At 49.6% G+C, this 121,896-nt stretch overlaps 6 protein-coding genes across 12 annotated transcripts; 4 read left to right on the forward strand and 2 right to left on the reverse strand.

Moving 5' to 3' along the window:
* Window positions 1-16,313: 16,313 nt before the first annotated feature.
* EMC4 (ER membrane protein complex subunit 4) lies at window positions 16,314-17,845 on the forward strand. Its single transcript, XM_074856319.1, has 5 exons — window positions 16,314-16,409; window positions 16,494-16,593; window positions 16,758-16,911; window positions 17,509-17,669; window positions 17,760-17,845. Exons 1-5 carry the CDS (start codon window positions 16,342-16,344, stop codon window positions 17,793-17,795), a joined length of 519 nt encoding a protein of 172 aa, XP_074712420.1. The 5' UTR covers window positions 16,314-16,341; the 3' UTR covers window positions 17,796-17,845.
* Window positions 17,846-29,914: 12,069 nt separating this feature from the next.
* Window positions 29,915-31,207, reverse strand: TOMM5 (translocase of outer mitochondrial membrane 5). The gene is made up of 2 exons (XM_074855543.1): window positions 31,016-31,207; window positions 29,915-30,412 (listed from the first exon to the last, which is right to left on the reverse strand). The coding sequence occupies exons 1-2, from the start codon at window positions 31,134-31,136 to the stop codon at window positions 30,378-30,380; spliced, it is 156 nt and encodes a 51-aa protein (XP_074711644.1). The 5' UTR covers window positions 31,137-31,207; the 3' UTR covers window positions 29,915-30,377.
* Window positions 31,208-59,707: 28,500 nt separating this feature from the next.
* Window positions 59,708-87,456, forward strand: FRMPD1 (FERM and PDZ domain containing 1). Of its 6 annotated transcripts, none has more exons than XM_074856735.1 (17): window positions 59,708-59,882; window positions 61,170-61,274; window positions 62,052-62,209; window positions 64,503-64,605; window positions 64,950-64,995; window positions 67,476-67,583; window positions 71,721-71,816; window positions 74,827-74,952; window positions 76,075-76,194; window positions 76,500-76,636; window positions 77,865-77,991; window positions 78,386-78,481; window positions 79,722-79,904; window positions 80,330-80,477; window positions 81,171-81,986; window positions 82,502-85,860; window positions 86,085-87,456. In XM_074856735.1, exons 2-16 carry the CDS (start codon window positions 61,174-61,176, stop codon window positions 84,832-84,834), a joined length of 4,698 nt encoding a protein of 1,565 aa, XP_074712836.1. In that variant the 5' UTR covers window positions 59,708-59,882; window positions 61,170-61,173; the 3' UTR covers window positions 84,835-85,860; window positions 86,085-87,456. The 6 variants fall into 6 exon arrangements, with proteins under 6 accessions (XP_074712836.1, XP_074712837.1, XP_074712838.1 ...); XM_074856736.1 differs by having other exon boundaries at window positions 82,502-85,678; XM_074856737.1 differs by having other exon boundaries at window positions 82,502-85,326.
* Window positions 86,843-91,917, reverse strand: TRMT10B (tRNA methyltransferase 10B). 2 transcript variants are annotated; one of them, XM_074856743.1, is made up of 8 exons: window positions 91,753-91,917; window positions 91,574-91,682; window positions 91,349-91,473; window positions 90,715-90,867; window positions 89,849-89,927; window positions 88,948-89,015; window positions 88,533-88,656; window positions 86,843-87,574 (listed from the first exon to the last, which is right to left on the reverse strand). In XM_074856743.1, exons 1-8 carry the CDS (start codon window positions 91,915-91,917, stop codon window positions 87,468-87,470), a joined length of 930 nt encoding a protein of 309 aa, XP_074712844.1. In that variant the 3' UTR covers window positions 86,843-87,467. The 2 variants fall into 2 exon arrangements, with proteins under 2 accessions (XP_074712844.1, XP_074712845.1); XM_074856744.1 differs by lacking the exon at window positions 91,349-91,473 and having other exon boundaries at window positions 91,753-91,907.
* Window positions 87,680-100,884, forward strand: LOC141937844 (uncharacterized). The gene is made up of 11 exons (XM_074856073.1): window positions 87,680-87,684; window positions 88,065-88,327; window positions 88,454-88,590; window positions 89,310-89,375; window positions 89,575-89,611; window positions 90,619-90,699; window positions 90,934-92,312; window positions 94,750-94,911; window positions 97,308-97,407; window positions 99,868-99,998; window positions 100,552-100,884. The coding sequence occupies exons 1-11, from the start codon at window positions 87,680-87,682 to the stop codon at window positions 100,834-100,836; spliced, it is 2,646 nt and encodes an 881-aa protein (XP_074712174.1). The 3' UTR covers window positions 100,837-100,884.
* Window positions 100,885-101,025: 141 nt separating this feature from the next.
* On the forward strand, window positions 101,026-118,248 carry DCAF10 (DDB1 and CUL4 associated factor 10). The gene is made up of 7 exons (XM_074856742.1): window positions 101,026-101,360; window positions 105,332-105,445; window positions 111,364-111,561; window positions 111,922-112,124; window positions 112,905-113,027; window positions 114,205-114,350; window positions 116,538-118,248. Exons 1-7 carry the CDS (start codon window positions 101,077-101,079, stop codon window positions 116,904-116,906), a joined length of 1,437 nt encoding a protein of 478 aa, XP_074712843.1. The 5' UTR covers window positions 101,026-101,076; the 3' UTR covers window positions 116,907-118,248.
* Window positions 118,249-121,896: the final 3,648 nt, after the last annotated feature.

Genomic DNA, 121,896 nt, shown 5'->3' on the forward strand with positions numbered 1-121,896 from the left:
GGGGTTGTTAGACATTGAAATGGGCTGCCCAGGGCAGTGGTGGAGTCCCCATCCCTGGAGGTTTTTAAGACTTGGGTTGACATAGCACTGAGGGATATGGTGTAGCTGGGAACTGTCAATGTTGGGTTGATGGTTGGAATGGATGATCTTCAAGGTCTTTTCCAACCTAGACAATTCTGTGATTCTGTGATTCTGGCATCAGAGGGCTAGGGAAGGAATAGAGGCAATGCTAGAAGAAAGAGAGTACAGAATGACCTGCCTGGGTCACAGATATGGACTCAGGAAGTCTTCTGAGGGAATGAGAGTGGTGCGAGGTCTGCTACAAAGCTAAAGTCTGCTAAGCACAACCTCGAAGGCATTGAAAGGTATTGTGACAGAAGGGTCCTGATTGGGCCAAAGACACCAAAGAAGGCTCAGGGACACAAGGAAGAATTCTGGAGAGGATTTGAACAGAGTACAGATGTCCTTGGGAGGCCGGGGACCAAATGGAGACACCCTAGGTGATTTTAAGAGTGCTCTGAGGCACAAACAAACCTGAAGATGGGTTTCTGAGGGAATGAGACTTTGCAAGTCTGCTACAGAGCTAAAACCGAGCTGTGGTACACAAAGGTGGTCTTGGGAGGTGTTTTGCTGATTAGGAATACCAATTAAACTCAGACACCAGAGTGAAAAGAGCAGGCATATTTTACTAGAAATAACTAAATAATATAACAGAATAATACAAAAAACATACAGTAAGAAAAGACAGAACAGTGCACTTAAACAAATAGGAAAATACAGGGTAATGCATCAAATCATTACTACCTGGGAGAGAGAATAGTGATTAAGAAAGATACATCCCCATTTTCATATGTTACCATCATCCAGACCCGCAGTCACTGGGGAGCCCCGGTTACAGCGAGGATTTGTTGAGCCTGTCCCAGCAAGTGGGAAATGCTACGTGGTGCATCCACCGGTAGCTGAGGCATCCAAAGTCACTGTGAGTGGGTCCAGCCTTATATACCCAAAAATCAGCAAGCCAGAATAGCTGACACCTTTGTTTTAAGCAGAAATATCTGTTTTCAATCTCACATTAGGTTCCCCCAGAGCCTGGCCAGGGCTCAAGGGAGAAGCTAAGGGAGTTCTTCTGCTTATCTAATTGGATTAGACACAAGGTCTCACATCAGACCACAGTGCCAGACAATGGTCTCCATGATCCTGTTATTTTATCCACACACAAAGAAAGATAAAGATAGATTCAAGATAGCTACATCCTGCATACATATTTCACAAATGATTACATACTGAGTTAGCAGCTTTGACTCAGGGCCTGTTGCTCAGGCTTCAACACTTTCACCTTTTACATCAGAGTAGGTGGTTTCTTATAACTTAGTATAATACCCGTTAGCACAATGGTTATCAGTTATAAAATATACAGGATTCATCTACAGGTCAACTCTGGCTTGGGCCAGTTGTCCAAGCCTTAGCACTTTAGGAGGCACGGTGACTGGGAGCACAAGGGTCATGAAAGGCTTAGAGGGATAAGAGAGATCTAAAGGCAGGCAAAGTGCTACTAAAATGCGGTGGAGCACAAGGAAGGTCTCAAGAGGGATCCTAAATGGCATAGAGAAGAAAAAGAATGCTCATTTTTGGGAACAGAGATCTTAGAAGAGGTGCACTTGTGAGAAAATGAGCCCAAGGGGGGCTTATGGGGCTAAAAGTGTGCTGCAAGGAACATCTAAGACCTCAGGAGGCATCATGACAGTAGCAGAGGGACAGACAAAAGAACACTTGAGGACATGATGACGTCATCCAGAGGGGATTTTAACAAACTAGAGATGTCCTCAGGGGACCAGAGACTGAACAGAGGTATCCTAGCTAGCATAGAGGACGAGTGTTTTGGAGATGAAAGGTGGCATCAGGAAAGGTTCTCTGGGAGTGAGAAGGGTGTGAAGTGCACTAAAGAGCCAAAAGAGGGCTGTGGCAGGAGAAGGGTGATGGGAGTGAAAGGGAAAGATGGCCCCAGGACACAATGCAAAACTCAAGGTGACCCAGCAATGTACAGATCTCCTCAGGGGATAGGCAACTGCATGGAGACATCTGAGATGGCAGTGAATAAGGTAAGATTGCTCTCGGGCACAGAGAAAACCTGAGGAAGGGTTCTGTCTGAATAAGAGAGATACAAAGAGGGCTGCAGAGCTAGAAGAGTGCTGTGGAACAAGGACAGTCTCAGAGGTATTGTGACAGGAACGAGGGCTCCAGGGAGCCGGGTGGGAGTGGGAAGGTGGACATAGAGACACACAAAGGATTGCTGGCACAAAGAGGTACTTGGGAGCAGATCTGAACAGGATACAGGTGTCCTCAGGGACTGGGGACTGAATGGAAGCGTTGGGGGACATGGCGGAGTGGAAGATAAGAGTGCTCTGGGGCACTGAGGAAGAGCTGTCTCTGAATAAGAAAGATACAAAGCCTACTGCAGAACTGAAGGATGGCCATGGAACACAAGGATGCTCGCAGGAATCATCATGACAGAAATAGAGGGGTGCTTAGAGTGACCGAAGAAGACTCGAGGGCACAAAGGTACTCAGGAGGGAAATCAAACAGATGTCATGAGGGAGACACTGACCTATTGGAGTCAAGTAAGATGGAGGTGAGGACAAAAAGACTGCTCTGAGGAAGAGGAGATGTTCTGATGAACTGAGAGGGGTACAAATTACACTGCAGAGATAAAAGTGTGATGAGAAGCCCCTCTAAAGCCTCAGGATTAACCAAGAGAAGAGAAAAAAAAAAGACACAAATCAAAATTCAAAAGCTACAGAGTATGTGACAAACAAGAAAGAATTTTAAAATAGGGGTAGACAGCTTGATAAAAGTAGACAGAAAGCAAATTTAGAAAGTAAAAGGGCACAAAGCAGAGGAGAAGAAAATGTAAAATAGGGACAGAAAACTAGATCAAAGTCGATATAGAAAAGAAATTGAAAAATGAAGTCACTGGGGGGTGGGGTGGGGTGTGTGTGTTAAAAAATAGGGACAAAAATCTAAATAAATTGATGTCATGGTTTAATCCCAGGGGGCAACTAGGCTCCACACAGTCGCTTGCTCAGTCCCCTTACAGTTGGATGACAGAGAGAACCAGAAGAGTGAAAGTGAGAAAATTCATGGGTTGAGATAAAGACAGTTTAATAGGTAAAAGCAAAAGCCATGTGCACAAGCAGAGCAAAACAAGGAATTCGTTCACTACTTCCCATCAGCAGGCAGGCGTTCAGCCATCTCCAGGAAAGCCGGGCTCCAGCACATGTAACGGTGACTTGAGAAGACAAATGCCATAACTCCAAATGTTCCCGCCTTCCTATTTCTTCCCCCAGCTTTTATTACTGAGCATCATGTCATATGGTCTGGGACATCTCTTTGGTCTGTTGGGGTCAGCTGTCCCGGCTGTGTGCCCTGCCAGCTCCTTGTGCACTCCCAGCCCCCTCGCCACAGGCAGGGACACCTTCCACTAGCTCAGGTTGCCCAAAGCCCCGTCCAACCTGGCCTTGAACCCTTCCAGGGAGGAGGCAGCCACACCTTCTCTGGGCAACCTGTGCCAGGGCCTCACCACCCTCACAGGGAACAATTTCTGCCTTAGATCTCACCTAAATCTCCCCTCTCTCAGTTTAAAACTGTTACCCCTTGTCCTATCCCTACACCCCTGATAGAGTGCCTCCCCATCTTTCCTGTAGCCCCTTTAAGTACTGGAAGGCCACTATAAGGTCTCTTCATGTTGTCCCACAAGTGGGATCATTTTCTTGGTGTACAATACAGAGCAGAGGTATTTTATTTATTTCATGTTTGCACAAAAATGGGTGCTAGGTGGTAATTCCACAAAGCTAGCACCCTGCACGGAAGAACTTCAGTGTATTTATACACGTCAGACTACACAAATACACATTTACTGTAATGACCATTGGGTAGTTTCTTATCACTTTGACCCTCATTGGTTAACAACATGCCTCGTCTCAATTTAAAGTTATAGTGTCTTTTTCTTATTCTGTGCAAACTCAAACAGTAAAGGGGGAGGCAAGTCTTTTTGGTGTTAAATTGAGTTGGTGGTTGCGATCTCCCACTGCTGTCTTCACCTTTCCTCCAGTTACCATAGATTTTTGCTGACTTTCTGTTTCTTTGGCAATTACTCAGCTTTCAGCACTTACGGGGCAGGATGTTCCCTTTTTATCAGTCTTTTAGTTTCTCTTCAAGGACATAGTCATTAGTAAGGTCTGCATTGTTCACACAAAGTAATCAGGCTTACATAGTAAAGTCATGACTCCCTGTCCTTCTTAGAGGATTTAAATGTGGTATATCTAATTCTAACTTGAATAGTGTCACTATAACCTAGGGACTTATTCAAACATACAGTTTTACACAGGTAACATACCAAGCACCTTAAGTAACACCTAAGCAGCTTGAACAACAATAAACGACAAAAGGAAACACTTCAAACGAGGTATGAGAAAGACAAATGACTCCACACAGACAACACAAAAGTTCTCCTCCTGAGAGGATTATGCAGGTGAGAGAAGGCCCTTTCTTTCTCTGAGAACTCAGGAGGACATCTGGGCTGACAATGTCCTCAGGGTGCCAGGGACTAAATAGATGCATCCTTTAAGATCAGTAACTCTTTGTTGTATTATATATAGTATGTAATGGCTAGGAATGTATGTTTAGAAGATAAAATAACTGATCATATCTGAAGCCATGGTTAGTGCACAGACGGCAAATAATTACCCATTTCTTTTCACATCATAATTGTGGCTGGATGGCATACATCACCAAAGTAAATAAAAAGCTTGCTTCAAGGCCTGAACCCTAACAACCTGAAGCCAAACCTAAGCTTGAAACCAAACTTCTAACCCTAATGGTGCCCTGCAACACGAGCCTAAACCCAACCCCTAACCTTAATGACCCTAACCCTAAGAACCTGGGGCTATCTGGACAGCAGCAGGGCCCCACCTGGACTCCACAAAAGCTTGGTAAAGGGCCTGGGGCACTCGGAAGGACAGCAGGATACTCTCTGGGCATTGTCAAAGGCCCCAGGGCACTCTGGAGGACAGCAGGGCCCCTTACAGGTCCCAGCAAATGGGCCAGCAAAGTCCCTGGGGCTCTCTGGAGGGCAGCAGGGCCCCTCACCAGTGCCAGCAAAGCCCACTGAAGGCCTCAGGGCACTTTGGAGAGAAGCAGGGCCCCACCAGAGCACCAGCAAAGCTTGGCCAAGACCCTGGGCCTCTCCAGAGGACAGCCAGGCCCTGCCTGTAACCTAGAAAAGGCCCCATGGAACTCTAGAGGAAACCAGAGCTCTGCTTGGGCCCTGGCAAAGCCTGACAAAAGACCCAGAGAAATCTGGAGGGCAGCAGGACCCCACCCAGGTGTCTACAAACCAGACAAATGCAACAGGGCACTCTGAAGAGCAGCGGGCCCCTTTGTGTGCCTTGGCAAAGGTGGCTAAGACCATGGGGTACTCTTCAGCAGCCTAAATGCAGGGGCAGCAGTGGGTTCAAGGTGCTCCACTGTTGTGGTTTAACCCCGGCCAGCAGCTAAGCACCACATAGCCCCTCGCTTGCTCTCCCCCTGAGGGATGTGGGAGAGAATTGGTACAGTAAAAGTAAGAAAACTTGTGTGTTGAGATAAAGACAGTTTAATATGTAAAGCAAAAGCCAGATAAGCAAACAAAGCAAAATAAGGAATTCATTCACTATTTCCCATCAGCAGGCAGGTATTTAGGGCCATTTCCAGCAAAGCAGGGCTCCATCATGTGTACTGGGTACTTGAGAATACAAACGTCTCCAGACATCTCACCCTTCCTTCTTCTACCCCCCAGTTTTATATGCTGAGCATGATGCCATGTGGTCTGGAATATCCCTTTGGTCAGTTGGGGTCATCTGTCCCGGCTGCATCCCCTCCCACCTCCTTGTACACCCCCAGCCTACTCGCTGGTGGGGTGGTGTGAGAAGCACAAAAGGCCTTGACTCTGTGTAAGCACTGCTCAGCAGTGATGAAACCTGTGATAGACAGTAAACTGTTTGTTCATCAAATTCCATTGAAGATACTGGGAGCTCGTGACATGTTATTCCATAAACTATGTTGGCCTAAGCTTAATCTTAACTATTACACTGTGTAACGACTAACTGACTGTAAGTGCTTATCTAAGTTGAAATGCTGAAGCAAGGACTTCTACTAGGCAAAAGACTGAAAAGAGGGAGAAAGGGAAGAAGGACAAAGGGGAGAAAGACAAAGGGGAGAAGAAGAAAAAAAAAAAAAAGGGGGTAGTGTCTATATTCTGTAAGATATAAACAAAGACTTTGTGAGCCACTCTCAGGAAAGTAGGAAATACGAGAAGCTGGTGACGTGAGGAAGACCCGGATGGAGCGACCCCCTAGCTGCAAAGTGCGCAGACGCAGGATACACCTCTCAGAGAGACCCGATAACGGAAGGCGGAGGATATAAAAAAGACGGACCCTCGGGAAGTGAGTGCGCGCCGTTGGTGGAGCAGGGACTCCCCGGCCGCCCAGCGCTGTTTTGCTTATTGCCGCTTGCTAAAATAAATAATTGAAATCTAATTTGTCCTAACTTGCATCATTTTGGCAAGATAGTCTATAACAAATTTGGTGCCGTGACTCGGATAGAGGCAATCTGGTGGGAAGCCCCATACGGGGAGGCGCGCCCCGCTGAGTTCAGCGGCCCCGGCTGAGTGCTATCACATCACGCCCTCTACCGACGAACTCCAAAACTCGGCAACAAGCAAAAAAAATACCGGTAACCCCGTAATCTTTGTGCACGAAGCCCCGGACGAAGACGCAGGGTTGCGTGAGTATAGGCCGGTTACCGTTCGGTTGGGGTTGGGTTTCCCGGAGCGTGGTGTGTGAGACGCCCAGCAGGGCGAAGCGAGTGCGGACCCCTCGGTAGTGCAGTTCCCATATCCCGCGAGGGACTGGGTCACGAAAAGGGGGAAGCGAATTGTGTGAGTGTGTGAAGGCACTCCGGAAGATGGGACAGAAGAAAAGCAAGCCTTCTAATCCCATGGGTGATTTGGGACCCGAGGTGAGGTACCCCCAAATACCACCAGATAGCCCTTTAGGCTTGATGTTAAACCATTGGGAAGATTACCCCTCTAGGCGGGGTAAGGACAAAGCAAAAATGATTTATTATTGTATGGAAGTTTGGGGAGGGAAACAAATCAGAGGCGATCATCTCTATTGGCCTGTTTTTGGGTCCTTTGAAGAATGGGTCTGCCAAGCCCTAAACATTTATGTCAACTCAAGGGAACCCTTTAATTTAGAGGAGAGTGAATATGCACAGGTATGGATAGCATCAGATACCCGAATAAATCTATATCCTCTAAAAGAAAAAGTTAAGAAAAAGAAGGTACGTGATGAGGACGAACCTCCCACCTCTCCTCCTCCTTACATACCTCCACCCCCACCTCCAGCGCCTTCACCTCCTCCAACTGCGCCGGAGGACCCAGAGAATTCAGACTCCCCACCTGAATCCCCGAAAGAACCGAGACGAATAACCCGTAGTCAAACTAGAATGGGGTGGGGTGATAGTGGCTTGTACCCCCTAAGGAAGGTTGCGATGGGAGGACCCCAACCTGGCATGGGATATGTGACTGTCCCTCTTAATTCAGGGGACGTCAGAGAATTTAAAAAAGAGATGGGGAATCTATTGGAGGATCCCTTAGGTGTGGCGGAGCGGGTGGATCAGTTTTTAGGACCAAACATCTATACCTGGGATGAAATACAAACCATAATGGCTATATTATTCACTGTTGAAGAAAGGGATATGATCAGGAGAGCAGGAATGAGAATTTGGGATCAACAGCATCAGCAAGGTCCGGCAGCAGATGTAAAATGGCCTCTAAATCGACCTAATTGGAATAATCAAAATGAAATCGATAGAGGTCATATGCAAGACCTGAGGATGATTGTAATCCAGGGTATAAGAGAATCAGTCCCTAGAGGACAAAATATAAATAAAGCCTTTAGTGAACATCAGAAAAAGGATGAAACTCCTACTGAGTGGTTAGAGAGACTGAGGAAAAATCTTCAGCTTTACTCAGGACTAGACCCTAATACCCCAGTGGGACAGGCATTGTTAAAGACACAATTTGTGGCAAAAGCATGGATAGATATTAGAAAGAAGCTAGAAAAAATAGAAGATTGGCAGGATAGGGGGTTGGATGAATTACTGAGAGAAGCACAGAAAGTCTATGTCCGAAGGGAGGACGAGACTCAAAAGAAACATACCAGAATGATGGTAGCTGCGATAAGGGAAGGACAGAGAGTGAACAGTGCTGGGAGAAAACAAGAAGGTCAAAGAACAGGCTATAGATCAAAGGAACCGGAGAGAGAGAGAGAAAAAGGGAGTATTGTCTGCTTTTATTGCGGAAGAAAAGGTCACACAAAGAAGAGCTGCAGAAGGAGAATGATGGATGAGAGAATGTTTAAAGAAGATTAGGGGTGTCAGGGGCTCTATTTGCTGGGGACCCGAGAACGAACTGAGCCCTTGATAAAGTTAAAAGTAGGTCCTCAGCAACAGGAGGTAAAATTTTTAGTAGATTCAGGAGCGGAGAGATCTACTGTTCAATCATTGCCCCAAGGATGTAAGATTTCATCAGAAAAAGTACAAGTAGTTGGGGCGAAAGGAGAACCATTCGGAGTACCGGTAATTAAAGATGTACTCCTTGAAACAGATTCTAAAGTGGGGGTGGGATCCTTATTGTTAGTACCTGAGGCAGATTATAACCTACTGGGGAGAGATCTAATGATTGAATTAGGAATTAGTTTGGAAGTAACAGAACACAAACTTGAAATCAAACTATGCCCCCTACGGGTTGAAGATGAGACTAAAATCAACCCTGAAGTGTGGTACACTCCGGATACGGTGGGAAAATTGAATGTTGAACCTTTTATGGTAACCATCCGGGATCCTGAAGTACCGGTGAGGATTAAGCAATATCCCATACCTCTGGAGGGAAGGCAAGGATTAAAACCAGAAATTCAGAGATTAATAAAGCAGGGATTATTGAAACCCTGCATGTCCCCTTTTAATACTCCCATTTTACCTGTCAAGAAGGCAGATGGTGGGTATAGATTAGTCCATGACCTAAGGGAAATTAACAAAAAGACTGTAACTAGATTCCCTGTAGTAGCTAACCCACACACTCTCTTAAGTCAATTAGGCCCGAACGACCGGTGGTACAGTGTAATAGACTTGAAGGACGCTTTCTGGGCATGTCCCTTAAAAGAGGAGTGTAGAAACTATTTTACTTTTGAGTGGGAGGACCCAGACACCCACAAGAAAACTCAACTCCGGTGGACAGTCCTACCCCAAGGTTTCACTGAATCCCCAAACCTGTTTGGGCAAGCTTTAAAACAAATTTTGCAGGATTACCAGATAGGAGATACCCTTACCCTAGTCCAGTATGTAGATGATCTTTTAATAGCAGGGAAGGATGAGGAAAGGGTTCGGGAAGAAAGCATCAAGTTGTTAAATTTCCTGAGCTTAAAGGGACTGAAAGTGTCAAAATCCAAATTGCAATTTGTTGAAAAGGAAGTTAAATACCTAGGGCATCGATTAAGTCAAGGAACTAAGAAATTGGATCCAGAAAGGATGAAAGGGATACTTTCCCTACCAAGTCCAAAAACTAAAAAACAAGTCCGGCAGCTATTAGGGCTATTTAGATATTGTAAGCAATGGATCGAAGGGTATAGTGGAAAGGTAAAGTTTTTATACACCAAAATAACTAAAAATGGATTATTAAAATAGACTCAGGAAGATGATCAACGGTTAAAAGAACTAAAAACTGAATTAGTAAATGCTCCTGTTCTGAGCTTGCCCGACCTAAAAAGACCATTTTTCTTATTTGTCAACACAGAGGAAGGAACTGCATTTGGAGTATTAGCCCAGGAATGGGCAGGAAAAAAGAAACCAGTAGCATATATCTCAAAATTACTGGACCCCGTAAGTCGGGGATGGCCTACGTGCCTACAAGTTGTGGGGGCAGCTGCTTTGTTAGTTGAGGAAGCGCATAAAATAACTTTTGGTAGTGAATTAAGGGTACTATCACCCCATAATATTAGAGGTGTGTTACAGCAAAAAGCAGAAAAATGGATAACCGATACTAGACTAGTAAAATATGAAGCAATCCTCATTACGTCCCCCCACCTGACCCTTGAAACAACATCGTTACAAAATCCAGCCCAATTTTTGTATGGAGAACCTAGTCAAGATCTTTTTCATGATTGCCTCCGTAACATCGAGGAGCAGACTAAGATAAGACCAGATTTGGAAGAGGAGGAATTAGGGAAAGAAGAAAAATTATTTGTAGATGGATCCTCTCGAATGGTAGAAGGGAAAAGAAAATCAGGGTATGCCATAATTGATGGAAAAACTTTTAAGGTGATAGAATCAGGACCCTTGAGTCCCAGCTGGTCAGCACAGGCATGTGAATTATATGCAGTATTAAAGGCTTTACAATTACTAAATGGAAAAGTGGGAACTATATACACCGATTCTAGATATGCCTTCGGAATAGTACATACCTTTGGAAAAATATGGGAAGAAAGAGGTTTAATCAATTCTCGGGGGAAGGACCTAGTACATCAGGAGTTAATATCACAAATTTTGCAAGCTATACGAGGGCCCAGCGAAATTGCGGTAGTACACGTAAAAGGACACCAGAGGGGACTAAATCCTTTAGTACGGGGGAATAACCTTGCTGATCAAGAGGCAAAGAGAGCAGCGCTATCAGCACTGGACTTGGATGATCCGATAGAGAACAGAAAGCGGTGTGTTAATTGTGGAGATAATTACCTCCCCTGTTATGGTTGCTGGAAAAAATACGGAGTAGACGGTATAGAATGTGTATGTGAAAGACCAGGGTTTAAGTGGTGCTTTTTCCATGGAAAATCCTATGAACTTTTAAGTTTTACTGTTCAAGAACAAACAAAATTAAATCAAATGGGGATTAAACAGAAAGCTAATGGAAAATGGGAACTCCCGGACGGCCGAGAAGTTCTCCCAAAACCCATAGCTACCAAAATAATGCAGCAATTCCATAAAAACACTCATTGGGGAACTCAGGCATTAGTGGATCAATTTGCAACTAAATACATGTGCATTGGGATATATGATATAGCCAAACGAGTTATAGGAGAATGTCTCGTTTGTCAAAAAGTAAATAAACATCAAATAAGAAAACGAGTATATGGGGGGCGAGAATTGACTCATAGACCTTTTGCAAGAATACAAATAGACTTTACTGAATTACCAAAGGTGGGGAGGTATAAATACCTATTAATAATTATAGATCATTTAACTCAATTCGTAGAAGCCTTTCCCACAGCCCGAGCCACAACTCACACAGTAACAAGGATATTACTTGAAGAAATTATACCTCGGTATGGAGCAATAGAAGCAATAAACTCAGATAGAGGACCACACTTTGTATCCAGAGTAGCCAAAGAGACTTTGGCTGCCCTGGGTACACAGTGGCAATACCATACTCCGTGACACCCGCAGAGCTCAGGGAAAGTTGAACGTATAAACGGAGAAATAAAAAAACAACTTACCAAACTAATGTTAGAAACTAAAATGTCATGGGTAAAGTGTCTCCCTTTAGCCTTGTTAAATATCAGAACTCAACCCCGAACTGATGTAGGCATTTCTCCCTTTGAAATGCTATATGGGATGCCTTATGATTTAGAAATGCCACCGGATCACCCCCAACTTGAAGAATTAAAGATAAAGTCCTACCTGATACAGCTAATGGCAAGGAGAAAACAACTACAGGCTCGGGGGATGGTAGTACAAAGGCCTCCATTGGATGTGGCCATGCATCAAATCCAACCAGGAGATAAAGTACTAATCAAATCATGGAAAGAATCTTCTTTGACCCCCCGTTGGGAAGGACCCTATGTTACTCTTATCACTACAGAAACTGCTGTTCGGACTGCTGAGAAGGGGTGGACACACGCAAGCCGAGTAAAGGGACCTATACAGGATCCGGCCTGGAAAGTGACCAGCCCTCCTGGGAATCTACGAGTCACCCTTTGGAAAACCTGAAAGAACTCTCTACACATTGTGAGATAAGAACCTACGAAGGACTCGATGAGTGAGACCCTGATATTTTTGTCCAATTGAAACTTATATTTGTTTTCCTTTTATATGCATAAAGTGTAAAGTGTAATGTATGTAAAGAAGGCTGGGGAATTCATAATGCACATGAAATAAATCTTCGATCTAGTTGTAATCAGTGTTATTAACGAGAACGGAGATTAACTAATCATGCCCTAAAACTGGAGATTCTAAAACTTGGTAGAAAATATTTACTAAAGGGATAAATCCTGAAAGAGAGTGCACTCACTCTAATTGACCTACTCAATAGCACTCTCAGATCCTAAGGGTGATCTGTAGAAAGCACATCCCCTGGGTCCCCTGTCGTGAACCCGAGGTCAAAGATAAAAACTGGGAGACCTATGTGTCCCGGAGTAGAGGCAAACGTACCCCTGAAGAATACGGCTGCTGCCGAGAAGATGAAACACCCTACTGCTCTAAGCAACAGAGTAGGCAGAGGAGGCAGAGACGTATCAAAGTGGGGAAAACCTTACTGCCCTACTCTGAAGAAAAAAGGACCTCTGAGGGAGAAAGGCCAAACGAGAGTGTCAGACACCCCGATACAAAAGAGACTAAGAAAAAATATGCAAATCTATAGAATCCCGTCAGCCTTCTATTGGAGCTATTGGATAGTCTGGCTAGGTGTATTAACTACAATGAATACACTACCAGGATGGGCTAGAACGACTAACCAATCCCACCAACCTTTTGAACATACCCTAACTAATCAAATTATATGACCTTGGACAGATGCTTATTATGGACATACAGGAAGTATGGATGCAGATTTGTATGGGACAGAGTTAGCAACTGCCATACTAAGCAATAACCTAACACTCCAAACATATAAATGGGAGAATTCACCCCATACCTGGACAGCTAAAAAAGGAGATGAGATACAGATAGACTGCAGAGTATTCAATGTAAATGTGATAATAAGTCGGCACCCTTTAATTCAAACCGTCCGTCAGCCCCCTTTTACTCAAATCGTTATCAGAGACAAAACGAAATCTAAAATAGCTCAAACCCGTTGTGAGTCGGAAGCCTGTTGGTATGCATTTACTGCAACCCAACCGGTGTCCATAGTTTGTTTGGGAGGGACCAGGTCAGGAGATCAAGCTATATCTTTCCGATTTCCATTGAATATACAGGAGGAAACTACAACAACCACAACCCACGCTCCCAAAGAGACTACTCAGACTACTCATACTGTTCCAACACAACCAACAGTCGTGCTTAGCCCAAGAATTTTTAAAATTGAACCATATGCAATTAGAAATACAGGTAAACAACAAATGCTGTTTAACCCGACGTGGTCTCTCAAACAAGTTGAATTGTTAATGCAAAATAATGTTTCAAATATTCAGCCAACATGTTCACCTTTCCTAAAGACTTCTTACAAGGGATGGACAACCTGGCTGCAAAAACAAACTCCTCACACAAAAAGAATGCAGAGAGACTTAACCGGTGCTTTGGGAACAGGATTGGGAGTTTTAAATAGTATTGATTCGGAGGTGATAATGAACAAATTGGCTACCTCAATTAGTGATTTAACTAATATACAAAGGCCTTTGCGATCTTCCTTATTGGCTTTGGGGGCTAACCAGTGGCTGTTGTCGAATATATTACCAAAAGGGGAAAAGGTAAATATAAAGGATCATGAATTGATTACAGATGCACTCAGTGTGCTTCAAAATAACCTCTCTTTAGCTCTCAGCTGCATCCAGGCTCAAATATGGATGCAGTCGATAGCTACCTCAATTATAAGAGAAGGTGAAGAAGGTATTCTTCCTACTGAAATTCGGAGAATAATTTGGGACAGTGCTACTAATTTTGAAAAGAAACTCCAATCCTGGTGGAACCTGGTAAACTTTACCTATGACCCCATCACAAACACAGCTACTACCTTTATACTCACTATTTACAATACCACCATATACCAAATTTATCCTATCATTGCATTAGGGCTGAATCACAACGGAACCATACTCTATCCTTCTGAGCATAGAGTATGGGCCCGAAAGGTAAACGAAAAATGGCAAACTGTCAATCTAGAGTCCTGCATTGTACGGGAACAACAAGGATTCATTTGTGAAGGCAATGCAATTGAGGCACAAGATATTTGTTTAGATACCGAACAAAGTATTTGTCACTTTGAGGTCCATCCCAATGAAAATCCTAAAACAGTACTTATATATATTGACGAAGGTTGTGTATGTTTGAGGACGGTTTGTGAATTCTTAACCGTAGACAAGATCATAATAGAGACAAAAAATTATTCAAATCTCTGTGTTTGCAACTTCACAAAGATAATCGGATGTGACTTTTCCTATTTAGCCCCGGTCACGTCTTACCAACTCCTGCAATCCAATTATACATTAATACATAATCTACAACCTACACCCATTGGAATAAATCTCACTTTGGTTAAGCAGTTACTTCAACACAAAGACTTAGTTAGAATTTTAGAGAAAGTTAGAGAAAACGGACAGAAAACTCTAATAACTGTTCATCACAATGTGGAAGAAATACACCGAGTCTTGGAAAGAACAAAAAAGAATACAGAACATAACTGGTGGGACACCCTTTTTGGATGGTCACCTACTGCTACAGGCATCTTGAACAAGTTGTGTCACCCCATTGTGGTTCTCTTAATATTAATCTTAATCAGTTTGACTTTGTCAATAATATTATATGTCATAACTTGGAGAATGATGCAACGGGTAACATATCTGATATCTGTCACCCGTCCAATACTCATTAAAGCCAAAAACAATCAATTAGATGATGACTTTAAATTGAAAAAAACTCTCCTGTTAAGTCAACAAGAATTGCAACGATTTGATGAACAAAATGATAAAAAGAAAAAGGGGGGATTGTGATAGACAGTAAACTGTTTGTTCATCAAATTCCATTGAAGATACTGGGAGCTCGTGACATGTTATTCCATAAACTATGTTGGCCTAAACTTAATCTTAACTATTACACTGTGTAACGACTAACTGACTGTAAGTGCTTATCTAAGTTGAAATGCTGAAGCAAGGACTTCTACTAGGCAAAAGACTGAAAAGAGGGAGAAAGGGAAGAAGGACAAAGGGGAGAAAGACAAAGGGGAGAAGAAGAAAAAAAAAAAAGGGGGGTAGTGTCTATATTCTGTAAGATATAAACAAAGACTTTGTGAGCCACTCTCAGGAAAGTAGGAAATACGAGAAGCTGGTGACGTGAGGAAGACCCGGATGGAGCGACCCCCTAGCTGCAAAGTGCGCAGACGCAGGATACACCTCTCAGAGAGACCCGATAACGGAAGGCGGAGGATATAAAAAAGACGGACCCTCGGGAAGTGAGTGCGCGCCGTTGGTGGAGCAGGGACTCCCCGGCCGCCCAGCGCTGTTTTGCTTATTGCCGCTTGCTAAAATAAATAATTGAAATCTAATTTGTCCTAACTTGCATCATTTTGGCAAGATAGTCTATAACAAAACCATCCCTGTATTAACACTGTTTTCAGCACAAATGCAAAACACAGCCCCATACACTCTACTATGAATAAAATTAAATCTGTCCCAGCCAAAACCAGCACGTCTGCACATATCTTTTCCTGGCGCGTGACCGATGCGTGTGCGGACAGTCCCTTGGACAATGCTACTCAGTTTCGCTTCTCTCCGCTCTCCGCTGCTGACGGTGAGGAAACCCCAAACCGCCACAGGGACGCGGGGGTGGGAGAGGGGAGAGGAGAAGGAGGGGGGAGTGGGGGAAGAAGGAGGGGGATGAGGAACAGGAGGAGGAGGAGGGAGCGGGCCGGGGCAGCAGGCAAGGCCACTCCCTACCCCGGCAGCCGCCACCGCGCTGTATCCGCGCTGCGCCAAGGACCGGACGGAGCGTCCGCCGCCACCGGCTCCGGGCGGAACCCGCGTCCCCGCACCGCGGTTCCGGGGGCAGCAGGGACCGGGAGGGTGGCTATGGGGCGCGAGAGGACTGTGCGGCTGCTGTGAGGAAGGAGACTGCTATGAGACGCGGGGTTGCCATAGGGCTGGTATGGGGCTCCTGTGGCGTTCCTGTGCGTTCCTATGGGGCTGCTATGGGGCCGGGCATTGCTCTGGCGTTGCTATGGGGCAGGGAGCTCTGGGTGGGGCCTCAGGCGCCCGGACCCACCCCCCCCGCGCGCGCACGTGACACACCACGTGACACCCCCCTCCCCCTCCGGGCGTTCTCAAGATGGCGGCGGCGGTTCGGGGACGGCGGTTCAAGTGGTCGCTGGAGCTGGCGGCGGCGCCGGGGGGGCGGTGAGACCCGGGGGGTTGGGGTGGGGGCGATTTTGTGGTTAAGGGATCTCCCCGGCCTCACCTGCCCCTCTCTATTCCCCCCAGGCCCCGCGGAGCCGCCGAGGGCCGCGGGCCGCTGGGGTTCGCCGAGCGGCAGCTGGGGGAGGGCGGCGTCCACGAGAGCGACAAAATCCTCATGGAGAAGGTGGGCGGGGGGGGACCCGGGGGGAGGGGGGAGGGAGGGACACCCCCCGGGCGCCTGGGTCACCCATGGGGGGGATGGTCGCTGTCCCAGATGCCTGGGTCCCGTAGGAGAGTGGTGTGTTCCCGCCCCCGTCCCGGACGCTCGGGTCACCTCTTTCCCTGCAGCGCTGCTGGGACGTGGCACTGGCGCCGCTGAAGCAGATCCCCATGAACCTGTTCATCATGTACATGGCCGGCAACACCATCTCCATCTTCCCTGCCATGATGGTCTGCATGATGGGCTGGCGCCCGCTGCAAGCTCTCATGTCCCTCTCCGCCAGTGAGTAGAACCCCACACTACGGCCCCGCGCAGGTGACAGCTCCCCAGGTGTCCCCCCGTGGCCATCCCCTGCCGCATGACAGTTGCCCCACGTACCTGCAGTGGTCCTGCATCTCTCCCTGCAACAATCGTTCCCACGTATCCCCCAACAGTTGTCCTTACAACAGCCTCTGCCACGCATGTCCTCCTGCAAGAGTTGCCCCCATGTCAGTCATCCCCACGCGTCCCCCAATAGTTGCCCCTGTGACAGTCACCCCCACATCAGTTTCCCCACATGTCCCCAAACAGTTGCCCCTATGTCAGTTGTTCCTGTGCATCTGCCCGCAGCCACCCCCACATCACTCGCCCCCCTGCATCCTCCTACAGTCACCCCTATGACAGTCACCCCCATGTTGGTAGCTCCCACACATCCCCAGTCACCCGGCAGGAACTCCCGTGCCATCCGCCCTGTGCCATCTGGCACCACTCTCCCCCATGGTGCTCCCCTGCCACTCCCCACCCACCCATCGGTACCCCTGGTCCTCCCCTGTGGTGCCAGGTGTGCGGCATGTGGGTGACAGTGACGGATCCCCCCATCTGGCCCTGTCCTCCCCACAGCACTGAAGGCGCTGGAGAGCTCAAGTCGGCGGGCACTGCAGGGGCTGGTGTTCCTGGTGGGCAATGGGCTGGGGCTGGCGCTGGCCCTCTACAAGTGCCAGGCCATGGGGCTGCTTCCCACCCGCCCCTCTGACTGGCTGGCCTTCGTTGCCCCCCCGCAGGTACACCCAGACACTGGGGTCCCCCCACCCCTGCTGCCCTGGACACCAGGGTCCTCCCACTCACCTGCTTCCTCTCTCTTCCTTCGGCAGCGGATGGAGTTCACTGGGGGGGGCCTGATCCTGTGACCCAATGTGCCCACCCACCAATAAAGGCGATGGCAGGCTGGTGACATTATTTCTGAGGGGAATTCCAAGGATTTGGGGGGCTCGGCCCAAGGAGGCACCAGGACGGGTTGGAGCGAAAAACTGGTGGCATGTGCTGGGAGCATGGGGGCCTGTACTGGTAGTGCTGGGGCTCATACTGGAAGCACTGGGAGTGCACTGGAGGAGCACAAGCCTGTACTGGGAGTGCTGGGAGTGCTCTGAGAGCCTTGGGGCCTGTACTGGAAGCCTTGGGAGCCACACTGGGAGTGCACTGGAGCTGCACTTGAAGCTACAGGTCCCATACTGAAAGCCTTAGAGCCTGTACTGGAAGCACTGGGAGTGCACTGGGAGCCTTAGGACCACACTGGGAGACCACTGAAGCTGAACTCAGAGCCTCAGGGTCCATACTGGGAGCCTTAAGGTGCATTCTGGGACACTGGGAGTGCATGGGGAGCCTTGGGGCCCATACTGGGCTCATACTCGGATAACTGCAGCCCAGACTGGCACTGTACTGGGAACACTGTGTCCATACTGGGAACACTGGGGCTTATATTCAGATCTTAGTTTAATGTAGGTCATGCTGGCATCATACTGGGAGCACTGGAGTCCATACTGGGATCTGGCTCGCAGCTGTGGCTCAGGCTGCCATTGTACTGAGAGTGCAGGGCCCACCCTGGGAGTGTTGGGGTCATACTGGGATCCTACTTGAAGAGCTGTGACCCAAACTGGCATAGTACAGGTAGTGTTGGTGTTGTACTGGAAGCACTGGAGCCATAGTGGGTTCATGTCTGACGATGTGGCTTAGGCTGGCACCTTACTGGGAGCATTGGTGCTATACTGGGTCATACTCTGAAAGCTGTGGCCCAGTCTGGCATTGTACTGGGAATGCTGGGCCCATACTGGCGTAGTGATAGGTGAGCCTGGATGGCACGTTTGTGGTACTGGGATGTAGTGGGCCATACTGGTGCCCTCAGAGGCCAGGGTTGTCCCTGTTGCCCACATCACTGGCCCCAGCCCCTGCATCAGGAGCTCCAGGTCTGACCCACGACTGCCTCCCCACTGCCCCGCACTGCCCCACAGCTGTCCAAGTGCCCCATAACTGCCTCCCAGTTTACCCCTCCGTTGCTCCCACTGCCCCATAAGCATCCCCAGATTCCTCCCACTGCCCCATTTTTGCCTTTTTGCCTCAGTTTTCCCTGTGTTTGCCCCGTTTTCATCCTATTTTCATCCTATTTCTCAGTGTTGCCCCACTTTTTCCTGGTTTACCCCCGATTTTTCCCGGCTTTTGTCCCATTTGCCCTGTTTTGCGCTATTTCCCACGTGCCACATGGCCCTTCCTCCCCCCTCAGGCCCCACTCCCCCCTGTGGGTCACGCCCCCTCCCTCCCAGGCAGCCCTGCCCTGGGCGCAGCACCCGCATACTCCTGTGGGCATGCCCACCACCCCTCCCACCCCCTGTGGCCACGCCCCCTCCCCACCAGCCGTCCCCATTGGAGGTGCCCCCCCCCCCCCCGCCGGCTCCAGGGCCCAGTCCCGCCCCCTTCCCGGCAGGCCCCACCCCTGGCACGCCCAACCCCTTAAAGGGTCCCGACCCACCGGGGAGGGGGGGATCTCAGTGGTCCCCAGGGCAGCGGCCGTGGCGAATGTGGCACTGAGGGAGGTGTAGAGCCCCCACAGGCCCCCACTGCCTCAGGGCCCAGTGCCCCTGACAGCAGCCCCCGGGGGCAGCCCCCTGCCACACCCATCCATGGTGTCAGCAGGGGGTGCGGCAGGGGTGTCCATCTGTCAGTCCCCCATCAGGGGGCTGCCAGGGTCCCACTGCCCTCACCATGGCCAAGGCCATTGGTGCTGATGGTGGTCAGGGACATGGTCATCACAGTCTGGAGGGGGCAGGTATGACCTGTGACTGCCCTGTGACCCCTGACCCCTCGTACCACGAAGTGTGGCAGTGGTGTGACCCCAGGCCTGACATGCAACCCCCCCAGGGTCATTAGGCTGGTTCCATGCGAATGACACCAAATAAAGTCATAATGGCATCAGTTTTGACGGCTGAGGCAATGCATGTTTCTGTAATGTGTTGTAAGTAATGGAAAGGTGTGACAGAGGTTGGTGCTTGTACAACTGTTGTGGCAGGCATTTGTTTGCAGCAGTGGCTGGTGATACTCGTTTTCAACACAAGTGATAGCTCTGTAAGTGATGGAAAGCTGCCACTGCCACCTCTTTGCTTGCTCAATTCATTTTGCTGACTCTTATTTTCTGTATTTGCCTGTTGTGTCTCCTGAGTGGTGTTACTTGCATTCTTGCGGAGCTATCCATCCATTCTTGTCACCTCTTGCACCTCTTTTGTTACAAAAATATTTGCTTTCTGCCATGCTTGTTTCCGGTGATGTACAGGCCCTTCCCCCACTCCTTCTTCTACTGGATTATGTGCAGGTGTGAATGTTTTCTCCCCTTCTCTGCTCCTCTCCACTATTTCCAATCTCTGTGTCAAGTACTGTGTCCCAACAGCCGTTGTAGTTGCCAGCTAACCCTGCCAGGTACTAGATCTCTCTTACCCATTTTAAACCTCTGCACTGCTGTCTCCTCCATATGTCGTCTTCATTTTACCTTGCAACTCTGAGTCACAGAAAACAGGTTGTAGTACAGCTGCTTCTCAGATGTACAATTTTTCTTTTTCCTTGGAAATCCCTCTGTCTATGAGTTGGAAGTTGTATATATTTTAAGTTTTAATGATAGGGTACAAGGAAGTTGTCTTATCTGGATTAGGCTCGGGTAATAAGGTGGGGGTAGAAGGCCCATTGCCAAAATCAAAATCATCCTCCTCATTATCAGTTTTCAGAGTACATATCTTTTCAACGAGCTTGCTCTCTGAGAGTGGGCATGTATGTTCTTGCTCTACCTGTCCTAAAGCCAAGGTCTAAGATTCATTTCTAATTATCGCAGTAATTGGCTGTTAACATGGCTATGAGATTCAAAGGCAGCTGCTTGTGCTTCTGCAAAGCATCTTGTAACAGGTCTTGAGCTTCCTGCCTGGAAATCTTTAGTAAAGTGCCTGCAGCTGGTAATGCCTCTGTGAGAAGTCCAGTGAAGGGCTTTCCATTGCCTTATATAAATGAATTTTCTGCACTCCTGAAATTCTGCTCTCACTGTTTCCCAATCAAAACAATTTTCAGCCACCCAGTTCCTGTCCCACCCAGGTGTTTTCCGTCCCTTACCCTCTTGCCATTTTTGCTGCTCTTCCACTGCCTCATCCTAAGCATCCATGGCCTGTATTTTACAGAATCCCACTTCTGACACCAATTATTGTCATGACCTAAGGGGTTACCCAGCCATTATGATCTTTACATACCCACAGACTGGGTAACTCTTTAGGTCGTGACATTAATGTTCATGTGTTCTTTACTCTCTTCTTTCCTGGCCTCTGATGGGAGCAGCAGAGCAGATTGGCAAGGAGGGAATGGACAGCTAAGCTGCCCTGCAAGAGCAACAGAAGGCGTGTCAGTGTGTTCAAGTGAATGTGAAGCCGTCATGGAATCAGTGCTTGTTCCTGTCACGATCCAGTAAGAGTGGAGATCGTGGCAGTTAGATTTCAGAAAGGGGAGGCAAATTAGCTAAGGGCCAGTTTACAATGATCTGGCCCATTGCTCTGTCTCACCTATCTCACTTTTGCCCAATTCATTTTATTGTATTTGTGAAATTTGATCAATCTATCCCAAACTTCAAAAACAAATCAAATAGAATTAGGAAGACCTATACCCAATATCTAGTTAATGATGTTTAAGAGCATTTGACAAAAAAACCTTCTGCGCCAAAGTTCACTTTCATTATTTTGAAGTTTGTAGTAAAAGGCATGACTCTCAGAGATTATTTGTTTAATTAAAATCTTTACCTGAACTACCAAAATAACACCGCTAGCAACTATTATAATTGTGCTAAATGCTACAGTTAATGGTAACAATCCAATTGGTCCTGCTACCCATGTAAAACCATATGTTTGAATAAGTGCCTGGGTTATAGTGACACTATTCAAGTTAGAGTTAGATATATTGCATTTAAATCCTCTAAGGAGGACCACTAAACATTGGCTCTATTGTGTAAACCATGGTATAAATGATGCAGGCCTTGCTAACGACTATACCCTTGAAGAGGAGCTAAAAGACTGATAAAAAGGGAACATCCTGCCCAGAAGGTGCTGAAAGTTGAGTAATTGCCAAAGAAGCAGAAGGTCAGCAAAAATCTATGGTAACTGGGGGAAAGGTAAAGGTGGCAGGGGGAGATCATGACCACTGGCCAATTTAAGACCAAAAAGACTTGCCCCCCTGCCCATCTGTAAGGAGCACGCATGCTAACTTACATAGCAAGAGAGGCTAATTTAAGTATAACTAACCAATGAGGAACAAAGTGATAAGAAACTACCCAATGGTCATTACAGTAAATGTGTATTCATTTAGTCCAAAGTGTATAAATACACTGAACTTCTTTTTTGCAGGGTGCTAGCTTTGTGGAATTACCACCCAGCAACCATCTTTGTGTAAACATGGAATAAATATACCTCTGCTCTGTGTGTATATTGGTGTATTGTACACCGGGTAAACGATCACGCTTGTGGGACAACAGTATCACAGAAATATAATGATGACATAAAGCCAATTTATGTAGTACATCTTAGCCCTTATAGTGAGTACAAGAGTAAAGTATATAATTAAGCATATGGTCAAGCATCCTTGGGTGGGAAGGATTAATTGTGCCAGTGAATCCTTTCATCTGCCCCCAGCCAGGGCATAGTCTTAGAAAGACAGCATTACCTACATGCAGTCAATCAGTGTATTCAAAAATCAACATTTTGTCACTTAGCAGCTCTATTGCAATTTGCAAACTGACAGCACTGTGGCGGTGGAGGTACAGACTGCTAATAGTGATCCTGTAGTATGGGGTTCAAATGGAGCAGTGCCTTTGTCACTACATGGCATTGGGCAATGCTGCCAGAGCCTTTTACTGCATCTGGAGGGAGTGGCTGCCGACCTGCATGTCTCCAACAGCCACATGGTGAGTTGCCCTGCTTGCCAGCACCCACTGTGCATGGAGTTCTCTCAGTCGCCTGGCTCTGGGCAGGACAACTTCCTCATGGCAACAGGGCTTTGCCTTTGCAAGGCCCTGGAAGGGAAATGTTGGGGTCAGACGCTGACGTTTTCCTCTGGTTTGCCTCTTCCATGGCAAGAGAGATGGGGCAATGAAGCAGGCCCTTAGCACAAGGGGCTTTAGCAGGGAGATGGCCTGAGGGATGACTGGTGCCTGCTCTCGGAGCCAGCGTGACTGTGTTAAGGTGGACATCACCAGGGGGAGAAACAGGCCCTCCTAAGAGAGATGCCAGAGCCAATGTGGGAGGATGGGGCTGACCATCTGCTCTGCACCCATGCTTACCCGATCTCTGTGTGCTTCCTCAAAGGCCCTTCTGAACCGAATGAAGCTGAGGGCCTGAGGAATGCCATGGAGAAGAAAGCAAATGTGAATACCCCTGTGGGTATTTCACAGGGGCTCATGTCCTCTGCAAGTACTCACAATTCCCAGTAGCCCTCTGAAGCTCTGTATGAAAGGACCATGGACTGGATATGCAGGTGCATCAGACTGCATCAGGCTGCCTGAGCAGGCAGGTACATTGAAGCACAGGGTGTTGTCAGGAATCTAGGAGCAAACAATGTGAGTTCTGGAGAGAGAATTGGGGTGTCTAAAGGGATGCTGGAAAGACTGAGGCATGGGAGTGGACAAGCAGCTGAACATGATGGTTCTGCAGAGGCAGAACTAAAGGGAATGTAATTGCTGGCTGAATAAACAGATACATCCAAGGCACTGATTTTCATGACAGTGAGACAGGCATTGGAATAATAGCTCTGCTTTCCATATTATAATAGGTGTGTTTGTTTATTGGAGAGGATTTCAAATGCATAGAAGTTGGAGAAAATACTATACAGCAAGACTTTGGATTTAGTTTATTTAGCTGACAAAAAAATGAGCCTCTTTAAAAGTAATAAGCGATAGGACAAGAGGTAATGGCCTCAAGTTGTGCCAAGGAAGGTTTAGACTAGATATTAGGAAGTATTTCTTTACAGAACGGGTTGTTAAGTGTTGGAATGGGCTGGCCAGGGAGTGAGTCCCATCCCTGGAGGTGTTTAAGAGTAGGGTTGACATAGCACTTAGGGATATGGTGTAGTTGGGAACTGTCAGTGCTAGGTTAATGGTTGGACTAGATGATCTTCAAGGTCCTTTCCAACCTAGATGATTCTGTGAGTCTGTGATTCTGTGATTATGTGGTACAGTTATTTGTGTAGCAAAAACCCGGGAGTTAGTAACAGGTCTTAAATGCAGAAGTACAAGAACAGTTAATTGGTTGGAAGATGAAGTAACTGGTTTCACATTAGGGGCTAACTGTAAATACCATTGTATATGACAATGACTGTACCCTACAACGATTAACTACCCATGCTTTTAAAGAGCACTTGGTTTCCACTGCAGGTAGTTCATGTTACAAACTATTACAACCATGTCAGTCTTTGTTAGTGTGATGTCAAGGCTGTGAACAAATAGGCTGCATTGTATTTAACACTGATTTAGAGAGAAGTTGTGCTGCTTTTCACTGCTTACAGATCACAGAAGTTTTGCAGATGCACTTTTATAAATTTTCCAGTCCAGTATTTTTATCTAAAACAAGGTGCATGCTAAGCACTCTTCTGTCCTAATTCTTAGTTCTAAGTGCTTCACAATTTTCTCATTACATTTCTAGTGTCTTTGACATGCTGCTAGGTCATAGAATCATAGAATGGTTTGGGTTGGAAGGGACCTTAAAGCTTATCTGGTTCCACCCCCCCCCTGTCATGGGCAGGGACACCTTCCACTAGACTAGATGTTTCTGTACACTGTGCTGCCTGTCTATAGCTGGTTATTTTCCAGTTGAGTGCTTGTTTTCCCTCACTAAATGCAGAGATGAATAATCTTCCCCAGCGTCATAACTATACTGACTGTCTGAACTCGTGTACCTGCAGCCACTGGAACACAGTTTTGGCAAATAGTATTTTTTCCATTTCCTCAGTGATCTTCATTTCCAGTCTCAAGAGTCAGTTTGGAAGGCATCTTGATCAAATGAGTCACTGAAATCAGTTTGGCAGTTGAAGGGATAGGCTGCTCTCCTTCACAATTGTTTGGTGTGTAGCTGCCCATACAACCCATGGGAAGGAAGTCACAGCTTGTCAGTCAGATAACAGTTCTGTGTCATGGAGATGACAGACCTCTGCTTCATTTTCACAGAACAGGATAATTCAGGCTGGAAGAGATCTCCAGAAGTCTACAGTCCACTCTCCTGCTCAAAGCAGGGTCAGCTAAGAGCCAGACTATGTTATTCAGGATTTTATCCAGTGTGGTCTGGAAAACCTATGAGGATGGGGACTGCCTAGCCTTCATGGACAACCTCTTCCACTGCTTGACTGTCCTCATGTGGAAGAAATGTTTCCTTACATCCAGTCAAGATCTCTCTTTTCAATTTATGCTTGCTGTCTCTGATCCCCCTGCCATGCACCACTGTGAGAAGCCCAATTTCATCTTCTTGATCACCTCCTTGTATTTACTAGAAGGCTGCTATTAGTCACTCCAAACATGATGGCAGGGCCAGGAGGCTGGTGCAGGGGAGTATCAGCCCTTCCCATCTGGAGAGACTCCAGAATGTGCACTCATATATCCCAGGATTTCACATTGTCTGTACTGCAGAAGCTACCGGTTTTAAGCAGCACTACCCTGTGCTGCTCTTGCCTTTCCTGGTAGCTGGGAACCAACACCATTTGAGGAGGCTGCCTGATTCAACCATGTCTTCCTTGGGATACTGCACTCTAATGGCACTAAGAGGTTTTCCTTGCCCCCATGCACAACCTTTTCCCTGAAGTTTTAGCAAGGTACACACCCCTCCCCTTTGAGCTCCAACACTGTTGAGCATCATAGCACAGTGGTGAACTCACAGAGCTGCTGAGCATGAAAATGTGAAAGTGCCTCTGGAAAATGGAAGACAGATCCCACTCTGGGAAGAGCACCCCATTAGCAAAACAAATGCCCTGTAAGTTGAGGAGTAGGAGACTCAAACTTGAGATAAGCCTGGGAAAAATTTGTGAGTAGAAGCCTGGTTAGTGCTGGCAAACCATACAGAGCTTCTGTATTTTAGGTCCAAATGTATTATGATGGTAAGGTTATTTTAGAAAACGCCCAGACATTGAAATAGCTGCCCTGAGGAGCATGAGTGCATGGAAATGTCATGTTGATATGGTCACGTGCTGGACTTAGGAACATCTCTGGTTTCAGTCTTATGTCCTTTATCTAAGGTAAGCCTGCAACTTGCATGCGTCAATGTAACTGTAGTCAAATAGATGAAGACGCCACACTGAGAGTTTTGACGCAGGCCTAGACTGTCCCCAACACTAGGACTTGCATCACAGGTGGATGATGGAGGTCCCTGAGACAGAGCACAAAGAAAATTCTGTTGCTAAGAGACAGAATGCAAGGAGAAAAATTTAGTGTCTTCCTCCTCCTACTGCCAACAATCATAAGGTCACCTGAGAAAAGGTACCTACAGGATAACCTGAGCTCTGAGCTTCATGACGACTTAGGCTCTACTTGTCTTGCTATCCTGACGCTATACTTGACATAGGTGCTCTGCTTCTGCTTGGAAGATGAGTAGCTGTTTCTCCAGGGCCTAAGACCACACAGCAGAGGACAGGCCATGGAGGTGAAGAGGCAACAGATGGGAGTCATTGGCCAGACTGCAGTCTGACATCCCCATCACCTTCCTGCTGCGTATCTCTCTCCTCCTTGGAGAAGAAATATGCAATTGCTTGGTATATCAGAGATTGCAGAAAACCACAGCCACAAGAAAAATACCAAACATTTATTTTCTCCTATTTTAATAAGGGCATGGCTTCATCTCTCAAATGTGCCTGAAAGCAACTAGAAGAGCCTTTAACAGCTCCCAACAGCCAGTTCAAAACCACTCCTGAGCAAGTACATTTCTTCAGGATTAATGGTATGCAGAACTGCTGACAAGCCAGCTGTGTTAAGCCTTGAAATGTGCTTGCACGTGGACAAAAGTGGGTGCATATACATGATTTTAAGGATATAGTTGTGGTGGTTTAGTCTCTGCCGGGGACTGAGACCACACGGCTGCTGCCCCTCCCCCACAAAGGGAGTGAAATACAAAGCCCCAGGGCTGAGATAAGGAGAGGTTTAATACAACAGTGCGACAGCAACAAAACAAACAACAACAATAACAGTAATAACAATGAACAGAGCAAAGTATGTACCGATACAGCAGGGAGAGGAATGGCTGCACAAATGCCCGCGCTCACCGATTCTCCCGCGCTTGGGTGCCCGGAGGTGAAGTCAGCATGGTATATGAACAACCCGGCTAGAGCTTCCCCCCCACTGCTGGGGAAACTTAACCCTATCCTAGCTGAACCAGGACAATAGTAAACTGAAATTTTTGTGCACTTGGGCCACAACAACTCCCAGCAGTGCTACAGGCTTGGGGAGGAGTGGCTGGAGAGCTGCCAGTCAGAGAGGGGCCTGGGGAGGTTGATTGATAATGGCTGAACAGGAGCCAGCAGTGTGCCCAGGTGGCCAAGAAGGCCAATAGCATCCTGACTTGTATCAGCAATAGCGTGGCCAGCAGGGACAGGGAAGGTATCTTACCCCTGTACTTGGCACTGGTCAGGCCGCACCTCGATTCCTGGGTTCAGTTTTGGGCCCCTCACTACAACAAGGACATTGAATTACTCAAGCCTGTCCAGAGAAGGGCAATGAAGCTGGTGAAGGGTCTGGAGCACAGGTCTGATGGGGAGTGGCTGAGGGAACTGGGGGGGTTTAGTCTGCAGAAGAGGAGGCTGAGGGGAGACCTCATCGCCCTCTACAACTACCTGAAAGGAGAGTGCAGAGAGGGGGGATGAGTCTCTTTAACCAAGTAACAAGCGACAGGACAAGAGGTAACGGCCTCAAGTTCCACCAGGGAAGGTTTAGACTAGATATTAGGATGTATTTCTTAACAGAATGGGTTGTTAGACATTGAAATGGGCTGCCCAGGGCAGTGGTGGAGTCCCCATCTCTGGAGAGGTTTAAGAGTAGGGTAGACAGAGCGCTGAGGGATGTGGTGGAGTTAAGAATGGTCAGTGTGAGATTAATGGTTGGACTAGATGATCTTCAAGGTCTTTTCCAACTGATTCTGTGATTCTATGAAATTGGCTTGGTAGAAACCTTCAGATCCCTGTACTTCCTGAGGACTCTACTGCTCTACCTCTGCCCATGCACAAAGGCCTAAGACCAAAAGGGATACCAGTGTCCCATTCTCCATAGCTGGGCAAAGGATAGGATGACTGAAGATTCTGACTGGCACAGGCAGAGCCAAACTCTTTAATGTATCCCACCATCAATGTTATAACTTCAGTGCATTTATCTGCTGCATTGTCAACTGGGTAATATAATCCCATAATTTATTCAATTGTGCTTGTTCCTGTTTACACAGATATCAGAGTAAATGAAATCAGGAATATACTTGCTTCCATTTCTCAGCAAAATCCAGAGAATTGAATAGGACTCTGTTATTTCGCTTGGCTGCAGCAGGCATCCAAGGCTCCAGGGCCATGTGTTGGCTCTAGTAAGAAGTCTCCAAATTACTTGGTTATGCTTCCCAATTAATACCCAGTTTCCCAGACTGCCATTCATGAACTGCACTTCCAAACCCTGCCTGTCCTGGGGAAGGCCTTTTTACAATACATCAGGCCTGAAGCTCAGAGGCAATATACAGCCCTCAGGTCTGTCCCCACTCCTTCCTTATTTGTCCTTCTTCCAGCTTCAAACCTACGTATGCTTCAAGAACAGCTTTCTGCAGGCAAGCTCAAGCTATGGTCAAAATGGAAGGGTGGAAATTTCCAAGGGTTAGTCTCTTCATTGTCTGTAATTCCTCTCATCTCTGATGCCAGCCAACAATAACGTCTGTCCCTTCTGTCTGAGCTGACCTAATCTTTTCCCCCTTGCTTTTTATAGACTGCAATCACAGGTTTTGGGCAAGCACAACAAATATTCCACCATGCTTCATACAGGCACTGTGCTGTCAGCCAAGGGCACAGTAATCTACAGGAACAGATTCTTTCTTCTGCTCATCAGGCGAGCAGTAGAAAAGAGCAAGCAGTGCCTTTGCTGCAAGTGGCTCTGCAGGCACTTGCCTAACACCAAGCAAAAAGTATTTCAAGGAGTTAAGTACAAGAAATGTTTAAGGCTCTCTGGAGATCTGGTGTGTAGCTGATCTAAGGATATCAAGTCAAATCCTAAATACATCTTTTAGGACTTATGCAAACAGAGAAGTAACCCAAAATGGCTGAAAATCCAACTCCTACTTTAGCAGCTCAGTTCAGGGTCATCTTAAACAGATGCATACTAATAAGCATCAGCCCCAGAGCTTACCAGATCCCTTTCAGAGAGGACAATCAGAACCCTCTTCACAAAGCAAGCTGCTTCTCTAACAAAATACTCCCCATTTTGCCATCAGCATAAGCAGTACAAGGCAATATTGCAGGCAGTCTCTGAGTAAAATAACATTTCTGAACTACTAGAATTACAACAATTTGTCATGGTAAAAAGCACTCAAATCAAGGTATGATAAAACACTACAAGTACTGGCATGAGGCAGGAACAGGCACTGTAAAAATTCTGCTGTGACTAAAATTCAGTTACGAGCTCACAGAGGAAATATGGCCTTGTTCCTGCTTTACAAAAATTCAAGATCCAGGCAGTTCTAATTGAAGGGGAAACTGGCACAGGCCTCACAGATAAAGCTGAGCCATCTTCCCCCTTTTATTTCTCTGAGTCTTGACTACATGTTCATGTTTCACAGCTGAGTTCTATGCATTTAGCAACCTGAAAAATGCATCGTTGCCTTGTCTTTTTCACTCTCCTTTGCTCTTCCTTAATACAAGTTGATTTTAAAGGTGGAGGAGAGAGCAAGCTTAACACAGTCAGGGAAGTAATACCAGATGACCACTAGTTTAAGTGATGATTATTAAAAATAAATCACTACCAGAGTTAAGTGACACAACTGCTCTTCCATTTATTTCAAATCAGACTGCTTGTGAGCTGAATTCATTGAGGACTTCATTATTCATACAGGCAGGTTCAATAAGGTTGATAGCCATAGCACGTGGCAGTTTAGAGGTAGCTGCATAACAAAGCAACTTGCTAGCGCTTCACACTTCATACAAAATGGAGATAGACTTTTTTTTTAAACAGTACAAGAAATGTTGCATCACAAGTCATTGCTTGATGATAGCAGGGAGTATTCTGTGACCAAAATCCAGCTGCAGGGACAACAGATATCTTCCCCATACTCCAACTAGGCTATCATTCTCAGGTCAGATATGCTTAAGTGAAATAATTTTAGAACCACTTAGTACCGGATGCCTGCCTCTGGTACAATATTTAATTAACAAAACAAGTGGAAAGCAGCTACAGTCCATTTTGTTTTCATGTATCGAGTCTTCTTAAGTCTTCATATACTGTCCAGCTTCTTCAGGATGAAAGGAGCTGAAAAGACAAAATAAAGCAACATGGACTTTACTCGGCTGAAGGGAACGAGATGCAGCGAGTCTGGGATGAAACTGCTGAACATTTACCTGGCATCTAAAATATTCAGACTCTGGGCAAAATGCCACCCTCTACCTCCCACACAGCCCTTTGTCTCCCTGCACGATTGCTTTAACAGGTGAGGCAGCACGACTCAAGGGGGAATCGGGTCTGCCGGCTTGTGCCGCAGGTCAGAGCCTCGGGCCTGTTCTCGACACGGGCGGGGGGACCCCCCAGACGCCATTTCGCGTTGGCTGAGCAGACGGCACCTTGCAGGGAAAGGTGCAAGACCCTGATGACACGCACCAAAGCGCTGCCTACACGACAGCATGGCCCGGCCCTGCGCGCTCGGCAGCAGCACAGCCGCGCTGCCGTCCGCCCCAGCCCGGCACAACAGGCGCTGCCGTGAGCGCCGCCGGGATGCCGAGCCTCCCTCGCTCCCCCGGGGACGCGCCCGCCGCCGGCTCTGCCCTCCAGCCCCCACGAGCACGGCGGTGGCCGGGGGTGCCGGGAGCCCAGCAGAGCCGCCCCGACGGGCTAGGCCGGGCCCCGCCGAACACTTACTGATCCGCAGCAGCGCGACATAGATAAGGAAGTTGCGGACAGAGGTGAGGACGTCGCGGCGCATCTTCCGCTTTAGCTCCTCTGGGTCCATCTTGGGCCCCAACCCCTCGATGCGGAACATGCCGGCAGCCCCCGCGCGCCACCGCCGCTACGGCTCGCGAGGAGGGACAGACACGGCCGCCTCACGTGACGGGGGCGAGCGCGGCCCATGCGCACGGGGCCGCGGCGAAGCCGGTGCCCTCAGTGGGGCGCTCAGTGCCCGGTCCCGAGAGGCGAGGGTGGCGGGTGGGGGGAGCCCGGCTCGCCCGGGGGCGCTCGGAGGGGAGCGCCGGCAGGGCGGGGGGTGCGAGGTTAAACACACCCGCGGCCTCTTCCTGAAGCCTTGTAGCCAGCACCAGTGTTTCTCCTCAAGCACAAGGACCGCTAATCACGGGCTCCGTTGTGTAAGCCTGATAGGATCCAGGCCTTGCTAAACTTCACCGGTGAAGAGGCGATGAAGGATTGGTAAGAGGGGAGCATCCTGCCCCAGAAGGCGCCAGGAGATGGATGATTGCCCAGGAAGCACGAAGTCAGCAAAAGTCTGTGGAAACTGAGGGAGAAGTAAAGGCAGGAGGGGGAGATCATCATTACCCACTCAAGACCGAAGAAACTTACCCCCAAACCTGCAATGAGCATGCATGCTAATTTACATAGCAAGCGAGGCTAATTTAAATATAACTAACCAATAGCAAGTGGGAGTGTAAACTTAGATAGGTTTTTACTAATCACGTAATAGGATAAATAGGCTGCAGTTCCTTTGTGCAGCGTGCCAGCTTTGTGGAATTACCCCCTAGCACCCTTCTTTGTGCAACTATGGAATACAACTGGTATCTGGGTTCTGGGTGAGACTGGCTTTGCACAGCAGGTAACAAACCCTGTCTGAGGGACAACACTCCCCCCCCCCGCGCTGTGGAGGAGCCTTCTAGAAACACAGCCCGTGCCTGCCCTGCCTGGAGGGACTGTGGCGATGGCCTTACGCGCCAGCAGCTGGGCTGGCCTGCCTGCAGCCCAGGCAGAGCTGTGGTGGGGGTCTGGGGTTTGCAGCTTGCCTCTTCCAAGGGGTGCTGGCCGTGGTTGCACATGATCCCTGTGGGTGTAGGGGATCCCTGCAGACAGGGTTTCTCTGGTCCTGCCACCAGCAGTGTGTGCCTCTTTTGCTCCTGCGAGGTTGCAGGCAGTAGTGTGGTGTTTGTCATGGCGAAGAGGTCAGGGATAGGTCTGTGATGGGGAGCTGTGCCCCCTGAGTGCCTGCTCCTCCAGGGCTGGAGGGCAGCTCTCTCCACCCTGGGGTTAAGTCTACAGCAGAGCAGCCTGGAAGTGGCTTAGTCCGGTTGCACCGTGGGTGTGAACTCAGGGACCTTTGTACCATCAGCACACTGGCGTGAGTGCATGGAACTGGAGTTCTCCTGGCTAAGCATAGCTGACGTGGAGGAGAGTCATGCAGGAACCTCTCCTTTGCCCAGTGCCTCCACTTAGAAGGCAGAGAGTAGGAAGCAGACATAGAACAACCTCTACAGAGAAACTGTACAATGCCTGTCAACTCTGTTGCAAGTGCTTGGAACGTCAGTTACTGATGAGGTCTGCGGCTAATGATTGTCCTGAGCAGCTGGAGTTAACATCTGAGCAATGAGTACCAGATGCTTGTCTTGGGAATGGGAACAGCTCTGTCTAAGGGAGATGCACCCAGATGAAGCAGAGTCTGCTTTTGCAGATTACACCTCACGATACTTCATGTCATAGCACAACAGCCTCAAACTCAGCAGCCTTGGCCGAGTCATTACATCTGCTGCTGCAAACTCCACTGGCTTCCCAGTCTGTGTGGTACTACTGTGTGAGGTGTGCATGAGAACACAGTCCTGAAAAGCAAACTAGTCTCAATGTGCTTGAACACTGGGAAGAGAGGGCTATAGCCACACCAGGCAGGAACAGAGGTTGCTGTGCTGGCTCCTCTGAACTCTTCCAAGTGCCTTCATTCTGGGTAATCTATTTACAATGGGATTTATTAGATATCTGGTTTTCGCTAATTCCGGTAAAGAATTAGTGTGACAGTGAGTCAATGTGCATCTGGCTCTGCTAGCTCTCCTGAATTATCCACCATTGTCTTTGGTACCACTGCTGATCTGCCGAGTTTGTTACTGCTTCAGCTAGTAACTGACTTATCTGTGCTGCTTCATATAGTACACAGGAGCCTTCACCCCAACACAGAACCCCATCATGCAAAGTCTTGAACAAAGGCAACCCCCATTCCCTGACATGTCCAGGGAGACTGTTGGAGGCCAGCAATATTTAACAGGTACAAAGAGACTGAGAGGGCTAGGGATCTTGACTTTGGAGAGGCCTCTTGCCAACCACAGAGCCTCTTCTCTGGAAGCTGGAGTTCACGGAAAGCTGGGCTGTGGATGAGTTTCAGTCAGAATAATGGACGACCATGAATGCTGGCTTGAATTGTGCCCTTTTTTAGGGACAGAAGCTGGTTCAGGCCTGAGACCAGGCTTACCCAGAGAACTGTGTATGCAGCCCTCAGTCCTCACTCTTGAGCTCCATCTGCACCAGACTGGCCTCAGCCACCAAGCCCTGTATTCCCTGCCCATGGCAGGCATCTGGCAATGCTTTCAGAAGTGCTCCTTAAATGTCAGGAATGCCATCAGAGATGGACACAGGCCCTAGCGATGCCTAGAGAGGGTCAAGCAAGCAAGAAGGCAGTGTCTTGTGGCTCTCCCCACCACCCCGATAAGATGTCTGGGTTCTGCAGCCCACCCTGCTCTGCCTGTGCTGCTTGGGACCAGGCAATGGACAGCAGGCAGATAGATAATTCAAAAAAACAGATTTCTCTCAGCTAAGCTGCCTGTGACCTGAGGCAAAGCCAATTACAGAGCAGCTGTTTTCATTGTGCCAGTGATTAACAGGGCTAATTGCATCTCCCACTGGCTGGGGGAGCTTTTCAGCCTTTCTGTGCTACCTCAAGGGCCCTCCCTGACTTTGCAAAGGATGACTAAGGAGGAGTGTTCCCAAACCACCCTACTTCCAGCACATTTGCAGGACATTCCATCCCAATCCCCAGTGAGGCAACCTGTTCTGGTCACAGAAGTTGTAAGACTGGCCTCTTGAGAGCTTTACAGCAAGGTGCTGGAGGAGAATACTGTAGAGCTGCCCACATCTGCAGCTGACAAACTAGCCTTGTTCTGCTGGCTTCCATGAAATCTTGTTGATTTGCTCAAGGTTTCATTCTGAATGGTGGGTTTCTCTGGTCTTTGCTAGCAGAAACAGGTTGGCAGGTCCCAAGTTCATCCTGGCAGAAAAGCAAGGAGTCTCATCCTACATTTCAAGACTCCCAGTCTTGGTTTGTGTTTCTGTCGTGGTTTAAACCCGGCCAGCAGCCAAACACCGTACAGCCACTGCATCACCCTCCCCTGCCCTGAGGGATGGGGAAGGGAATTGGAGCGGTAAAGGTAAGGAGACTCATAGATTGAGATAAAAACAATTTAATTGAAATTAAATTAAATAATAATTATAATCGTAATACTAATAATAGAATATAAAAACGAGTGATGCACAGTGTAGTTGCTCACCACCTGCCCACTGATGCCCAGCCTGTTCCCAGTTAGCAATACCAGACAAGAGTAAATCCCAAAACTGCAATCCCAGAAGCGAGAGCGAGCTTCCCAGTTCACCCTCCTCTACACACTGATCATGACATTGTATGATCTGGAATATTCCCTTGGCCAATCTGGGCCCGCTGCTCTGGCCGTGTTCTCCCCCAGCTTTGTGTGCACCCGTACATGGGCAGGACACGGGAAGCTGAAGAGTCCTGGATATTTTAGTAACGACTGAAAATATCAGTATATTATCACCACTCATATCAAATCGCATACTGAATTCAAAACACAGCACTCTTCTAGCTACTAAGAAGAAAAAAAATTAGCTCTATCCCAGCTGAAACCAGGACAATTTGAAAAGCAGGAGTGATGCTGTTTTCCCAAGCATTGCTCTGGAGACCATAAAGGAACTTGAGCAAATCTGGCCAAAGCAGAATCAAACATGAAACAGTATTGAAATGAGACTGGAGCAAGAAGACAAAAAAAATGGTGTTAAGGAGCAATGTCAGCGAGGACTCTGCCAGGACATTGACTTGAAATTTATTGTCACAAGTTATTTCACTGGACCCATCCCATTCTCCTTGTCCTTTAATGAGATGGGGGTGTGAGAAACATTTCCTTTGGGAGACATCCACATTGGATAAGCAGGAGACTTCAGGTGTGGAGTGACTGGCAAGGGACAGAAAGCATTGGCTTTGGGTTTTGACACCAGCATGAACAACTTCCTGAGCTGTCTTTGAAGTGTTTGTGGCAATTTTCCAGAATTCTCTCAAACCTCCAAACTGTGCAGTTTTGACAACTCCTACCATGTCCTTACTTTTACTCAGTCCTGTAATTGCATGAGAATTTTACCTTTCATTTCCTGGGGCTACAGGCAGATTACTAGCCACTGACTGGGCACTGGCTTGAGGTTAAGGTCTCTGAACAGAACATGGACAACTGCACAACATGGTATGTGAAGTGGCTGCAGATGGCAGGTAGCTGTGAAAAGCTGACAAAAGTTGCAGATAATGCCACAAAGGAGAGCTGGATCTCCCAAGTGGTTATGGAGCAGCGATGTGAGGAAGGGTCAAACTTCACAGATAACTGGAAAGAAGCACCGGGCTCCTTCTGAGGCAAGGCCAGCAGTTCCTTAGTAGCTGCGTCAGCAATAGCACATAATGCCAAGATTACCTAGGTAACAGTGTCAGAATTACCAAACTGGACACAGAAGTTAGAAAAGCCCCATGATACCATTGAGGAAAAAATAGTTAGAAGTCAGTTGTTCCTTTGTGAGGAGACTGGGACAGACAAAGGAAGTACAAGGACTGCAAAAAGGAGGGTCAAGAAACAGGACAAGGGAGTACCAAGGTAGACAGTGCTGCATGGAGGAAGTAGCCAAGCAGCTGTGTGTGCAATCACCACTGCTAGAGCAGGATCCTAAACCGAACCCGTTGTTTTGGCCATAGCATGCATATCAAACCTACTGTCCTGGTCAGAAGGATGAAGGGGAAGGCATGTTGTTTTCCCTACACACTTGAGAACACCCAGGTGAATGGATTGAACTTTGCAGTATCACCATGTAGATGCATATTCTAGGTGTGGTGGCTTTGGCAGCTACCTGTCACTTCCTAACATTGTTTAAAAGCAGGTTCAGCTTTTTCTAGCCTTGGTGAGAAAAGATTGACAAGGTGACATGGAATATGAATTTGTGCTGGTTTACATACCAACCTAGCAAGGAAGGCAGTTCACTCCACAGTTGAGGTCCACATAAGCCAAGGTTTGTTTCATGTACCGAGGACAGGCATCGTCTGGCTGCCTCTTTACACCAATGGCAAAATCACCAAGGTCTAGGCATCCCCCTGCATGCACAACAAATAAAGCAACATTCCCTTGAGCCTGTGATTGGGATGACTTGTTTGTGCCTGAGTGAGGAGCTTTGGTTCTGGCTTCTCCTTGCCACTGCTGTGGGTGGGTGGAAGCTATCTGGAAAACTGCAGGATTTAGGTGCAAACAAGCTCTGCAGGCCAAGGAGCAGGTGGAAGTGCAGGGCTGCATGCTGGGTGGGAGCGCAGAGATGAGGGGCTGACTGGGCAGTGCTGCCCCGGGACCTCAGCTAGGACACACTAGTGAAAGCTCGCACTTCTTGGCCCAGGGGTTCTCCCCCTCCCATAAAGTGCTGGCACTGGCACTGGGGTGAGACACAGCTAGTACAGAGCGCAGGCAAGAAATAGTGCTCAAAAATTAAGTCTGCCCTGATTGCCCTTTTTGAGACCTCACGCAAGTTTGTGGGGAAAGAACTCACCAAGATGGCTTGATCCTCCTGGATGTGTTGTGAAGTGCCCCTCCATACACTGTTCTGGGGTGTTACATCATGGAAACGGCTTATCAGCCAGCTGGAAGGACAGCATGTCTTTCCCTTAGGCAAGGCAGCATTAGCCTGCCCTGGCCCCTTGAGCATCTACCAGGAAGATTCAGAGAAGTGCCAGAAACCTCCACTTCTGGAGTTGGATCAGGACATTTATCACTGATGCACAGCAAAGGCCTTTTAGAGGCCCAGGGGAAGCCTTGCAGAAACACAAGGGGGAGGTACTGTAGATAGTGCTGGAGCCTTAGTGCTACCTCCCCTGTTGACCCTTTCACCCCATCAGAAGAATCAATATTGATACATACACTAATGGCAGCATTTGCCTTTGTGCAAACAAAAAGACTTTCTCTTTGTCTGGACAATAAATTTCAGCTTGCCATTCTGTAGTCTCTGTGGGCTCCACAGTCAGATACATTTTCTGAGCTTCATCAAACCAGCCTGAAAAGCAAATTAATGTGAATGTCAATTCAAGCTGAAGGGACAGCTCCCACCCACTCCACCGCTGCCTCCCAGCTTCTCAGGCCTGGTGTAGAGGGTGGTGCCATCTCTCCCAGTGCATGGGTGCACAAATAGTGTGCATGGCCCTTGCTGCTGGAAACTGATGCTCAGTGCATTGGTTCCCCAGCGCCTTGCAGCTGGAGCATCCATACTCACTGCTTTCAGTTCATCTGGACTAAAACCAGATGTGGCTAAAGACAAGATGTGTGTTGAGTCCAGGACTGATGCATCTGCTGCAGGCAGTGCTACACAGACACAAGAGAAGATACACGTGTCTAACCCAGGCTTAACCAGGGCAAAGAGAGTCTGAGTTAGGCTGGCGTAGGCTGGTTCATTTAATGCAAGGCAGGTCTCTCTCGTAAAGGAGAATGCTCTGGCAGAACCTCCCAAACAGGACTGCCCTGGCAGTATTGCCTGTGAAGCTTGGTCTGTCATTTCAGTTCACAGGCTGTTTTCTTTTGGGACAGTCACTAGGGAACATCTTTCCTCTTCATTTCCTGTGTTCTCCAGACTGCATCTGCAGTCTCTGGTGTGAAGGTTGGGAAAGAAGACAAGGGCTGTTCTATCGGATTCTGCAAGTTTTCAGCAAGTTTGTCTATGTGTTGGGTTGGAATGTGGTGGGGTTTTTGGTAGCAGGGGAGGGGGCTACCCCTGTGAGAAGCTTCTGGAAGCTCCCCCAGCTCCAAGTCAGAGCCGCCTCTGGGCAAGGCCGAGCCGATCAGCGACGGTGGCTGCACCTCTAAGATAACGTATTTAAGAAGGGGAACCTGGGAGGAGGAGTGGGAGTTGTGATGGAGACACCTCTGCAAACACCGAGGTCCGTGGAAGAAGCGGGGGGAGCTGTTCTGGAGCAGAGCCCCCTCAGCCCGTGGGGTGAGGGCAGGCTGTCCCTGCGCCCATGAAGGGCACCGGTGGGGGCAGATGCTCTCCTGCAGCCCGGGGAGGGCGCCACGCTGGAGCAGTTTAGGACTCGTGTCAGAGAAGTTCATGGAGGGATGTCTGTTGTGGAAGGGAGCCCATGCTGGAGCAGGGAAGGAGTGTGAGGAGTCCTCCCCTGAGGAGGAAGGAGTGGTGGGACTGATCACAACCCCCATCCCCTGCCCCCCTGCAGGGGAGGGGAGAGACAAATAGGGAGCAAAGCTGAGCCTGGGAAGAAGGGAGGGGTGGGGGAAGGTGTTTTTACGATGTGGTTGTATTTCTCACTGTCATACTCTGATTTGATTGGTAAATTGGTGGTGGTGGTGGTGTTCAAATTAAATTGATGGGTTTTTTTCCCAAGTCAAGTCTGTCTTTTCCCTGTGACCATAATGGGTGAGTGAGTCCTCCCTGTCCTTGTCTCGATTCCTGAGCATTTTATTGTACTTTCTCCTCTCCATCCCACCGGGAGGAGGAGTGAGCCAGCCAGCACAGCTGCGTCTAAAGCATGACAGTCTACTCAAACGGTGCGCAGCTAAGGGCAGGTATTGTACATGGTGTCTGGGGCAGCTCTATAGCAATATCCATGCCCATGGCTCACTCGGTAGTCATACCATCCAGGGCTATAGTAACACACCCAGAGATAGCACGGGCTTCTGTCCATTTCATCTCCTCTCCTCAGTTCGGAGGCAGGTAACATCATCCCCATCTCACTGTAGAGAAAATTCTGCAAAATAGGCACGCAACTGTACACGGTTACAGCTCTGACTGACTTCACCAGGTCTTAAGTCTTTTCCTTTCAACTAATTCCAGACAGAAGTTCTGGCATGGATTGCAGCTAATGGCAGCTAATTAGGGCCAGGAAAGTCAGCAGTGCCGATAACAGCTTTCCAGCAGGACTCTCGGTGACTGTATAAGGGGGAAGACACTCTGGCACAGATACCTTCATTGAATGACAGACTCCAAAATGGAACCTGCATCTACACCTTCTAACACTGTGCTGTGGCAGAGCTGTCAACTGGATAGCTAATCCAAAGGAGAAGCAAAATGGCAAGGAGCTTAAGCAGAGAAAGATTTTTAAAAATACATCGCACTGACCTCTAGTAGGGACAAGGTAGGAGACTGCATAGGTTTTCATGCAGGGGTACGTTCAGCATAGTACTGGTAGAGAGAGTGACATCCTTCGCTGACACTAGGACTGTGGGAGAGATGTTACTTTTCTTCAGACCAAATAACAAGAAATAAGGCAGCATTCAGGCTCACAGGGTATCCTGAGGGTTATGTAAACTGGGCGATAAAAAGGGGAAAAACCACACCAAAGCAGATACTCCTGCAATGTAAATTCACATAGTGCTGTTAAAACACAACAGAGCAGCTCCAGGGCAGGAAGACTCAGCCCTGCCCTTACCTCTGCATTGCTGTGGGCACAGTGAAAAGGCACACGGGCCCAGAGAGGTGCAGTGTAAAGAGATGGTGCCAACCACAGGAATGGCTGGGTCCTTAGTGCACCTTGGGCTGGAAGTCTCCCACTTCACAGAAGTGTTGTGCTGCTACCCACCTCCCTGATCCCCTTTGGGTCGTATCTCCCCAGCAGACTCACCAGCTACAACATCCTGCTTGGTGGGGACCTGGGCCAGGAGGACAGTCCCTGATGTGTAGCAGGAGGAGAAGGAGCAGCAGGACAGTGCTCACTCAGAACATGGGTCTAACATCTGCCTTGGGACCCTTGCACACTTGCCACATGTCGGGCCATCTAGGGCTTGGCACCTCAGGGGCCAGACTGTGACAATAAGATTTCCTTCACCAGCAGCAGTCACCATGCATCCCCAGGCCAGCAGCCTGCAAGCCCTGTCCCAGTGATGACAGCTCTGTGCATGACAGTGTGGCTTCAGTCCTCACTGCCTGCACTGGCAGACATGTTAGCACTCACGCAGCAGGGCTGTTTGCTCCTCCACACCTCTGACAAGGGGTTCTTCTGCTTCTCCTGTCACCTCCATATGCAATACTTGGGCCACCTCTGGCTCTTCTGTGAGAGCCTGAAGCTCTACCTGTGGTGGCTGTGCCCCAGAGCTGGAAGGAGACTGGCACAGCAGCCTCCAACTGCAGCATGGAGTGGGGTAGTGGTGATGCTCCAGCCTCCCCTGCCTGCTCCAGCCAGACTGCTGGAACTGACTGCTCCCTGTCAGGGGGGGCTGGATCTGGCAGCCCAAGAGAGGTGAGGCTGCTGCACCCAGACCCAGCCAGGAGAAAGGCTGAGCAGGTTATTACCAGAAAGCAGATTCACACACATGTACACCCATTACAGTACACAAGTACACATATACACATCACTGGCTTTGAGACAAACTGTACTTTGAGCCATGTATTTGAGCTCTTCTGCTTCATGGCTTCATTTGTCCATTCCCGCTAAGGGATCTGACAGTGTTTCCTTAAAAACAGCCCGGTGAGAGGTGCCTGCACAGCAGGCTTTGGAGCTTCTCAGTGCTGTCTCTTGGCCTGGTTTGCTGTCCACACTTAAGAAGCTGGCTATTAGCAAGAGCATCAGGGTGAGCTGTAAACAGGCAGAACACGATCTTCTCCAGCACACAGAGGCAGGCACTCTATGGAAGATGTTCAGATAGATGCCCTGACTCCACCTACAGCCTGGCGTTCCAGAGGGCTCTTCCCAATGGGGAGAGAGAGCTGGTGCACACAGAAAGGGTCGGATGGACACGCACCCTCCTCACGAGTGCCATTTCTCTGGATGGACTCCAGTGCGACCACCTCTGCAACATGTCTTTCTCACCTCTTCTGTCCTCTGAGCTGCTCTGTCTTCCTCCAGTCACACAGGCCATGTTGTATTTTAAGAAAGTATCCTGGGCTGCATCAAGAGAGGTGTGGCCAGCAGGTCAAGGGAGACCCCTCCACCTCACGAGACCCCACCTGAAGCACTGCATCCAGCTTTGGGGCTCCCAGTACAAGACACACATGAAGCTGTTGGAGCAGGTCCAGAGGGGGCCACAGAAATGATCAGAGGAATGGAACACCTCTCCTATGAGAACAGACTGAGAGAGTTGGGGTTGTTCAGCCTAGAAAAGAGAAGGCTCTGGCAAGACCTTATTGCAGCCTTTCAATAGTTAAAGGGGGTTTATAAGAACGATGGGGACAGACTCTTCAATAGGGCCTGTAGCAATAGGGCAGGGGATAATGTTTTTAAGAGGGTAGATTTAGACTAGATATAAGGAAGGAATTTTTTACAATGAGGGCGTGGAAACACTGGAACAGGTTGCCCAGAGAGGTGATAGATGCCCTGTCCCTGGAAACATTCAAAGCCAGGCTGGATGGGGCTCTGAGCAACCTGATCTTGTTGAAGATGTCCCTGCTCATTGCAGGAGGGTTGGAATAGACGACCTGTAAAGGTCCCTACCAACCCAAACCATTCTATGACTCTATGATTCTATGATTCTAAGGTAGTTTGGGTCACTCACGTAATACTCAATGATCTTTCATGGGTCAGACATCATCAGACAAATGGGCTGGGCAGCAGCAGCAGAATGGCATGGCCAACCACACAGAGAGGGCTGAAGGATAAAGGTGTGCCTTGTCTGCAGCTCTGTCCTGCAGAATGTCAGGGAATTTGAACTGTTCCTGAGCAGCTCATGCAACCAAAAGTCTGCAGTATGCAGGCACTTAAACATGGCTGGGAAGCCCCCCCACATCCAGGCTAAGGAACTCTGGGAAAGGGGCTGACTAATCTGCTAAATTCAGTTTTTCAGATATGTGATATGTGAAGGTTTTTGCTCCTTCGTGAAATCTCAGTCATTCTTCTTCAGCTGCGTCTGCTGAAGCTCAGCAGTTCCAGAGCAATTATCTGGACCATGGACATGGAGATGGGTTCACAAGTTCAGCTCATGACTAGGATGAGCTCCCAGAGGTTTGATATTCTTGTATTCTTCATAGAAACAGCTTGGCAGGTAAGCAGCAACGAGTTGGAAGCTTCCAAATAGTTTTGAAATGTTTCCCTAGGCAGAAGGCTTTTTTTATAGGTCAGCTGTGACATGATCAAAACATGAGCAAGGAAGAACACTATTTAGAAACAAAATGTCTCATAACTTTCTGGAGACATGTTCCCCAGGCTTCTGAAATTTAGATTAATCAGAGAGGAGAAAACCATGCACTCAGTTCTACCACACAGAGGTACAAATCTAATACATTTTGTAGCTTGGCATGAAGCTTTGATTTCTCTTGTTAGTGGATACCACTTTTCATCCCCAGGAAAGAGAACTATGGCTTAATTTCTTTTTTAATTAAATTCTGTTTCCTCTGTGGATTGCTTTGAAAACACCATCCAGGGGCACTGGTAGGAAGGGGAATGTGATGCAGATTGTCCAGGAAAGCTGCATGAATCAGCAGCTGATGCGAAACCTTTTCCTGGGCACTGTTTAATGTTATATTAATTACAGATTGTAAAGCCCCAACCTCATTTTTGCTTAAGTTCAGTGACCACAAAGCAGTACTGATCATGAAAAGTGCCGGACAAATTCAGCTTTTACATCAGCAGAAAAGAAAAAATAACCATAGTTTCTGTGGGTGAGTTGATTCAGGGGAAGAGCAGATCCTGAAAAAGGAGCCGAAAGAGCAGCAAAGGTAAAGACAGAAGGACCCGCAGTGCAGAAATACTGTGGCTAATTAGGGAGTATGAAAGAGCAAAACCAGAAAGGCACAAAACAGAAAAAATCAATACCTTTCACTAGGTGAGTCTTCGTCTCCTGACCAGCCCTGTGCTAAATAAAGAGCTGCAGACAGTCGCAGAGAAGTTTAAACACAGAGCAGAGCATCTTTACAGCAAAGGGTGGTGTCAGAGAAGGAAAGGAAGAGCTGACACAGTGGATGTGGGTTCCTCTGTCCCCATTTGCGCAGTGCCTAATGAACGTGCCGGGCAACCTCCCAGTAGCCTTGCACCCACTTTCTTTGTCTTTAGCACCACTAAGCCTTTTATGCTCAGAGTACCAGGAGCAAGCACACTGCACACTGTTATGGGATAAAGGCAGCTCTGCACACCCACAAAGGAGCACAGAGGGGCAACAGCAGGGAGGGAAACCCAGATAATACCCTGCCCTGCCTACTCCCAGGCCCACACAGGAGTCACCAGCCCACCAGAGGCCCACCTGCACAAGCCCAGGGGAGCACAGGGGCACACAGGCATTTGGGAACACAAATTAGGGACTCAGAGGAAGGGAAATCCTGTCCAGGGCCCTCCCAGGGCTGTCCCAGAAAAGGCTCAGCCCCACAGTCCAGACATGAAACTCACCAAAAGGAGTCAATGTCCTTGTGACCAAGGGAGGTCCCTGCCATCAACATGGAACATGCTACAGTGTGCAGGGGAAGAGCATCCTGGGATTGCACAAGGATTATTACAGTATGCCCTGGGGAGGAACCACATGTGGGGAAACACAGCCATCGACATGGCTTGGGAGAACAAATGTGGGAAAACAGAGGGATAAGAAGGACCGGCAGCATATAAACGGTTTTCTGGTCAGGATGCTTGTCTGGCCACGCCCTGCTCTGGGTCAAGCACTGTCCTGCCGCCTTATTCAACTTCACTTCTAGCAGTTTTCCTGAGTGAAGGACTCTCTGTCTGGTGTGCGCATGTGTGTTAGAGCAGCCCGTGTATCAGTAGTGCAGCACCTACAGCGGTGTGGCTGTGCAAGAGAGTGTGTGCGTGCTCGTGACGATCCAGCCAGACAAGTGGTGAGGAGGGGATGTGGCCAGGGAGTTGGGGGGATGTGGGTCTCTAGGGGCGAGTCCACCAGAGGGGCTGGCTGCTGGGGGGACCAGGGCAGCTCTGAATGTCTGTGTGTCTGTGATGGTGTGTGCAAGAGGGTCTGATCCAGCGGATGGAGTGGAGCCATAGCCTTAGCGACTTGTATGTGCTTGTAGTTGCCAGCAACTGGGGAGACTGGGACCTAGGGGCAGGCACCAGGCTGACAGTATCTGTGCCTGGCTGCTGGAGGGGCCCACACTGTACACACAGACACACATATATATGTATTTCCTGCTGAGGGACCTTTATGCTGGTCAACCAGATGAAAGAACAAGTTGAGGTGCTGGTGCTGTTTCTGTTTGTGCAGTCGCAGTGTTGCTCTGTGTGGACGGCCACGTAGGTATGTGCTGTAGGTGTGTTGTCCAAAAAGCAGCTTCATTGCCTGGAGTGCAATGGGTCAATAATCACCCACTCTGCAGAGACGTCGCTTGTCTATTTTAGGGTTGCCCAAGCCTGGGTGCTCAGTGGTCTCCCACAAATCAATGGGACTTTTTGTGCTGCATTTATGCACAAAACTTGCAGAGTTAGTAATTGTCCAAGTCCCTCCTCTCCCGGATGATTGGTTGGTAATTTACATACAATTATAATACTGCTGGCAGGACACTTCTACTACTGTGCGTGCTCAGGGGAAGGGTCTTCACCCGGGCAAGGCTTTTCTTGACCCACAGGCGTGATGTTTAGTATAATCATGAGGGCAGTTCAGTGAAGGATACACGGACCCTGAGTTTGCTTGCCCAGCTGGCGCTGTGCCCTCTTCCGGGTCCAACGGCTCCGGGAGGTCCTTGCTCAGAGAAGGCGATCTCCTTGTCCTGCTGATGGCGGATGCCTTTGGCTTTAGCACAGACAAGGAACATCTTGCTTGACCTAACCATAATCTTGCTGAGTTGCTCTCAAAGTTCATCCTCCAACAGGTGTTACTGTTTTGTACGTGCCTTTGAGGAACACGTTCTCAGTGTCGCTGTGGCTGGAGTCGGGGGCACGGGAGTGCAGCAGCTTCGCCTCGATCAGGCTGCCGGGTTCGGCCTTCACAGCACATTTCAGAGGTGGGAAGACCTGGAACCGTGAAGCCAGATCGAACCCCGAGGTCCCGCGGGGCGCCGGCGGGGCCGTGGCGGGGAAACGCCCCAGGGGGCGGAGCGTCGCGCCCCGCCCCGGCCCCACCTCCCGGGCAGCAGCCACCGCCCCGCCCCACCCCGCCCCGCCGGCGGCTCCGCGCTCCGCTCCCGGCAGCAGGTAACGGCGGGGCTGGGCGAGGGGGGGGGCGGCCCAGGAACCCCGACGGCTCGGTGGGTTCGGGCCCCGCGGGCTGCCTCTCGCCGGCCCCCGCAGCCGCCCCTCGGGGCTCTGCCCTGCGCCGGGGGCCCGAGGGACCGCCGGGTTTGTTTCGGCGCGGAGCCGGGGGGCCGGTCCCGGTCCCGCTGCCGGCGGTGCCCGGGGAGGTGCGGGGCCGGGCGCGTCAGCCCAGAGGGTCAAAAGTGGCGGCTCCGGCTGGAGGAGGTGCTGCCGTAAGTGGTACTGCTGGGTCCGATCCGCGTCGGCTGTTTCGCAAAAGCCACGTGGAAAATTGCTTTGCTGTTGGAGTTTATAGCCGGCTCCAGGGATGTCTGCCCCAAAACTGGCGGTATTCAAGGAAATGATTGCTGCCGCGCTGGCCTAGCCAGCGGTGGCCGGGCTGATGCAGGGGGAGAGACTGTGCTGGACTAACCCGGGGTCTAGCAGAAGGCCAGCGGCTCTGTGTTTGCTCTGGTGTCCTGCTGTTGTCTTTTGTCCAGAAATACCTGCCTCGCTGGGTGGCACCTGCTGGTGCTATTCTGCGTGAATGAAATGTTCATGACCTTGAATTCTGCGTGCCTCTCTTCCCGTTTGGGTGACTTGTTTAGGGGTTTCTGGCCTGGTCTTGCACCAAATGCTATGAGGTTATTTTCTTTTTTGTGGAAGGAAGCTATAGAAGAAAACAAGCAAACAAAAACCCCCAAACACCTCTGTGTTGTGGAATTCACAGTCAATGATTTTGGCTTTTTAACCACAGTGGGAAAATACTGTGAGAGAAATTTCATCTGAGCTTGGGGGAGCAGAGTCAGAGTGGCTTTAACAGTCCAGCATTGGGTGCAGCACTCTCTGGAGAGCTGCTTCATCACTGAGGGCGGGGGTCTGGCTGGGAAGAGGCAGGGTCTTTGTGCAGCAGCTGGAGCTCAGAGATGGAACTTGGTAAAGGACAGTGGATAAGGTCAGGGCGGCTGTGCCTGTTCATCTGGTAGGTGTTACAGATTCGTGTTGCTGGCTGAAGTGACTGGATTTTCCCCACTTGCATGTGCCCGTGATCGCTGTCTAACCCCTGGAAGCACCTGCCCGCTTCCACCAGGGTGACCGGCTCTGGGTGTGCGTGCTGATCTCCACCTCTTGAGCATTATGGCTTTTTGCTAACACTCTGCAACAGCCTATCTCTGACTCCCTTGTTGAAGACAGGTTTACTACAGTAGTGGGAAACTATCTGAAGTTTCTTCTCCTTGTTGGATTTGTTTGAGATTTAACCTGCCAGTGAGGTCTGGGAGATAAGGCTGAATGGTCTAAAGGGGCTGTAAGACAAGAAATGTTAGGAAGCTCATTAGTCACGGGGGTCTTGTCCTGGAGGAGCAGTACTGCTGACCCAGAAGAATCTGCAGAATTGGAGATGGGAATCATAGTCCTGTTAGATAAGAAGCCCTCAGTGAACCATTTCCTCCACTTTATCTCTTTCTGTGGTGCTGTTCCCACTCCCATATGGGGTTCTCTTTAGCAAGGCAGAGAGAAATGTTCAGAGAGCTATCCTTCAACCTGATAAAAATCCAAGCTGGAAAAGAAAAAAAATTCTGGAAGTCTGCATAAATTCCAGCTGCCATCAGCTAGAGAGGCGCCTAACCTTTGCTCCATCCCTCCGTTTGTGAATCAGCCCCTGCAGCTCTGGCAAGACTGATGAGTAAGCTCTGGGGCCACAGTAGGTGGGAAAGCCAAAAGGAAGGGTGTGCTGAAAGGATTGCAGGGACGCAGCAGAACTCAAAGGAAGAGGCCGGCCCTCTGTCCAGCCCTGTGATACTACAGAGGTAACAGAGATGGTGATGTAGAGACAAGTCTTTCTCAGACAAGGGTAGAGGGTGGGAGGGGGCTCTGGATGGACAGGGGGCTTGAAAAAAAGCCAGTGAAGCCTTCCAGAAAACGACAGCTGAAGTTCTTTTTCCACCAAAGTTTCTTGGTCATGTCCTGTACCAGCTGCAACTGCTATGGGGAAGAGTGGCTTGGCATCAGCGTTTGGGTGCAGCTGGGCTGGCAGCCAAGTGTGGAGCTTGCCATGGTGGAGACTCCTTTGCTTCTCCAATCTAGTCATTGCCAGCAGGCGTATGGCGCACGTTTCCAAATGTACTGCTATCTAATTTATCCTGGGTTTCACTCCTCTAAGATTTAGCAAATTATCCTCTAAATTCTTGCTAAGCAAGCTGCTAGCAAATAGAGCAGTGTGTTACCCAGGCTCTAATGCTTGCAAAGAGCCTGGCATTTTTAAAGCTGAAGAGAAGCTCTTAGGCTGTCATGAAATGGCTCTGTACGCAGCACAAAATTCCTGAACCAATATTTTTTAAGTGCATATATTTTCCCTTTCTTTACTCTTCCTTTCTTGGCATTTGCCAAAAGACTGTGCAGAAGTTATTTGCCAGCATATAATCTTCATGCTTAGTGAAATCCAAGGCACACGTAAAGATCACCTTTACCAACAGGTGTGGAGGAACCTGTTGTGTTTCCTGCCCTGAACCTGTATATGCTGAGGTGAGTTTTCTTCTGTGTGAACAATCCCAGGCAGATGCTGGAAATACTCCGGAGTGCCGAGCTTTACAGGCATGTTTGTTGGTTCAAGGTCTGCACCAGGACATGGAGATCAGTGCCAATATCTGGAGTTCTGCACAGAATCTTTGCCCCCCCCGCCCTGTTGTGCAAGTGGCATGAACGTGTTGCTAATGGGGTGAGCTGCTTGATTTTATGTGTTGTGCATACAGGGGCTTGGGAAGATGATCTAACTACACACTCAGAGGCAGTTACTTTCATCACTGTGAACAGAAGTTACTCTTGGAAAGCTAAGTCAGGAAATTAAAGGGGAACATTCCTTCTGTGCTGGCAGTTCTTGACCAGAGACAAGGGATGAAAATCTTCACACACTTCAACACAAGTCTATTTTTAGAAGTGAAAGCTATTCAGGAGGGGAAGTATTGATTTTTCGTCCTTCCACCTTGAACATTCTGTTTATCATTTTCTTTGGTTTGCGTGTAATGGACCATACACAAAGCTATTCTTACTTTTCCCCTTCTGCTCTAAATATATGAGCCAGGCAAGAATGTAGGGACTTTGCTAAAATGAATTTTATTTGGTGCCTGAAGTCTTTGCATGCTATGTCTAGAACCTCATATTTTAAAACCAATTCAGATGTGAAGCCTCTTACATCTGCAGGAAACCAGAGCACAATAAGGGTCTGATGGTACAGACCAGGCTTGCGAATGACTTCAGGAAGCAAGCGAAGAGCTGGGGCTGCCCTGCAGAGTGGCTGGGGAGAGCAGCAGGGAATGACGAGCTTGTGCTCGTGGTCACTAATGACCTCTGGCCACCGGCAGTATGTCTGGTCAAGCTACAGAGGACAAAGGGACCATCTTCACAAGTGTCTGGCAGCAGTAGGTGTGATCTGGCAGCACCGGTCATGCTGCTCCTCTGATATTTGTGTCTGTTATCAGCCAAACTACAAGATGTGCTCCTGGCTCCCTGTGTCTGGCCAGGTGTTACTTGGTTTTTGCTTAAAAGTGCTGCATGACGAATTTCTCTGGGCCTTTGGGGGGATGGCTGTGGAGGGTGTAGCTCATTCGGACCTTCGGGTTCATCCTTCAGCTGGCTACCAGCCACTGGTATCTTCCTCCGGCCTGCTGCAGCGCGGCTCTGCCGGCTGTGGAGCCACCTTGCCAGCAGTGCTGGCACCTGGTCAGCAAATTGTGTGTCTGCAGGTTGTGTGTAGTCTTGTGCCATTCCTCTCCTTTGCGGACACCTCGACCCCGCGCTGTGCCGGTCCCAGGGTGCATCTGCTGCATGGCGGGTTCCCTGCAACGAGCACCCCAGGGGTGCTGCGGGGGCTCTGAGGAGCTTTGTCCCAGCTGACATGCGCCTGTGAAGATGCTGTGGCCTTTCAGAGATAGACTGTGTCCGTGTAAAACCTGACCAGTGCTGTGGGAAAGAGGAGGGTGAGAGGACTCGGGTTGTCAGAATGTGCAAGTACAGGCGGCACAGGCTGTCTCTGGAGGTGTCCCTGCTGTTCCTGGGAAGACTCATCTGTGTGCAGCCGTTGCATCAGGCAGGGTTCAGCAGCACCACAGCCTGAAGCAGAATTTCTTCCGTCTTCCCTGGGTTGCCAAGTGCTCAAAATTCTCCTGCTGACTGTTTTGACTTATGGCACATGGAAAGTTTATTTTTTTTTTTCTTCTTTTTATTTTGGCATCTTTTTTTCTTTTTCTTCCTGGCAGCAGCTTGGTGCTCTAGGTGAACATATAGCTTTGTAGGTGAAAACCTGGGTTTCCATGATCATTAAAAAGCAACAGTGCTTTTTTTTTTTTTTTTCCTTGGGTGGGATGGTAGTGGTGGTAATTTTTTCCAGATATTACAAAGAAGTACTGATCATAAAAGGTTTTCCCGTTTTGGATGAGAAGGAAATAATGCTATGACTTGGCAGCACTTTGTGGGAACTGCGGCTTGGGCACATGATGTTTCTGACATGGATAACACCTCCTGAAACACTTCATGGCTTTCTTACCTCCTTTAAGACTGGAGGATGCAGTGCATTGTGTGAGGAGTCACAAGGACTGTGCCTTCTTAAGTAGCTGCAGGAGGCATCAGAAATTACATTTTCTCAGGCTGCTGCAGCCTGTTACTGACTCTGAGGATGGGCTGGTATAGTGGGCATGATGGTGGCTGTTGCTTTGTTGTTTGAGCCACTCAAGTGCAAAGTACCTTCATTCTGTAGAAACACAAGTCTAAAACCCAAGATGCATTGATGGCTTGATGAAAAACTAATTAAGTCAGACTGGTGCTTTTGCCTAAGGTAGTTGGTGACAGCAGCTGACAAGTCAGAGCTTGCTCACCTGCTTGCTGAGAGCGGGGCAATCTGAAGTCGTGACCGCTTGCTCGAATGGCCAGAGAAGGCTTGTGAGCACTGGCACTGTAACTGGATGGTGCTTGACTTGCCTGACCTCACTTGGCAGACAAGGTGGTGTGCTTCTGGCACAGCACAGGTTCTCCTTCGGGCTGCCAGTGGCTGTAGATGAACCAGGGAATGTACAGAAGACTGTGTAGGATTGTGCGGGTTGGTGTGCTGCCTCCTGACCAGCCTGGAGGGATGTGGCCCGTACTTCTGCATGGTGCTGGGTCATGAGCTTGCTGACCCACTGGCTGGTGCTGTAGGGCTCCTTCCCTTTTCCACCAAGTCAAGCTGCTCATTTTCTGGGTCCCAGCTCAGCTTCCCGAGCGTGGAGAGGCCAGGCTGAGGAGCTCAGGATTGCCAGAGGGACATCAGCTCAGCTGTGCAGCCCTTGTTAGGGCAGCAGACCATCCTGTGGTACCAAAGCAATAATAACCAAGGCCCCAGAGGTGATCGGGCAAGCAGCTGACATAAGAATGTGGAGGATAAACTCTGCTGAGGAGACCTCAATCCTCTTAGTGACATCTGGCAATACTGAGTGCTGTCATGGGGGTGTTTTCCTTGTGAGGAGAAGCAGTGCTGCTGTAATGGGTGAGGGGACTGACATCACAACACACAAGGATGTTTGTGGCCATGGGAAGGATCCTGCTTTGGACCCTCCTCCTTGGGCAGCAGGATGAGCCCCAGATGGGCCCATGATTCTCATATGGCAGAAACGTGTGTGAGTAATTTGGACTGGTCTTTGATCTGGGCAAGCCCTGTGTGAATGAGACTTGTCTCTGCAAAAGCCAGGGAAACGTGACAGATTTGCTCAGGGAAAACTTCTCCTGCTTATAATGTGTTCACTTACGAGACAGGATGACCATAGTGACTTTTTTACTCTTTTTTTCTTCCTTTTTGCAAGGGCTATGATACTTAATTTTGTGATTGTGGAAACTGTAACAGCAGCAGCACAATCACGGCCAAACAATGACAGCAGCGTGGCTCACCCCAGCCCACGTGCTCATGTTCCTTTTTCCTTAACTGTTCACCTGCATCGCTGCAGGGGCTGGAGACGGGAGCCATGACTGGTGCCTGTAACAGTCCTCAATTTCTTTTAAAAAAACTCGGTTGTTGGAAGAAAAAGGAGGTCCACCCTGTCAGCATCCACTGTTTGTGTGGAGATGAGCCTGGGGAGAGTCCCAGAGGACGTGGAACCTGGGAGGTCATGGGCGAGTGCTGGATGCATGTGGATGTGTGCATGGCCTCCGTGAGCACGAGCCATCCAGCTGCTCCTGCTTCTGGGCAGAACTCAAAGCATGGGTCTGGACATCTCAATAGCATTCCAGGGTTGGTGTCTTGGGTAAAACACTCCTAAGAAGAAGAGAGCCCTTGTGGGCCCGGTGCTACAGAGGCAGAAACATTCTTGGAGGGGTTTCTAGTATCATATTCTCAGCTGGGTTTTGCTCACATTCTGGTGGGAGTGCAGGTTGCCATGGAAGCTTTATTCCTGGTCCTCTGGCCCAGCTATCTCCCCTGACCATATCTTGGAGAGCATCTTTAGAATGTGGAAAATCTGTAAATTACTGTTCTGTCTCAATGTCTTGTCAGGGCTGGCTGACCTTCAAAAGCTTTACTGCAGAGATGTCCAGTCCTGCCAAAAGTGTTTTCTGATGCAGCCCAGGTTCACAGTGAACTGTGTTTGTCAAGAATGAATTTAGTTTTCAGCTGCCTGCCTAGGAAGCAAAGAACATGCTTACTGTCTGGTGGTACATGGACAAGAGCAGCAGCTGAGGAGCAGACATCACCAGTTGTATCATTCCTTCCCTACCCTGTGGCTGACCTGTTACATGGCCTAGATCCCCCGGCTAGTCAGCAGTGCTGTGTGTCCATCTGTGTGAGAACCTGCCTGTTCTCCTGAACTTGCATCAGTCTGACCCAAGCGGCTCCACACCCGATTCTGCTGTTGAGGGTGAAGAGTCCTTCCTTGGCTGAGCAACCACGGAGCAGGTGTCTCATCCCACAGGAGCACAGACTTCCTCCTGACTCAGGGATGTTCCAGATGGTTGGGGAGGACTTCAACAAAAACCTGGGCTGAGCCTTTCTTTTGCTGTCCCTGTGACCTCTGGAAGTGGGTGGAAAAAAAATTTGGCTTTCTGACAGCAGAGAGGCGAAGCATGAGCTGAGGGGCTTCTTTGTGCTGTTCTCCAAACCAAGGAGGTCAGCCATGTGGCAAAAGAGAACATCCTGCTGCTGCAGTTTCTGCTTGTCAGAGCCTGTGAGGGCAGCATGTGACAAATAACTGGTCTGCAGGGAAGACCATGCCTGAGTAAGGCCAGCCCTGCTTTCTGTCTAAACTGCATAGCATGAGGATGTGTCACCAGCTACACAAGAGGTAAAATCATAGAATAGTTTGCATTGGAAGGGATATTTAAGGGTCATCTAGTCCAACTCCCTTGCAATGAGCAGGGACATCTTCAACAAGATCAGGTTGCTCAGAGCCCCATCCAGCCTGGCTTTGAATGTTTCCAGGGACAGGGCATCTATCACCTCTCTGGGCAACCTGTTCCAGTGTTTCCATGCCCTCATTGTAAAAAATTCCTTCCTTATATCTAGTCTAAATCTACCCTCTTAAAAACATTATCCCCTGCCCTATTGCTACAGGCCCTATTGAAGAGTCTGTCCCCATCGTTCTTATAAACCCCCTTTAACTATTGAAAGGCTGCAATAAGGTCTTGCCAGAGCCTTCTCTTTTCTAGGCTGAACAACCCCAATTCTCTCAGTCTGTTCTCATAGGAGAGGTGTTCCATTCCTCTGATCATTTCTGTGGCCCCCTCTGGACCTGCTCCAGCAGCTTCATGTGTGTCTTGTACTGTGGGCTCCAGAGCTGGACCCAGCACTGCAGGGGGGGTCTCACAGAGCGGAGCAGAGGGGCAGAATCCCCCCCCTCAACCTGCTGCCCAGACTGCTCTGGGTGCAGCCCAGCACACGGGTGACTTTCTGGGCTGTGAGCACACGTTGTTGGCTCACAGGCAGTGTTCCACCCACTGATAGCCCCAACTCCTTCTCTGCAGGGCTGCTCTCAATCCATTCATTGCCCAGCCTGTATTTTTGCTTGGGATTGCCCTGACCCATGTATAGGACCTTGCACTTGGCCTTGTTGAACCTCACGAGGTTCACATGGGCCCACTCATTGAGCCTGTCCAGGTCCCTGTGGATGGCATCCCATCCCTCAGGCATGTCAGCTGCAGCACTCAGCTTGGTGTTGTATGCAAACTTGCTGAGGGTGCACTCGATCCTGCTGTCTGTGTCACTGGTGAAGATATTAAACAGTCCTGGTCCCCTTATCGACCCCTGAGGGACAGCACTTGTCACTGATCTCCATCCAGACACTGAGCCGTTGACCGCTACCCTTTGGATGCAACCATCCACCCAGTTTCTTGTCCACCCAATTTAGGGAGAAGGATGTTGTGGGGGACTGTGTCCCCAGTAGATGACATCTGTAGCTCTTTCCTTGCCCAGTGATGCAGTCACTCCATCCTAGAAGGCCACTAGGCTGGCCAGGCAAGAATTGCCCTTGGTGAAGCCACACTGGCTGTCTCAAATCACCTCCCTGTCTGCCATGTGCCTTAGCACAGCTTCTAGGAGGATCTCTTCCATGGTCTTCCCAGGCACAGAGGTGAGGCAGACAGGTCAGTAGTTCCCAGTGGCCTCCTTTCTACCCTGTTTAAAAATGAGCGCAGTGTTTCCATTTTTCCAGTCACCGAGGACTTCAGCTGACTGCCATGACTTTTCAAATCTCATGGAGAGGGGCTTGGCAACTACATCAGCCAATTCCCTCAGGACTCTGGGATGCATCTTGTCAGGCCCCACAGACTTATGGATGTTCAGGTTCCTCAGGTGGTCTCAAATATGATCTTCTCTTACAGTGGGAGGGACTTTGCTCCCCCAGTCCCTGCCTTGAGGTCCATCCACTCGAGAGGTGCGGGAAGAGAGTTCAACAGTGAAGACTGAGGCAGGAAAGCTGTTGAGTACCTCAGCCTTCTCTGTCTGTTGTTGCTAGTTTGCCAGTCGTGTTCCTTGTGGGCGGTACACTTTCTTTGACCTTCCTTTTCTGGCTGACATATTTATAGAAGCACTCTTATTATTCTTTGTGTCCCTTGCCAAGTTCAGCTCCAGCTGCCCCTTGGCCTTCCTGACCCCATCCCTACCCAACTGGGCAACATCCCTGTGCTCTTGCCAGGGTACCTCTCCCTGCCTCCACTGCCTGTGCATTTCCTTCATGCCCTTTAGTTTGACCAGCAGGTGACAATGCACCATCACCCACATTTTCAGCTGACTGACCTTCCACATCCAGAGCCTCGTACCTGTTGTACAGAGGCTCCCGGGGAGGCGAGGTTGGCAGGGAGGGCATTTGCCTGCCTCCCTGAGCGTGGACTTGCCTCCATTCACGCCTTTCCTTCAAGTTATTGCCTTCTGCCTGGTGCTGAGAGGATACAGGATTGCTTTGATCTCGTTGTTTTTTCTGGTGGGTGTTTCTGCCTCAGGGAGGGCAGAGCATGGTTCCGCTACCACCTTCAGCCTTTTTGGCAAGAGCAGCTACAGTTTGGATACTGGCAGGACTGTGGACTTATGTTCCTCTGCCACGAAGAGGCAAAGGGAAAGGAAGACATGACAAAATGCACAACCCTGCCATGTATTTTTCACAGCTTGTTCTGGAAGGTGACTTTCACGGCTGTAGTGTGTAGCATCCTCACACACTGCATGGATGGCATGGACACCTTGGCTTTTTCTTCAGGGGAAATGCTGAAGTTCACTGTTACTACTTTGAAGCCCAAGAGCTCTGGTCTGGAATGAGCCATCTGTCAAAGGGTAGGAGGAACAATAAGACACTGAGGCTGCATTAACAGCAATGAATGGTGTTAGTACCATCAGTCTTGCTGCCTTTGGGAGACTCGTCAGCCCCATAAAGGAGCATTTGGAAGAGGACGAGAGGCCAATTTTGGAGCTGGACCCCCTCCTGAGGAACAACAGACTGCTTTTTAAAGATCTAATCCAGTGCACAGGTTTTGACCATGTGTCAAAAGAGAGGTTCAGTTTTGATGAAGAGCAGAAGGGACCAGTACAAAGCCCTGTATTTACATTTTGGGCCATGGAACACACTGCCATTGAATCTTACTGCCTGTATTTTCAACACCTCAAATTTTGACTGTGAGCTCTAAGGCTTCTCCAGTTCAAGGGAAGGGAAGCAGATATTTAGAACTTGTAGACACATCTGCACAAGGAATGCAGAGGTTGCTGCTAGTGTTGGGGTCCCTGGCATGTTAGTGTGGTCAGAGGCAGGGTTTGTATTGTCCATGATCAGACAGCCTTGTTGCACATGGTGGGGCTTCCTGTGAGGGCTCTGTAGGATTAACTGGAGCTTAGAGACTGAAGTTAAGAGGCTGGAGCTGTCTGCTCTCCTAATTATCTCCGCTCTAAGCAGTACTGCAGAGTGGCTGGGGGCTGACTTGAAAATGAGAGGTGGAAGAAGCCTTAAAGGCCCTTTACTCCCTTAGTAAATTCACATGTGAGGCAGGAGTACTGCATTAATCTTTGCGTAGCTGCACAGACTCCTGATACATGCTCCCTATACCCCACAGAGAGCAAGTTACAGTAATTAGGTACCTGCTGCCAAGCCTAGCTTCATCTTCCACTGGCACCATCAGCAGGGCTGGCAGCAACAGTGGTAAGGCAAATGCTGATCACCTGCTTTTCAGGTAGAAAAGTGTATTTTGGAAAGAAGATGTAATTGTTCTGCATCTGCTATTAATGCATGTATTCTCACAGGAGTATTTGTGTCATAGCTGCTGGCTCCCAGTATTTAGAACAAATCAGGCCCCAAACTTCAGGAAATTTAAAGCAAACAAAAAACTTGAATTCTTCTCCATTTGCCTTGTGAGGATGCACCTGCGATCATCTATCAAGGGTGATTTGTTGCCACTGTAAAGGTCAGATACTTTGCTCTCATGGTAGAAATCAGACCAAATCTGGAACTTCCAGCCATCAGTATAACTCTAGAGCAGGGGCTCTGGAACATCAGTATGAGGGTGGTTGGGCTGTACTGAGAGTGAGTTGTTAGGACTGATGTGAAGATGGAGTGATACAGAAATATCCTGTATGTGCACCTCCTGTGTTGGCCACAGCTGGGTGTCCTGCCCTGCCAATCTGCTGAGTCTCTAATGTCCATGGGAGGTTCTGGGAGCCTTGCAGGGAGGTGCAGGTTCAAGGGAGCCCTTAAAAAGCAGAACAAAGGAATTTTCCTCAGTTGTCTTGACCACCTCTGACAGTGTCTGTGGGAGAAGGCAGAAGACAGGTCATCTTTCTCGTTGTGTCCCAGCTCTCGGAGCTCAGACAGACAGCCGGAGTCAGACCTGCCCATCATCTCCTCTGGCTGCCTGTTTTTCTGGTTGCTCTCAGGTGGCCTGCCTGATGTCTCTGGCAGAATCAAAAAGCTGTATAAGAACAGTCACCATGCCAAATACCTTGAAGAGAGTCAGGGGCCATTTAACCTAGGTTATCCATGTTCTCCTTGCTTGTTACTCTGAGGAAGTCTGAATTTTGGCCTGATGCTGTCTCAGCAGTGTGCAGGGTGCCAGTGGGGAAAAAATTGCAGCAGAAGAGGATGGACTGTGTTCCCACAAACTGTTATACTCTTCTTAGCCTTTCAGGGCTGCTTGCCACATGCACAGTGGTTTGTACGTTGAAGTCTTGCTGCACGGGCAGTGAGCAAGTGAATTATGAGCAGCAGACCTCTGTTCACCCCGAGGAGCACCGAAGTGTCACAGCTCTTTGTCAGTACCCATTATTGTACTGTGCTTTGGGGGCTGGGAGAGGACAGGGCACATTATACACTATTTGGATTTTAGTATTGCCTGCCTTGAGATTGCTCGCTGCTGACTGGCATCCATTACAAGAAGTACTTAGAAAGATGCTTCCAAAAGCCCAGATGACTGGAGATATGGGTGGACCACATCCAGAGCTGTTTTATGACAGCTTACTGCAACTGTTTCTGTTCATGCAGTTCTCTGCCATCAGTGAGTGGAGACCTGCTGATTCTGACTGCTGTTCCTGCTGCTACATTTTGATGGTAGTGAACACTTTAAAACAAAGATGTAATTTCAAAAACAGTGAAACTTTTGTCCATCAGAAAATTTCAGTTTGATGGATTAATACTTTCCATGTAATGATGTGAGAAAAATTGAAGTATTCTCCTTGAAAGCTGGTTTTGTTTTTTTTCCTGCCAGTCAAGTTTGGGATAGCTGACTGAATACTCCTCCATTTGGTGCCTTCTGCCTGATTGCACAGTTGGTACCCATTTCTCCACAGCTTCCTCTCCTTGTACAGCAGGCTGCAACCAACTTTTTGCTCCACTTTGGAGTGGACAAGAACCATGTGATGTGAGATCAATCATATGTTGTCCTTGTTTGCAGCAGGGGTGGAATTCATGAACCTGTTGTGCTGCTGCAGTGGCTGAGAGGGAGGCTGCAGAAAAGGAGGCTTGTGGGGAAGCAGTGTTCTTGCTGCCGTGGAAGAGGTACATGGTGTATAGACAGTGAAGACTGGCAGTTCTTGTGTCCTCAGTTGCTCCAGGCAAGTGACAGTGCACTTCCCAGCACTGCTGTCTGTTGTACTGCCCAGTGGCTACACGCTCTGAGGTTTGCCAAGGTCCTGATCTTCAAGTCAGTGTTGTTCCTGAACAGCCAGAATTGCCCACCCAGGTTTCCTCTGACACACCCAGCAATGGCTGTCTGGATGGGTCAGTTAGCCATGCAAATACCTGTCAAGTCTTGGCTTCCTCTGACAGAGTTTAAGGATCTTTGTGTATTACAATCCTAGCCCACTCAAGCTGCTTAGTGACGTGCTTGAGGGCTTGGCTCAAGAACAGTTGCAAAAGGGTGGTTGGGAGAAGGACTCAGGTCAGAGCTTTGGCAGGACGTCTTTGAAGCAAAGAGGAGATGCCACCTGCACATGCGTGATGGGTCTGTACAAAGGGATGGGTGACCCTGTCCCGCTCAGCATGAGTGCAGGTGCCTGTGTGCCGTGGGGACATCATGAGAAAGATGACTGCTGCCTTGTGTTTTGCACTGTTACAGGGTAATATCTACCAAAACTGCCTCTTCTAAGATGCCTATTATTTGGCTTAAGTACTCTGGTTTACTGAAGGGACATATGTGGGGTTTTTTCTCTTTTAGTATTCCATCTGGGTTCTCTAAGCATTTATGTTTGTTCTTCAGGCTTTTCCTCCTTGTTCTGCAGGTTAAGAGACTTCCTCCAGAAATTCTGTTTTGTGAAGCACACCAGAAGCATAGAAAGGAAAGGCTGTTCTTTCTGCAAAGTAAAAGATACGGGGCAGGGGTAGAGGGTGCAGATGCACATGGACGTAATGAGAAGGCACCAGAGAACAGCTGATCTCAGTGCATCAGTAGCTGAAGCGGGTGACTTCTAGGCATCCAAGCAGAGAGCCTCTTGGGAGGAAGGGCCAGCTGCAGGCAGGACTTTCTCATGGTTCAGAGGGGAATATTAGAGCATTTGAAGGGATGTAGGAAAGCCAAAGCACTTTACGCTACTGAGAAGGAGATTAAATCAAAGTCAGAAGATGGCTGCAGCCACACTGTCACGTGAGTGTTACAGTGTCTAAGGAGCTGACTGTCAGAAATGGTGCAATACAGAGGCTGAAAGGAAGCATGCGAAGCACAGATGATGACTGCTCAAGCCTTGGTCTGACATGTCCTATGTATGTCTTTCAGGCTGCAGAACTGCTGTACTTCTGCTTGTTCTGTGGTTATTTCCCAGTCATCCTCTGGAAAGGGAGCAGATTTCTCATCCTGCAAGCTCTAATTTCCTTCAGAAAACACTGCTTGGTTGCAAGGGCACATGTTTTTGGTTCAGACATGCTGCTCAGAGGCAGATACAGGAGGAGTGTGTCAGAAGGAGCAGTTTTGAATTGTGTAGCATAAGAAAGAGCAGCCAGGAGAATCCTCAGTGAAACAACTCCTGAAGGGTTGAATTTTATGGCCTTCTTTTCTGTCCATTTCTACACAGGCGGGTAGTGAAATGGGCTCAAATGGCTTCCTGGGAGGGAAAGAGACATCAACAAATGTTGGTCCTGTGGTCTCACCCTTGTTAGAAAAGACGGGTTAGGGGAAGTGTTGCGAGTTGGGAGGGTGCTGAGGGGAAGAGGTCCAGTTTGTCTTGAGACAAAATGTTTTGTGACTCATTTCTGCCAACTTCCAACCATCTCTTTTATATTTTGTTATTCTGAAGTTAGCTTACTGATATTTCTGCTACAGCAGAGCTCCTGCTATGGACCAGCAGCCTGCTGTCCTGTGCACTGTCCCAGCATAACAGACAATGTCCTCGATGCGCAGAATTTACTGTCTGAGCAGAAGGCACAAGAGAGGAGCTCAGGACATACAAATCTTGCAAGCTGACCAGAAGACACAGTGTGAAAGGTAGATATGATAATTCTGTTTCCTTGCTGAAATACAATACAAAGAGTTTATATTCTTCATGATTTCTTGTAGATGCAGACATATTTCCTGTCTGGTTCACTTGCAGCTCACAGTTCTTTCCAGTGTTTGAATGAGTTACGAAAATGATATGTGGCTGCTGCCTTTCTGCATCTTGGAAGGCACAGTGTTAAAATGGCAAATTATCTGGTTTGATAGAGGAATCGTGGGCTGGCAGGTTCAGTTTGGGGTCTGGAAGCTGACCTAGCCTTTGCATTTTCCAAAGAAGGAATGTTTTTAGGTTCCATTAAAGTCACAGTGAATTAAGCAAATCTGAGCCAAACCCTTCTAATGCTGCAGTTCTTCAGTTCAGTGGGATTAAAAACATTCTATCAACAGCAGAGGGTACACACACAAGGAGCAGGTTGGGTGAGTGGCCATTTTCATATTGTTGAACTAGAGCTTTTAAATGGAAGATCCTGGATGAGCCACTCACTTTACTGATTTCTGGAACCACATAAGTTCGCAGACCTCCAGGACTGGTAGACGTCAGTACCCTGGACCAGTTTTGTCAGAGATAGACAAATTTGCGCTTGTGACCTTGGTTTAGAGACTAGTTCTGCTGGTGCAAACAGCAGTGTGCAGGAGCTTGTGCTGGCCACTCAGTTTCTTGCTTTGTCACCGCTCTTTGTAAAATTACTGTGGCTGTATTCATCCAGGAGAAAATCTGTCACAGTGAGGCTCCCCAAGGCAGCCAGGAGTTGGCTGTAAATGCCACTGTTGTGCCCTGAAGTGTTGGGCCCACTGAGTCTGAAGGCTGTGTGCTGGTCCCCGAGATGATGGTCAGTGGAAGAAGTGTGTCTAGTTTGAATCAATGTACAGTTGGGTGTTACCAAACTTATCATTCAGAGATCCTGGACTAAAATGGAGAAGGCCTTTCCAATGCCTAGGTACGGCAGCTTTCTCGTGTTGAGAAAACATATCACTGGATCCAGAAACAGTGAAAAAGGAATACAAAGCTTTCTGGGTCATTCTCTGCCATGAGTAGTTAATACACTATGACCACCAACATGGACTGACCAGAAGCACAAGGCAGGGGAGACTGGATGGGCAGGAGGTAAGTGTACAGATGTTAACATCCTCTGTTAAAGCATGTGGACTTCCCAGGTTGCCAGTGGATCTCTTTATTACAAAGGAGTTGTGAATTGGTGTTGGTAACTCTGAACAGTGTCTAGAAGATTCCCTCAATCTTTTATCATTCTGTTTTCCTGTGATTTCTGTCACTTTCAGGTAAATGGAAGATTTGGACACTAACTTAATCCAGACACGCAAAGCGTGTAGAATAGAGCAAATGGTAGCAAAATGGCTTCATCGCTCTCGGGATGGTGCATCCAGGTAAACATGTTTTCTGTGAAAGGAATATCTGTTACCACCTTTGATCAGAGACAGCACAAGCTTGTTCCCAACAAACAGGGGCAGTTGCAGGTTGCAGACCTTACTCATTGTTTCAGTTGTTCTTGGGAAATATGCATACAGTTGTCACTAGAAAAAGTAGTGTTTTTAAGCATCTCCCTTTGTTTCTGGGGACAGATGTTCCTGCTTTCACCCGTACTGGTTTTGAGCCACATCTGCAGAAAAGCAGTACTGCTCAATGTGAAATGTGCTTTTCTTGAAGATCGGGTTGTACTTCTCTTTGTATCTTGCTGTTGGCCCATGTTTTTAGGGTAAGACTGGGTTGCATTTACAAGGGATCCTGGCCCACAGCTGCTTTACTTCCCTAAGGTCTGTGAATCAACATTAAGCTGGACTGGATCCTGGCAGAAGCAGAGAACTGTAAATTCTCTCGCTGCCTTGATGGGTAATGGTGTTGCTGTGATCTGTGCAGGTCAGGGCTTGCTGCAGGGCACACCTGGAGTTCTCCCTCTGTGTGACCACTGGGCTGAAAGGGTTGTGGTTACAACCAGCTGGTGCCACTGGTGTGATGTCTTCGGCTTTCTGTGGAGCCTGGGGGGGTCACTGCTGGCCTGTGCAGTGCTGGGTACCAAGGGTACTCTTTGTGTACTGGTGCAGCCCACTGGAAGTGGGGGGATGGGTATGTGCATGAATCTATGCCCCTTCAGTGAAGAATCTTCTGACTGAATGTTTATTAATCACCGGCTTCATGTCTTACAGGGGCAGAGTGTCTGCGACCGAGAGTTCCAGTGATGGCAGTGGCCAGCCTGCCAGCCGTGTCAAACTTACTGTCACGGTATACAAAGATTTGGTCCTCCACCACTACGGCTTTGAGATTTGTCCAAACCTTCCTCTTACAATTGCATCTGTCACTGCAGGTAAGCACCGATTCCTCCCCCTGCAGCCACAGGTGTGAGAAGCCTGAGCTGTCCCAGATGGCCTTAGTGATAAACTCCTGACAGGTATTTATGAGTTTCTCGGATACCTCTGGTTGGCATGTGATCCTTGAATAACGAGGGCAAAAGCTGATGTGCCTGTGGTGTGCAGAGTGCTTGAAGATCTACCTGATTGTGATGGCATGGAGGAAATCTGAGCCAATAGCAGCTTCACTGCTAATCCTTCACCTGCACTTGGACACAACTGACCTTTAGGGATGCAAAGAGCTGCTTCAAAGTTCTTTCTGGTGTTTTATATGAAATTCACAGGAAAAATTTTATCTCAGAGGTCTTATTCTGCAGTGGCCCTGGTGATCTGTTGTTGAAAGTGCTCTTTGGGCTGTGGTGGTTTAGCCCCTGCCGGGGTCTGAGACCACGCGGCCGCTGTCCCTCCCCCACAAAGGGAGTGAAATACAAAGCCCCAAGACTGAAATAAGGAAAGGTTTAATACAACAATGCAATAGCAACACAACCACCAACAACAATAACAATAACAGTAATAGTGATAGCAATGAACAGAGCAAAATAGCTACCAAATACAGCAGTTTGAAGCACGATGTACAAAACCACGAGTGCACCGCGCTCCGCGCCAGGAAAAATGTGACCTGCCAGGATGTGACGTCCGCATGGTATCTGAATAACCCGGCTAGAGCTCCCCCCCACTGCTGGGGAAACTTAACCCTATCCTGGTTAAACCAGGACAGGGCTTACAGCCCTGCAATGCAGAGAGGATCACTGCTAGTTACAGGCAGCCCAGGTGAAATTCTGCTTAAGTCAAGAAGATCAGCTCTTCCAGTTATAAAAGGGAGCGATATAACTCTGCTTTTAAGGTGGCTTGGGAGGTTTGAATCAAGAACTGTGAATCTGTTTTTTATTTATTTTTTTAATGGGTACACAAAAATGGCTGCTTTTTACCTGTTGGTGTGAGTGTGACAGCCAGAGAAAGACTGTGCCTGAGCTGGGCAGGTGGGTGTTGTGGGGAGGGTGGCTGGAGGGCTGGCCTGGGCTCTGCCTGTCCAGCTGCCCATGTGGGCTCTGGCATCCCCCGTCTGCCTAGGGTGGGATGTTTAACATAAAGGCACTATGGTGTGGTCTGTCTTTTCACAGTGCTTTTGAGTGAAATTTTCTCTTTATGTCCCTTTCCATGTGAAACGTGGCTAAATTACCTGAGAGTTTTGGGGTCTGAGAAGTGGGGAAGGAGGTTTTCTGTTGCACTTTTCTTTTTTCCTAATCAGAAAGGATCAACATTCTGTTAAAACTAAGGCACAAAGAAAGCTGTCCTTTTAAGTCCTGTCCGTTGCTGTGGGAGCCCACGGCTAAAAGCCCTGTGTTTAATTCCAAATGATTGTCTTCATGTTTTGCCTTTCACGTATGGCACCTGGTGCCAGGGTCTCCCTGAGGGACTGGTGGCAGGTGTTGGTTGGGTGTGTGGGCTCTGGCAGAGAGGTTCAGTAGTGTGTGTCGTGGTGGAGCTGGGGTCCGCCTGCTCCTTAGCCCCTTGGATCCTGTGGCTGCTACTCTCCTGGAAAGCAAAGCTCAGAAACCATCTTCTTCCCTGTTGTGGGTTCTCCCAGCACACTGTGGTTAAGGTGACCTCCTCTGGGCTCTCCTGGGTGGCAGAGGGGAGTCACTGTGCTGGGAATCCACCCGCACTTCCCAGGGGTGCTGCAGACCTTGGGGTGACCGTCGGTATGCTGGGAGCACTGAGCCCTGGCCCATGTGCCGCCTGTAGTCAGCTACTGGGATGTCACCCTCAGGGCCAGGCCAGGGTGTGAATCCTGCAGAGAGGGACCCCTGAGCTGCGGGAGCTGCTCAGGGCCCTGGGGCCTCCACGGGCCTAGGGCTAGCAGGCGGGCAAAGGGAAAGGCAGTGCTGCTACCCCCAGTACTCCTGTGGTTTCCTGAGGGCCTGTGAGCCCTCCGGCTGCATCCTGGACTAGGACTGTGTGGTGGGCTGTGACGAGGAAAAAGATTTGCACAAGGATGATTTTCTGTGATGCAGGGGCAGCTTGTGGGGCCAGAAGAGCCTGGGTGAGGCGGCATGGACACGGGCAGTGGTACACCAGCTGTCATCAAGGCCCAGCGTCCTTTGGCCCCTTTTTATTTTGCCATCCAGAGGCAGTTGGTGAGGCGTGTGGGTGCTGGGTGGGAAGAGGAGCTCGCAGTGGGTGTCCCCCGTGGGGGGAGGTCTGCTGGTGTGGTGCTGTTGTGACTGACAGTGTGCTGGTCACCCACAGGGAGCACCGCTGAAGGGAAGCTGCAGCCGGGTGACCAGCTCCTCCTGATAAACTCCACCGCGGTGGACGACGTGTCTGTCGAACGAGCAGCTGACATCATCAGGTGTGGTCCCGCATGGCCCATGGGGACAAGGCAGCAGAGGCCTGAGAGGAGACGTGCGGGGACCGGGTCTCACCGAGGGCTGCAGAGGAACCTCTCCATCTCCTGGGGTGCTGTGCTCAGCGCGGGCCTGCCCCACAGGAAGGATGTGGCCCTGTGACTGAAGGGCACAGCAGCCCAGGAGAGTGGAGTTCCCAGCTTTCCTCTGCCGTGTTGGTGCCTGGCTGAGAACCTTCCCTCACGGGGGGATGGGGGAGCCGAAGGCCTCACCGGCACCACCTGCCATGACAGTGGGAAGGAAGGCGTGGGCAGTGCTGACCCTGGCTGACTGCATGTCTCTGTTACAGGGAGGCTGGTGACGAGCTCCTCCTAACCATCCTGCGCTGCACGTCGGTAAATGGCCTTTCTTCAGCACTCTCAGCACTCCCAGCAGCACCCCCCCAGAGCACCATGGCCGGCAGTGTGGCTCGCGGGGAAGGTGGGGTGGCTGGGCTGGCATGCAGGACGCGAGGGCCTGACCAAAGCCATGAGGGAGCTGCGAGGGTCCTCTGCTTTCACACACGCCCTTTGAGGAGGTTTTGGGGAGAACCAGCAGTAACTCCTCACCACTCCCCTGGGTGCAGGGTCGGCGTGGCTTGCAGAGCCAGCCACATGGAGAGGCTTGCGAAGCAGTTTGAGCACATGGTCCCCGGAGCTGGAGGCTCCATCAGGAGCTGTGAGGGCCCAGCAGGCTCCGCAGGGGCCAGGAGGCCACAGTGACTGGAATGCAGGCAGGTCTTCTTGGCAAGCTGTGGCCAGGTCACAAAGAACAGCCTGGAGTGCTCTCCATGTGCTGGGGCTGTCTGGGCCGTGGGGACCCCTGGACACGACAGTCAGGAGTTGAGGCTGCAGGCCCAGCACCCGCCTTAGGTGCTCCTTGGAAGCTCTTACGGCTTTCCTTTCCAAGTGCTGGAAAAATTTATCCCTTTTTCTCCAGGCTCCATCTGGTTAAGGGCTGGGACCTGGGTGTGGATCATACTTAGGGAGTAGAAGCAAAGTTTGAGTACAAAACTTGGTGCTGATGGCCCATTCCTGTAGCATAAAATTCCCCAGAAGGCATGTACTGCCGACGTGCTGTGTTTGTCCACATGATTTCAATGTGTGTAAAAGCTGAGCTGCAAAGCAAGGACAAAATTGGGTTTGTGTGCTTTTTGGCTTCTTGTGATGTATGAAAGTGGCCTGAGGGGGATTTTCCCCCCGCTCCAGAAAGCATTTTGGGAGTGTGTTTTGTTTGTTTGGAGGTTTTCTTGATTTTGATTTATTCTTAGACACAAGAAAGATTCCTTCAGAAGAGTTACTGGAGCTCTCAGGCTTAAGGTCATGAGGTTTCTTGGCTGTTCAGTAGAGGTACATTAAAGAGAAAATTTCTTAAATATATTTTTCCTGCTCAGAGTTTTCCATGTGTAGGCATTCAATGGATGTGCACAATGCCAAAGTAACCAGAAAAACTTTAAGCAAACCCACTGAACAGTGGCTTCCTTCTTTTGTTAATCTGATCTCCCTTGCCTACTACACTGGCCGTAAGTCTTGCCAGTGCTTGATCTGGCTCTGGAGATAAAAGTGAGAGTTGGTTATGCAAGACCTGAATGCCTGCCTAAAGGGGGGAAATGCAATGGCTTTTCAGAGAGAAAGGATTTGGAAAACCCTTCACAGGATTTGGAACACCCTTCACAGGCCTTCATGCATTGTTGAGAAGCAAATGGGGCACAAACCCATTTTTGTTTTTTCCTTTGCAGGTCACCTCCAAATACAGCCAAGGCTGATCTGGGGTTTGGGGTTGGCTCTTGCCGCACTCTGAAGGCAGCTGTGCTTAGAGCTGAGAGGTAAAGCCTCCCATCAACGATACCAGACCCGCTGCCGGGGCTGCTCTGGCCACACTGGAAGGGATGTGGGTGGCCTTGGCCCTCCTCAGGGCAGCTGCGGGGCATGATGCTCTGTACAGCCTGGTTCTGTACAGACTCTGGCAGGGCTTGCAGGCTAGGCACAGACACTCCTCCCTGCCTCCCTTCCTCTGTCCTTGCCAAATGGCCTTGGGGCGAGATGGGGCTGTGGCAGTTTGGGAGGCACCTGCGCCTCTGGCAGGAGTATAGAAGTTGCTCTACCTCGAAGTTGTCTAGGAGGATACTGAGGGCCACTGCCTCTGTTCTTCTTAGGGAATATTGTGCTTTACAGGAGCAGGATGTTTGGGCACAAGAACTCAGTGGTTCTTAGGCCCATGTGGTGTCTTGTGAGCTTGGTAGGCCCCCGTCATGGTGGAAGCATCATTAAGTGACAGCGGTGCAATGAAGTTAAGGTGGCTTTTTAACCTTGAGCAGTTTTCTTAAACATTTGCAATTTGAGAGTATGCTCTAGAAACCCCAGCTGAGCTGGGAAGTGCTGTGTACAGGGCTGTGTTTTTGTGATACACTGACAGGGGGTTTTGTCTGTCACTGCAAGGCACTCTGCATGTGTTGGTTTACGGTGCTGTGTACTCCCACTGCAAGCCAGCTGTTGGTAGATTAACAGTTGTTCTGCAGGGTCCTGTCTTCATTGCAGGAGTTGGGGAGATCCTCAACACAGCAGCTGGTTAACATGCAATGAAATTAGGAGTGTGTACAGCATGTGTTGCACATGTGTCCACTGGCTGGATAGCTGGATTTGGGTTTGGTCAAAAAGGCCCATAGGAAGCCTGGGGGCTGAGAGACTCCTAACCTGTTCTTGTAAGTGCGAGACAGTGTGGTGTGAGCAGCTTCAACAAGGGCCATGACCGCACACCTGTCTGTACTGTGCACCTCTGCCTCTCGTACATGACTGCAACAGACTGAGCCGCTAACCAAGTGCTGTTGTTTTTCCAGGGGGGGCCTAAGTCATCATTTCTTACTGCAGAGAAGAGGGCAAGGCTTAAAACAAACCCGGTGAAAGTACGGTTTGCAGAGGAAGTGCTGGTGAATGGACACACGCAGGTCAGTGGGGCTGTGGGGCAGTGGGGCAGTGGGGCTGTGGCCATGGGCACTGTGTGCTGGGAAGAAATGGATCTGTCCTGTGGACAGATGCCGGGCTGGGTTAGCGTGGCCAGGGCCGTCAGAGTGGCTGCACCTCACTGTGCTAGTCTGCCCTGGATGTACATCCCAGCATCTGGTCCCAACTTGTTTCCTAGGCTCACGGGCGATCGGGGAAAGTGCTGGCATCTCCAGAGAATTTTATCTTTGATTTGCTTACTTAGACTAATGGAAAATACCTGCATGTACTGCTTTTGTCCTTTTACCATCAGGTGAACTTTAAACCAGCATTACACAGCTGTGGGATGTAGCAGTCATCTCCTGAGGTGCTAATCTCTCCATAGTTAGCCTAGACTGAACTCTGGGCATGACAAATCCTAACCCTAACGAAGAGTGGTGATTCTTACTGTCCACACCAGGCTTATTTGCTGCCAGAGTAGCTGGGGTATCTCTTCCTGGCCTTCAGCAATGTTCAAGTAGCATTGTGTTCAGAGAGTTTGGTACTGGTGACTTTGCTTTGCTGTTGGATTTGACATATGTTCTCTAGTTGATAGGGTTACAGCTTGTTGTGCTTCATATCCTTGTAGAGGATTTCCACAGAGCGTTCACAGCTGCCTCCATAATCGACCATCTGTCAGCTGAGCCAGTCTGTTCTTATGTGCAACGAGATCATGGCTCACTGGAGGAACATTGTAGATTTATCGCAGGGTTTGTAGCACTGGTAACAAATGATCTGCATAGATACGGGTCTGCCTGTCGCAGAAAAGAGCAAGCAGTGAGAACACTTGTAGCTTCCCTGAAGTGCGAATAGTTGTTAAATGTTTCCTTTTTCTTTCTGTGTAACTTACTAAGCTCAGTGTGATTGGGATGGACTGGGGTCAGTTGGAAATCTTAATTCTTGAGTTTTCCTTTTTCCCTTTGGAATGAAAAACTTAAGTGGTCAAAATCCCCCACTCCAGTCCCCTACTCATTAGTGCTGTCCAGATGTCCAGGTCTGACCAAATCTTGCTTCTTTGCACTCTGTAGTGATGATGAGCCAGCCACTAGGCCCTTTTCTTCTCTTCCAGGCTGTCTCTTGTTTTCCATCGTTGGTGGTGGAGAGCTCTCCTGACCCAGCTCAGGCAGAGCCTTCCCTGTGGCTGGTGTCTCCTCTCCTGCTCCTCACCAGGGCAGAGGTGCAGCCAGAGCTGCCATGGATGTCACCAGCCTATTGGACAGGTGCAGTGTGAAGGCTTTGGCACCTGTGCCTGATTCCAGACGTGTCAGGACTCCTTCTCCTTCTCCGGCCTGCTCTCCAGAGCAGGAGAGGGTCAGGTGTGACTCCTGACACGTTTGCCAGTCAGTCTCTCTAGACTCTAGGATCCTTTCCTTCCTGCCAAGTTGTTGCCATATATGCTAAAGCTGCTGCAAGGCTTGTCTCTGCTCCACCAAGGGCTGTGTTCACATCACTCAGATCTCAGTGAAAGGCTAGTCTGGGATCCTGGCTGAGCATTACGGCAGCTGGGCCACCTTCGCTGACCAGAGAAGCCAGGACTGGACCCCTCGTATGGTCAGAAGATGTGACACACAGGCCACAGAGCTGACGAGGCGGGGAGCAGGGAACAGGATGAACGTGCTCTGGAAGTGGTCCCAGGCAGAGGTGACTGAGAGGCCTTGGGCAGGGCTGGTCATGACATACAGCCAGACCTGAAAATGCCAGCAGTCTCTACTTTTTCTTACAGCTAGAGGTTCACACTGCTATCTGCTTCGGAACTCCCATGGAGCTGTTTCAGCCAGAAGTTGGGTGCTGGTGTTGCAACATTTGGAGCTCTCAGATCTGTGCCATTCACTTACTGATTGCAAGGCAGGTCTTGAGAGGTCTGAAGAGGGCACTTCTGGAGGGGATACTGTACTCTGTGCTTCCTACAAAGCCTCTGTTGATATTTTGCTAAGTTAATCATACCTGTGCAAGTGCAGGGCGGGGACACAATCAATATACAGCTTGTGATTCATTTAATGAGAACATAAAAGTAAGAGAAATTCATTTGGGTGTTGAGGTCTCCCTGGTGTTAGCTTCCCTTTTCACCACTTGAATGTGAACCCTGTTTTGAACAGTAAAACATTAGCACAAAGGAAGAGTAAATAAATTTGTTGCACATTTATGACTTCTTTCTGGGAAAGCACTGTTCACCATAGACAGCAGCTACTTTGCTTGAGTGTTTCAGAACTGCTCTCCTTTCAGCAGACTGATGTATTAAGACAGCCAAAATGGATGTTCTGGCCCTGAAAAACTGCAAAGCCTCTTGTTTCAGTAAATTGCCATCTTAATGGAGCATTGCTAAGTGATCTTTGTGGCAAGTGAAAGGAACGCAGAGGCTGTCTTTTGCAGTTGAAACCTGAAACTCCAGTTTTTGAACATAAATTGTTAATAGGCCTCAATGCTATCCAGCATCCATTTTCTGTTGCAAACTTATTATGTATTTCCGTATAACTGAATGATATGCAAGAAATGGGTCCCTCAGGATCCTCAGGTCAGCATCAGTCAGTGTATTATTAGAAGCTGTGGGCCTAGCTGTAACATGGAATAAATCAACCTTGCACCAGACAAAACAGGAGGGGTACAGCTGCTTAAGCCATAGCAGAATCTTTCAGAATTGATTCACAGTAGCCTATTAGAACCTGCAGAAAAGGAGAGAAATCCCATCCGGGTGTTCTGACCAGCTAATTGGATCTGACTGGGAGAGTGGTGATACTTAACTTGTATTTGAATTTCTGTATAGATTTCAAGTTCTGATGTGTGCTGGCTGTACAAGGCCCCATTCATATGATAACCTGTGGCTGTGGGAGCTACCAGAGAAAATGTGCAGTTGGTGTAAACCAGCATCACTTTTCCGAAATTGATCGAGGACCCAAAGCCTGTCAAAGATGTGATGTGTTGTGCTACTCAGCATGGAGGAGTTAGAGTTTGGGCTCAGGAATAGGGGCAGTGTTCACTCTTTTATCTCAGTGTTGACTATAGGCAGCTTGAACCCCACAAAGCAGGGATGGGAGGAACAAGGAACGAGATTCATAGGTGTTTTGTGTTCTGGTAGTACTTCAGGGTATATGGGCTCTCTATCAAGAGGGAGCAAGGTTGTGGGATTTATAAGGTGTTGCACAGCGATGAAACATAGGAGAGACCATCGTAGAAATGCCATTCTCAACCTTGGGACTGTCATGACACGTAAGTAAACTCTTTTAAGATTGGACGAATATGCTGGTCCAAGAACATAAGAAAGATAAGCTGAATGGGAAGTTTAAGGGCAGAGAAGTAAACTTTCTCAGCACTGAACAATAGGAAGAATAAGGCTGAAAACAAGAAGGCAGGTGCAAATGAGCTCTACTAAAGGAGTAAGGTGGAGGGCCAAGAGGTGCAGTTCTAGACAGCCCCAGAAGGACAAAGACCAAGTTCCCAGACCCTTCTCAGAGCACCCAGTGGAGGTACCTTTGCTGTGGGAGTCACTGCCTTGTCTAATGCATTTGAGACCTATCTCAGGAAACTCTGGTGACATCATCTCCAGTTTGGGAAGCCCCAGAGTCACAAACCTTAGGGGAAGGCTCAAGAAAAGTACCACTGCATGTTTAGCTGAATCCTGCAGCCTTGCCGTGGTGTGCAAGATTTGTTCATGGTAGCATGGAGGGTTTGGGTAGCTCTTGATTTGAAGCCATGGCTGCTGCCAGTGGGAGAGTGTCAGTGTGGGGATTAGCATTGCCTGGTGCCCGGTAATGGGAAGATGGCTTTTCCAGCAGACATCGCTGCTTTTCTGGTAATGAGCAGGGAGAATGGCTCTTAGCTTTCAGTACCTGCCAGATCTGCCTGTACCATGTGGAAACTGAACAGTGGGCGTATCTTGGGCCATGTGCAGCTATTGCACTGACTGGAGTTTTATGGTAAAGGCATTTGTTATGATCGCTTTCCCTTGTTCCGTGCCAGAAGCATAATCAGGGAATAAAGCCACAGAAGAGGATTGCAAAAGCAGAGAAAGATTTTCATTTATACCAGGATGTGCTGTGTCAGGCAGTGCAGACTGGTGCCCGGAGGCTTAATGTCCAGGGATTAGTGCTGTTGCTTTTGTTCTGCAGGGGAATTCTCTTCTTTGTATGCCCAACGTTCTCAAGGTATACTTGGAAAATGGACAGACGAAGGCTTTCAGGTTTGAGACCAGCACTACTGTGAAGGTAATGATGCGTGGTTGTTTGTCTTTGTTCCCACCACCTGAATTCAATCCAGTAGCAAAAACACATGCAGTGGAACTTGCAACATCTTGGTTGTATTGGCCAGTTAATGGGAACTGGATTGCCTGCTGATGCTGGGCGTGCTGGATTTTCCATGCCCTTCCTGCAGAGAAGGTGTTGCTTTGATTCACCTCGTTTTCTCAGCAACCAATTTTCACAGAACTTGCAGCAACTTGGCTGTGAGACCACTATAGCTTTGTGCAGTGTGATTGAAGTTGGGCAAGAGAACAGGTTGGTGGGGGACTGGCAGATAGGCAGCTGTCCACACAAATGTTGCTTTCCTTGGAAACCAGGTGGCAGAACACAGAGATAGTTTAATAGAGCAGTGACAGTGCACATCCCTGAGAGGGAGAATGAGTTTCCTGGCTTGGAACCTGGACAGGAGAGTCCTGGTTTGGATATCATGTAAGCTCAGCAAGTGGAATTGTGCCAGTTGTTACTTAAAGTGCCTTTCTGTGTTACCGTAAATTCGGTCTCAAAAGAAACCTCTAAGACTTAGTTTGAAGTTTTTAGAAGGCAGGCATTCTTTATTGCAGCGCAGGATGCACGGGGGATCATTCCACCTAACATGCATGCCGAAAAACAAAATCACACTTACTATATACAATAAAAGAAATTAATATTCATCTAATTTCCGAGAAGTACACACCTATTTCGAGAGGATCTAATGCATATGTTAATATATTGCACAAGTGTACTAAAATTTGGGGTAGGGTCTCTGAGGGGCTTCCATGGGTGTTTCCGGTGGTCTGTGGTGGTCCCTAGTGGCTGTTGAAGAGGTGTCTCTTAGTGTCCTTTCCGTGAACTCTGAGTTGTGTCTGTTTTCATATAAGGCCTCGTCTTGGCTCATTGCTTTGTCTGTAAAGTTTTGCAGCTTTCTTATCTTTGACTACCACAGGTGTCTGTTGGTTTCTCTGCCCTCCCCAGGATGTTCCCATCACAGTTGCAAAAATTATGTCCTTGAGCACATTCTTGTCTGAGGCCCCTTGCAGCAATTAGCACCAACTGCTTGCAGGCATCAGCTACAGGCATCATCTGTGTTTCAGCATCATTTCTGCACTGGTGGAAATGTTCCCCTGGAGAGACATGAAAACTGATGAACCCCTTGAGATGGAAAAACACTACCACCTCCCTAGGATCAATTGTGCTTGGAAGCATTACAGACAAGTTAGTGCCATTCTTTTCAAACTACAAGGTGCTGCTCTCCAGAACCATTAATCTGGCACTTTCCATAATTGCCATGTTTAGACATAGGCTTAAAACCTTTAAGTTTTTCTAGCCTGATCTTTAGAGTTGTTCAGTGTTTAAGTTGGAGTTAATAAGGTTTTCCTATGCAGGGTGATTGGAGGCCGTAATGTCTTTGAAGGATATATGATGTCCTTCAGCAGTGCAGTTACTGTGGAAAAGATGCATGATGGAGAGACATTCTGGAGTTGTCAGGCTGAAAGAATATTAAGGGGAAAAGCAAGGAGATGTTATTATAATGCACTGAAAACTTTCCTGAAAAAGAGAGAGTTTATTGTCTAGTTCATCCAAACTTCACAAAACTGTTGTGGTCTCTCATGCAAGTAAGTCCATGCAGGTCTTGTGCAGGGCAGAGAAAAAGAAAACCATGAAATAAAGCAAGGAGGTAGTGAGGGAAGGGGAGATAAGTTGTAAAGAGAGATTTGCATGCCCGCCTTCAAGGGACTGATTTCTAAAACATGGATTAGCTCTTCATGTTTGACTCGAGTTCTTCACCTCTGACTTGGAACAAGTTTTTCCCTACTGGAATTGAGTGCAACCCTCACCAGTATCCTCCAGAAACACTCAGACGAGGAAAATGCTTCCTAAGTCAGTTGTTTTTGAAAGTTCCTCTGCTGTTTGAGAGATCCTTGCTTAAAAGTGAGATGAGTCAAACATTTATGCTTATCTCAAGAAGCTTGAGCTAGTCAAAGGAGTTCTCTTTCCATTTGTACTCAGTCAGGCCCTATGTAATGTTTTCTGTTTGTCAAAAATAAACCTAGTTATTTCCATGTCAGTATTCCAACAGAATTCTCCATACAACTGACACACCAGTTTCAGTCAAATTTGGTAAGATTTTTACAATTATGCTCTCAAATTCTTGTTTGTTGATGGGGAGAGGTGTTTTTCACCAGTTCTTTGTAGTTTCTTTGAAAGGTGCCATAGAGTTGTAGAAAGCTAGAATGGTTAGCAGCAGACATTCGGATCAAGAGTGACAGAAAGTGCTCAGCACCACCAGACTGAAAACTGTAAGGCCAACACTTTCAGCATGAAGCAGCCCAGGACATGCAGCTCTAGGAGCTGGATTTGATGCCTGTTATACCTTAAAGTTTGCGTCTTACTGTACTGTTACCACAGCAAGATGCAGTTTCCCTACCTTATCCTCCTGATCTACTGAAATGTGTTGTCCTGCCTTTTTCTGTGCTTCCGGTGCTTCCCCTGCAGCTGCCTGGACTCTTCCCTACCAGCTGGCTGGTGTCAGTGGGCATGGGTGGCTCTGGCCACCATCCTGCCAACTGTCTGCCTGGCTTATGCTTTTGTGGCTCAGACATCCAGCTGGGACAGCACAGCAGCCAACTGCCGAGCCTGTGCTTGGTGTCCCACGGAGGTTACCATCTCCCGTGCTTCCACTTCTGATGAACTTGCAGGCTTTAACCTTGAGACCTCTGTGGTTTGTCTAAGTTAACGTGTTCATAAGTTGTCAGTGAAGAGGGAAAGGCAGTATGTCGTGTAGGCACTGGTTTCCTGTGAAACAGCACTAAAAATTTCACTCTGTGTGGCAGCACCAAGCATGTTCTTGGCTGCAGAGAATTTTGTGTCTGGCCACTGCTCTTTCAGTGCTGTCCCACGTGGCTGCCAGTGGCAGGCTGGAATCCCCCACGTTCATGCAGTGTGCTAGCAGTGCTCAGCAGCTGTGTCTCAATTCTGTTTGTTTGCCTTCCCTTCACAGGACATTGTTCTCACCTTGAAGGAGAAGCTTTCCCTCCGGAGCATCGCGCACTTTGCCCTGGCTCTGGAGGAGCAGTACAATGTGGCAAAGATCCACCTGCTGCATGACGAGGAGCTCATCGAGCAGGTGAGCCGAGCCCTCGCTCGCCTGTGCGGCTGTGCTGGAGGACACCAGCACGAGGAGCAGAGAGCTCATCTCTGCTGGTGTCCCAAGAGGGAGCAAGCTGGCCCCCATCTCCTCAGGTGCCCTCTTCATCTCTCTGCCTGTGACAGGCGTTAATTACTGCTGTGTTCATCGGAGCCCCCAGAAGAGTGGCACTTCTGGAGGTGTTGCACTCTGCTTAGAGAGCCCACAGAGCAACCCCCATGGGCTGGTATTGCTTGGACCATGTCGAGCAGCCGAGGACAAGCATGCTTTGTGCCACCCGTCAGATAGGCCCAGCTAGAGAGGACTACTTGAGACAGTCTCAAAACAGCTGTGTACCCAGCTACTTACAGTTTCCTAGGTTGTCGCAGAGTTAACCCAGTCAGGTGCCACTTTGATTAAATTCTAAATCAAAAGTTTGTGTCCTGCAAACATGAGGTTAGCTCTGTTAGTAATTCTGTTGCTCTGCTAGTAATTCTGGGGTAACTTAGCTTGTCAGAATGTGCCTACTTGGGAGGTTTGTCTCCGTGCTGCTGACTTGGTTGGTTGGTGAAGTTCAGTAGCTAACACTGCCCAACCTCTGAGCGCACGTGCCTGAGAATTTCTGCTTTGTTTCAGTTGGTGAGTCTGTATGGGATTTGCCCAGAATAAAACATGCTGATATATAACCCAGGGGTCTTAACATTGTATTGACATTATGATGATGATCCAAGTGTCTGTTTGGGGCTACTGTATCTTATGACTGAATTTAAAAGCAGAGAAGCTTGCCTCTTACTCTGTCATTATCATACGTCCTTGAAGCCTCTGTCCTGATTATACTGCAAGTATATGAGATCAGTGGATATTTAATGTAGTTTTGCTGTCAAAGGACTTCCAAACTACCACAGGGAGAAGCAAAAACCAGAAGAAGAATTGAAAATAGAATTACAAACACTAGCAATGTCTCCTTGTATTTGATAAGGACAATGGCTAATCTGTAGCCATCCCACATGCCAGTAGCTTTAAATGATTTCTGTGAGCTCATACAAGCCAGAGGCTTACTGTGCATTTATGAAGGGAAGGACTGCAGCAGTAGTGTGGCATGATGCTGTTTGTCTGTTGCAGGTGGTCCAGAAAAGAGAATCTCATGACTACCGGTGCCTCTTCAGAGTTTCCTTTGTCCCAAAGGATCCCTTAGACCTCCTACAGGAAGACCCAGTAGCCTTCGAATATCTCTACCTGCAGGTGAAATCAAGGCATTCTATGCTTCAGGATCTCTTCTCACCCAATTCTCATTTCTGCTTTAAACCAAAGCATACTTCAGGCCAGTTCAGTTACATGAGTGTGAAATGCAGAACACTTAAGAACAGAGCATTTGGATTCAATTTGCCTTAAATTGTTAAATCAACTTACATGCTTGGCTTTTTGGCAGGATGAGTTGAGATGAGCTGGGTAGCGCCCTTTATTTGATACACAGTGGTCATATCAGAGGTCTTATCCTGACTTCTTGAGCTTCCATCATCATGCTAATTCTGCTCTGTTTGTTCCAGAGCTGCAGCGATGTGCTTCAGGAAAGATTTGCTGTGGAAATGAAATGCAGTGTGGCATTACGTCTGGCTGCTCTGCACATACAGGAAAGGATCTATGCTTGTGCTCAGCCGCAGAAAGTATCCTTGAAATACATTGAGTAAGTTTCTGAATTTCTGTGTTCAGTAGTGACTAGGCCTGGCAAAAGAAGGAGCCAACTAAAAGTGGCATCAGCTCTATGTTTGCCCAGTGTTTAGCTCTGGATAAAAGACTGTCTCTCACCTAAAGAGACTGCAGTTTCTTAGTTGTGCCAGTCATTTTAGGGCAAAGTGGCTTCATGAGCCTCCCTGTCTTTATGCTGCTGAGCTGCATGAATAATATGGAGAGTATAACATCTGGGCATGTCCCTAAGCAGAGGGAGGTTCTGGGCTGTAGCTGGAGCAGGGACATGAAATTGCAAATTTCACATAGTTATGGTTACCCAGGCTGCTCCTGCCCGTACACTAACATTTGCATGCAGTACTTGAGAGAGAGGATAGTCATCAACTTTGCACAGCCAACGCTTTACATCTCTTCATCCGGCAGAGCTGTATCAGAAATAACTAATTTCAGTGTAAGTGATAGGTCCTGTGAAGTTATGGGATCTGCAAAAAAATACTGAAAAATGCTTTCATGAGCAGCAGGTGTGCTGTGCTGCATGTCAGTGCTGTTAGACCCCACTTGCCCTAAACAACAACCCTGCTTTAAGAACTTGTGATGAGCCAGTCGTTAAATAACAGACATTTGTGTGGTAACTGCCCCACTAAACCTCCACCAGCCCGTGCAAGCACCACTGATTGCTTGCATACAGCCACACATACCTAGCCATGTGCAGTTCATAGGGAGTGAGAAGTGGCTGCAGACAACTGCAACATTCTTAGTTCATGGATATTTAGTGCTTGGGCTGAATAAGCTCTTCAGCAGAACAGATGGCCCACATTTTTGGGTCTAGGGAACTGAAGGTGTTAAAATGTGATCTTGTAACCTAAGTAAACTGAAGATAAAGACAGAATCTTCATCCTCTGGGTGGCAAGGACAGATTGGGACTGTTATGCTGACTAAGCTTATAGGTTGTCTCCTGTATAACCAGGTGAAAACAGGCATTCTGCCTGAAAGTGGGTGTTCCTCCAGCCCCACGTCCTGACCCAGTAGAAGTGACTCTGAGCGAGGCAGTCATGTTGCTTGAGCTGTCCAACATGCTGCAGCAGCCGGAGGCGCAGTGTGCCCTGGGCTGGCGTGGTGCCTTTACCCTTCTCTGCCTCAGGCCAGCTGCCCTTCTGCACTTCGCTGTGTTGCTGGGGGACAGCACAGCTGGGACCCCTTTGCTCCCTTCCCGTCTTTTCTGGCAGGAGGGACTGGGGAATCGAAAACTTCATCTCGCCAACTTTGCTTCGAAACATGAGAGGGAAGGACATCAAGAAAGCCATCAGCTACCACATGAAGCGGAACCAGGTGCTGCTGGACCCTCGGCAGAAGGTAGTGTGCATCCCCTGGCTTCGAGGTGCCTCCAGGATGGTGGCAGCGTCTCTCAGGGCCAAAGAGGCAACGTCTTTCCTCTGTGGGTCTCCTCTCTGTGGGACCACTTGGGGCTTTTCTCCTGTCTTTTCCTCTTGTAACGCCCTCTGCTCACATGCACCCTGATTTCCCTCATCACATGTTCAGTTGCAGTTTGCTTGTGGGGTTGCCAAGTGGCAAATGTGGTAATGTGGGATCGTCCTGTACAGATCTGTTACCTATCCAGACCAAGAGAGATGGGCTGGTCACATACTAAGTCCTGTATGAAAAGATCGTCTTCTAGCCTATGGGCTACCTGGCAAGCCTTACCGTCTGTCACGTTTCTAAACAGTATTTCTCCTCTTGCAAATTGAAGCACATGCTCGCTGCAGTCCAAGTGCGCCTGAGCTACCTGCAAATACTCGGAGACCTGAAGATGTACAATGGGAGGATCTTTAATGCCACCCTGATGGTACGAGTGCTGTTTGTTTATATCATTGGATTTTGGCTTACTGTCTTACTGCCTTGCTTTGCAAATCTCTTTTGGCAGTGTACTTGGACAATAGCTGCAAAGATAGGGCACAAGAAGCAGTTTTAATCCTTTTTCTTCACCAGTGGGTAAGATCATGTCTTAACCAAAGCAAACCCTATCTAAAGCAGAAATGTTTAAATGTTTTTCTTAGTTGATTGTTGGTGTGAGACTAGCAACCTGTTACTGAGTCTCCTTCCCTGTCTTTGCTTTGGTGCTCATAGAAAACGTACCAGTAGCTCTGGTGATGCTGTTTCAGCCAGCTCCAGTCACACCACTTTTCCCTGTCCTGGGACACCATGATAAATATTGGTAAGGGACTCTGCTAGGGTAAGTCAGCATAGTTCTACTGAAGTGAATAACATACCAGTCTACACAACAATTATGCATATTTTTTCTAGTTGAAAGTTGTGACTCTTCAGACAAGCTCTGTCTATATTTTTTGTATGTTGTAAAGTACTTAAGAGATCTGGGGAGGTTTCAAAACGAGATATTGGCCACACTTAAACCTTACTGTAAAAAAGAACACTGCTGTTTTCACAAGAGATTTCTTGGGGGTTTTTTTTGCCTGTCCCCTCTTGGATCTGTACTGAACTGTGGGCCACAAGCTGTTTTGTATGGAGAGCTGAGCAGTGTAGGATGGTCTGTACCAGAGGAGGACCTTACTGATGGGTTGCAGTAATGTCTAGGTTTACACTTGTGTGCAAATTGAAATATTTCTGCCAAGTTATGTGGGCATTGATTCATTTTTTTTAAGTGTCTGATCCTAACAGAAAGTGCTGACATTTCTTCCAAAACCAAAAATGCCTTCCTGAAGTTTCTAGCCAGCTCCAGTAGGTCTCACTAGGTCCATCTGGTGCAGCCCGCCAGGTGACACTTCTGATAGCAGCCTCCTGCTGACCACCTCTCCTGCTAGATGGCTGGTGCATCTCTGGGGCCACCTGCCCTGGGGGCACAGGGAGTCTGGCGGTCCCGAGGCAGAGAAGAGAACGGCTGGGAGCAGGTGACCTGACAGCCTGTAAGTAATGAGGGGCTCCCTCTGCAGCTGGTGACAGCCCAGTTGTACAGAGAGTTCAGTGTTAAGACACCACACAAGATCGGGTGGCTGAGGAGTCCCTGCCCAGTACATATGAATAGGTTCCTGCTCAGGTTTTGGCTACAGATTTAACTTTTCCCCCTACAGCTACAGGACAGAGAATCATACGTTGCCTTGCTGGTGGGTGCCAAGTACGGCGTGAGCCAAATTATCAATAATAAGCTCAACATCATAGCAAGTCTGGCAGAGTTTGCAAACATCAGCAGGGTGGAGCTTACAGAGGAGTCTGAAAAAGTGAGCATGGTGAAAATCTACCTGCAGGATCTGAAGGTAAGCGGTGCTTTCCCAATGGCCAGCTTGTGGCTGTGTCAGGGCCGGAGAACAAGTGGGGAGTCATTCACACCATCTATTCTTCTCAAAATCTGGCATTTAGCTGATGGTGTCATCAGTACAAAAGGCTTAGAACAGACTCAGAAGGGAAAGCTTGAAGGAAGCATACAAAATAAGGGAAGAAAATTGATTCTTCCTGTTGTCCTCCATCAGTGAGAAATATCAAAGAAACAAAATGCAAGAAAAACAATTTCTCTTCTTTCTCTGTGCTTCATGCAAAGCCAGAGTGCTCTGCAGTAAGGGTGATATGGGAGAAAAGGAATGTCTTGAACGTGCAACGTGTTCCTGCAGGTTGTGGTACGAGCAATATTTGTCCATTCTAATATTTTTTACTGTTTTCTCCCCATCCCACACCCCAAAAAAAGCTGCTGACTCTGCTGCTGGAATCAAACAGTGCAAAGGATCTTGTCTGCCTCATCACTGGCTATTACAGACTGTTTGTGGATGCAAATGTCTCCATATTTACCTGGGGAGAGAAAAAACAGCAACTGCACCGTGTCTCAGCTGAAGAAGGTTTAAAAAGAAAAGCTGTTTTTTTGCCAAGGGATGGGGAGAAAGTGGGTGGATCCTCCAGCAATTAGAGGCATTTTTCCCTCCTGGGAATAGCATCATGCTCGAACAGTAGCCCAGGGGTGTGCAGTGGCACTTGCAGATCATGAAGACTGCCAGCCTTGCTGCTGGCAGTGTTGGGTGGTTTCCATCAACCCCAGACACTCGGGCAGGGGAGGAGCAGCGGTAATGGTCAGCTCCTCCCAGAAGTGCAGGCAGAGTGCCTGCCGTGGAAATGGCAGACCTGTCCCTGAGCGCTCGCGCTCTTGTTACCAGCCTCCTGAACAGCTTCCCCAGGGCTGGCGTCCCTGGGCCTGGAGATGGGGGGTCTGTTTGCCGTGCTGCCCTGTCCCCTGTCAGGATGAGTGCCGCCTCGCAGGGGTGGCAGGCTGAGCCTTCAGGCAGTGAGTTCATGGCTGCTGTTCTGCAGCTGCCTCTGGTACTGCTCTGCAGTAAAACTGGGCGAAGCAGCCAGGAGGGACCCGGTTACAGCCCTGCAGGGTCATATTTCTTCTTCGCTTTGTTTGCTAAAGAGCAGGTGAGGGCAGAGCTCTCTGGGCCTTGAGGCCCTCCTGTGCAGACAAGTTCATAACCCTTGTCTGACTGTTCCTCCTTGCCACTGCAAAGGACAGGCTGATAGATGTGTTTAATTCCCAGGGTATGAATCTCGAACTGGCAGTGACTCTGAAGACTCCTGGGAGCTGGATTCCTCCTCAGAGCATTGCCTGGACACTCCTGTCGCATACGGCAGTGCCCATCCTGTGTGCCACAAGGAGAAGCTGGGAGAGCTCTGCAGCCTGGAGGAGGACAACACAAAGGCCCGAGCTGGAGGGAGTGACCAGTGTGATGGGGGTGACAACGCAACCGACAGCACATCCGAGACTTCGGATTCAGCCAACACGGAGAGCCGAGGGTTTAAGACAAGTGGCTCCAGTGACTCTATGGATGCACTGGAGGAAGATGAGTTGGAAGCTTGCTCTTCCTGCAGGCCAGAATTCTTCCACTTCTACACACCAACAGTCCAGGAGATGAGCAGCTCAGACAAGAGCTTCTTCCCCATTCATGCTGCAGGAGGCTCCAGCAGCACAGAAACCAGAGACTACTTCTGCTTCTTGCAGGTGCCGCATGCAGAGGGGCCGGGGTATGAAGACAGCCCCTCCGAGCAGAGAGGGGAGGATGTTGGTGCCTCTGTGCTGGAGACCAAGCTGTCTGAGAGGAACACCATGGGCTACTACAACCTGTGCTACAGCATATCACCTGCAGGCGGTATGGAGAGGAGCAACGTCAGTCACAGCCCTCAGAGAAGTCCCTGGAAAGATGGGTCTGCCCGGGAAGAGGCACCATGTGGAGCAGAGCGGGTGGCAGAGGCGAGCGACCTCATTTTGGAGCCACCCCCAGGGTTTGGTGACACCAGCTCTGAGGAGGAGTTCTATGATGCTGCAGACAGGCTCAGCCCTCCAGATGCCCTGGCAGGTAAACCCTCACCCACAGGCTGCAGGTTGCTGCAGGTTTCCTTCCTGCATGTTCAGGCACAAAATTGTAAATTCTGGAAGTTTTTATCATCTAAATATTCAGGCTGGGAGTTTCTGATAATGTTTCTATTCAGTGTTAATAAATCTACAGCTGTAGGCAGTGCTCTCTGTAGCTGCTGCTTATATCACCAAATTTTACTTGAGAATGATAGCTGTACCTGCAGTCCGATCAAGGGACGCCATTAAACAAGGGGAGACTATCTAGCACCCTTCAGCACTAATCCTGAGCTTCAGTCTTTGCAGCCACAAGCCCTGACTCTATTTTTCTTGAGACAGCTGATTCCAAGTAGGTGCTTGACCCATAACAGAAGTTTCCTGTGGCACTTGGGAGCCAGGCTTTGCTGCCAAACTCTGCAATTGCAGGACCTGTGTTAAGAGCTTTTTGGCCTACTGCATAGATGTGGGTATTCTGCTGCCTGGGGCTCTTTCCTGACTTACATGTGTTTTTCTTGCCAGCAGGGTACAGTATGACCCGGGAGGGTACAGACAACTCCTCCTGCCTCCTAAAGAAACTAAGGTGTTACAGCTTGGGGGAAAACCTGATGACAAGGCAGACAGCAAGGGAGAAACACAGAAAGGAGAAGGAGCTGACATACGCCAAGAACCTGAGAAAGAGGAGATCTTTCCTGAAAACTGATTACACCTCACAGGTCACTTTCCCCTTGGCTTTGCCAGACTCTCTGCAGAGCTACTACTCTTGGCCACCTCCCCCACCGCTGCTGGCTCAGCCCCCTGCTCCACCCTCCTCAGAGGACATCGAGAAGAATGCAGAGCTGGAAATTCCTGCTGCCACCCAGGCCCAGAGAGACACTGCCAGCACAGACCCATCCTCTGACCTGATGGAAATGGAGCCTGACACCATGGAAACAAAATCGGTGACTGACTCGGTGGTTTATTCCATTTCAGCTGTTCGCCTGCAGGGTGACCAGCACAGGGAGGAGAGTGCAGGCGTTGCCGTGCACTTGGACGGTGGCATCCAGCCCACACATGCCGCGCATCCACCTTTCCTGTCCCTGGAGGAAGCTGAGCCCCTTTCTGGGGGGCAAAGCAGAGCTGCCCAGGAAAGTTCCTCTGCAAAGACAAACGCTGCGTGGCCGAGTGAGGAGAGCTGCGTGGCCACCGGGGGCTGGCGGGCCCGCCTGTCACTGGGGGAGGTGGGTGAGGTGATGGCAGCCCAGCAGAAGGCTGGCGGTGCACCCCCAGTCCTGGACCGGGAGGTGACCTGCCCTGCTGATGAACACGTGCTGCCGCCCTTGGCTCGTGGGCCCAGCGTGGCCTCTCCCCAGGACCAGGAGCTGCTCCCCACAACCGCGGGGCAGGCAGCATGCGAGGAGCCTGCCCTGGCTCCCGGTGAAGAAGGAAGAGCTAATGGTGACAGCTGTGCTGAAAACAGCAGCGACGGTGCCTGGTCACAGGCCAAAAGCAGACAAATGATAACCAAGGAGGCCTTACGGAAAGTGCACAGTAAAAATCATGTGGGTTTTCCAGATGCAACCCAGCTCTTAACAGATTGCAGCAGCACTTCAGGGGTTATAACTCGCCTCTCCTGGCTCTCATTTGGGATGAGGACAGACCTCACATCGCCCAGCCCATCTCAGGAAAGGGTAGATACCCCACTAGAGCTTTTGGCCTCTCAGAAGACCAGCGGGTGCCTGGGGGCTGCTGCTGTCAGAAGGGAGATGCAGACATCCCCAGATGGACCACCCTTCGAGAAAGAGTTGGTAATCAGCCAGGGGCTGGCTGAAGGAGAGCCTGGAAGAGACACAGGAAATGTGGCTCACAAACAGCTGCAGCCTCTTCAGGCTCCTCTTCCCAGAGAACAGGCTACTGAGGTGGGGAAGGACTCCCCTCTGACTCCATCTCTAGGGCTTTCCACCTCCTCGGGCCCAACTCCCTTGGGCTCATTGGGGAAAAGAGCAGGAGACCATGGGGCTTCAAAACACTCCTTCCTCTGCTTTAACCACAAGAAGGATGAGCAGACCCCTTCTGACCCCATCACGACCAGATCCTTGGGTGTTTCCACAGTGAAGATGACGTCTCCACCACACCTTGGGATGGACAAGTGCAGCTGCCGGCTGTCCTATATCAGCTGCTTCCACAGGCCTGATGACAAGGGGGAACGTGAACCCACCGTCCCCGTGTGTGGCACATTCCTGGGGCCCCTCACCACTCCACCATCCAGCAGCTGCAGCCTTCCTGGGACTCCTGTGAGCAGTTACCCTCTCTCCATTGCTGGGGACGTGGCATGGTGGGACCCTCACGTCCAAGCCCTCAGCCAGCTGAAGGACCAAGCACGGATGAGCCCTGCAGATTTCTCTTGCTTCCTCACCTACACCACAGAGCTTCAGGAGGTTGTGGGGAAGCTCTCCGGGAACCAAGCGACACACCTGCAGGATCAATGTGCAGAGCAGGGCGCTGAGAGCAAGGGTGCCCTTGGCTTAGCCTCCCAGGACCTGCTGTCCAGTTGCCAGGAGCTCCTGAAAACCGAGCAGCCCCTTGGAGAGCTACAGGGTACACTGAGGGCAACATTTGACCACCTGGTTCAGCTGGCAGTGGCCTGCTTCCAGGTGACGCACTGCCGGATGTGCAGGCAGAGGCAGCAGGAGCTCGGGGCTGCCCTCCTGGATGTGGTGGGCACCTACCACCAGCTTGTGCAGGCTGTTCACCAGCAGCTTCGCAGGCAAGACTGCCCAGATCTGGGCGCCAAGCTCCTCGCCCGCCAGCACACAGCCCTTACAGCTGCCATGTTTTGTCTCCTGCAGCAGTTCAGGGTGCCGCCATTGTTGTGACAAGGCTCTTTGGTGGCACGAGTGCACTGGGTGGGGAAGGGCCCAGCCATGTTCTCTGTGTCCACTGCCAGCTCTCCCCCCACGGGACACTCAGCCCTGCAGCTTGGGGATGGCCACAGAAGGACGCGTCCGTGCGCGTTGGCTCAGCTGCACAGAGAGCCGCTGTGTCTGCAGGTGGTGGTGGGGCAGGGCATACTGCCCTCAGCCTAGCTGCGTGCACAATCTGTATGTAATATGCAACCTCTAGAGAGCTTCAGTGGCTTGTGCATCTCGCCTGGGGCTTGTCCCTCACCTCCTGAGGGCCTTGCAGGTGGCCAGGCTCCAGGTGTTGTCTTGGCTGCCTTCCGTTGCCTGTGGAGAAAGATGGGAGCCTTTTGGCCTGCTCTTCCTCCTGCTCCTTACTCTCGGGCTGACTCTGGTAGCGATGTCAAATCCCACCCTGGCCTGACTTGAAGGAACCAAGGCGGCTTTGTCCACCTTCCATAGCTGAGGGTATGTCTGGGCTCATGAGGGAAACCTCTTTGGGAACACAGCTGTGCTCTATTTAACTGCTTTTCCTCGCAAGGGCAGAAGAGGGTTGTCCCAGGCGAGGCGGGCAACACAATGCCCTGCTCTTCTGATATGGTTCCTGTGTGTCAGCCAGCTCTTCTGTTTCCTTCTGCTGATGCTTGGGAAAGTCCCCAGTTACCCCCCCACGCTGCTTAACGGATCTTTGTCTTCTCCCGAGGCTGAAATGCCGCCTTCGCAGCAGTGGAGATGGCCCGTTATTAGGAGAGGGCGAGCCCTTCTGCCCCACCTCACCAGTGGCTCTTCTCCGCCCTCTGCGGAACACCCCTCACCAGGGGTGAGCCGCTCACCCTTTGGCCGGCCAAGCCATGCATCCCTCGTCATGGGCACTCTGGTGCTGGAGGCCTGACCTCAGCACCCGAGGAGGAGGAGGGCAGAGGCAGGCCCCCCCACTGCTGGTGTTTAGCCCAGGGGTGTGTTTGGGGACAGCTGGCTTTCTGTGAGGGGTCTCTGCAGCAGGTGAGCTGCGCAATGGGCTGTGGCTACAGCGGGTCAGTTGCTGCAGCCAAGCGTGCGCAGGGTTGGGGGCGGGGGGGTCTGCCCTGGGCAGCAGAGGGGCACGGGGGTGCTGTGGGACAGGGCCAGCTCTGCCCTCGCACACCCCATCTCCCAGGGCAGTGTGGGGACAAGGTGGCCCTGTAACGTCTGTGGGAGGCCACCTCCACTTTCTGCTCATTCTTCAGTGTGTCCGGAGGGAGCGAAGGGCAAGTCCTTGCAGCTGACCCCGTGTGCACAGCAGCATCCCCAGGAAACCTCCCTGAGCGGGTAGACCCCAACAGCCAGGAAACACCCACAGGAACCAGGCAACCTTCACCAGCCCCACGCAGAGCCCCTGCAGCTCGCTGCGCCTGCGGGCACCAGCTGTCCCTGGCCGCGGGGACAGGGCTGGGAGCGCTGCCGGTGGTTTGGGCGCAGCGAGGAACTTACAGACTCCCCCACTGAGGCCCCCCTGCAGCTGCTGGTCCACAGCACATGAGAGGCACAAGCTGGAAGGGCACAGGGGATGGCGACGGAGCCCACAGGGCACTGAACAGGCACCGGCAAACCCCAATTCAGCAGGGGGTGGGCAACACCATGTCTACCAACAGCAGCTGCCACCGGCCCCACCGACACCAAATGTCAGGAGGTGTAAAACGCTTTTCCTGTGCACGTGTAAGCCAACAAGACAGTAATTTACCTCAGGAGACTTCAAATTCTTCCACTGATGGTCAGCCATAGGCATTCACTGCAAGGTTTGTTTGGTTTTTTTTAGCAGCTGGCTGAGGTAACATACCACATTAGATGTATCAAAAATGCTTTCTGCTGTGGCCGTGAAACACATCCCTGCGGTTTGTGCAGGGCACAGTCAAAGGCACCCTTCCAGGAGGCACATCAGGGTCAGCAAACTGCCTTTCAGCGTGTGATGTACCATGCACCAGTAACTGCAAGGATGCAATGCCAGTTTAAGAATAAGCGTTTTATTTATAGATTAGATGCACAAGATTAGCTATAGGCTTCAACAACTCACCAAGTCTTCAGTGCAACTGGTTTAAACTTGTTTGGACATGATGCACCTGGAAACTGTTTCTCCACTGGGGAATTGCTTCCCATCTTGTGTTCCCCAACTGGAACAGCACTGTCCTTTTCCACGGGAAGGAATTTTCCTCACCAGTGAGTTTTGCAATTCTAACTTCACCTTCCTTACTGTTTAACCAAGATGAAAGAAGTACCTTAAAGCTCTCTTCCCTGTCCCAGAACAAGAGTAGATGCAGGAGTCAGAAACACTAACAAGCATCTCCAAACAAGCCAAACTGAACTCCTGCCAGTTTTTACTTGATCCCAGGGCTCCATCGGCTTTGTTTTCTGTTCCAAGGGGAAAAGTAATGTCCAGCGTTGTACTGCTGAGGTAGAACATGTCACTCTTGACAAGCTCCTTACACAAGATTTAAGCAGAGCCATTTTCTCTATGCACATTCATACCAGTGCCTCTGCTTGAAATTTGGAGTTTGCCTCTCTTGTCTGCAGAGCTCCTTAACATCACAAAATAAACAATTTTCTTGTGCATTCTCATAGTGAGGTATTTCCACTTATTTCACTGCATCTGGTAGCACATAGCCTTTTCCGGTAGAAACTCCAGCTTTCAAGGCTGCTGGCCAGCTTTGGGTCTCATAGTAAGTTGATAAGACATCAAACACTGTGGGGAAGAGAGATGTGCCATGCTGTGATACCGGTACCAGTGGCAAGCTCTACAGTACATACCCCACTGGCTGCATAACAGCTGATGCCAGAGAAGGTCAACATGGGGTCTGCATTCCCCCCCCATTTTAAATCTGATGAGCAAGTGTTTGAGGCAGCTCATCCAGGAGCAGAGGAATATTCTGAAGACTCTGGGGAGCACTGGCTAGGAAAAGCAGAGGCTGTGTCAACTAAGGCGAGGTGCCTCCAATCCTGTTTGACTAAGCTGTGCTGCCTGCACATGCTGCTGACAGAACACCCGTGGTGGGTCACACCTACCGCGCTTCACCACTGCTGCTCAGATGCTGTCTCCCCGTGTCAGGGCTCCCGTGGACACACCGTGGTGTCTAGCAGCTGTGCCTGGTGCTCTGCAGAGCCCTGCACCATCTCTGCCTTGTCCTTGTGCCAGAGCTAAGAACTGACTCAAGCCCCACGACAGTCCCTGGCAGAGGTGCCGCAGACCAGTGGCAGAGGCGGAGGAGCACGGGCACGTCCACTGCTGTGAGCGGCTGGCCCGGTCCACGGTCACGACACGGAGCCATCACCGTGCTGCAGCAGGCGAACGGCCGCCCTGCTGTCAGCCTTGCCCTGATCAAGCCCGACAGCCCTGAACAGATCTGTCCTCCCTTGCTGGGACCCTGTGTGACTGCCAGCAGCGGCAGCCTCCTCACACCCCCTGCACCGGCTGCTCACTGCTTTGTGCAAACCAAGGGTGAGGCAAGCCCTGCTCCCCCACAGCAGGCTGATGCAGAGAAGCACACGACACCTTTAAAACGGGGCAGCAGGGATAAAACCCAGTAAGAGAAACCTCTGCTGACAGTGCCTCCCCATTTCTCAGCACTGGGCCTCCACTTTGGAAACCCTGCAGTGCGTGACAGCCCCTCCAGCCCAGGGCTGGACACAGCTCAGCCCCTCACCTTGGTTAATTGCCAGGGTCTCCGAGTGGTAGTTCTTGGTGTTAACGGCTTTCACCATGTACTCTCGAATGGGGAGGCGGGCTGTTTGCAAGGACTGCTCTTGTGCCCTGTGCAGGGTCAGCTTCTGCAAGGGAAACCAGAACAAGGTGCCCCATGTGCGCAAACTTGCACACCTGTAGCACGGACGTTCTTTTGGGTACAAGCAGCTGTGAAGCTGAAAACTGTCCTGGGACTCATTTCACCCAGACTGCTGCAGCCTGGTGAGGGATCCAGGCAGAACCTTGAGAAAAATGGATGGTGGCACAGCAGCCATGTCTTGGATCAAGGCAGCAGCAGCACTGGGTGCACCAATGGGACATCTCTGCTCTCGTGAGGGGCAGACAGCACCTTCCAGTCCTGACAAGCTACTACCCACCTTGTGAATACTTTCATCCACCAGGCCTCCCAGGACGTACACTTTACTGGGATCAATATCTTCAAGGACTAGAAACAAGAGAAGCACTTGCTCACCACCACACAGCAGTAAAATCTTGTCCTACACCAGACCCCACTTCCATGAGAAAGCTGTGGCCAGAGCTGCCCCCCACCCCGGAGCCTCAGAGCGTGCAGGAGCCTGAGGTCTCAGGGACAGAAGTACCCGCTGGCACCTGCCAGCAAGAGGGAGATGAGACAGTGGCTGGAAGCAGAGTGCCAGTGGCGCCGCGCACTGCTCCCCTTGGCGCTGTCTGATCTGAGATGTGACTGGGTTGGTCACTCTGATCCCAATCTGCGCTGCAGATGCCTCCCCACTGTCGAGGTCACCTACTAAAACCCTCCCCCACACTCCATGGATACTTTATCAGAGTAAGGCACTCGCGTAAAACAAGGAGGGGATCTACATCCCCAGAAACCCGTGGCCAGTTAGAAATGGAGGAAGAGGAGAAAATAAACACGGCAGCAAATTAAGTAATAAAGGGAATGTTGTAGCTGCTGCATTGTTTCAGAGATGTCATTTAGACTGTCTCCAAAACTGCCACTGCATCTCCACTTTGCCACTTCGCAGTATTACACACTGCAGGGGGTCTACACACAGGTTTTAAGTAAGTCAGCTGCAGATCACACACAGTCCTGAGTCAAAACCTCATTCCCCGTCAAAACAGATTAAGCAAGGAATATATTTAGCATCAGACCTAAGTATACAGTACATCTCATGCAATCTGAGATGCTGAATGCTTGGAATTGAATCACCTGAAGTATGAAATAGTCTCAAAAAGAAAAGCTTAAAAATCAACCTTTTGCCCTAGCTCCCCTGTGCCTAAAGCATGTAAAATATTTACCATTCTGAGAATCAGGAGTGAGATAAACAATTGCATCTAAAGGAAACAGGTCCAGGTAACTTTCTGGAGTTGTATCCATCTGAAAAATACAAAACAGGGAGAGAAGCAGCCCATTAGCCCAAAGTTCATCTGCCAGAGCAAAACCCACTCTCAGACTCAAGAAATATCCTGGAACTGACACTACTGCCTGAGGTGTTTAAACTCCTGCAGATGAGTGTGGGGTTTTTTTAAATTGGAAAATGTTTCTATATGAGCACTGAATATGTTATCTCAAAATCAATTAAATTATCTTCTCATCAAAATCCCTAGATGTGGTTTGAGGGAGAGCAGCCATAATTACCTAATTTTAAATGAAATTCTAATTCTTGAGAGATTCAGGAATCTCCACTTCAGGTGTTTTCCCCCTTTCACTGTTACCAGCTGCAGCCCCATGTGTACTGTAGAACACAGGGCTCGATGTTGCTGCCATCACCTCTGTGTGGGTCTCATGCCTGAGTCAGACCTGAGATGGGTACAAAAACCCTGGACAGGAATGCCTGAGCTGCCTAATCCCCGACCGAGCTGACGTGTCTGCCTGTCCCCACTGTCACAGGTCTCTCTGCAGAAGTAGCACCCAGAGAAGGAATTCTCCTGCGGGCAGGAGGGACACGACCTAACCTGAAGGTCTTGCACATCGCCCCCATCATATGTCAGTTCTCAGCTCCTGCCAAAGGGCAAGAGGACGTGACCTCACCCACTGTCACTGAACTGCAGTCCCACACCACTCACAGCTCTCATCCAAGCCCATCTCAGCCCATCTCGGGTCAACACCGCGGGCCAGCGCTGTGGCTACGAGCCTCGGATGCGCTGTGGTCAGAGACCCTTACCAAATAATTGGAGAAGCCATCATTCATGCGAAAACACTCTTCGTAGATCAACGAGCCCACCACAAACTCTGTCAGACAGAGCCAAAACGGCTTCTCGGCCCGCCTGTTTGCCCCGTAGAGTCTCCTGATCTGGGAGGCGAGGCGGCTTGTTTCCTTCCAACAAAGAACCAGCACAGTGACCCACAGGTGTGGGGCAGGGGGTTACACGGCTCCATCCAGAACCCGCGGACATCCATGACGCCCACGTGCTGGCTGCGGCTCTCGGTGGGGCCGTCCAGGGGAGCGCAGCTCAGCTGCCTCCGGGTCTCAAGGACACCCAGAGTTGGGTGCGCCGCCCGGACAGCGCTGGAGACCACGGGCAGGCCGGGGTGGAGGGGCCAGCACCGCCGCGGGCGCTGAGCCCGGGAGAGCTGCTGCCTGCACCCCACAGCCCCAGCTCCCAGCACCGCCAGAACCCACCAGCGACCCGCCCCGGACGCCCCCTCTCCCGCGGCCGCTGCCCGGAGCGGGAGCAGAGCGGTGCCCGGCCGTGTCGTGGCTCCGAGCGGGCACGTCCCCAGGATCTCGGAGCAGCTCCCGGAGCCCGGCGAGGGGCTGGGCCCCACGGGGGCTGCGCGGGCGGGGCCCCCCGTACCTTCCGCGTCATGCAGCCGGCCACGCCGAGGTCCACGCAGAGCCGCGGCCCCGACTCTCGGGCCTCCAGAAGCCGCTCCCTGGCGAGCGCGGCCGCGGGCCTCCCGCCGCCCCGGCCGGCAGCCCCTGCGGGGGGAGAGCAGAACGGGCAGCGCAGCCCCCGCCGCGGCCTCGCTCGCCCCAGGCCCGGCCCCCGCCGCCCCGGCCCGGCCGCGCCGCCACTCACCTGGGCCCTGGGCCCGCCGGGCCCGGCTCCTCTCCCGCTCCTGTCTCCGCTTGCTCCTCCTGGCCGCCAGCACGCGCTCCCAGCGCCTCCGCTTCCGCAGCGCGTTCCTCTGCGGGACCAGCGCGGCCTCAGGCCTCGGGCCGCCCGCCACCGGGCCCGTCCCGCCCCGAGGCACCTACCGAGCCCCGCACCGCGCCACCCGCCCGCCCCGCGCCGGGGCCGACTGCCGAGGGCTCGATCCGCAGCAGCCGGAGGGCCTCGCACGCCACCGCCGCCTCCCCCTCGGGCGCCGCCGACGGGCCGCCGCCATCGCCTCCGTCGCCGCCGCCATCGCCGCCCGCCATTGGCGCCGCTGCGGGGTGGGGCCTGCCGGGGCGGGGCCTTGTGGGGCAGGCGGAGGGCGCGGGCTGTGCTTGGGGGAGCGAGTCGGCGCCGGGCGGGCGGCACTGTGCTGGCGCTGCCCGGGAGGGGGGGGGTGCGGGCCAGCCCGGGCGCAGCTGGCTGGGAGCCGCGGGGGCAGGGCCGGGGCCGCGCCGCCGCCCGCGGAAGGGGCCGCTCCGGCAGCGGAAGAGCCGTCCGGCGGAGGCCCCGCGGCGTCGCCCCGTGCCGTTTCTCAGCGGCGAGCGCACCGGGCCGCGGTTTCGGCGGACCCGACGCCCGCCGGCTCCCAGCGGGGCGCCCCGGACGGGGAGGCCGAGCCATGAGCGCGGCCCTCCTGCGCGGCCTGGCCCGCCCGCCCGTGAGTAGGGGCTGGGCCCGGGGCCGAGGGGGGCCCGGAGTCGGGGCGGCCTCTCCGCGGGGGAGGCGGGGAGGGGGGGGGGGGGTGGAGCCGCCACGGAGCCGCCACGGAGCCGCCGGGTCTCAACGAAGCCACCGGCTGCTGCCCCTTGACGGTGTCTCCGTCGCACTCGGGCGTCCCACGCCGTTGTGAATGGGGGGTGAATCCGTGGGGCCCTTGTGCTCCGTCCCTACGTGAAGCTGCTGCCCCGTGCTGCTCGCCCTGAGCCCGCCCGTCTGAGGGACCCACCAGACCTCTGCTCCCGGGTTGAACCGGGTGCCCGGTGACCTTTGTCCCGTGGCCATCCTTGCTTTCAGCAGCCCTGAAGCTACTCGCTGCACCCCAGTGTATTTTGCACTTAATGCTGAGAAGTTTGGTTTCTGAGATTGCTTTCCTGTCTGTACTTGCTTTAGAGATTTTCTCATAGTTTCTGTAGGTGGTACCTGGATACATTCTGGTACAGTGTGTACAGATTCTGCATCTTCCTTACAGCAGCCAGTTTAGGTGTCTCTGCCTCCGTTATCATTGTTACTCGTTTATGCTGCAGTAGTGTGTTGGCGTTTCAGGCCAGAAATCAAGTATATGTCGAGCAAAAACCCTCAGAGAATGTGTGATCCGACAGGTTTAGTGCTCACTCCCAGTTTGTGGGGGACGCCATGCAGCGATGGGGTGACTGCTGTCCCTGTACCCACTACCCCACCACTCTCCCGCCCGTCCGTGAGGTGCAGCTGCTTTTGTAAAGCCCTTCACGACACAGCTCAAGAGCTAACGAGGCCTGTGGTGTGGACGCTGCAAGACCAAAACTTCTTACAATAACAGAGCGCTGCAAAGGGGGATGCAGCCTTGTCAGTACCAAACCCCCAGTGGTCCTGGCATAACAGTGCTCTGGAAGGCCTGATTCTGGCGCCACTGATTGTTCTGCAGGACGGAAGGTGGCTTTGCCTGGAGGAAGGCTGACTGGCATTAAAAAAAAGGCCTTCAATTTATTATTTGTGCTCCTTTTTGAAGGACATCTGTTAGTGCCACGGGTAGACATCCGCGTGACATTGCTGTGTGCAGATGGGTGGAAACACCTTTTAAACTCGGGCGATGCCGCAGGTTCGGCATTGGTGCAGATGGGGTGATCCATGGCTGGTGAGGACTGAGAGGAGCAGCAGCTGTGGCTGCAGCTGAGGTGGTGCAGAGGACGGGGACAAGGGGAGGTGGTGCTTGCCAGGTGCCCACACAGCAGCTTAGGGCTGCAGCCAGAGATTGGTTTGAGCCCAGAGGGCAACTGAGCACCAGCCAGCCGCTCACTCTCCAGTCCCCCCTCAGCACTGGGAAGGTGAAAATCAAGAAAAAGGTTCAGGAATCGAGATAAGGACAGAGAGGGATGAGTTGCCCATTATGGTCACAGGCAACAGACAGACTTGTTAGGGAAAGAAAAAGAACATCAATTTAATTTAAACACTAACAACAACAACACTTGACAGGCATAGTAGGACAGTGAGAAGCATTACCACATCTTGAAAACAGCTTCCCCCACCCCTCCCTTCTTCCCAGGCTCAGCTTTGCTCCCTATTTCTCTCCCTCCTCCCCCACAGGGGGGCAGGGGATGGGGGGTGTGGTCAGTCCCACTGCTCCTTCCTCCTCAGGGTGGGGGGAACTTGTGTCGTTCCTCCCCTGTTCCAGCGCGGTCCCCTGCTCACAGGAGACTCCTCCACAAGCTCTTTTCAACACGAGTTCATCCCACGGGCTGCAGCTCTTCCTGAACTGCTGCAGTGTGGGTCACCCCCAGATCTGAACTACAACAGCGGGGGCTTCCTCCCACAGGGTCCTGGCCTTCTCCAGCCGCAGCTGCCTGCTCCGGGGTGGGGCCCTCCTCAGGCCACAGGTCGGTCTCTGCTCCTCTGGTGACCAACATGGGGGCGGGGGGGCGGCCCTGCCACCTCACCACGGGGTACGGGGGGGCTCTGCTCCAGCACAGCTCCCCCCGCTTCTTCCACTGACCTTGGTGTTTGCAGAGGTGTCTCCGTCACAACTCCCACTCCTCCTCCCAGGTTCCCCTTCTTAAATACGTTATCGCAGAGGTGCAGCCACCGTCGCTGATCGGCTCGGCTGTGCCCACAGGCGGCTCCAACTTGGAGCTGGGGGAGCTTCCAGAAGCTTCTCACAGGGGCCACCACTGTAGCCCCTCCCCAGCTACCAAAAACCCACCACACACACAAACCCAGGGCAGAATGGGACTTGGGTTTCCTTCCCCAGAGCACCAACTGCCCCACTAACGGAGAGTGGCTTCCAGCGACAGACATGCCCCCAAGTCCTGTCGGAAAGGCAGGAGTAGCTGAGGAAAAGTTCTCCCTCCCCAGGCTGCTCTGTCCTTCCAAATTACAAACTTCCCTCTCTCCTTTCTCCCCAGCTCCTGCCTCTCCTGGCCTCAGGGGGACTCTGGAGGCAGCCCCGGGTGGCATACAGCACCGGAGAAGGGAGCAGAGCAGGGCCTGTTGGGCGATACCCGGTACCCAACAAGAAGGACATGCCATATGACATTGTGGAGCTCATGGAGGAAGTGGAAGTGAAGGTAAAGGAGCTCTGCTGCAACACTCTGCCAGTGGAAAGGGTCCAAAGTCCGAGCAGGTCGTACACCCTAAAAGAGTGGTTCTGGTCCGTTAGGTCTAACACAGACCTGATGGGAGACTGAGGTGAGCGGCACTTCTTGCAAAGCTCCTTCCAGTCTCCAGGATGGGGATTTTACTGGAAATCCTGTAGTGTGCTGACGGGATTGTAAGTCTGCCTGGTTCCGTGAGACTGGTGGGTTGTTTCAGGTGGTGTCTCGTGCTTGGGGTTAGCTGGAATACTGACATGTACTTGTTTTTCTGGGAGAGCATCTGTGTTTTCTTGAGGCACTATTATGAGTATTTTTAACATGTTTAATGGAGAAAAAACAAAGGAGGAGCTGTTCTGATGACAGTATTAAAAGGCTCAGGGGGTATTTCTGCTTTTGAGCTTTGGCTTTTGCTCTCCAAAGCCAAAATGGGCTGTGCAGTGGCAGAACAGTAAAGCCTAATGCAGAACGGGGTGTAAGGGGAGAAAGAGGATTTTGGACAAGAGTTTTCTTCCCTGCTGTTGCAGAGAAGGAATGCCACACAGCTCTTCCTGGTGGCCAGAACACTCCACCAGCCACAGCGCTGTGGAGACCTCTCTCCTCCAAGAGCTTCCTCTCAGGGGAGTGCCGGTCCAGCCTCCCTGTCCTTCCTGCCGGGGGGTTGAATCTGTGCTCTGCTACCGTGCAGTGGCCCCAGTAAAGTTTGCGTAATAACAGAAGGAGTCAGCAGACTTGATGGTAAATATGATGTACAGAGGAAGAGTCCGCTCAGGTTTCCGATGCTGTGGTGCACACCCCTGTGTCTCAGTGCACTGAAGGGGTCAGCAAAGACCGATGTATCCAATCCAATCAACCGAGCAGACCTGATACCCAAACAGTGCTGCTGGCGTTGCCAGAGGTTCCTAAGTCAGCTGAGGGGTTGTGGATGAAGAGGGAAGAGCCTCCTCTTGCTTAATGAGCAGTAAACAGACAGGTGAGACAGAAGGAAGGCTCAGGCAGTTACGTGGCAGTGGAGGGAGGTTGCCAGAGGGGTCTGTGGCACCTGGGCTGCTTTCCTTTCCCATAAACACCCCGAGGAACAGCAGCCGGCAAGGTGATGGGGCCTGCGGGTGGTTCCCACATCACCGAGAGCCCAGCCTGTTCAAAGCTGCTGTGGGCAGCCGGGCGCCACGGCTGAACCCCTGCTGAGAAATGCTGACCATGGGGAGCCGGGCGCGGGTGGGCTGAGCCTCCATGTGAGAGGCAGCAAGCGGTGCTCTGGGGAAGGAGCCTTGACACTGCCATGGTGGCTGGGCATCGGCGCTTGTCGGAGCAGGACAGGGAGAGCGGAGCACTGTTGTTGTGCCAGTCTGTGCATCCACTGTGTGCCGGCACCACAAACAGCCTCGGCCGGAGCCCCTGTCCTGGTGTCGGCTGGGATTGAGCTAATGTTTTCTTCTTAGTAGCTAGAACAGCGCTGTGTTTTGGATTCATCATGGGATTTGGCATGAGAAGAATGCTGATAACACACTGATGGTTTCAGTTGTTGCTCAGAAATCCAGGACTTTCCAACTCCCCGTGTCCTGCCCGTGTGTGGGTGCACACGAAGCTGGGGGGGAGCACGGCCAGAGCAGCGGGCCTGGATTGGCCGAGGGAATGTTCCAGATCATATAACATCACGATCGGTGTGTAGAGGAGGGTGATCTGGGAAGCTCGCTCTTTCCTGGGATTGCGGTTTTGGGATTTTCCCTTCTCTGGAGTTGCTAGCCAGGAACAGGCTGGGCATCCGTTGTCAGGTGGTGAGCAATCGCCCTGTGCATCGCTCGTTTGTATATGCTATTATTACTATTATTATTATAATTATTATTTTATTTCAATTATGAAATTGTTTTTATCTCAACCTATGAGGCTCCTTACCTTTAGCCCTCCAATTTCTCCCTCATCCCCAGGGCGGGAGAGGGTGAGTGAGCAGCTGTGTGGTGTTTAAACCATGACAACCTGTCTTGTGTCCTGTAAGCTCAGAGGAAAGAAGAGGTGCAGAAGGTTTAGGATAGTGAAATGGGCAAAGCAGCACCTGTGCAGGGAGACCAAGCGGAGACAGCCCCTTGGTTTGGAAAGGAGCTCATGATGCGACTGTGGTCATTACCGCTGTGGCTGAAGTGAGCAGGGCAAATAGTCACGCGATGAAACTGCAGCAACACCTAGTTAAGAACCACATCGTTACATATTCAGTCATATGTATAAATGGGCTCAAAGGGCAGGAGAATGGGTCTGCAGAGATGCCTCAGCACTGCTGCGCTAAGAAATTGTTCCCTAAGCCTAGTGCCTGAATGTTGCCCTCTGTGCTCTGTGTTGTTACAGTTCTTGACTTGGTTTTCTTTTTCCTTGAACAGACTGGATTTCTGCCCAATGTGTTCAAAGCCATGTCTCACCGACCTGCTGAATTCAGAGCTTTTTTTGCTTATTACAATGCCATTATGAACAAAGACACAGGTAAACCATACAACCACCTCAGAACTGCCCTTCCCGTTGTAGATGCGAGAAGTTGCTAGAAGCGACATTTCTGACATCCTCAGATGTATTGCTCACTGTGCCTTCTCCCAGCCCCCAGTAACATCTGGCAGCGGCTGGAACTGCACAGCTGCTCCTTCCTGTACTGCATACAGCTTCATACTCTTTAGCCAGTGGTTAAAAGTACCTCTCAAGCCAAGCTCTGCTGCCTTGCTGCGCTGTGCTCTGTGTCGCAGCGGAGAAAGGACGGGCTGGTGCCTAAGGGAGGGTGAGCCGGGAGCTGAGCGTGCTGGCAAGGCAGGGCAGGGGTGAGCAAGGCGAGCAGGGCGGGTCTGGCAGCGGTCAGCAGGGCCAGCAGTCCCGATTTCCCAGGCAAGTCTGTGGGGATGAGGCAGAGCCGAGACCAAGCAGGAAAGTCGGCCTGGGGGTCAGTCAGGTTCCAGACCAGCAGTGTCACGCAGCCAGGCACCACAGCCGCAACGTGGGCTTGCAGCCCCAGGCCCAGCACAGTACGACTCCCGAGATGGGGCAGGTTGGCGCTGAGCCCCCCTGCAGCTCTTCCTTCACAACAGCTCTTGGCCCACCAGCAGCGCGCAGAACCTGTGTGAGGGAGGCTGTGCCCCTGGCACCCGCGCCGGGGGGACTTGGAATGCGGGGTGTCCGCGCCCGGCAGCAGCAGGCGGGGCAGTGAGGTGCTGGCTGTGCCCTGGGGTGCCTCTGGGTGCCCAGCGGGGAGGCCAGGGCTGGCCACAGCAGGGCTGCCAGGCCAGGCCGTGGGGAACTCTGCACGGTGCCTTCGAGGAAACGCACTTTGGGGACTGCCTGCTCCTCCCTCCAGCTCTCCGTGGTACGGGGCACCAAGAGGCCTGTTTTCATTGCTTTTGCTCTGAAGGTACATTAGTAAAACCCACGTTTTTTTAAAGAAGCTGGTGCGTCTAGACTGCTTCTCCTGCTCATGGGAGATGAGGGCTCAGGAGGGATGTTTCAGCAAGTTGTGGGGGCAGTGAGGAGTGCGGCCTTACGCCTTTCTCGCATGCAGTCTCTGTGTGAAGCTTTCTGCTTGTGCTGCTGGAGTGAAGCCTTGCCACTAGCTGTACGAGGGTCTGTTTTTCCCTTCTTGTTTCCATGCTTCCTTTTTGTTTGACTTGATGAGTAGGGCTGTTTTGGATCCCACACTCTTCAGCATCTCTGCTGCAGTATCGTGGTGTAGCTGCTGCCTTCTGGTGCTGAACCAGGGCGAGAAGGCCTCTTCCCCTGACTCCTCTTTGCCCAGGAGGTTTTAGTAGTGTCTTTCATGCTCTTAGAAGACACTGGTTTTACGAAAATATTTTCAGAGTCAGTAAAGCAGTAGCTTTTGTGAGGAGGAGGGGCCCTGACCTTCCCTGTGAAGTGTAGTTTTGAAAAAACGCTGCTGCTAATTATCTTAAAAATGGCAAAGAGTACGAGTGCTGATACACAGCCAGGTAAGTTCCTCAGATCCTGTGCACAGTCCTGTTGTGAAGCTGTTTGTGAACGTGAATAGGATTGATTCTGAGTATAGCAAAGCACAGCCGCCTTTTTCACAGCTTCTTTAGAGCAGTCACAGGGACAGACACTCTGTGGAAGTCTGTCTGGCTGGTGGTCACTAGAAGTTGTTAAAGCTCCAGTCCTAGGGTACCTAATTGTTCCTTTTGTTTTTTTCTTTCTGCCTTCAAAAGCTGCCAGTAATGTTTACTTGATGAAACGTGCTTAGTGGGTTATAGAACAGTGCACTTTTCTGTAAAAGCAGCAATAAAGCATCAGAGGAAGAACAGACCACACCTGCCCTAGCCATTTGCCTCTGAGACCTACATGGAGAAGCACCAACTGAGCTTTCTACTCAGTGAGCAAGTAATTTTGCTCCTCTGAGTTTTCCTGTTATGTAGAATTGTCATTCCCCTATTGACCAAATCTCATGCCCCTCATCCTAATTACGTGCCTCATGATCAACTGTCCAGGTAAATCAGTTGCATGGATGATCACAGAATCACAGCATGGTTTGGGTTGGAATGGACCTTCAAGGGTCATCTAGTCCAACAGCCCCCTGCCCTGTGCAGGGACACCCTCCACTAGATCAGGGTGCTCAAAGCCCCGTCCAGCCTGGCCTTGAACCCTTCAGGGGTGGGACACCCTCGGCTTCTTTGGACAACCTGTCCCAGTGTCTCACCACCCTCGTCATAAAACATTTTCTCCTTATGTCCGATGTAAACCTGCTGTCCTTCAGTTTAAAACCGCTGCCCCTTGTCCTGTCACCCAGGCGCTCTGGTTGTGGTGTCTCCATGCGCGTTCTCCGGAGCCCTGTCTCCTGGGCTGTGCTGCCGGCAGCCTGTACCTGGAGCCCTCCCCTCCCTGTTTCCCCAGTGATAGTGCTGTGATGGATATTTTCGATAGCAAAGTGTGCCAAATCTTTTGCCATCCCTGTAGGGCGTCTCAGCAAGGCAGACAAAGAGCTCATAATTGTGGCTACGAGTGTTGTGAACAGATGTCCCTACTGTGTGGTTGCACACGGAGCACTTCACCGGATATACTCCAAGCAGCCAGCGCTGGCTGACCAGGTCAGTGGGACTACGGCAGTGTGTGCCCCACCTGCTTCGCACGGTCCTTTGGGAGGTGGGAACGGCCCTTTTGCTTTTTCACCTGAAGTTTTAATCTTAAATCTGTGTGGTTCCCAGCAATCTTGATGTGTCCAGGGCTCTCACTCAGTTCCTGGCTTAGCAGGTCTGTTGGCGAGCCATCGGAGCGGTGGCCAGTAGGGGTAGGACTTCGAGGTGGGGGTCTGTGCACCCTCATCCCCTTTTCAAGCAAGGTGCGGGGCGGGACGGTTCTGCGGAACATTCATCCTGCTGCCCACGTTCTTTGCTGTGTTAATCTGGTCTGTGGAGGAACTCGCTCCCAGCGGGGAGCAGCAGCACCCTGTGGGTGTCGGGTCCTGTTTCAGGAGCTCGTCCAGAGCTCGGCAAACCCGCCATGGTGCCCGGGATGGGGAGGGAGGTGGAGTAGGCGGGTGGGTGTTTTGTCCGGTGGAGGTGCCGAGCAGAGGAGGTGGTCGGCCAGCTGGACTGCTGGCGGGGTGCGACTGTGCCGCCTCTGGTTTGTGCCTTCCTGCAGGTGATCGTGAACTGGAAGCTGGCGGACCTGAGCGACAGGGACCTGGCGATGCTGGAGTTCGCTCTCGCGGTCTGTCGAGCTGACGACATCACCGAGGAGCACTTCCGGAAGCTGGAGAGGCACGGCTTCGACCGCGAGGATGCCTGGGACATAGGCATGATCTCGGCGTTTTTTGCCATGTCGAATCGCATTGCCCATGTCGTCGGCCTGCGCCCCAACCGGGAGTTCTACTCGATGGGCAGGACGGCGCGTGGGGCGCGGGAGGGGGAGGCGGAGGGCGCCTGACGCTGCTCGCTGGCGCCTGCGCGCCCCAAAGATCCATCGAGCTCTTGATTCCGGCTGCTGCGCTGTGCGTGCGCGCGGGCGTGAAAGCGTTAACGCGGCGGTGTCACGTGGCGGGGCGGTGTCACGCGGCCGGGCGGTGTGACGCGGGGGGCGGTGCCGGGGGCAGGGCGCGGCGGGCGCAGGCGCGGGGCAGGGCGGCGGGCGGAGGCGCGGCCCGGCGGTGCCCGGGCCCGGCGCGCCATGAGCGCGAAGGCCCCTCGGGCCGGGACCGGCCCCGCCGCGCCCGGGCTCGGCTCAGCCGGCGGCATGGAGCCAGCGCCCGGCTCCCCGAGGGTGCTGCCGGGGAGCGGCCTCTTCGGGTGGCTGCGCGGGCGCTGCCTGGGCCGCAGCGCCGCCGTGGACCCGGCGCGGGACACGTTCCGCGCCATGACCGGGCTTTACGGCTCCATCCAGCCCGCCGACTCGGTGTACCTCAGCACCCGCACGCACGGCGCCGTCTTCAACCTCGAGTACTCGCCCGACGGGTAGGGGCTGCGCGCCGACCCCCGCTCCCGGCACCGCCCCCCCGCCCCCCCACCCCCACCCCACCCCGCCCCGCCGCCGCGGAGCTCCCGGCTGGGCCATGCCGGCCGCGGGGTGCCCCGGTCAGCGGGAGCCGGGCCCGGCCGCCTTCAGCCCGGCGAGGCCGCTGACACACCCCCTACCCCGCCCCGCCGCTCTCTGCTGCTTGGGGGCCGCTTTCGTAAAGGGCGCGGCGCGCCCGTGGCGGGGAGTCCCGGGGCTGAACGCGGGTCAGACGGGGCCGCGGGTCCCGCCCCGCCGCGGTGTGACCCCCCCAGGGGCGTTCGACTCCCGGGCAGCGGCGGAGCGGGCTCCCCCGGACCCGGCGGATTTCTCCCCCGCTGCCCGAGCGCGCTCGGCTCCGTTCGGCGCTTCCCGCGGCGGCGGGGGGGGCGCGATGCGCTGGGGCACGGGGCTGGGAACGCGGTGCAGGAGCCGCTTCTTCGGCTGGTAGAAGGCGTTGATGTCAGGTGTCCTCCGAGAGCCGAGCTCCTCTTTGAAACGCGATACTTACTTACTTATTCATGTGTCGTTCTGTGAATTTTGTGGGTCTGCACGGCCGGGTGAGTTGAGAGGTGTGCGGCAGTGCCCTTGTGTAACCGTGTGGACAAAAGCGAGCGGCAGGATTAAAGAAGTCCCGATACCACCTTAAACCCGAGTGAATTCGATTCGGGGTTATCTGTGTATTTGTATATTATAGTGTGCTTGTAGGTGGAGCCTTCTTGGCGGACAGACCCTGCAGCCCTGGGTGGTCTCAAGTTTGGATAGTCAAATTGAAATCTCGTTGCCCTTGATGTCTAATCAGCTTTTCTGTTTTCAGTGAGCTTTCATCAGAACAGAGTTCTGGTTTTGTGAACATCTGAACTCATGACGATTTTGCTGTGGTTGTGCTGTAGAATCAAGTTTCAACTCCTCCTTTGTTCCTCCGTTTTTTGAAGAGGACAAAGTTGAGCTCCAGAGGCCATGAAAACCATTCTTTGGTAATTTCTCTTGTAGACCCCGGCCAAGTGTGCTTAAGGTTCCCGGGGCACAGGGTCCTCTCTGCCGTATGCAGTGCTGTGAAGGGGCCCTGTGGGATTGTTCTGCGCCGGCGTAGACATGTCACTGTGATAGCAGTATAACCGGGCTGCAGTTTAAGATTATTTGTACAAGTTTCCGGCAAAAGGTGTAATTCTGTATTCCTCCAACCTCCCTTGAGGCTGGTGCTTGTGAGGCTGCACAGTGAGCTAAACCACAGACCTTCCCTCTCTGAAAACGAGCCCAGCAGAGAGGTTCTCGTGTCGGAGGGAGCGTCCACTGGCCTCGTGTTTCCTGGGGCAGCAGTGCTTGGCCCAGCGGACCACGGGTGGTGTTGGTCGTAGGTTGGGACCACAGCACTGAACCTCGGTTGCCTTAATACCAAACGAGACAACCCAAACCTTGCTCACTTCTGCTGGTTAGGCTCAGCTTAGAGCAGTCACAGACCTGCCCTGACCCACGCCGGCCAGACCTATCCTGTGTGGTGGAGACTTGTGGTCTCTCTGCAGCCTCTCTCAAGGGAACTGACCACAGTTAGTGATGCTGCATCCCTGTTCCTCGCCCCTTCTGCCAGCTTCTGGCCCCACACAGTGCCGTTCTGGGGCACCAGCAGGGACCTGGCCTCAGGGCTGTGTGTGCGGTGGGTGAGGTCTGGGCAGCCCGTGGGGAGCTGCTCCTCGGGGGCTCCCTGAGCAGAGCGGGAGTCGCTGGGACATGCTGCCCTCTTGCTGTCATGCTGCTGTACTGGTCAGAGTTCTGGCAGTGTTGGGGGAACTTCTGAGCTTTCCTGGAGGCCAGCTTTGCTAATCTAGCAGGCCAGACTCTGCTGTCGCCTCATTGTACTCAGTCAGACCTTTTCAACATACACAAACCCGGTGAATGCTGAAATCCCGGGAGAGGCCGGTGCGGAGCTGGACAGCCTGCCCTGGCTGTGGACAGCGGAGCTTTTCTGTGCTTGTTGGGACCCCTATGAACTCTGCAGAGATCTCATTCACAAATAATGTGTATCCTGGACAAGGCCTTTGATTATTTTTTTTTTTTTCCCTTCCAAGAAAAGCTGTAAATGGGTACAGGGAGGTCTTCATGTGGGGAAGAAAAAGTTCTTTTTTTAAAGTGGGTAGCATACTTGGAATGGTAGTTCTTGGAGTTTGTGCTGGTTTTGGCAAGCAAATTAGGTGATACAGTAAGATACTAGATCTTGCCCCAGACTTTTCTGTGTCCTCAGCGTAGTAGCAGTAGCCGGCTTTCGAGTCTGTTGTGAAATTAATCTCAAAAAACATGAATAACAATCAGCCATGTTCCCAGGCTGAGTCTCTGCCAATGCCCAGTTTAGACTGGTGCCAGTGCCTTGCTATTGCTGCCTTGGACCATCACTTCCATAACAACATGACTGTTACTCAGAAACCTTTTGTCAGAGAACTCTTTTTCTTTGCAGTTAATAGCATGTGATGTCTGATAGCAATTTAGTGACTTCTTGCTGATTTAGAAAGTAAAACTTTAAATTTAAACTTTATAATATAAGGTTTTAGTGAAAAAATGGGTCAGCTGCAGAAAGGTTAGGTATTTAAATAAACCTTTGTATCAGTCTTATTTCTGCCTTAGCATTTACTGGCTTCATGCTATTCTGATGTAGAAAAGTGCAGGCAGTCAGCAGAGCTGCTTGAGTAGCCGGATTATTGGGGAAGGTGTTATCCTTTAGAGTGTGGTTTAAAGTCCTGCTCCTGAATGCGCAGTGTGTCATCTTTGTGCCCTGTAGGGCTGGATGCCAAACTAAGTAGCCATGGGGGGAGGTGAGGAAACAGTGTGTCTTCACCCTGCAGAAGCTGGGGGTTGCACTTCGGCACCCGCTGCCTGTTAGGAAGAGGGTGAGGCTGGGGTACATCTGTGAAGGTCTTGGGGAATATTGTCATGGTTGATAAGGGAGGGGGGTTGTCCCCATGTGCCGTCCTCTTGCAGGAGGGTTAGTACAGTGCCTGTAAGCTGTCCGAAGGTGCCTTGCCGCGGACTGGTGCCCACAGGTGAGCAGCCTGCCAGCGCTCAGCACAGGCGGCGCTTCCTTGCTCCGAGTGGCCTCTGTGAGGCCCTTGTGTTTTGCAGAGCTCCTCAGCCGGTCATCTGACGCCCTGGAAAGCAACTACAATGTCTCGGAACCCCGCAGAAAGTGTTGCCAGTGAATGGACAGAGGGAGACCGTGACATGGGCACAGTCATATGGGAAATCTGTAGTAGAATTTCAGAGTGGATGCCTTTCCACTTACTCTGGGGTGCTGTTGTCTTTTCTTCCTTTTTCCTGCAACATTAAGCAAATTTCCTCACATGAACAAAGCAGGGGGCTTCATGCCAGAGCCTGGTTCTACTTTTTTCCCGGGTAGGAACCACTGAGTTCATGCACCACACTACAGTGATGGGACAGATCACCCTCAAGTAACTTCTGAAAAAATCACTGATGTAAATACACTTAACTGAGTGATTTAAATAATGCCATCACTGGATCTGTGAAGTATGCAGCTGTTATAAAGCAACCACCTTGCATGTTAAAAAAACCCAAGTGACTTAAAAGATCGTGTGGTCTCTCCAGTGAGTGCACCAGCTGTGCATTAATTGTGCCACCAGCCAGGCAGGAGAAGAGTCGTGGTCTCTCAGAAAGGAGTTAGAGAAGTTAACTTCTCCAGAGTAAAACAACGTGCTATTTTCTTCTACATGTTTTGTGTATCAGGTGCTTGAGCATAGGCATCTGCAAGCAGGCAATAAAAAAATATCAGCACTGCTGCAGATCCTGTGTGATGTAAACAGAAAGCCAGGCTAAGTAACGGTAAAGCTGTTCTGTTGGTCTGGGGAATGGGGGTTAGCTGGGTGTGCTCATGTGTCATTTCTTTTACTGAACACAGATGTTTCTGCTTTGCTCTGCCCCCCTGCAGATCAGTGTTGACTGTTGCTTGTGAACAGACTGAAGTACTGCTTTTTGACCCAATATCTTCAAAGCACATCAAAACCCTCTCTGAAGCTCATGAAGACTGTGTGAATAACATCAGGTAGGTCAGAAGGAATACTTTGTCTTACCGTAAATGCTTTTCTTATAAGTTTGTATTACGCACTTTCTTGTAGAGAGTGGGTTTTGTGAAGACATTAGACTGCAGTTTGCTTTGTGCCATTTTCCTTCTCTTTGGCATGGGAGGTGGTGAAAGGCTGGAGAGGGGAAGAGGAGGAGTCTGGAAGTGGTGGGGCCGTATATAATGCTGGCAGGTGGCTTTGTTGATGGAGAGGCTGCAGGTTATGGGAGGGGAAGGGTGTTAAGGTATTATAACCTGTTTTAACTGGCCTTTGGAGTGTCCTGAATGAACACAGTAAATCAGCGTAATGAGTAGTGTGTGATTTATATTTGAAGTGCAAGTCTGAGACAATAGCAAGATCAGGTATTTATAGGAGTATGGCTTGTATTTTGAATTGTAAGAGTAATTGCCAAGTTGCATAGAAACTTCCAAACAAAGATTGACTGCTTTAAATACAGGTATGATACAGAAGAGCTGTGAAAGTGAAATGTCTTCTGCAATTCAACTTAAACTCAGTCCTTATGGTTTAAATCCATTGCCTGTTTCTTGGGATGAAGTGGGAAACAGCAAGCGCAGGAACCTAAATCATCAGTATTTTTGTCATGTGATGTTTTTCCTTTTAAATTCTATTATTTTTAGCTGTTTTGGGTCTGAGGATAGACTTTGACATATGAACTTAAGACACTTTCTGAACTTGTGGACAGTATCGTGGCCTCTCTTCACTCAGATTCTCAAAACAAATAAAAAAACCCCCAAAAAACTAAGCCCAAACCAAAAAACCCTGTTGTGGTTTGAGTCCAGAAGGCAACTGAGCACCATGGAGCCGCTCACTCCCTCCTTCCCTCTTAGGAATGGGAAGGAGGAAATAAAATAAAAGGCTCCAGAGCTGAGGTACGGACAGAGAGGGATGGCTCACCCATTATGGTCATGGAGAAAAGACAGACTCCTAAGGGGAAGAAAAAGAACATCAATTTAATTTAAACACTAACAATAACACTTTACCAATCAAATCAGAGTATGACAGTGAGAAATACAACCACATCTTAAAAACACCTTCCCCCACCCCTCCCTTCTTCCCAGGCTCAGCTTTGCTCCCTATTTCTCTCCCTCCTCCCCCGCAGGGGGGCATGGGATGGGGGTTGTGGTCAGTCCCACCGCTCCTTCCTCCTCAGGGGAGGACTCCTCACACTCCTCCCCTGCTCCAGCGTGGGCTCCCTCCCACAGCAGACAGCCCTCCATGAACTTCTCTGACACGAGTCCTTCCCACGGGCTGCAGCTCCTCCCAAACTACTCCAGCGTGGGGCCCTCCCTGGGCTGCAGGAGAGCATCTGCCCCCCCCGGTGCCCTTCATGGGCGCAGGGACAGCCTGCCCTCGCCCCACGGGCTGAGGGGGCTTTGCTCCGGCACAGCTCCCCCCGCTTCTTCCACTGACCTTGGTGTTTGCAGAGGTGTCTCCGTCACAACTCCCACTCCTCTTCCCAGGTTCCCCTTCTTAAATACGTTATCTTAGAGGTGCAGCCACCGTCGCTGATCGGCTCGGCCTTGCCCAGAGGCGGCTCTGACTTGGAGCTGGGGGAGCTTCCAGAAGCTTCTCACAGGGGTAGCCCCCTCCCCCGCTACCAAAACCCACCACACTCAAATCCAACAGAAACCCCAGGAGAACTGTAGAAGCAATCTTGAGTGTTTCCTTTCAAAAGAGATCAATAAAACGTGGGGTGCCACTGTCTTCACACGTTCTTCAGGTAGATTGATGTTTTTCACAAGCTGCCTGTCTGTTTAGAAGAGAGCGAAGTTTTACATCAGTTGGATGTCTTTCAGAAAAGCTAAAGTAAAAGCTGGGGCTAGCTGACGTGAACAGAAGAGACGTTGAACACGCTTTTCTGTAAGGAAATACAGCTTTTCATGTCTTGCATGCCAGTGGTTGTCCTTTAAACATGCTTGGTTTTTAGATAAAGCTAGGTGAGAAATAAAGCCATGTTCTCAAGGTACCAGAAGGCAGAGGCAAACTGGATTTACTTAGATTTTTATAGATGCCTAATTCAGTATCTGATCCTTACATTCAGACAGCTCTTGCTGGGGTTTCAAGTGAGTTAGTCTGGGCCGTGTTTTACAAAGAGTGTTCTGTTGCAGGCTCTTTGGCCTGTGGCTGTCTCTGTTGCAGTCAGCTGTTCTGGTCTTGAAAATGTATCTCATTCCTTGGTTGAGAACAGCATTGAAACTTCCTGCCACTCTCTTCTCTTATTCAAAGGATCCCCTTTCTTTCCACTTTGACTGTCTGTGAGGCTTTGTGTGTCTGTTCTTGGTCCTTAAACATCTTTTCTCTGAGTAGTTTGATTTACATAAAAATACCAGTATTACCTCCAACAGATGACTGTCAGATCTGCTGTTAAGTACAGGTCCTTCTAAGGTCCTTCCTAGCAACATGTAAACTTTCTGCTTTTTGTCAAAATGCTTCTTAAAGCTTTATTTTGTCTTTGTAGGATATTGGCATTTTTTCTGTTTTCCTGCACGTCCCCCTTTGTTTGTTGTGACAAATTTCGTTGCAAGGAACTTAACTATGTTCTGTAATACATGGTTAGTACAGCATTACCTGGGGTATTGTTTCTGCTTAATGAGCAGGACTCCAGGAACTACAGCACTACAGAAATTCCTTGTAATAAGCACCAAAAATAAATACCATTACTGCTGTGCCCTCTAGCAGGTGCCTCAGAGGTCTGTGTGAACAGGGAAGCAGGCAGAGGTCTTGGGAGATCTCCCAGTAACCTCCCAGTCACTGGGGATTTGTGTCTAATCATCTGAAGCAGACGTTTTTTTCCACCTGAATCTTGAGCTTACTTAAAACTCTCCCGTGGCTGAGCTCCATGGCACAGATGTGTTTCAAGGAGTATTTAATAGTGGTTTTAAAACCTGCAGGCTTAGTTTGAGGCCGCCTAGCTTTTTTTTTTGTTTTCTCAAGCAGCAACACAAGGAACAATTAACCTCTGTTTACTTCCTCCGTGTCAGTTGGTTTGTATGCCTGAGTCATATGCACCTTCAATTAGATGTTTTTCAAGTGGATCTTAGTCTGCTAGGCCTTTCCCTGCATGAAACCTGTTCAATACCATTTGTATATCTCTGTCTGTTTCTCCTCAAAGCTGTTTGTGGTGGGTGTAGCATCCAAGATACAGGGAAATAATGGATTTACATAGGCAAGTGGTATACTCTGTTTTACTTTTGCCCTGAAAATCTGAAATGTTGGATTCTTCCCATTGTAGTTAGTTATTTTTCATTGGAGTTGTTGCTATTTTTGCATGATATAGCCTGGTTCTAAGGCTAAAAGAGAAAATGCTGTTTCTAGGGGTAACCTACCACATGTCTCTGCGCAGATCATTCTTGCCTTAGTATTCATGTGCAGCTACATCTGGTGTTTTTCGAATAGGTTTTATTTTCCCTTCTATGTCAGGTAGGGCTTTTGTTTCTAAATGCCTTCATCAGGCATGAATTCCAAACATAAAACAGTATGCTTTGCCTTTCTGAAAGTAAGGGCATGCATAAATTGCACTGGGAATGGAGTGTGATAAACTTTGATCTGTGTAATGCAAACTGAATAGTTTTATCCAGTGATTTTCTCAGGGAACCAAATGACTTGTCTAAATATGCTTTCAAAGTCTTGTCTTCACTTGGTGTTTTTGAAAAGTCTTTAATTTGCTTCAGTAACCTCTAGACTCAATTTATTCAATTTACTACCTAGCTATGCCTGTTTAGTGCTGATTCCAGCCCCCTTGTCTGGTGGAGTGTTTTTACATCGGGTGTTCTTTCCTCCTGTAATCACTTGAGGTGGTCAAGCTGCCTCATACTACTTTAGGCAGGAGTGATATATACATTGAATTTTGGCTGAAGACCAGAGATTATCATGATAAAAAATTGCCACTGGAACAGGCCAAGTACTTGGCCTGATCAGTTTGTAATCCAACTCGTATGACCCATAATCTTTTCCACTTTCTCACTGTCTCTCAACATGACGTTATTGACGAGCCTGTCATCTGTTAAGGAAGCAGGAACGCCAGATGTGCTGAGTGCAGCGCACGCACTGTGCATGTGGAGCACTGTGCTTGTGGTGCCATTTCACATTATACTGTGATTCAGACTCAAACTGCTCCAATCTCAAATTCACATCTGTATCGAAGGAGTCCATACGTTTGGGCAGCCTGTGCTGCTTGTGCAGCTGCTACTTCCAAAGACAATCTGAAATTCCATCCTGAGCAGTGCTCTGCACTTGTTCTTTGATGTGTGTACCTGCTTTTGTGCGTTGGAAAAGACCAGCTTCCTGTGCCTGCCTCAGACCCATGAACTGTACTGTGGGGGAGGAAAGGCAGGAACATGGGAGCAAAAGCCTCTGGCTCTTTGAGGGAGCCTGCTGAGACTGTCCTGGTGGTCCAAAGCCTTCCTGATGCTGGAGGTCTGTGTGGCTCCTCCTGGCCCCGCGGTTGCAACGGGCAGTGCCCCTGGGGCTTTGTGGAGCTGGATGGGCTCCAAAGTGGGCAAAGGTGGAACGAAATTAAGGGTCTAGAGAGACGTGCAGACAGTGGCGGCGTTGAGATTTAAATCTAGTACGTGTTTCCAAGATAGCAATACCGTGTCTAGTGTGAGCCCCTGTTAGTAAAGCAAGCCGTGCACTTAATCCGCTGGGTTAAATCGTGTCAGAGAAGTGCTGTCGTATGTCCTGTAAAACCACGGGGCAGCTTTCAGCGTGCTGGGGTGAGGCCAGGCGTCTGTGCTGAGCTGCGTCCGCCTCGCAGAGGGCAGGAGGTCTAGTTGGGAAGGGCCCCTGCAGATCCCTCTCACAGACCCCGGTAATCCCGGCACCGCCCGGCACTGAGCGCTTCCTGCGTGCCCCGCCGCTGCCTGTGCCGGGCGCTTTGGGAAGCGGGTCCCCGCCAATGGGCTACTGCAGGCAAGCGCTGTGCTCTGCCTCTGCCAGCGGGGTCAGGATCTGGCAGGAGCCTTCAGTCAGAGCCACAAGTGGTACGGAGCCAGGTTGGGCCTTGTGGAGGGGCCTGGGTGTGAGCGAGAGGAGGCCAGACACTGCATGTTTCGGCTCAGCTAGCGGGTTGTGCACCGTACGGGGCAGGAGGGGGCTTCCAGCAGGGACAGCAAAAGTGACCTTCATTTTAGAAACCTCCTTTGAGTGCAGGAAATGTCTGTTTGTGGTGGGGAAGAGGGGAAGATTTACAGAGCAGTAGAGGAAGAAGAAGGGTGGATATGTGAGTAGAAATTAAGAGAGTAAAGAGCAGCATGGGCTTAATTAATTACAAGCTGGTAGAACCTTGTGTAGTCTGAAATGATAGAATTGCTGTGCCTCCTGGTGCTGTCTGTCCGTCGTAGCAAAAGGGTCTGGCAAAAATGGGGAAGATGAAAGGCAGAAATTACAAACAATCTAGGCTAGCAGACTTGTGTTGCAGGGACTGCCAAACCCGTTGGTAGGCGTGTCGTGCCAGTGGTGTAAAAGCTGACCAGTCCTAGGACGTTTGTGTCTTACAAAGACTTGGTAAGTTTAGAGCTGAGCGTTGTCCAGATGGGTAACAGATTTAGTTACCACAGGGATTCTGTGAGCATTTGTTCCACTGGTGGTTTGGTTGTTGTGTGACCTTTACATGATTCATTAAAAAAAAAACCAACCCCAAAAAACCTCTTGCTATACTTCTGTGGAATTACTAGTTTGTTGCTACAGATGTACTACTGGTTCATATTCCAACAGTACTGTTTTTTAATGGAACTGTTTTATTGGCCAATACTCTGCTGCATGTTAATTTTTTTGTGTGGCCACTCTGTGTATTTCTGTGTTAGCTTAAATTCCCAATTAAGAATATTTAAATTAGAAAAGGCACTAAGCAGCCACAGTATTTCTCTCCCATTTTCAGGTTTCTAGATAATCGTCTGTTTGCGACTTGTTCTGATGACACTACAATAGCACTTTGGGATTTGAGAAAGCTGAACACAAAAGTGTGCACTTTGCATGGTCACACCAGCTGGGTTAAGAACATCGAGTACGATACCAATACGAGATTATTAGTAACATCCGGGTTTGATGGAAATGTGATCATCTGGGACACAAACAGGTATGTGGCTGTGTCTGTGCTGTTACGTTTCTAGAATGGGGCTATAGTGCATTCTTAAATACTGTGATAGTTTAACAGCCCTTATCCAGAACTCGCATCGTCTTTATATGGTAATAGTCCAGTAACTAAAAAGAGAGCTTTTCTTGTGGACCTGCCAAAATGTAGTTCTTACTTTTTGAAGAAGTTCTGTCTTCGTTGTAGTAGCATGAAAATGTGACTTCTGGCATTTCATTAAAATCTGATTTAAGTAGGATAAGACGAACAAGGATGCTTAGCACATCTTGGACTCTTTTGGACATTTATTAGGGACTTGAGTCAAAGCTCATTGCAGCCATTTCCTGTGCTTTTTTCACTGTCCAGGTGCACAGAAGATGGATGTCCCCACAAGAAGTTTTTTCACACCCGTTTTCTTATGCGAATGAGGCTGACGCCAGATTGTTCCAAAATGTTGATCTCAACCTCCTCTGGATACCTTCTCATTTTGCATGACCTTGACCTAAACAAGTCTTTAGAGGTTGGCAGCTACCCAATTTTAAGAGCTAGGAGGACTACATCAAGCTCAGGTGAATGCTTGTGGAAAGTCTGTGGCCGCTTCTGTGTTAGAGGTGTTTTATGGAATACTGTTAGCTAGCAGAGGCAGGCAGAGGTGGAGATGGAAGGATCCTGCCGAGGAGCTCTTCGGCATGGCAGCTGCTCTGCGTTTCAGGGATCACACACGTCTGTACTGCTGAGTGGTATGTTCTGACTCGGGTGAAGTGTCTAGGGTGACTTCAGCACCACAGGATATAGTACCTGTGGAATTTTGTCCCCTTGGACTGACAGTCTCCAGGTTTATCTACTGTCCTTGGTCCTGTAATACAGGAAACTTAACCCGTGTTGAGTGGGCTGCCTGTGTGTGAGCTCCGGCAGCTATGAGTGGCTGTTGTGTAGTGCTGTGGTTGCTCTTGACAGCAGAGCTGGAGGAGTCACGTGCTCTGAAATGTCACCGCTTGCTTCCTCCTGCTTGGCGGCAGTATCAGAGCAAACCCAGAAACTGCCATGTGGGGTGTCAGAATAGAAAGGGAGTGTCCTGGGGGGAAATTCATACCCCAGCCTTTAGCAGTGACAGTGCATCAGAAGGAAGGGATGCAGCATGCCTCTTATTCCCAGTAGTTTGTTGTGCTGCCAGTTTATTTTGAGACACAAACAGGATGGTACTTTTGGACTATAAACTGAGCTTTGAGAAGTGTTTTCTTAACAAGATCCCTTACACTTAACACTTCTAAGGAGGGTTAAGTGAGGGCCGTGCATAGTGAGTGCTCTGTGCTTCCCTGTTGTGTTCACCTGTCTGATGCTGTTTGCAGACATAACGTCGTCAGGTTCCTCATCAGGTTCGTCTGGTCCTCGAGCAGTTGGTTCACCCTGTCACCAGAATGATTCGGGGCCGCTGTCTGAGAAACACCTGTCACGCTCCTCCCAGAGAGAAGGTAGGAAAAGATGTTAAAAAATTAAAAAATGATGGACTTTGACTCATTGTACCCAGAAGAGGTCATAGCAAAAATAGCAAAAAACCGCAGTTTTGTCTCTCACCTTTAAAAAAATAGTGTTGCCATGACTTCTGTCAAAGCAATAAAATACTATTACACACCAAAGTCTGGGGATCTAATAATTTTTTTCCCAAGAAGCCTGATAACAGCAATAAGATCTTTATCTTAGTACATTAGTGTTGTTAGGTAGAGGTGCTCCCTTTTTGTTGTGCTTTTTCCTTGAATAAAGTTTGTGTGAATGACCTTTAGGGGGAAGAAAGAAAAAAAACCCAGAGCAGAACATAGTTATGTTTTGCCTTTTGTTTTTGTTAACGACAAGAATATATATCTGCAGTTTCTCCAGGAGGAGTCAATAGCATGGAAAGAGAATATGCAAACAGGTCTTAAATGTGGGCAGAGTGTTTTGTGAAGTTCTGATTATGAACCAAGTCCTACCAAACTACAGAGCCATGAAGACTGATGATCCTGTTAGCAGGCTTCGTCTGGATCTGGGATACACTTCCAGAGAGTCAGTGTGAACTTGGCAGATTGGTAGATACTTTGTGAATCATGTGCAATTTAAAAGAAATATGTTAAATTTTAGCTGCTCATGGTTGTGAGATCTTCAGATATACTTATGAAAGGAGGAGGCTTATCTGAATGCCAGGGTGTGATTTACCTGTGGAAAGCTGTCAAGTGCTGAGGGGGAGAAGGGAGGCAAGCTGCATAAAGCTGAGCAGAGTTTGGAAGGAATTTGGAAAGGACATCATACAAGTTTGAGAACTGTCAGTCCCTACAAAGAAAAACAACACACTCTAAACTTTGCTTTAATGATAATGAAGAGCATATGTGTGGAAAGTTAACTCTGACTTTGTTCACAATATGAGGTGATTTAATGCAGGTCTTGGAAGGCAAATTTCAAAAAAGAAGCTATTTGAAATCAGGACTGAGCCCACTGGTATTTGCGTCTGTTGTTCATGTAACCTCTCTCTTGATTTATCTCCCGTGAAGGTGCAGTCTGTCCTAGCAGTCAGATGGAAGTGTCACATTTGACCTAGTTTCAGCATTAGACTGATGAGAGAGGTGAAGGTCAACGTATAGACTTCATTGAGACTTAACAGCTGACTTCCTCTTCTAGGTGGATCACCTAGGAATAGTTTGGAGGTCTTAACACCAGAGGTTCCTGGAGAGAGAGATCGAGGCAACTGCATTACATCACTACAGCTACATCCAAAAGGGTGGGCTACGCTTCTTCGGTGCTCAAGTAATACAGATGACCAGGAGGTAAAACAAATACGGGCTTTTTTTAAAATATGTTCAGTAAGATCTATTGATCATACAACTATACTGAAGTTTCCTTGTTAGGGGTTAAATTTGCCTTTGAATAAGTTAGTTTTTTCTGCTTACAAATGCATTAATTTTGCACTAAGATTATGAAACTGTTTTTTTAATGACCTCATATGACTTTGTATCCCACATTCAGTGCTCCTGTGGCCCAGCTCTCTCACAGAATACATTTTATAGTTCACAGCCCTACTAAAACTTTTGAAATGGTAGTTGTGCTGCTAAATACATGACTTAAAAATATGTACCTGCCAAAATATAGGAGGCATGAACCTGGAAAAGTCAGGGGATTAGAGAGTTGTATAGTGGTGAACATGGTTTAAGTTGAGCAGAGAAGCTCCTCTGAATTCCTTCAGTGCCTTGGGGATGCTTTGACCTCCAGTGGTGCTCCAGGGACGAAGTGCTCCTGCTGTGCTGGTGAGCGCTTTCCAGAGGCTGCTCCTACACTCCAGGGAAAAAAACCTTGTGGCATGTTTCTGCATCTGCTTAAAACGGCCAGACCACAGGTCTGAATGCGATGAACTCCAGGGATGTTTGTGTAACGTCAGGTGCCTTGGCCTCAGCTCTCATCCTGAAACAGTACGACTGAAATACAAAGCGGGTGTCAGATCCTCCTGGCAGAATCCATTTCAAGCCTTTACTTGAAATATGAAGTTGTAAGACCAGCTACGGCTCATCTGCAATTTGCAGATTTCACTCCCCTAAATACTGCTTTAAAGAAGTAAAGGCAGACTCTAAGGCCAGTGCTAGATTATGTTTCCCCAGATTTTGTTGGTGAAGTGTCACACAATAGCTGCTATATGGCACTGGGACCCTGTTTTAAGACAAACAAGGGGTCTGTAGTGTGCTCAGAAATAATGAAAACACTTCTTCATGAACTGTATACAGAAAGCAAGAGCCAGCAGGTTGTGTCTGGGAGTAACTTCCAGGTTAACTCAAGTTCACTTACAAAGTAAAGCCCAGCCAGAGCCTTCAGAACACCACATGGTCCTCTTGCAAACACTGTTTTTTTCTAGGGTTATTTCAAAATTAGTACTGTGACAGTTGTGCAGACCACTCTGTTTTCAAGACATAGAGGTTTTATATTTGTTTGCTTTCCAAACCCACAAAGAATTCTTTGAATACTTGACCAATAATAAACAGTTCAGTTAATTTGACAGCTGATGTAAATTGGGGTTGGTTTGGGGTTTTGGGTTTTGTTTTTTAATTTATTTGTTTGTTTTTAAGAAAGCCACCTTTGTAATGGTAACCTCTTACAGATGTGTAGAGGACTGAATGGAAGTTTAGCAGATTTGTTAAAATTTTAAAGCTGGTTCTGTAAATTTATAATCAAGCTGCTGTACGACACAATTTTTTGAAAATACAGTATTATATTGGGTTGATACTGATGATTGACCTAGTTACAGTTTCCATAGTCCTAGTGTCTTCCTTACTCTGTCCTATTAATCTTCATTAGTATTGTTCCCTTTGTGTTTATTTCAGTAGAATATATGGAACAGAACTAAGAATGCTTGTTTCCTCTTGTGACTGAAATGGAATCTTTCAACACTATAGAAACTTTGCCATAGAGCTGTTTTTGCATTTGGTTTGAGATCAGATAATTAGATTACACATGAAAATCCCTGGCTGTCTCACAAATAACAAGCTGGCTGTAGATCTGTTCATAGCATTCCTTCAAAAATCTATTTCTTTCTTATTTCATGATCTCTTTCCTTTTGAAGTTAAGGGCACAAAGTGCCAGTGGTCAGTTGTAAATTACAGTAGGATGAATTCTACTTTATTGTAGTTTTAATTTAAATGTTTACTAAATCGGAGCAGATGTCTGACCAAAGGATTAGGCTTTGCTCTTTCCAGATAAAAACTAGATTTAAAAGATTATATAGCATCCATTTAATTAAAAAAGCAGCTTTGATGCTAGACAGCTGTCTTGCTCAGACAGTTGAAGGCGGAGGAGATGCCGAGGAACCGGCCTGTTTTCAGTGTTGCGTAGCAGATGCTTATCTCAGAGCAGATGAGTGATAGCATTGGTCATTCCTGTGTTGCTCACTTAACATGCAGCGGGAGGGGAGGAGTATTTGCAGTGTTTTGCTTTTCTTTCAATGTTTCTTTCTCTGTCTCTCCCTTCAGTGGACTTGTGTCTATGAATTCCAGGAAGGAGCCCCTGTGCGCCCTGTCTCTCCTCGTTGTTCCCTGCGATTGACTCATTGCATTGAAGAAGCCAACGTGGGCCGGGGTTACATCAAAGAACTTTGTTTCAGTCCCGATGGCCGGATGATTTCATCCCCCCATGGCTTTGGGATCCGCTTGCTGGGGTTCGATGCACACTGCAGTGAACTTGTTGACTGTTTGCCCAAAGAAGCCAGTCCCCTGAAAGAAATCCGTTCCCTCTACTCTCACAACGACGTGGTACTGACAACCAAGTTTTCTCCAACACACTGTCAGATTGCCTCGGGGTGCCTTAGCGGACGTGTTTCTCTGTATCAGCCAAAGTTCTAGGCACATCTTGCATCAGCAGGACCTCCAGATGTTTGTGGGTTTTACTTCAGTTTAGTTGAAGTGTGTTCTTTCTGAGATTTCTAGATGCAGATAAGGTCATAGTTACTCTGATCTCCGAACACGGCGGTGGAAGGTTTCCAGCCCGGCGCTCTCCGTGTCCCCATCCTGCATCCGCCGCTCTGCTGCCACACGCTGTGTTCGCAGCCTTCCAGGCAGACCTCTGCTCCTGCTGATCCCGTGCCATTGAGTCATTGTTCTGGTTTGTTTGTACCATGCGTGTTGATAATTTCCTTCAGTGCAGCTTGGAAGTGGGCAGTTTGAAACAACTGTGGAGGGGGCGAGGGTAGCAGTTCAGCCACAGCTCGCCCAGGCTCCCTGGGTACGACACCTCCTTGTCCCAGAGGAGCTGGACTTCCTCATGTACGCTTCTGTGGCCTTTGTGTTGCTGGAATTGCTGTATGGTGATGAGTAGATAATGAGCTGCTCTTCTACATAACTAACACAATTAGTTACTGTCACAAAAAGAAAAGAAAATTCTGTTTTCATTTGTATATTAATTTGGTTGGTTGTGATTGGCTAGAAAAATGAGTAAATTTTGTGTAATGTTTTGCTGCAGTTCACAGAATCACAGAATCATCTAGGTTGGAAAGGACCTTGAAGATCATCCAGTCCAACCACTAACCTAGCACTGACAGTTCGCAACTACACCATATCCCTAAGTGCTATGTCAACCCTACTCTTAAACACTTCCAGGGATGGGGACTCCACCACCTCCCTGGGCAAATGTTAAAGAAATGTTAAAACATCTGGTTTTCTGTGACTACATATATTGTGTTTATTGCCAGAAGGAAGAGATGCTGGATGGAGATGTAGCTGCATTTTTTCCTCAAAAGGAAAAAGCGGGCGTTGAATGGGAGGAGACCCTGCCCTGTCACCACTGCAGATGAACTGGGTGTTTTGTACAAGGGAGGTTCCTTGGTTGGCCTCTCTCGGGCAGCTTTGACTCCTCAGCCTCCAGGTTTCTGTTGTAGGGAGCTTTCTGCATCAGTGACATGAACCTTCATGCCGCAATTGACACTTAGCAGGGCAGACCATCTGCTGGTGTTAAGGCTATTTCCCACCTGACTGTTTTCCACACCTTGCCTGCACAGTTGCTGTGAGAGGAATTTGTCTAGGGCGTGTCGCAGTATCACCAGATAAGCCTTTTGTCACAGGTACTGTCAGTTTGGGAGCAGATTAAAAGCATGCCTGTCTACAGTAAGATCTACTTGGATTTGACTGAGCTTATCATAAGATGTGAAAAATGTTCATGTTCACCATTAAATCACATATGAAGTATGAATGCCGAGTTCTACCCCTCAAGTTAATACGGCTAACCTTGTAAATGTGCAGTTATCTCAGTCTCATGCGTCCATATCAGTTTATAATATTCTCATCACTTACATGTTTCAAGATCACTTTTTTCTTTAGTATTTTGCTAAGGCTTTGCTGACCAGTCACACACCTAACTCAGCAGGAAACTTTACTTAAAAGCAACTGTGATATTTTGGTGTCCAGATTCACTGTCTCTGGCTTGACAGAGCGTGCTTTTTCAAAGTTGATTCTTACAAAGCCTTTTGCAAGGTACGTGTTTGGGCAAAAAGAAGACATCTGTGAAGATGAGAGCTGGAAGTATGTAAGCCTGATGATCCTCTTGTAGTTTTGAATTTGTGTAGGTAACATACTCTGGGTGTTGGTGGAGAAGTCATTGAAACTTCAGGCTCGTCTGCATTATGAGGAAAAAAAACCTTACATTTTTTCTTTTGGAGAATTTCTTTAGTAACACAGAGCCTTCAATATTGGGTATTTGGTAATCTGAGGACTAGTTAATTACTCCTGCACTGGGTTTTCATCATCTCTAGCAACTGACTGCTAAAGGACTGCATTCAAGTAGTCAGGTATGCGCAGCTGACAGACTTCCTACTGTCTGGTAAAAGTCCTAAACTTTCTGTTCTTGTGGGTTTTAAAAGAATTATTTGGTGATGGTGTCTCAGTAGAATATCATCCTAGCTGGAGGAGGAATAATAATTTCTTAAGTAAATATGAACTTTAAATCCACATAAATGCCCATAATCTTCTCAGATAGCAACTCAGAGGTTGAGATGTTCTGTAGCGCATCTTCCGAGCAGTTCCTTTTGTTGCTGAAACTATTGTCTTGAACTCAAAGTAGATTGATGAAATCGTAAATGAAGAGGGATGCCCTGTTTTTTAAAACTGACTCTTAAGTTCAAACACTTGTACCTTTTGAATGCTTTTGAAACTGTGTGCAAGGAACACAATTCATAAAAATGTATTTTTTCACTTTATGTTAATTGGCCAAACCATGAAAAATGGGCTCTAGTTAGTGACTGAATGAACAAAATATGCAAATGTATCTGAGACCAGTTAGACGTACATCACTTCACTGGCACCCGGCTGCTTTTGTCTGCGTGTAACAGCCCGTGAGCCTGAACCTGCTTCTGGGGCAGCCTGGATCTGTTGGTTTGTTAGAAACAGGTCAGGGGGACCTCCCTCTTGTGTGACTTAGAGCAGTGGAATTGAAGAAAACTTGAGGTACAAGGAGTTGTTAATTGGCCAAGCTGTGTGGGGGGCTGAAAAACCCCAAAACAAAAAGAACCCAAACTGGTAGCAGCATGTGGCAGAACTTGGATTCTGTGTTCTGGACATTAAGTGCTTAGTTTCCTGTTCCTGAAGTATTTTGAAACAGAATGCAGTGTGACTGTCTGAACATTTGCATTTCTCTGCGCTCCCCTCAGTGAAAAGTTGTGGCCTGGTGGTTCTGCCCCTGTCCCCACGCTGGACCATGATGGGTTTTTCCCTGAGCGCTCGCTCTCCCCACTCCTAGGCTGCTGTTGTCTCACTTCATGTTTTCCTAAACACCATTAAAGGGACTACAGGTAACATGTTGAAGAAATCTTACCGTTCTCACAGGCTCGAACGGTGTTCGTTTCAGAGGTGAAGAAGCACCCATGAAATCAAAGCAGCTCTTGGCTGTTTGCTTGCTTGTTTTCATGGCTGTTTTGGTTCTTCCTCTCAGAAGTTCCTTGAGCTGGTAGATTGCTTGTGACTTTTAATTCTTTCTATGCCTGTTAATATGCACTGAGTGTTACTTTTTTAATTCTACCTCATGATACGCTGTTTTTTATAAGAGTATTGTGCTGAAACATTGGAGACTTAACTTTTCTGTATAAAGAACTATTACTCCAAAGCGACACACATCACCACCCCTAGACACCACCTGCAAGGCACAGCACCAGGAGCGGTGGGGGGCCTGGCCTGGCCCAGCCCTGGCAGCCACGGCCACTGAGAGGCGTGGTCAGGACTGATGCTGGGACGTGACCAGGGCACGGCGTTCGGTGACAACGCTGATGCTTTTGTAGCACATCCAGCAGATAGATACGAGGATGGATTCTGTCCATGTACGCTGTAGAAATGTTTCTTAGTTCTTCCGATTGCATTTGTAGTAAGTTTGAATGAGTAGGTAATCTCAGATTTTGATCATTTGATTACTTGTTTCAATACTTTGGAAATTGTCAATGAGAGTTAATCTGTTTTACCTGTGAAGTTCACATAATGCTTACTGAAACACTAATCAATAGTTTATAACTGATAGGCCTTGCAGTTGCATCTTGGTGGAAGGAGTGATTTTCAGATGTCTTTTTGAATAATATAACCTTGCCTTATTGAATTAATGAAGTAATTTGTTGGTGAGCTTTGGATTATTTCTAGCTAGTAAAAAAAAAAAAAAAAAGTTTATCTTACTGTTATGTTTCAAAGGATGAATTTTTAACCTTCCAGAACCTACACGCTGTCTGAAACAAATATAAGAAAATGTTTCAAATGGCAGATGAAAACTGCGCTAACAGCAAAGTGTGGTAGTGGCTTATACCAGAGGTTTCTTTAATCTGGTTTACTTTTGACCACTCAAGTGTTGCATCACTTGATAAATGTCACGGTATTTCTACTGAAGATAAAGCTCTCCGTTTGATTGTAAAGCATGCCGTATGATTTTAAATGCATGATTTCATATTCATTAACTTCTGTAGTAAAAGAATTCCTCCATTCACAGCATGGCTGATCAGCAGAAGCAGATAAACTGCCTAATTCAGATCTCCGTAGGAATGTCAACGTATAGCAGTGTCTACAGGAACCAAACTAGTGTTTGAAGCTAGTAATCCTCTTGTAATAGTCCAGTGACTGTATGTTGTGGGAGTAAATTCATCTTCTGAGTATTCCATTAGGTCGGTCTTTAAATCACTGCAGCGCTGTTAGTCGTCTGTTTGTGGGGAGAGAAACTATTACTGGGACTGTACGAGGACATTCATGTGTATGTACCTTCTGTGTGGGGTGTGTGTGTGTTTCAGTATATACACAGCCACGGGGCATCAGTCCACTTGTCAAACATGGGTAGTTCAGGGAAAAATGTGACCTCCAAACAGAACTATTGGGGATAGGAAGAAAAGCACAGTGGTAGAGACAGACAGACACACGTTCGTTTGCACTCTTGGTTTGATTGCCTACTACCAGAACTGGAATGTAAACATCAGGTTTTTCTGGGGGCTGGGGGGCGGGTGGGTTGGTTGGTTGATTTTGGTGGGGGGTTTTTGTTTGTTGGTGGTGTGGGTATTTTTAATTTGGGTAACACTGATGTGGAGAAGGTCTTGATACCGTTAAACATGGGTCTGTTGCTCTACAAAATGTGAACTCTTAGAAAAAAAGAAATACACTTGCCAAATGAGACCTTTTAAAAAAATCTAGTTTACAAGATTATAAAAAGTTGGAGTAAAAGGAAAAAGTCAACAGCCCATAATATTTTTGTCCTGCAGGAAAAAGAAACTTCTCATTTCCTGATCTTAGTCAAAGGTGCATTTTCTTAAGCACTAAGTATCTTCAGTTAAATATAAGGTTTTTAATACAAGAACAAATTGTGCATGTAGACTATTTTGAAATA

The sequence above is a fragment of the Strix uralensis genome, chromosome Z (genome assembly GCF_047716275.1).
Source record: "Strix uralensis isolate ZFMK-TIS-50842 chromosome Z, bStrUra1, whole genome shotgun sequence".
Taxonomy (NCBI): Eukaryota; Metazoa; Chordata; class Aves; order Strigiformes; family Strigidae; genus Strix; species Strix uralensis.

Coding starts and splice junctions, on each gene's coding strand:
- EMC4 (XM_074856319.1), top strand. CDS start 16,342: ATGGCGGCGGCGGTTCGGGGACGGCGGTTCAAGTGGTCGCTGGAGCTG. Junction 16,410..16,493: donor GCGGCGGCGCCGGGGGGGCG/GTGAGACCCGGG, acceptor TATTCCCCCCAG/GCCCCGCGGAGCCGCCGAGG. Junction 16,594..16,757: donor ACAAAATCCTCATGGAGAAG/GTGGGCGGGGGG, acceptor CTTTCCCTGCAG/CGCTGCTGGGACGTGGCACT.
- TOMM5 (XM_074855543.1), bottom strand. CDS start 31,136: ATGTTCCGCATCGAGGGGTTGGGGCCCAAGATGGACCCAGAGGAGCTA. Junction 30,413..31,015: donor TGTCGCGCTGCTGCGGATCA/GTAAGTGTTCGG, acceptor TTGTCTTTTCAG/CTCCTTTCATCCTGAAGAAG.
- FRMPD1 (XM_074856735.1), top strand. CDS start 61,174: ATGGAAGATTTGGACACTAACTTAATCCAGACACGCAAAGCGTGTAGA. Junction 64,606..64,949: donor CGAGCAGCTGACATCATCAG/GTGTGGTCCCGC, acceptor TCTCTGTTACAG/GGAGGCTGGTGACGAGCTCC. Junction 78,482..79,721: donor TCTTTAATGCCACCCTGATG/GTACGAGTGCTG, acceptor TTCCCCCTACAG/CTACAGGACAGAGAATCATA.
- LOC141937844 (XM_074856073.1), top strand. Junction 90,700..90,933: donor CGAGCCTCGGATGCGCTGTG/GTCAGAGACCCT, acceptor GGCTCCATCCAG/AACCCGCGGACATCCATGAC. Junction 92,313..94,749: donor GCGGCCTGGCCCGCCCGCCC/GTGAGTAGGGGC, acceptor CTTTCTCCCCAG/CTCCTGCCTCTCCTGGCCTC.
- TRMT10B (XM_074856743.1), bottom strand. CDS start 91,917: ATGGCGGGCGGCGATGGCGGCGGCGACGGAGGCGATGGCGGCGGCCCG. Junction 91,683..91,752: donor GTGGCGCGGTGCGGGGCTCG/GTAGGTGCCTCG, acceptor CTGGTCCCGCAG/AGGAACGCGCTGCGGAAGCG. Junction 89,928..90,714: donor ATGGCTTCTCCAATTATTTG/GTAAGGGTCTCT, acceptor TGTATTTTTCAG/ATGGATACAACTCCAGAAAG.
- DCAF10 (XM_074856742.1), top strand. CDS start 101,077: ATGAGCGCGAAGGCCCCTCGGGCCGGGACCGGCCCCGCCGCGCCCGGG. Junction 105,446..111,363: donor GACTGTGTGAATAACATCAG/GTAGGTCAGAAG, acceptor TCCCATTTTCAG/GTTTCTAGATAATCGTCTGT. Junction 112,125..112,904: donor GAGGACTACATCAAGCTCAG/GTGAATGCTTGT, acceptor TGCTGTTTGCAG/ACATAACGTCGTCAGGTTCC.